General features: G+C 42.2%; 8 protein-coding genes across 14 annotated transcripts in view; 3 read left to right on the plus strand and 5 right to left on the minus strand.

Moving 5' to 3' along the window:
• Window positions 1–2,443: 2,443 nt before the first annotated feature.
• On the plus strand, window positions 2,444–21,096 carry si:dkey-248g15.3 (holotricin-3). Of its 2 annotated transcripts, none has more exons than XM_031829022.1 (5): window positions 2,444–2,552; window positions 19,956–20,000; window positions 20,250–20,260; window positions 20,347–20,373; window positions 20,777–21,096. In XM_031829022.1, exons 2-5 carry the CDS (start codon window positions 19,988–19,990, stop codon window positions 20,978–20,980), a joined length of 255 nt encoding a protein of 84 aa, XP_031684882.1. In that variant the 5' UTR covers window positions 2,444–2,552; window positions 19,956–19,987; the 3' UTR covers window positions 20,981–21,096. The 2 variants fall into 2 exon arrangements, with proteins under 2 accessions (XP_031684882.1, XP_020343717.1); XM_020488128.2 differs by lacking the exon at window positions 2,444–2,552 and adding an exon at window positions 19,724–19,820.
• Window positions 21,097–27,708: 6,612 nt separating this feature from the next.
• mthfd1b (methylenetetrahydrofolate dehydrogenase (NADP+ dependent) 1b) lies at window positions 27,709–45,194 on the minus strand. The gene is made up of 28 exons (XM_020488130.2): window positions 44,910–45,194; window positions 40,533–40,617; window positions 40,085–40,144; window positions 39,728–39,781; window positions 39,433–39,569; window positions 37,950–38,050; window positions 37,707–37,843; window positions 37,348–37,459; window positions 37,006–37,133; window positions 36,094–36,191; window positions 35,682–35,855; window positions 35,384–35,520; window positions 35,217–35,263; window positions 35,006–35,113; window positions 34,807–34,881; window positions 34,603–34,705; window positions 34,211–34,287; window positions 33,977–34,117; window positions 33,791–33,859; window positions 33,208–33,319; window positions 32,970–33,109; window positions 31,606–31,647; window positions 29,382–29,482; window positions 29,116–29,293; window positions 28,657–28,764; window positions 28,290–28,442; window positions 28,026–28,138; window positions 27,709–27,893 (listed from the first exon to the last, which is right to left on the minus strand). The coding sequence occupies exons 1-27, from the start codon at window positions 44,945–44,947 to the stop codon at window positions 28,049–28,051; spliced, it is 2,805 nt and encodes a 934-aa protein (XP_020343719.1). The 5' UTR covers window positions 44,948–45,194; the 3' UTR covers window positions 27,709–27,893; window positions 28,026–28,048.
• A 143-nt stretch (window positions 45,195–45,337) lies between these two features.
• On the plus strand, window positions 45,338–57,694 carry LOC109894557 (uncharacterized protein C14orf28 homolog). Of its 2 annotated transcripts, XM_020488136.2 has the most exons (6): window positions 45,382–45,704; window positions 46,474–46,541; window positions 47,985–48,509; window positions 50,820–50,909; window positions 52,667–52,801; window positions 53,038–57,694. In XM_020488136.2, the coding sequence occupies exons 2-6, from the start codon at window positions 46,522–46,524 to the stop codon at window positions 53,219–53,221; spliced, it is 954 nt and encodes a 317-aa protein (XP_020343725.1). In that variant the 5' UTR covers window positions 45,382–45,704; window positions 46,474–46,521; the 3' UTR covers window positions 53,222–57,694. The 2 variants fall into 2 exon arrangements, with proteins under 2 accessions (XP_020343724.1, XP_020343725.1); XM_020488135.2 differs by lacking the exon at window positions 46,474–46,541 and having other exon boundaries at window positions 45,338–45,704.
• On the minus strand, window positions 54,958–64,866 carry LOC109894555 (kelch-like protein 28). 2 transcript variants are annotated; one of them, XM_020488133.2, is made up of 6 exons: window positions 64,745–64,866; window positions 63,211–63,471; window positions 60,292–60,929; window positions 59,739–60,182; window positions 58,750–58,958; window positions 54,958–58,640 (listed from the first exon to the last, which is right to left on the minus strand). In XM_020488133.2, exons 2-6 carry the CDS (start codon window positions 63,469–63,471, stop codon window positions 58,477–58,479), a joined length of 1,716 nt encoding a protein of 571 aa, XP_020343722.1. In that variant the 5' UTR covers window positions 64,745–64,866; the 3' UTR covers window positions 54,958–58,476. The 2 variants fall into 2 exon arrangements, with proteins under 2 accessions (XP_020343722.1, XP_020343723.1); XM_020488134.2 differs by having other exon boundaries at window positions 64,722–64,863.
• A 2,435-nt stretch (window positions 64,867–67,301) lies between these two features.
• Window positions 67,302–102,113, plus strand: LOC109894558 (TOG array regulator of axonemal microtubules protein 1). The gene is made up of 22 exons (XM_020488138.2): window positions 67,302–69,307; window positions 76,115–76,181; window positions 81,835–81,960; window positions 82,045–82,287; window positions 82,382–82,683; window positions 83,042–83,271; window positions 83,486–83,586; window positions 83,686–83,856; window positions 88,016–88,081; window positions 88,486–88,655; window positions 88,809–88,986; window positions 89,171–89,392; window positions 89,879–90,002; window positions 92,476–92,581; window positions 92,856–93,091; window positions 93,269–93,427; window positions 93,543–93,669; window positions 97,696–97,811; window positions 98,051–98,231; window positions 98,448–98,667; window positions 98,754–98,840; window positions 99,168–102,113. Exons 1-22 carry the CDS (start codon window positions 68,273–68,275, stop codon window positions 99,425–99,427), a joined length of 4,527 nt encoding a protein of 1,508 aa, XP_020343727.1. The 5' UTR covers window positions 67,302–68,272; the 3' UTR covers window positions 99,428–102,113.
• Window positions 102,114–109,547: 7,434 nt separating this feature from the next.
• On the minus strand, window positions 109,548–111,328 carry LOC109893763 (coiled-coil domain-containing protein 28B-like). The gene is made up of 4 exons (XM_020486976.1): window positions 111,313–111,328; window positions 111,036–111,230; window positions 110,793–110,873; window positions 109,548–109,588 (listed from the first exon to the last, which is right to left on the minus strand). The coding sequence occupies exons 1-4, from the start codon at window positions 111,326–111,328 to the stop codon at window positions 109,548–109,550; spliced, it is 333 nt and encodes a 110-aa protein (XP_020342565.1).
• A 7,370-nt stretch (window positions 111,329–118,698) lies between these two features.
• tmem39b (transmembrane protein 39B) lies at window positions 118,699–123,984 on the minus strand. The gene is made up of 9 exons (XM_020488139.2): window positions 123,777–123,984; window positions 122,725–122,942; window positions 121,999–122,218; window positions 121,234–121,317; window positions 120,825–120,979; window positions 120,176–120,509; window positions 119,548–119,735; window positions 119,215–119,335; window positions 118,699–119,079 (listed from the first exon to the last, which is right to left on the minus strand). The coding sequence occupies exons 2-9, from the start codon at window positions 122,853–122,855 to the stop codon at window positions 118,846–118,848; spliced, it is 1,467 nt and encodes a 488-aa protein (XP_020343728.1). The 5' UTR covers window positions 122,856–122,942; window positions 123,777–123,984; the 3' UTR covers window positions 118,699–118,845.
• A 16,525-nt stretch (window positions 123,985–140,509) lies between these two features.
• The window catches only part of LOC109894560 (KH domain-containing, RNA-binding, signal transduction-associated protein 1-like), a 10,441-nt gene continuing 7,162 nt past the window's right edge, over window positions 140,510–143,788 (minus strand). For 2 of the 4 annotated variants that reach the window (XM_031829026.1, XM_031829024.1), the window contains exons 8-11: window positions 143,720–143,778; window positions 143,332–143,503; window positions 141,470–141,537; window positions 140,510–141,044 (exon numbers count right to left, since the gene is read on the minus strand). In XM_031829026.1, coding sequence (XP_031684886.1) covers window positions 143,397–143,503; window positions 143,720–143,778 — 166 coding nt within the window. In that variant the 3' untranslated portion in view covers window positions 140,510–141,044; window positions 141,470–141,537; window positions 143,332–143,396. Of the gene's footprint in view, window positions 141,045–141,469; window positions 143,504–143,719; window positions 143,779–143,788 lie in introns of all 4 variants that reach the window. The other 2 variants (XM_031829025.1, XM_020488141.2) reach the window with 1 other exon arrangement.

Here is a 143,788-nt window from a genome sequence, read left to right on the forward strand (position 1 = left end):
CTTGACCACCAAAGTCCATTTGATGTCACAAAGCTGTCCAGTACTTTAAAAATATTATCTCATGTTGTCCTGGTTTCCAGTGGTTTGCAGAAGAAGATGTCTTCCTTAACGGACAGCTGTGCCAGGCCCGCCACGTCTGTTGGACTCATCCAGCTGTAACACATATAATTCACTGGCTTGCATGCAAAGAAGTAATTGTTTCAAAAAATCTCCTGTCATGTCACTGATGCGTCTTGAAACAGTGTTTGATGAAGTATTGTCTGTATAGTTTTTTTTAACCTTTTCCCCCAGCATTGTCCCAGCCATATTCACGGCAGCAGGATGAAATAAGACTTCCACAATAATATGGGGCTTGCCTGTCCTAGACACTCGGTAGTTCACCATATACATGTAAGACGCTTCTAGCCCCTTCTTATTAATGGTATCAGTTGCTTTTATACATGTCTTACTACATGAAAGTAATTCACGCTCAATAAACTCCCGTAGCTTATTTTTCAAATGTCCATGTTTCATTTCAAAATGTCTGTGCAAGAGAGTTAAATAAAGGTAAAATTTTTAAAATACTCAGGCGAGAAAAAAAACATCACTAAAATGTATAGCCCTGTTGGAAAATCTAAATGGACTGTTTGAAAATGTGAATCACATTTTTATTTGGCGTACCCCCGACAGCATTGCACGTACCCCTGTTTGGGAATAGCCGATTAAGTGTAATCAAACATTGGCCTAGATCAGAACATGCAAGTTTGAAATTGGTCACCTATTTCTACAATTTATCTTCTTAAAATGTAACTTTAAACCTAACCCTAACCAACTGCTAATCTTATGCCTAACCCTAAATTAAAACCAAAAAGGGCATTTTTGTTTTCATACATTTTTACGATTTAGACCATTTTTACTTTCTGGCTGTGGTAACTAGTGGAAACCTTTCAAATGTCAGGACAGGTGAGAACAAGTAGGCTAGTCTTGTTATATAAACTATGACCTCTTTAAACATCATTCACATGTTTAAAAAGACCTTGGGAATGTCGCCTGCCTTGTCACAGGCTGCATAGGATCACTGAGTTCCAGCAGGTGAAGTGAAGATGAAAAAACACTCACGCCCTGGTTCACAGCATGGTCACTACAGGGCTAGGCCCTCTTCCACATAGCCAATCTCTTCATGCAGGTATTCCATACCCACTTGCCCAACTGTTGAAAGTTGGCTTGCTAAAAAGATGGTTGCATACTTACAATAATAACTGCATTAAACAGCACATTAAAAGATTTGCAGTGACACTCAATTATAAATTGTTATGCATAACCTGCATGCATGATGAATTGAACTAGCTAAATATACAAATCAATTGAACTGTCCTCGACGGATTGCAATTTAGCAAGTCAAATTATTTTGATGACAAGAGAGCAAAATATTGCTAGCTATCTATACCTGAGATGTTGCAAGCCACGGTGGATGATTTGTCACATTCGTCAGGGTAAAACACTTTGGTAACTGTATCTGCTATAGGATAGATGGTGACTGCAGTGTGTATTATTGTAAGCTTATCTCAACTCTTTGACATATATGGCCATCAAAATGTAATTTGTGTGGAAATATGGCAAGTGAGGATGCATTTTACCCTCTAGGTGGAGTACTTGCTTTATCCTTCTGGTTGGTAGTGTAAACGCCTCACTTGCCATACTGCAGGTATTCACAGGCTTGCATCAATCAGCCTTTGTTTGCATGTTTTCATGCATAAGTCAATGTTGTCATATCATTGTTGATGAAGGAAAGACCATTTTATATATTATATATCATATTTATTGCCTATGATAAACCTTTAGAGATTCAACTGAAAGACACAACTAGGTTATGGGGTTAGAGAGCCCCGATGAGACCATTGTCACCGGTCTCATATGGGGCCATGGGTTAGCAGAGGTAGGTCTGATAAAGTGCTAAATAAACCAGCTCTCTGTCACATACTAAAATATTTACTAAACTAATAGTAGATTTCACATAAATGGAAAAAGCCACTGATGTTTCAGCAATTTGCATGAATTGTTAACTGTCAATCATGTTGTCAAAGACTAAAGAGATTATGGTTGGTTTTAGTGTTCTCTCTTGAGTTAAGGGAGTTGTTGATCATCTTTAGCTACAATTAGCTTATGCTCTTCCTTTTAAATGTACAGTATTAAGATGGGTGGGCCAAGTCAAGCTGTCCTCAGATGACTTCTTTCATCTTATCTTCTTTTTGAAATGTGCATCTCCTGGATCTTTAGGTTTGACATAGTTATGATGTCCTAATTTTGTCTTTATTTTCAACTACCTAATTTTCAACAGTCAGTATCATCATCATGACAACATTTAGGGTGGTACTCTCAGTCATTCAATTATCACTCATTGTCTCATCTCTCCGCCCTACTTTACCTGGCCAACAACAAACACCCATCCACCTGTAATCAAATTAGGACTGGGTGTGGTTATTTTATACTCTACCGATGTATCAAAACGCTCTATGTTATAAATACAAACTGAATATACATCTTATGTACAGTCTGTCAACATTCTGCACCAGGTAAGGCTTTCACTTTAATGTGAGAATGGCGGTGTTCTTATGCAATTCATGTTTATATGCAGAAAATTACTTTGATATTTACAAGGACAAGAAGATACCAGATTTTGATTTGATATACAGATTATTTTCAGTATATACTAATAATTTAAGGCATAACTAGACTATGGGGTTAGATAGCCCCAATGAGACCATTGTTACTTGTGTTACATAGGGCCATGGATTAGTGGGTCAGTCTGGTAAAGTGCTAAATAAGTCAGCTCTCTGTCACATACAAAAATATTTTATAGATTAGACCCAATAAGACAAGGATTTATCAGTAAAACTGTGTGTCTCATTTGTTTGCATCAATGATTGGTGTAGCCAAGCTGAAGTAAGGAGGACTTGGAGTTTGGTATCAGCCAGGCAATGTTTTCTTGAGATGAGAAGGGAATAATTACTTCCCATAGAAGCAGTGGCATGATGTGACAGGGAGATACATTTTCTGTACATTTCTATGTGGTGAGGTGGATACCCAGCTAGCACATAACGTTCTGAGAACCATATGTTTCTTAGAGCTTGGCAAGAGCATGGTTGTCCTATGATTATTTTGGATACAACCTTCCCACAACTTTCTGAGAATGGTGCAGGATAGTTGCATTTTATTTGGAACATTCTCAGCACATCTAAGGAAGATTGACAAAAACCTTGACAGAAAACGTTGTTTTCTTGGTATTGCATTACTTTAACCAGTGGTGGAAAAAGTACTCAATTGTCATGCTTGAGTAAAAGTAAAGATACCTTAATAGAAAATGACTCAAATAAAAGTGAAAGTCGCCCAGTAAAATACTACTTGAGTAAAAGTCTAAAAGTATTTGGTTTTAAATATACTTAAGTATTAAAAGTAAATGGAATTGTTAAAATGTACTTAAGTATCAATTGTAAAAGTATAAATAATGTAATTCCTTATATTAAGCAAAACAGACAGCACAATTGATTTTATTTTATTTTTGGCAGTTAGCCAGGGGCACACTCCAACACTCAGACATCATTTACAAACAAAGCATTTGTTTTTAGTGAGTCTGCCAGATCAGAGGCAGTAGGGATGACCAGGAATGTTCTCTTGATAAGTGTGTGAATTGGACCATTTTCCTGTCAAAATACTTTTGGGTGTCAGGGAAATGTTTGGAGAAAAAGTACTTTATTTTCTTTAGGAATGTGGTGAAGTAAAAGTAAAAGTTGCTCAAAATATAAATAGTAAGGTAAAGCGCAGATACCCCATAAAACTACTTAAGTAGTACTTTAAAGTAGTTTTACTTAAGTACATTACACTACTGACTTTAACAGAACGTTTCCTAAAAGTTCAAACATGGTTACATTTCATTTCAATTTGGTAATGTTCTAGGAACGTTCTCCAAATGGTTTGACATTGGAAGCGTTCTCAAATAGTTCAAAGTACGATAAGAAACAACGTTCTTCTGTGGCATTTCTGCACTTTAGCATAACGTTTCCGGCAGGTTTCCTCATGGTTCTCAAATTGTTCCGAGAGCGTTAAGAAAACGTTCCATACAAACCTCAAGCAAACTTAAATAACATTATAAGAATGTTATTTAAAAATATATGCATTCACTTCTCAGCATCAACAAAAATCTATCCTCGATGTTAAGTGTGTTCAGGTGTGTTGGCCGCACCCACTAATTGGCCACACCTGATCTTAATGAGTACTTGTTTCCTTTGGAATGGGATCTATTGAATAGACTAATATGAACAGCTTTGTATTCGTAAAAAATATGGCATGCTACAGTTGCTCCATCCTGGTGTTACAGGGACTAATTCCATGGATAGAGAACAGAAGATTATAAATTTGAATCTCACTGAGGCCATGTCCCAATAAAAAATACATGTTTTTCCTTGAATAATGCCTAAGGAAAATCATTTCCATGTGTCCCATCTGTGCTTGGAGTAAAAAAAACTAAATAAGTTAACCCCAAATAAGCTAGCAGTGTTATTAAAAACCTGATTAAAACATTCAGTGAAAGTTGTAAGGAAATATTCAAAAACCTCCAAATAACCTAGCATTTATCACGTTCTGACCTTAGTTCCTTTGTTTTGTCTTTTGTTTTAGTATGGTCAGGGCGTGAGTTGGGTGTGTTGTCTATGTTAGTTTGTCTATGATTTTCTATTTCTTTGTTTGGCCTGGTATGGTTCTCAATCAGAGGCAGCTGTCAATCGATGTCCCTTATTGAGAACCATATTAGTTAGGTAGCCTGTTTGCCATTGTGTTTTGTGGGTGGTTGTTTTCAGTCTTTGTGTGTCTACACCAGACAGAACTGTTCCGGTTGTTTCTTTGTTGTTTTGTTATTCAGTGTTCAGTTTACTTTATTAAAAGATTAACACGTACCACGCTGCGTACAAACATGCCCAGGGTCCCTGCTCATCTGCATGAACGTGCCTTAGGCATGCTGCAAGGAGACATGAGGACTGCAGATGTGGCCAGGGAAATAAATTGCAATGTCCGTACTGTGAGACGCCTAAGACAGCGCTACAGGGAGGCAGGATGGACAGCTGATCGTCCTCGCAGTGGCAGACCACGTGTAACAACACCTCCACAGGATCGGTACATCCAAACATCACACCTGCGGGGATAGGTACAGGATGGCAACAACAACTGCCCGAGTTACACTAGGAATGCACAATCCCTCCTTCAGTGCTCAGACTGTCCACAATAGGCTGAGAGAGGCTGGACTGAGGGCTTGTAGGCCTGTTGTAAGGCAGGTCCTCACCAGACATCACCGGCAACAACGTCGCCTATGGGCTCAAACCCACCGTCGCTGGGCCAGACAGGACTGGCAAAAAGTGCTCTTCACTGACAAGTCGCGGGACTACCTGGCATGATGACTCCTTGCTGTCCCCAGTCCACCTGGCCGTGCTGCTGCTCCAGTTTCAACTGTTCTGCCTGCAGCTATGGAATCCTGACCTGTTCACCGGACATGCTACCTGTCCCAGACCTATTATTTGACCATGCTAATCATTTATGAACATTTGAACATCTCAGCCATGTTCTGTTATAATCTCCACCCGGCACAGCCAGAAGATTTCTTCCTAGGTTTTGGCCTTTCCATGGAGTTTTTCCTAGCCAACGTGCTTCAACACCTGCATTGCTTTCTGTTTGGGGTTTTAGGCTGGGTTTCTGTACAGCACTTTGAGATATCAGCTAATGTATGAAGGGCTATATAAATACATTTGATTTGATTGTGTCTCACCCGGGGTGATGGTCGGATTCATGTTTATCATCGAAGGAATGAGCGCTATACCAAGGCCTGTACTCTGGAGTGGGATTGATTTGGAGGTGGAGGGTCCGTCATGGTCTGTGGCGGTGTGTCACAGAATCATCGGACTGAGCTTGTTGTCATTGCAAGCAATCTCAACACTGTGCGTTACAGGGAAGACATCCTCCTCCCTCATGTGGCACCCTTCCTGCAGGCTCATCCTGACATGACCCTCCAGCATGACAATGCCACCAGCCATACTGCTCATTCTGTGCGTGAATTCCTGCAAGACAGGACTGTCAGTGTTCTGCCATGGCCAGCGAACAGCCCGGATCTCAATCCCATTGAGCATGTCTGGGACCTGTGGATCGGAGTGTGAGGGCTAGGGCCATTCCCCCCAGAAATGTCTGGGAACTTCTAGATACCTTGGTGGAAGAGTGGGGTAACATCTCACAGCAAGAACTGGCAAATCTGGTGCAGTCCATGAGGAGGAGATGCAATGCAGTACTTAATGCAGCTGGTGGTCACACCAGATACTGACTGTTACTTTTGATTTTGACCCCCCCTTTGTTCAGGGACACATTATTCCATTTCTGTTAGCCACATATCTGTGGAATTTTTTCAGTTTATTTCTCAGTTGTTGAATCTTGTTATGTTCATACAAATATTTACACATGTTGCTGAGTTTATATATATATATATATATATCAAATCAAATTTATTTATAAAGCCCTTCGTACATCAGCTGATATCTCAAAGTGCTGTACAGAAACCCAGCCTAAAACCCCAATCAGCAAGCAATGCAGGTGTAGAAGCACCTGTATATATGTGTGTATGTATTCTATATATATATATATATTAGTCGCGGCAAAACGTTTTGAGAATGACACAAATATTAATTTTCACAAAGTCTGCTGTCTCAGTTTGTGATGGCAATTTGCATATAGTCCAGAATGTTATGAAGAGTGATCAGATGAATTTCAATTAATTGCAAAGTCCCTCTTTGAGATGCAAATGATTTGAATCCCAAATAAACATTTCCACTGCATTTCAGCCCTGCCACAAAAGGACCAGCTGATATCATGTCAGTGATTCTCTCGTTAACACAGCTGTGAGTGTTGATGAGGACAAGGCTGGAGATCACTCTGTCATGCTGATTGAGTTTGAATAACAGACTGGAAGCTTCAAAAGGAGTGTGGTGCTTGGAGTCACTGTTCTTCCTCTGTCAATCAAGGTTAACTGCAAGGAAACATGTGCCGTCATCATTGCTTTGCACAAAAAGGGCTTCACAGGCAAGGATATTGCTGCCAGTAAGATTGCACCGAAATCAACCATTTATCGGATCATCAAGAACTTCATGGAGAGCGGTTTAATTGTTGTGAAGAAGGCTTCAGGGCGCCCAAGAAAGTCCAGCAAGCGCCAGGACCGTCTCCTAAAGTTGATTCAGCTGCGGGATCAGGGCACCACCAGTCCAGAGCTTGCTCAGGAATGGCAGCAGGCTGGTGGGAGTGCATCTGCACGCAAAGTGAGGCAAAGACTTTTGGAGGATGGCCTGGTGTCAAGAAGGGCAGCAAAGAAGCCAATTCTCTCCAGGAAATCAGGGACAGACTGATATTCTGAAAAAGGTACAGGGATTGGACTGCTGAGGACTGGGGTAATGTAATTTTCTCTGATGAATCCCCTTTCCAATTGTTTGGGGCATCCGGAAAAAAGCTTGTCTGGAGAAGACAATGTGAGCACTACCAAATCAAATCAAATGTATTTATATAGCCCTTCGTACATCAGCTGATATCTCAAAGTGCTGTACAGAAACCCAGCCTAAAACCCCAAACAGCAAGCAATGCAGGTGTAGAAGCACCTGTATATATGTGTGTATGTATTCTATATATATATATATATATTAGTCGCGGCAAAACGTTTTGAGAATGACACAAATATTAATTTTCACAAAGTCTGCTGTCTCAGTTTGTGATGGCAATTTGCATATAGTCCAGAATGTTATGAAGAGTGATCAGATGAATTTCAATTAATTGCAAAGTCCCTCTTTGAGATGCAAATGATTTGAATCCCAAATAAACATTTCCACTGCATTTCAGCCCTGCCACAAAAGGACCAGCTGATATCATGTCAGTGATTCTCTCGTTAACACAGCTGTGAGTGTTGATGAGGACAAGGCTGGAGATCACTCTGTCATGCTGATTGAGTTTGAATAACAGACTGGAAGCTTCAAAAGGAGTGTGGTGCTTGGAGTCACTGTTCTTCCTCTGTCAATCAAGGTTAACTGCAAGGAAACATGTGCCGTCATCATTGCTTTGCACAAAAAGGGCTTCACAGGCAAGGATATTGCTGCCAGTAAGATTGCACCGAAATCAACCATTTATCGGATCATCAAGAACTTCATGGAGAGCGGTTTAATTGTTGTGAAGAAGGCTTCAGGGCGCCCAAGAAAGTCCAGCAAGCGCCAGGACCGTCTCCTAAAGTTGATTCAGCTGCGGGATCAGGGCACCACCAGTCCAGAGCTTGCTCAGGAATGGCAGCAGGCTGGTGGGAGTGCATCTGCACGCAAAGTGAGGCAAAGACTTTTGGAGGATGGCCTGGTGTCAAGAAGGGCAGCAAAGAAGCCAATTCTCTCCAGGAAATCAGGGACAGACTGATATTCTGAAAAAGGTACAGGGATTGGACTGCTGAGGACTGGGGTAATGTAATTTTCTCTGATGAATCCCCTTTCCAATTGTTTGGGGCATCCGGAAAAAAGCTTGTCTGGAGAAGACAATGTGAGCACTACCAAATCAAATCAAATGTATTTATATAGCCCTTCGTACATCAGCTGATATCTCAAAGTGCTGTACAGAAACCCAGCCTAAAACCCCAAACAGCAAGCAATGCAGGTGTAGAAGCATGGTGGCTAGGAAAAACTCCCTAGAAAGGCCAAAACCTAGGAAGAAACCTAGAGAGGAACCAGGCTATGTGGGATGGCCAGTCCTCTTCTGGCTGTGCCGGGTGGAGATTATAACAGAACATGGCCAAGATGTTCAAATGTTCATAAATGACCATTAGACCTGTGTTATGCCAACAGTAAAGCATCCTGAGACCATTCATGTGTGGTGTTGCTTCTCAGCCAAGGGAGTGGGCTCACTCACAATTTTGCCTAAGAACACAGCCATGAATAAAGAATGGTACCAACACATCCTCAGAGAGCAACTTCTCCCAACCATCCAGGAACAGTTTGGTGATGAACAATGCCTTTTCCAGCATGATGGAGCACCTTGCCATAAGGCAAAAGTGATAACTAAGTGGCTCGGGGAACAAAACATCCATATTTTGCGTCCATGGCCAGGAAACTCCCCAGACCTTAATCCCGTTGAGAACTTGTGGTCAATCCTCAAGAGGAGGGTAGACAAACAAAACACCACAAATTCTGACAAACTCCAAGCATTGATTATGCATTTATTATTTTCTAAATTCTTCAAGCTTTGTGAAGTTGGTTGTTGATCATTGCTAGACATTTTCAAGTCTTGACATATATTTTCAAGCAGATTCAAGTCAAAACTGTAACTAGGTCACTCAGGAACATTCACTGTCTTCTTGGTCATGTCATGGATCATTTAGCTATTTGATTTTGAACTTTAGGGTCCCTGTAGGAACAAAGAAATATATATATTTTTTTAATTGATAAAATATTGAATTTGGCCTTTACTACAATAGCTCATAGAAATTAATTGAATAACACATTCATAAATGGCAAAACATAAGGAATAAGGTTTTGAAGTGTCTGTCCTATATCTTAGAGATATAAGAAAGCTCAATAAATATATATATATTTTTTGGGGGACACGTACTGTACTTCACCCCTTTTTTTGTTGGCACAAAACGACATCCATACTTCATCCGGTGACTCCCATATAGAGCAAAACGGAGAACACCATCTTTCCATGGAACATTACTAATGTTTTCTTGTGGTTTTTATGGAAAGTTTTCTTAATGATTTCAGAACAGGACTATTTAAATAGAACCATAAGGAAACCTGAAATACAAAAATTCCCACAGAAGAATGTTTTCTTAATGTTCTCATAAAAATGAGAACATGACCTTAAATAGCACCATGATGAAACCTGTAGAAAACGTTATGCTGAATTTCGAAGATTTTCCTGAGTTACAGTTCACATAAGGAAATCAGTCAATTGAAATAAATGAATTAGGCCCTAATCTATGGATTTCACATGACTAGGCAGGGCGCAGCCATGGTTTGGCCTGGGAGGGCATAGGCCCACCCACTTGAGAGCCAGGCCCACCGACTGAAGAGCCAGGCCCAGCAAATCAGAATTTGTTTTTCCCCACGAAAGGGCTTTATGACAGACAGAAATACTCAGTTTCATCAGCTGTCTGGGTAGCTGGTATCAGACGATCCCGCAGGTGAAGAAGCCAGATGTTGAGGTCCTGGGCTGGCATGGTTACACATGGTCTGTGGTTGTGAGGCTGGTTGGACGTACTGCTAAATTCTCTAAAACGACATTGGAGATGGCTTGTGGTAGAGAAAGGAACATTACTTTCTCTGGCAACAGCTCTGGTGGACATTCCTGCAGTCTGCATGCTAATTGCACGCTCGCTAAAAACTTGAAACTTGAAGTCTATATCATTGTATTGTGTGACAAAACTGCACACCTTAGAGTGGCCTTTCATTGTCCCCAGCACAAGGTGCACCTGTGTAATGATCATGCTGTTTAATCAGCTTCTTGATATGCCACACGTGTGAGGTGGATTGATTATCTTGGCAAAGGAGAAATGCTCACTAACAGGGATGTAAACAAATTTGTGCACACGTTTTGAGAGAAATAAGCTTTTTGTGAGGATGTCAAATTCCTGGGATCTTTATTTCAGCAAATGGAACATGAGACTAACACTTTACATGTTGCGTTTATATTTTTGTTCAGTATACAACCATGAGGAAACCTGTAGAAAACATTATGCTGAAGTACTGAAATTTCAAAAGAGGAACGTTGTTTCTTAATGTTCTCTGAACAATTTGATAACATTACTTTAAATAAAACCATGAGGAAACGTTATGCTGAAGTACTGAAATTCCAACCTAAGAAACATATGGCTCTCAGAACGTTATGTGCTAGCTGGGTATCCTGCTCCATTCCCAGAACATTGTGGGCAGATTGTATGCAAAATAACCTTAGGACAACCACTCTCTCATTAAGCTCTAATAAACATATGGTTCTCAGAACGTTATGTGCTAGCTGGGTCTCTAGGGATTTGCAAACCTGTATTGTGCAATATTCTTCCAGCTCTGTCATGTTGGTTGTTGATCATTGCTAGACAGACATTTTCAAGTCTTGACATGTATTTTCAAGCAGATTCAAGTCCAAACTGTACTGAGGCCTCTAAGGAACATTCATTGTCTTCTTGGTCATACCATAGATCATTTAGCTATTTGATTTTGAGATTTTGGACCTCTGTAGGTATACAACAAAAAGATTTAACAATTATTTGATCAAATATAGAATTTGTCCTTTACTACTATAACCCATAGACATGCATTGAATAACACATTCATAAATGGCAAAACAAACAGTAAAAAGAAATGATCATAAAGAACACGGTTTTGAAGTGTCTGTCCTATAACTATGATATAAAAAAGCTCAAGAACTATTATATGTATTTTTTGGGACAGGTATTTAACCCCTTTTTTGGGCGGGCGGCACAATTTTACTTCCTTACTTCCATAATTTCTTAAAGACGATACCAGGTTACCTTCAGATATGTCCCGTGACACTCATGGGGGTCGTAGAGCAAAATGGAGAACACCATTGTGGGAGTGTCCCCTTTCCATATTGGGGTCATATTAGTTTGTAGCCCAAACGGTTCACACATCGATGGTACCAACTTCAGACAAGTCCCGTGGGGCTTGTGGGGGTCGTAGAGCAAAACGGAGAACACCATCGTGAGAGTCTCATCTTTCCATAGAACGTTACTAATATTTTTGGGGACACGTCTGGCATTGCAGGATTTGAGTCCCTGGCGGCGTAGTGTGTTACTGATGGTAGGCTTTGTTACTTTGGTCCCAGCTCTCTCTGGATTTTTGCTCACCGTTCTTGTGAACATTTTGACCCCACGGGGTGAGATCTTGCGTGGAGCCCCAGACCGAGGGAGATTATCAGTGGTCTTGTATGTCTTCCATTTCCTAATAATTACTCCCACAGTTGATTTCTTCAAACCAAGCTGCTTACCTATCGCAGATTCAGTCTTCCCAGCCTGGTGCAGGTCTACAATTTTGTTTCTGGTGTCCTTTGACAGCTCTTTGGTCTTGGCCATAGTAGAGTTTGGAGTGTGACTGTTTGAGGTTGTGGACAGGTGTCTTTTATACTGATAACAACTTCAAACAGGTGCCATTAATACAGGTAACGAGTGGAGGACAGAGGAGCCTCTTAAAGAATAAGTTACAGGTCTGTGAGAGCCAGAAATCTTGCTTGTTTTTAGGTGACCAAATACTTATTTTCCACCATAATTTGCAAATAAATTCATTAAAAATCATACAATGTGATTTTCTGGATTTCTTTTCTCATTTTGTCTGTCATAGTTGAAGTGTACCTATGATGAAAATTACAGGCCTCTCTCATCTTTTTAATTGGGAGAACTTGCACAATTGGTGGCTCACTAAATACTTTTTTGCCCCACTGTATTTATTTATTCTTTATTCTTTATTCTGTATTTATTTATTCTTTCCACCACCCCTACCTCTTCGGAGGACCAAAATAAACTTTTTATTTTGTTGTTTCATGTAAATTTGTTTTTTTATTACATAACAACTATTAATGAATTTGATATCCATGCAGCCACATCTAGATATATAGTACTTATACATTGTACATTGTTTTCAATCATAACTATTATAGAACATTAGCTTTTAAACCCACCCCTCAGCTACTCTCAGTCCATCCCACCTATCTCCATAAACCCACCCCTCAGCTACTCTCAGTCCATCCCACCTATCTCCATAAACCCACCCCTCAGCTACTCTCAGTCCATCCCACCTATCTCCATAAACCCACCCCTCAGCTACTCTCAGTCCATCCCACCTATCTCCATAAACCCACCCCTCAGCTACTCTCAGTCCATCCCACCTATCTCCATAAACCCACCCCTCAGCTACTCTCAGTCCATCCCACCTATCTCCATAAACCCACCCCTCAGCTACTCTCAGTCCATCCCACCTATCTCCATAAACCCACCCCTCAGCTACTCTCAGTCCATCCCACCTATCTCCCTAACCCCACCCCTCAGCTACTCTCAGTCCATCCCACCTATCTCCATAAACCCACCCCTCAGCTACTCTCAGTCCATCCCACCTATCTCCCTAACCCCACCCCTCAGCTACTCTCAGTCCATCCCACCTATCTCCATAAACCCACCCCTCAGCTACTCTCAGTCCATCCCACCTATCTCCATAAACCCACCCCTCAGCTACTCTCAGTCCATCCCACCTATCTCCATAAACCCACCCCTCAGCTACTCTCAGTCCATCCCACCTATCTCCATAAACCCACCCCTCAGCTACTCTCAGTCCATCCCACCTATCTCCATAAACCCACCCCTCAGCTACTCTCAGTCCATCCCACCTATCTCCATAAACCCACCCCTCAGCTACTCTCAGTCCATCCCACCTATCTCCATAAACCCACCCCTCAGCTACTCTCAGTCCATCCCACCTATCTCCATAAACCCACCCCTCAGCTACTCTCAGTCCATCCCACCTATCTCCATAAACCCACCCCTCAGCTACTCTCAGTCCATCCCACCTATCTCCATAAACCCACCCCTCAGCTACTCTCAGTCCATCCCACCTATCTCCATAAACCCACCCCTCAGCTACTCTCAGTCCATCCCACCTATCTCCATAAACCCACCCCTCAGCTACTCTCAGTCCATCCCACCTATCTCCATAAACCCACCCCTCAGCTACTCTCAGTCCATCCCACCTATCTCCATAAACCCACCCCTCAGCTACTCTCAGTCCATCCCACCTATCTCCATAAACCCACCCCTCAGCTACTCTCAGTCCATCCCACCTACAGTATCTCTGTAAACACACCCCTCAGCTACTCTCAGTCCATCCCACCTATCTCCATAAACCCACCCCTCAGCTACTCTCAGTCCATCCCACCTATCTCCATAAACCCACCCCTCAGCTACTCTCAGTCCATCCCACCTATCTCCATAAACCCACCCCTCAGCTACTCTCAGTCCATCCCACCTACAGTATCTCTGTAAACCCACCCCTCAGCTACTCTCAGTCCATCCCACCTACAGTATCTCTGTAAACCCACCCCTCAGCTACTCTCAGTCCATCCCACCTACAGTATCTCTGTAAACCGCCCTCTTAAGATTTTCATGTTCCATATATTTTTCAGCTGTGCTGTTTCACATACATACTCTCTCACCACGTTCTAAGACACATATGATTCTCAGAAGGTGATGTGCTAGCTGGGTAAACTCTTTACTCTTTGACAACATGATTGGCAGTTGTCAATTCATACACTAGTTAAATAAAGGTTAAAAAATATGTTTTTATGAGGAAGTTGTAGATCATGGATTCACAAAATTGCTGAAACATCAGCTGCTCTTTCCATTTCTATTAAATCAACCTACTCCAATGCAATTGGAGTTTTACACCTCAAAAGACATTTCATTTTTTAAAGTTTTAAAGGTATTTCTGTTGGAACGAGGTTTGATGTTCTCTCAGGTTGCAAATTGCCTAAGGCCAGGGCGTCTCACCCATAACTATATACACCTCACCACTGAGAAATGTAAATAATTTCTCTCTCTCCTTCACTGCTTCTTTGGCGAGTAATCACGCCCTTCTCGTCTCAAGAGAACATTCCCTGGCTGATACCAAACTCCAAATCTTCCTTAAATTGATAGTATAGGCCTATACTCCAAATATTCTGTATATCAAATCAAAATCTGGTATTTATATGGCAGCAGCTACTCTTCCTGGGGTCCGACAAAATTAAGGCAGTTATACAATTTTAAAAACATTACAATACATTCATTACAGAATTCACAACACTCAGTGTATGCCCTCAGGCCCCTACTCAACTACCACGTAGATACAACACAAAATCCATGTGTACATGGATGCATGTGTATACATGTGTCTGCATGTGGCTGTGCCTATGTTTGTGTTACTTCACAGTCCCTGCTTTTCCAGAGGTATATTTATATATATATAGAGGTATATAAACACACCTCTGGAAAAGCAGGGACTGTGAAGTTACACAAACATAGGCACAGCCACATGCAGACACACACATTGTCACACCCTGACCATAGTTTGCTTTGTATGTTTCTATGTTTTGGTTGGTCAGGGTGTGATCTGAGTGTGCATTCTATGTTGGATGTCTTGTTTGTCTATTTCTATGTCTGGCCTGATATGGTTCTCAATCAGAGGCAGGTGTTAGTCATTGTCTCTGATTGGGAACCATATTTAGGTAGCCTGGGTTTCACAGTGTGTTGGTGGGTGATTGTTCCTGTCTCTGTGTTTTGCACCAGATAGGGCTGTTTTTGGTTTTCCACGTTTATTGTTTTGTAGTGTTCGTGTTTATCTTTTTGTTATTAAACATGAATCAAAGAAACCACGCTGCATTTTGGTCCGCCTCTACTTCACCACAGGAAAACCGTTACACACATGATGACATGTACACATGGATTTTGTGTTGCAGATATGTGGTGGTGGAGTATGGGCCTGAGGGCACACACTATATATATGATTCTACTGCTTGCACCATTTACCTGATGTGGAATAGAGTTCCATGTAGTCATGGCTCTATGTAGTACTGTTCACCTCCCATAGTCTGTTCTGGCCTTGGGGACTTTGAAGAGACCTCTGGTGGCATGTCTTGTGGGGTATGCATGGGTGTCTGAGCTGTGTGCTAGTCATTTAAACAGACAGCTCGGTGCTTTCAACATGTCAATTTGCTCTCACAAATACAAGTAGTGATGAAGTCAATATCTCCTCTACTTTGAGCCAGGAAAGATTGATGTGCATATTATTAATGTTTGCTCTCTGTGTACATCCAAGGGCCAGCCGTGCTGCCTTGTTCTGAGCCAATTGCAATTTTCTTAAGTCCATTTTTGTGGCACCTGACCACACGACTGAACAGTAGTCCAGGTGCAACAAAACTAGGGCCTGTAGGACCTGCTTTGTTTATAGTGCTGTTAAGAAGGTAGAGAAGCCATTTATTATGGACAGACTTCTCCCCATCTTAGCTACTGTTATAGCAATATGTTTTGAACATGACAGTTTACAATCCATGGTTACTCCAAGCAGTTTAGTCACCTCACCTTGCTCAATTTCCACATTTTATTACAAGATTTAGTGTTCAGTGAATGAGTTGTCCCAAATACAATGCTTTTAGTTTTAGAAATATTTAGGACTAACTTATTCCTTGCCACCCATTCTGAAACTAACTGCAGCTCTTTGTTAAGTATTGCAGTCATTTCAGTTGCTGTAGTAGCTGATGTGTATAATGTTGAGTCATCCGCATACATAGACACACTGGTTTTACTCAAAGCCTGTAGCATGTTGTTAATAAAGATTGAAAAAAGTAAGAAGCTTATCAGGGCAATTCTATTGAGTGTCATCTGTTACGAGCAAGTTATTAATTTCATGGACCTTGTTTCTTAAGCAACATATGTTAACGTGGGCTATTTTGAGCACTTTTCTGGGATGCTTGCTTGTTTTCATTGCTTTACTGGGAAGCTTAGCAGAAGTATATATTCTAGTATATATGTTATTTATGTTAGTTGGACTTCCTACTGGGGCACACCGCCTCAGTGCTAACAGCATAAACCTGGTTCATAGACACATGATTGCTGCATACAATAGCTGTAGGATCAGCAGAGGCATTCAAGGCAATTAGAGGGACATAAAATAGATTACTTACATTGTGTCTACCAATGCCCCTGGTATAATGTACATTTGCTAAAGCATTATGATGACTCAGTGACACAATGGTAGGGATTAACTGAGAGGGGCTTGGGTCATTGGTACCTTCTTGTCCTTGTGAATATCAAAGTTAGTTTCTGCATATACAGTGCATATCATAAGTATTCACCCCCCTTGAACTTTTCACATTTTGTTGAGTCAAAGTGAGATTTAAATGGATACAATTAAAAAATGTTGTCACTGATCCACACAAAATAGCTCATGTCTAAGTGAAAATAAAATTTTGTTTAAAAAAAAATAATGAATACAAAATAAACTACTAAAATGTCTTGGTTACTAGCTTTGTTGTGGCTAGCCTAAATAAGTTCAGGATTGAAATAGTGCTTAAGGAATCATATAAGTTGCATGGACTCACCCTGGATTTTGAATGACCACCCCATATCTGTACCCCACACAATTATCTGCAAGGTCCCTCAGTTGAGTAATGTATTTCAAGCACAGATTCAACCATAAAGACCAATGGGCTTTTCCAATGCTGTGCAAAGAAGGACACCTATTGGTAGATAGGTAAAAAAAAAAATAGGCAGACACTACCATGCTCAAAGGGATATTCAAAGTTATTAATTAGACTTTAGATTGTGTATCAATATACCCAGTCACTGCAAAGATACAGTCGTCCTTCCTAACTGATTTGCCAGCAGAGGAAGGTAACCACTCTGGGGATTTGAGGCAAAAGGTGATTTTAAAACAGTAACAGAGTTTAACGGCTGTGATTGGAGAAAACTGAGGACGGATCAAAAACATTTGTTACTCCACAATACTAACCTAAATGAAAAGGAAGCCTGTACAGAATAAAAAAATATTCCAAAAACATGCATCCTGTTTGCAACAAGGCACTAAACATGTAATGCTGCAGAAATGTGCCAAAGGAATTCACTTTTTGTCCTGAATAGAAAGTGTTTTGTTCTGGGGGAAATTCAACGCAACACATCACTGAGTACTACTCTCCATATTTTTAAGCATGGTCGTGGCTGCATCATGTTATGGGTATACTTGGCATCGGCAAAGACTAGGGAGTTTTCAGGTTACAAAAAAAAACAGAATGAGTTAACCACAGACAAAATCCTAGAGGAAAACCTGGAGCAGGGGTGGCAGGGTAGCCTAGTGGTAAGAGCGTTGGACTAGTAACCGGAAGGTTGCAAGTTCAAACCCCCGAGCTGACAGGGTACAAATCTGTCGTTCTGCCCCTGAACAGGCAGTTAACCCACTGTTCCTAGGCTGTCATTGAAAATAAGAATTTGTTCTTAACTGACTTGCCTGGTTAAATAAAGATAAAATAAAAATAAATTTCAACCAGACACTGTGAGACAAATTAACCTTTCAGCAGGACAATAACCAAAAACACAAGGCCAAATATACACTGCAGTTGCTTACCAAGAAGGCAGTGAATGTTCCTGAGTGGCCTAGTTACTGTTTTGACTTCAAATTGCTTGAAAATAAACATGACCAAAAGTATATGGACACCTGTTCGTCGAACATCTCATTCCAAAATCATGGGCATTAATATGGAGTCGGTCCCACCTTTGCTCCTATAACAGCCCCCACTCTTCTGGGAAGGCTTTCCACAAGATGTTGGAACATTGCTGCGGGGACTTGCTTCCATTCAGCCAGAAGAGCATTTCTGAAGTCGGGCATGATGTTGGGCGGTTAGGCCTGGCTTGCAGCCAGCGTTCCTATTCATCCCAAAGGTGTTCGGTGGGGTTGAGGTCAGGGCTCTGTGCAGGCCAGTCAAGTTCTTGCACACTGATCTCGACAAACCATTTCTGTATGGACCTCGCTTTGTGCATAGGGGCATTGTCATGTTGCCACAAAGTTGGAAGCACAGAATCGTCTTTGTACGCTTAGAATTAAGATTTCCCTTCACTGGAACTAAGGAGCCTGAACCATGAAAAACAGCCCTAGACCATTATTCCTCCTCCACCAAACTTTACAGTTGGTACTATGCGTTGGGGCAGGTAGCGTTCTCCTGGCATCCGCCAAACCCAGATTCGTCCGTCAGACTGCCAGATAGTGAAGTGTGATTCATTACTCCAGAGAACATGTTTCCACTGCTCCAGAGTCCAATGGTGGCGAGTTTCACACCACTACAGCCAACGCTTGGCATTGCACACGGTGATCTTAGGCTTGTGTGTGGCTGCTCGGCCATAGAAAACAAATTTCATGAAGCTCCCGATAAACAGTTCTTATATTGATGTTGCTTCCAAAGGCAGTAGTGAGTGTTGCAATCAAGGACAGACGATTTTTACAGGTCCCATTCTGTAAACTTGTGTGGCCTATCACTTTGTGGCTGAGCGGTTGTTGCTCCAAGACTTTTCCACTTCACAATAACAGCACTTAAAGTTGACCTGGGCAGCTCTATCAGGGCAGATATTTGACAAACTGACTAGTTGGAAATGCCATGTTGAAAGTCACTGAGCTCTTCAGTACAAGCCATTCTACTGTCAATGTCTATGGAGATTGCATTGCTGTGTGCTCGATTTTATACACCTTTCAGCAACGGGTGTGGCTGAAATAGCAGAATCCACTCATTTGAAGGCGTGTCCACATACTTTTGGCCATGTAGTGTATCAAGAAAAGTTTTTTTTTGTCAAGTTCCTTAAATGCGCTAAGAATTACATAAAAACAAACAGCTATCCTGCACCATTCCCAGAAGATTGTGGGATGGTTGTATGAAAAATAATCATAGGAAAACCACACTCTCACCAAGCTCTATGAAACAAAGCTGGGTAGATTGCTGCTTTCATCATCAATCTTCAGGTTTGACATAATTATGATGTCCCTGTTTTGTCTTTGTTTTTAACCACCTCGTTTTTAACTGTCAGTATCATTACCATGCCAATATTTTGGGTCACCTATCATCTCATTTCTCCGCCCTGCTTTTTCTGTCCGACTACAAACACCTTTCCACCTGTAATTAAAAGGACTGGGTGTGGTTTTTACATACTCGACACTCTCTTATAAATACAGACTGAAAATACAGTTTATGTACAGTCCTTCAACCTCCAGTACCAGGTGAGGCTTGCTTTAATGTGTAAATGGATGGGTTCTTATGCAACTCTTGTTTATATGACGAAAGTAACTTTGATATTTACAAGGATAAGAAAATACCGGATTTTAATTTGATATACTGATTATTTTGTCCAACAGTGTGATTTCAGTGCCAATTCTTGTCTGAGAAAATGAGTGATCCAGGTAAGTGTTGAAGTTGTTCACTTCATTTACTGTATTATGTGCACTGAGGTTTTAAATGAATATGTAGTTATGTAGTTTCACAACTCAACCCTGAAGTTGAGAATATATTGCATTGACATTGCATTTACAATTTCAAGGAGTAGACTAGTATGGCCATACATGCTTTCTCGATGCTTAATGGGAAACAATGACAATGCATTCCTCTATTATTTGAATGACTTCAAAATATTCCTTACTTTTTATCCACAGCAAAGAAACCGGTAAGTTAGTTAACTTACTTTTCAAATACAGAAAATACCTTCAGACATTTGTGCTATGTGTTTGACATAATGTGTTGTTGTTCCAGGCGGAGTCCACACCTGGGACTGATGATGTAAGATATCTGCATTATTTGTCTATCTCTGCTTCTTTACTTCAGTCAACTCAGTCTTAAAAAACTTTTCAAATCAAGCGAAGTAAAGAACAAAATTATTTTCTAGCTTGCTATATCTTAGATCCCAGTGTTGTCCTGGTGGATGTAAACAGAATACTGTCTGTTTCACAGGGCTCCGGAGGAGAGGGCAAGGGAGAGTTAGGAGGCTTACAAAACAATAGTTCATACACATTAACGTAATAACATTTCGGAAACACCCCAAAAAATGGAATTTAGATTTTCACATGTCAGGGTAATGGGTGTAATCGTTGAGACAATTGAAGGGGAAACATTTCCATTCATAAAGGAAAGGTTTTCCGATACCAATAGGTGAGTCTAGTAATGTTATTTTTGTCATTTCCAGGGGAAGAAGGGAAAAGGTGGAAAAGGGGGACACGGCCATGGGCATGGAAAAGCCGGGGAGCATGGAGGAGATCATGGAGGCGACCATAAAGGAAAAGGAGGCGAGCATAAAGGAAAAGGAGGCGAGCAAGGAGGAGATCATGGAGGCGACCATAAAGGAAAAGGAGGTGACAACGGAGGAAAAGCAGGTCGTGGAGGACATTAAAGATTTAATCATGCACCATTTGTATCTGTTTCATCACGGTAGCTATTAAGGAAAAAACATGTTGAGCGATTTATTAAAGTTGACAAATCTCGAATAAAACCTACTTATAAAACAGAGTCATATGTTTATATAACTTCTTAATGCATAATAATCATGCAATTCAATGAACATTTTACAAAATAGAAACACAAAAATTATAGCAAAATGTGTCTTTTTTTGCCATCTAAATAAGTCACTATATGTCAGAGTCATCGAGATACTATCATACTACACCATTCCTGTGTAGCCCATACCAGAACAACACATCAAACATTCAGTGAAGGACAGCTCAACGCCATTTTTATCATTTTACTCACATACAGAACATTAACCAACGGGGTAGTAATAAACCCGGAACAATGACCATGTATGTCCCTGAGTCTTGGAAATATAATAATATATATATCTGCAAACTGTTGGCTAGACAGCACGTGCCAATACCAGAGTGAGCACATTCGCTATATAACGCACAAAAAAATCTGAGTTGAAAATGCGATGGAAACAATTTACTTGTATTTGACTGCAAAATATATTTTTTTGTGCACTACGTCATCACGCACAGACTTTTATCAGCAGCAAATAAATTTGATGGAAAAAGATCTGTGGTGGGAAAATACTTATATTTTATGTAAACGGATTTAAAAACATATTCGCATAAAAATCTGTCGCCAATTGGATAGAAAAATAACTCGTTTTCAACAAAGCCCACAAAATAGGCTACTAATTCCAGCCTGAATCGATAAATGAATGGTCGGCTAATGCCGCGTTCAAAGCGACTGGGAACTCAGAAATCTCAGACTTCCAACCTTAGTGTCATGACGTCGGTGAGCTTCAAATCGGAAAGTCAGATCTCTAGAAAAAGGCCAGATTTCCCGAGTTGGATTACCGTTCAAACCGATTTTTCCCAGTCAGCGCTTGTTTTTTTGTTGTGGAGTTCCCAGTTAAAAGCACTGAAGTCGAGGATTTCCGAGTTCCCAGTTGTCTTGAAACCACCATAAGGCAAGGCAATAATAATTGCGTGCTCCGTCTTCGACTTTGTCATCGATTGACAAATTGCTATAACGTATGTGGTTAGCCGATACTTAAAATACCTATCCACGCGTTGTAAGATTTGTCAGGCATAAGCAACGTCTAAGCGTAGGAACGCAGCCACAGTAAAATAGCCAATTTCCTCAAATTTCCTGGAATGTTTGTACACAGATAACATGTATATATTTTAGTTCAGTTGAACAAAACATGACAAAAGTGTCTTGCACATGTCTATGAAAAAGTACAGTATAATAACCTAAAACACATGTTAAGTGTCTCATTGCTATGGAAACAAGTCTTCCACAATCTGGGATGTTGCTTCATACAAACAATATGACAGAAGAAAAAAAAGCTGATCAAATATTATCCATCCATGATATCATAATATTTATAAAACATTCACAAATATCAAAGCTTATCACTAAGCTAAGGATCCTGGACAAAACACCTTCCTCTGCAACTGGATCCTGGACTTCCTGACGGGCTGCCGCCAGGTGGTAAGGGTAGGTAACACATTTGTCACGCTGATCCTCAACACAGGGGCGACTCCTGTACTCCCTGTTCACTCATGACTGCATTGCCAAGCACGACTCCAACACCATCAGTAAGTTTGCAGATGACAACAGTTGTCATTGACGGTGATCAGGCCTACGAGAAAGCCTATAGGGAGGCGGTCAGAGACCTGGCCGTGTAGTGCCAGGACAACAACCTCTCCCTCAACGTGACTAAGACAAAGGAGATGATTGTGGACTACAGGAAAAGGAGGACCGATCACGCCCCCATTCTCATCGACGAGGCTGTAGTGGAGCAGGTTGAGAGCTTCAAGTTCCTTGGTGTCCACATCACCAACAAACTAACATGGTCCAAGCACACCAAGACAGTTGTGAAGAGGGTATGACAAAACCTATTCCCCCTCAGGAGACCGAAAAGATTTGGCATGGGTCCTCATATCCTCGAAGGGCTTTACAGCTGCACCATCAAGAGCATCCTGACAGGTCTCGTCACTGCCTGGTTTGGCAACTGCTCGCCTCCGACCACATAGCACTACAAAGGGTAGTGCGTTTGGCACAGTACATCACTGGGGCTAAGCTTCCTGCCATCCAGGACAGAGGAAGGCCCTACAAATTGTCAAAGACTCCAGCCACCTTAGTCATAGACTGTTCTCTCTGCTAACACACGACAAGTGGTACTGGAGCACCAATTCTAGGTCCAAGAGGCTTCTAAACAGCTTCTACCCCCAAGCCATAAGACTCCTGCAATTCTAATCTAATGGCTACCCAGACTATTTGCAAAGGTCATGGTACTTCTGAATGGGAGTTGTTGGATCTTGGAATTTGCACCTGAATATTCAGCACTCTTTTTCTTGGTTCACTGTGGTAACTTAGTTCACTCGCAAATTGCATTTAAGTCAATGTGTTTGACAATAACCTTTAATACGATATCCTGCACTAAAGATCCCCTGGGGGATCCAAGTTTCTGCACCTCCACTTCCTCTGAGAAAGGATTCACCCCACCATTCCTGGGACCACTATAGGTCTCTATGGGATATTGGGTTACCAGCATCTCATCCACCTGCTTCAGTCAATGTTCAGGAGATTATTTCGGTTCCATTTGATCAGTTATAGGGGCAGGGTTTTCGTAAGCCTTGGTTTCTTTACTTGTTTCTATGGTATCTCCGACCTCACTGTTCTCTAACTTCATGGCTCTCAGTCACATCCACATTCACTGTTAATGTCTCAGAGCAATGCCCCTTGACCTCCCTGACAACATAATACAGTGCCTTGCGAAAGTATTCGGCCCCCTTGAACTTTGCGACCTTTTGCCACATTTCAGGCTTCAAACATAAAGATATAAAACTGTATTTTTTTGTGAAGAATCAACAACAAGTGGGACACAATCATGAAGTGGAACGACATTTATTGGATATTTCAAACTTTTTTAACAAATCAAAAACTAAAAAATTGGGCGTGCAAAATTATTCAGCCCCCTTAAGTTAATACTTTGTAGCGCCACCTTTTGCTGCGATTACAGCTGTAAGTCGCTTGGGGTATGTCTCTATCAGTTTTGCACATCGAGAAACTGAATTTTTTTCCCATTCCTTCTTGCAAAACAGCTCGAGCTCAGTGAGGTTGGATGGAGAGCATTTGTGAACAGCAGTTTTCAGTTCTTTCCACAGATTCTCGATTGGATTCAGGTCTGGACTTTGACTTGGCCATTCTAACACCTGGATATGTTTATTTTTTAACCATTCCATTGTAGATTTTGCTTTATGTTTTGGATCATTGTCTTGTTGGAAGACAAATCTCCGTCCCAGTCTCAGGTCTTTTGCAGACTCCATCAGGTTTTCTTCCAGAATGGTCCTGTATTTGGCTCCATCCATCTTCCCATCAATTTGAACCATCTTCCCTGTCCCTGCTGAAGAAAAGCAGGCCCAAACCATGATGCTGCCACCACCATGTTTGACAGTGGGGATGGTGTGTTCATTGTGATGAGCTGTGTTGCTTTTACGCCAAACATAACGTTTTGCATTGTTGCCAAAAAGTTCAATTTTGGTTTCATCTGACCAGAGCACCTTCTTCCACATGTTTGGTGTCTCCCAGGTGGCTTGTGGCAAACTTTAAACAACACTTTTTATGGATATCTTTAAGAAATGTCTTTCTTCTTGCCACTCTTCCATAAAGGCCAGATTTGTGCAATATACGACTGACTGTTGTCCTATGGACAGAGTCTCCCACCTCAGCTGTAGATCTCTGCAGTTCATCCAGAGTGATCATGGGCCTCTTGGCTGCATCTCTGATCAGTCTTCTCCTTGTATGAGCTGAAAGTTTAGAGGGACGGCCAGGTCTTGGTAGATTTGCAGTGGTCTGATACTCCTTCCATTTCAATATTATCTCTTGCACAGTGCTCCTTGGGATGTTTAAAACTTGGGAAATCTTTTTGTATCCAAATCCGGCATTAAACTTCTTCACAACAGTATCTCGGACCTGCCTGGTGTGTTCCTTGTTCTTCATGATGCTCTCTGCGCTTTTAACGGACCTCTGAGACTATCACAGTGCAGGTGCATTTATACAGAGACTTGATTACACACAGGTGGATTGTATTTATCAGCATTAGTCATTTAGGTCAACATTGGATCATTCAGAGATCCTCACTGAACTTCTGGAGAGAGTTTGCTGCACTGAAAGTAAAGGGGCTGAATAATTTTGCACGCCCAATTTTTCAGTTTTTGATTTGATAAAAACGTTTGGAATATCCAGTAAATGTCGTTCCACTTCATGATTGTGTCCCACTTGTTGTTGATTCTTCACAAAAAAATACAGTTTTATATCTTTATGTTTGAAGCCTGAAATGTGGCAAAAGGTCGCAAAGTTCAAGGGGACCGAATACTTTCGCAAGGCACTGTATAATCTACACACAATACACCATAATGACAAAGCAAAAATGGAAAGACCACATTTACATAAGTATTCAGACTCTTTACTCAGTACTTTGTTGAAGCACCTTTGGCAGCGATTACAGTCTCGAGTCTTCTTGGGTATGACGCTACAAGCTTGTCACACCTTTCCGATAGGTGACCTAAACTGTAACATGCTTAACACCCCGGCCATCCTACAATCTAAGCTTGATGTCCTCAATCTCACACAAATGATCAATGAACCCACCAGGTACAACCCCAAATCCGTAAACACGGGCACCCTCATAGATGTTATCCTAACCAACATGCCCTCCAAATACACCTCTGCTGTTTTCAACCAAGATCTCAGCGATCACTGCCTAATTGCCTGCATCCGTAATGGGTCTGCGGTCAAATGACCACCCCTCATCACTGTCAAACACTCCCTAAAACACGAGGAAGGCCTTTCTAAATCGACCTGGCCCGGGTATTCTGGAAGGATATTGACCTCATCCCGTCAGTAAAGGATGCCTGGTTATTCTTTAAAAGTGCCTTCCTCACCATCTTAATTAAGCATGACCCATTCAAAAAAGAATGGTACAATGCTTCATCATAGAGATGGTGCCAGGTTTCCTCTAGACGTGACGCTTGGCATTCAGGCCAAAGAGTTCAATCTCGGTTTCATCAGGCCAGAGAATCTTGTATGTCATGGTCTGAGAGTCATGGTCTGAGAGCGGGCTATGTGCCATTTACTGAGGAGTGGCTTCCGTCTGGCCACTCTACCATAAAGGACTGATTGGTGGAGGGCTGCAGACTGTTGTCCTTCTGGAAGGTTCTCTTCATCACAGAGGAACTCTGTAGCTCTGTCAGAGTGACCATCGGGTTCTTGGTCACCTCCCTGACCAAGTCTTTTCTCCCCGTTTGCTCAATTTGGTCAGGCGGCCAGCTCTAAGAAGAGTCTTGGTGGTTCCAAACTTCTTCCATATAAGGCCACTGTGTTCTTGGGACCTTCAATGATGCAGAAATGTTTTGGTACCCTTCCCCAGAGCTGTGCCTCGACACAATACTGTCTCGGAGCGCTGTGGACAATTCCGTCAACCTCACGGCTTGGTTTTTACTGACATGCACTGTCAACTCTAGAACCTTATACAGACAGGTGTGTGCCTTTCCAAATCATACGTTTATTTTTATTTTTTATCTTTAATACATTTGCAAAAAATCCTAGAAACCTGTTTTCGATTCGTCATTATGGACATTTAAAAATACCTTATCCATTGAAATAATTTTCTGATATAAGTCATTAAGTAACATGCTCAAATTACACAGAATCAATTGGTGTACAGTACTTTAACAGTATTAGTCATTCTACATTAGAATACCGAACAAAGAATGGCAACAAGAACACATTTGAAGACACTATTACGACCATTCTTTAAACCACAAGGATAGTCACTGTCACATAACTTTTTATAAGGCAGCAATGTCAGAATTTGCTCTGCCTAATTTTCAACATTGTTTTGAATCTCCCCCCCCCAAAAAAAACTGTCCTTTACCAGCCCATGGCAATAGACAGTCTAATTTATACACAAATCACACTGATAACCACCTGATTCATGATCTGAGGTCTCCCTCTCCCCAGTGTCTCCTTACCATGTACAGTATTATCAGACAACACTGAACATCTGAAGGGTCTGCTAGAGTAGCTCCTGGGAAGGTTTGTTTATGTTCAGAGGTGATTATTAAAAAACATGCTCTGGTACTTTGGTGATTAAGAAAGTATTTTTTTAAACCTCCCACTTTGGGCTGTATGTCTCAAGGTGTAGTTCATAGATGAATGATCTAAGAGCAAAATTAATCTTTCAACTCAATTAGCCATGAAATCCCTAGTTTGAAAGCAACTTTTCTGGAAGCTGTGCCACGCCATTTTCCCTACATTTCCATGCGCGTGGGCCAGCGCCCTAGAAATTCGAGTTCTAGCCAATTATCTTCAGCCCCTCACATTTTAGCAACAGCTAGCAAGAGGCCTGCCCAGCATTATCAGGGTGGGCCCAATGGCTCAGTGGACACGAGAGGGCAATGACGTGGTGCACATATGTGACAGTACACATCTTTCAGGGACCGCTTTTGTCTCATGAGTGCTACTTTCAGAGCTACTGGCAAAAAAGTATACAAAAAGGTACCGGAGAATCTTTTTAAATGAATGTAAACAGGCAATTTCCCCCCCCATCTAGAATTTAATACAGAATAATATCAGGAGGACAAACCGTTTCTTAATTAAGTTTCTTTATTTTACCCTTCAGTGACCATGGGCAGAGAAAATGTACTATTGACAGACGTCAGCGACAGTGAAAAATACAGGACATTATTGACAAGGGAGAGAAGAGCTTCCAGTTACTACTCCATCACATTTCATTAGGCCTTGTTTAGGGGGCTGCAGACCACAGATCACCTCTGTTAATGGAAAGACAAAGATAGCACAACAGAGAGAAAAATAACAAGAATCATTACAGACATCAACCATATCTGTATGCTTGTATGGGTTGTTGCATCATTTGTATAGCTGTAATGTAGCGGATTCCTTACCGTTAGAAAGGGTAGAACCCCTCTTAGAAGAGTCCGTTGACCTGCTCAGTCTCAGGGTCTAGGTCAATGTCATAGAAACAGGGCCTTGTGGGCAGCCCTGGAATTGTGGGCATCTAGGATGGGGCCAAAAAATGAATAAACTGTACTTGTACTTTGTGTCCTCTGATCAAGAGATTGATTTGACTCTTAATTGATTCAGTTGATTTTCTGTTGAGCTCATGGATATTTTAAATATAGTTATTCTCCAGGCCAGTGCTTTCTTACCGTGCCAACAAGAGGGTAGAGGAACCCAGCACCCACACTGGCACGGATGTCTCTGATGGGCAGGACGAAACCTGTGGGCACGCCCTTCTTATCCGCCTCGTGGGACAGGGACAGGTGGGTCTTGGCCATGCAGATGGGCAGATTCCCAAAGCCCTGAACAAAACAAATATGGCGTTCATTGAAAGGAGAGTAAAACCTCAAATAGAAATGTGAACCCTCCAGACTGTTTTCTTGAACCTTCAAGGTAAAGGTTGAAAATGTGCTCCAGAAATCAATGAGTAGTGTGCTACAAACAAATAGGTTTTATACAAAACATGTAAACAAAGAACCGTCTCCATTAAACGCCTTGGTCTCACAGCTATTGTACCTGTTTGGTGTAGAGCTCCACCTTGTGCTGGGCATCTGGCAGCAGCTCTATGTCATCAGCCCCATAGATCTTCTGAGCAATGATCCGGATCTTATCCGCAATGGGCAGCTACAAGCGATTCAGACAGACAAAAATACACATTCGTACAACATATGAGTACCATAGAACTGGTTCAGGTCATCTACACTGATTCTCCAACATGTTTAAATGTAATGCACGCATTTGCACAGTACATGAGGAGAAAGATTAAGTTATACTATTCTGGGAAATCACTTGATGTATAAATATTATGATCAAAACAGTCATCTAAATCAGCGATTTATTTCATCTACAGACATGAGATGAATGGAAGAAAAATGATTGATTTCGTCAATTGATTTCCTGAGCAGGATGAAATCAATGCATCCATGTCATATAGTGAAAAACAAGGTCTTTGACTGAGGCCAACGCTCGCTTTACCTCAACATCATAGAGGAACTTGAAGTCACTGGGGGCCTCAGAAGCCCTCTGCACAGCCTGTCCCAGGGCCACGGCACCAGCACCCCCTTCAGCCCAGTGAGAGCAGCGCACCGCATCAAAGGCCCCTACCTCCTTGGCCAGGGTGCAGATCAGGTCCAGCTCTGATTCAGTGTCCGTCCTGCAGTCAGGGAGACACAGGTCAGAGGTCAAAACACTAGACAAGAGGGGTACACTAGTTTCAGATGCTCACCATGACTAGGACTTACTTGAAAGCGTTGACAGCCACCACCACTGGCACTCCAAAGTGCCTGGCATTTTCCACTTGTTTCCTCATGTTACTGCAGCCCTTCTCCAGCAGCTCAAGGTTCTACACAGAAACACACAAAAGTTGTAATTTTTTTATACAGCTATTATATAATATACCTCGTACAGTCTGGCGTTGTAGAGACACCCGAGAGGGAGTTAAGTGGAGCTATTTTCTACTCACATCAATGATCACATGTAGCCAGTAGGTATTGGGCAATGGTCCATGTAAAATCAAGGTAGCATGTGAACTGGACCTAATTGCACCGCATAATGGATGAACTAATTGCATCAGATGAGAATTGTGTCACAAGACACAAAGCAAATACCACGCACATGCTCTTGATGCCTTTTAATGAAGTCTTACGACTAGGGCGCTTACGGTGACTGTATTACAGCCACATGATAATGGTCCATTCTAAATCAAAACAAATTTCACAAACAAAATAATATATGTAAAGACAAGCTTAAATCAAGAATAGTGTGATGGGTGAAAATATTAGCCTATCACTTGTGAATGATGCCCATCATAAGGAAAACAGCACATGCTTTTTTCTCCTCCAACTTTTTCAAATCATAGGCGCACACCTCATATAGCCTAGCCCATAGGCCTATGTTTTGGTAAGGTTAATATCACAACTAAAGTAATCAAAAAACGTCTTAAAATGAAGCACATTAATCCGCTTTACAACGGGTGTAGAGCCTAACTGGCATACATACGCAGCACGTGAGTTTCAAGTTTGGGGAAGTTCATTTTCACTATAAAAATGCACCTTAATAATAAAAGCATTAAATGCATAATCGCATTTGTGGTCACTTTTGAGAATGGTGTTTTCCTACTAATGGAACATTCCCACAACCGACTGCAGTGTGTGCATTGCTGCACTTATGTGAATAAATAACCAAATAGTTCAACATTTTAGGCTAAACCTGCTCATCTATTGAGTCAGGCTCATTGCTTAAAACAGGTTTTTTGATGCTAGTGGTTGTATTAATTCGGGATCTATCACATCCCACAACTGCCCTAAAATATGTTTGGAATATTTATTTAAATCGCACAGACTAAGTCAACTTTTGTACTATGGAGGATAGTAGATTGACATACTAGGCTAGGGCTTTTGCTGTTCGTTAGGCCTACTCATCTTGCTGGCTGACGAAAAGTAAATGTGGACAGTTCTTCCAATATGCACCTCGGAATTGAATAAGGACGTGCGCAGTTGCATCCCGGATGTGTCTGTCTTCACTTGTAGCCTGTGAGAAAGGCCTGATCATGTGAATGAGAGCTATGTGAGTGAAAGGTGCTTCGGCAGCTGGGAGAATGGAATTATTATATTCAGCCCAAACGCACAACGGCCACAAAGGGAATGGATTTTTTTAGGGGGCATTACGGCCACACAAAGGGGATGCAGCCGGGAAATTCGAGGCATTATCAAGTGCTTGTCAAATTGTGAATGAGAGACTGATGAAGTGTGAACAGCCTGCGCCAAAAAAAAACAAAGCAGAGGTCATGCCTTTCATGCAACTTTTTTCAAATCATTAGTCGCATCATGCAGCTTAAGAATGAATTAAAAATCTAGCCTATAACTAAAGACACATAAATAACTCTAAATTAAGCATAGGAGTACCTGTTTCTTTATTAACCACTCAACACAGAATTGCCGCATGTGCGCACTCCCTCAAATTGTTCGGAGAAAATATCCTTCCTATTTTATTCAGCTATGTTCAATTGTATTCCGATTACTATAAATAATGCCATTGAATTCTAAGCAAATCTTGTCTGCTAAATGAACTAGCGTAGCCCTCAGAATTATGGCATAGCCAGATCACAGCCTAACATAAGGACAACCTATGCTGTACTGTTCCTCTGGTGTAGGCTATATTACATGGATTTATTATACTTTTTTCAAATGTAGATATTCCAAAAGGTCTGCAGGTTATGCGTGGAAGCCAGCAGATGCTACATGTGTTTATGTTAATTAACAGTCAATTACTATGACCGGCTGACAATTTCATGACCACCACAGCTCTACTTAAAACCAGAGGATGAGCAATATGCCATTAACAGAACATTATCATAAAAGGGAAGTGGTACATTTAGGATAGCTGCTCTTTCCCTGATGTGATGCGGTGTAAAAGGGTTGGGGCTGAAGTGAGAGAGTGGGGGTGAGGCGCAGAGAAGTGTCTTACCTCTTCCACATATTCTTTGGGCAGGGCCATCCCAGCAGTAACCTGCATCAAAGGAGAAAGATCAGTCAAAAAGCTATCAAATTACTAACCTAGAACAAACAATAAGGGGCCGTATCCCTATTCCCTGTCCAAGGACATGAAACATACTAGTGTTTGTGGGGATAGAGCTAAAGCAGCAGAATGACAGGTCTTCCTGTGTGACCGCCAAGCAGGAAATGGAATTACATTCTCAACAGTGCACCTGCATTGATTGAAGCGGGATAGGACATTCTATAGGAGAGAATATATACACTACCGTTCAAAAGTTTAGGGTCACTTAGAAATGTCCTTGTTTTTTAAATAAAAGCAAACAACATCAAATTGATCAGAAATACAGTGTAGACATTGTTAATGTTGCAAATGACTATTGTAGCTGGAAACGGCAGATTTTGAATGAATCTCTACATAGGTGTACAGAGGCCCATTATCAGCAACCACCACTCCTGTGTTCCAATGGCACGTTGTGTTAGCTAATCCAAGTTTTATAATTTTAGAGGGCTAATCTATCATTAGAAAACCCTTTTGCAATGATGTTAGCACAGCTGAAAACTGTTGTTCTGATTAAAGAAGCAATAAAACTGGCCTTCTTTAGACTAGTTGAGTATCTGGAGCATCAGCATTTGTGGGTTCGATTACAGGCTCAAAATGGCCAGAAATGGCCTTTCTTCTGAAACTCGAAAGTCCATTTTTGTTCTGAGAAATTAAGGCTATTCCATGAGAGAAATTGCCAAGAAACTGAAGATCTCGTACAACGGTGTACTACTCCCTTCACAGAACAGCGCAAACTGGCGCTAACCAGAATAGAAAGAGGAGTGGGAGGCCCGGTGCACAACTGAGCAAGAGGACAAGTACATTAGTGTGTCTAGTTTGAGAAACAAACACCTCACAAGTCCTCAACTGGCAGCTTCATTGAATAGTACACACAAAACACCAGACTCAACGTCAACAGTGAAGAGGCGACTCCGGGATGCTGGCCTTCTATGCAAAATGGAATATTTCCAGCTACAATAGTAATTTACAACATCTACACTGTATTTCTGATCAATTTGATGTTATTTTAAATGAAAAAAAAACAAGGACATTTAAGTGACCCCAAACTTTTGAACGGTATATATGACATTAATATGTGAACATTCTCTAGGTTGTTCTGATGATTATAATTTACTACACTGAGCAACCGCTACTCTTCTTCTGAGGGGGCAAACCTGCCCTTTAATAGTTTTTTTCTGAAGCAGTCTTTCTGAAAGCTGCCCATTGGCACCACCATTAGAACAAGGGTAGAAAGATTTCAAAGACCCCCAGTAGTAAACTGTGCAGTCACTCACCGTTGGCCCACCTCCATGCATCTTCAGGGCTCGGACGGTGGCCACCAGCACCACCACGTGAGGCCGCAGGCCGGAGTAGCGGCATTTGATGTTGAAGAATTTCTCCATGCCGATGTCAGCGCCGAACCCAGCCTCAGTCACTGTCCCATGAGAGAAACAACCAACACGCACATTACAAGAGGTGTTCATCGTTTTGTTTCTTGCCAAGGGAGAGGCTGTGTGTTTCAGCTCCACTTACCCACAAATCCCTCCGGGCCGACCAGCTTCAGGGCTATCTTATCAGCCAGGACGGAGGAGTTGCCGTGGGCGATGTTGGCGAAAGGTCCGGCGTGGACGAACACGGGTGTTCCCTGTAGAGAAACTCCTCTCAATCATCCAGCAGCAGAACACACACTCAGCCAGTGACAATGTCACCACTCTGACTCACAGAAGTCAAGTCAACCACATCAAACACAGAATCACATATCTGCAGTCAACAAACTTAGCTTAGCAAGTTCTAGGCTTTGGAATATCTGTTGATATGATACAAATAGATTAGCTACTTTGTACCGAATCCTGCCTCAGAACTTCTCAAAGAGAAACAGGGGATTAGTAACTAAACTAAAAACAGCCACAAGCACACGCTATCTGTCTTCTCCAGACGGTGTCATCACTGCTCCGTGAGGACATAGGAAGCCTCACATCCACACTACCCTAACCAATTAAATAATCTGAAACCCATTTTCCCACATGGCTTTGCTTCCCTCTCCTCTCCCCCAGTTGCCAGGCCAGTAACATTCCACCCTGAGGAGCTCCCTCCCTCCCCTCCCTGTCCCGCCCACCTCCAGAGTCTGCATCAAGTTGGGCTTGATGGCATCCCTCATCAGCACAGTCAGGGCTCCACTCACACCCTGCACACAGAGGGAACAATGAAATGGTGAGAATATTTTAAGGAACAAGCACTCATCACAAACCTCAACTGTCTATGTGTTGGTTGACAGTGTGAGGGGGAGACTAGGGCCAATTACCAGGTCCTCTGTGGTGATGGGCTGCCCACTGCGGCTGGTTGCCACCACCATCTTGGCCAGGCGCTGGCGCATGTCCTTCAGGCTGCTGGTGAGAGCCAGCACGGCCATGATCTCACTGGCCACCGTGATGCTGAACTGAGCCTGCGGGAGGAGGACAGAACTAGAGTCAACAGCAGTATCAGTGGGCGACTAACTAATGAAAGAAAAGCATGTGTACTATCAACTTTTACATACCTCCCTAGTGTGTCCCTTCTCAGTTGGCGATTGGCCAATGGTGATCTTCCTCAGGAAACGATCATTGGTGTCTATCACTGAAATGACACAAAGACCCATTAAAACACTGCTCTACATCTCAACACTGACATGTCATAGTATAGCAGGGATCTCCAACCCGGTTTCTGGAGAGCTACCCTCCTGTATGTTTTCACTCCAACCCCAGTTGTAACTAACCTGGTTCAGCTTATCAACCAGCTAATTATTACAATCAGGTGTGCTAGATTAGGGTAGGAGTGAAAACATACAGGACTGTAGCTCTCCAGGACCAGGGTTCGAGAGCCCTGTAGTATAGTATACATTATACACAACAGTCAGGCCACTCAGGGTACATATCCAGTAGTCTTCAGTACCTCTGTGCCAGGTGATGGAGTCAGGGTCCATGTCTAGTCGAGCAAAGCGGGTTATCTCCTCCTCGGTCAGAGTGGTGGGGTCAGTCTTCTCAATGCCCAGTCTCTACAGGGATCACATACAGAGACAATAGTAGAGAAATTCCCTCCCTAAGACAGTCAAGATAATAATGGCATTGTCATCCACGGATACAATTGAGTTTGTACCTTTAGTCTGTTTATCTGGATGGGGGAGAATGTCCTCTGACCTCCACTAAGAGGGACCAGACGGTTATATAAAGCCTGTGGGAGAGGGAATGAGTGAGAAAGATAAATGGACAGACACACACATTAATCAAACATGGAATACCACCTTGTGCAGTGCAATCTTTCTCAAGAACAGATGTCAGCAACCGAGAGGGTTCACCTTGTCTGTTTGGGTGGCTTCATGGAACAGACGGGCGTCTATGGCGGCCGCCACCAGGTTGTTGGCAGCTGTGATGGCGTGGATATCTCCCGTGAGGTGGAGGTTGAACTGAAATCATAATTAAACCATATGGTCAAATATAGCTTTATACCGAAACCCCTTCCTGAATGATCAATGTCTGGAACAGAATGGAAATCATTCAGTGCTGTACCTCCTCCATGGGAATTACTTGAGAATATCCACCTCCAGCAGCACCTCCTGTAGATAGAACATTCCAGGCATTTAGCATTGATAACAACTGAGCATTGATAAAGCCTTACATTTTCCCACAAAAGGCATCCAACCAGTCAGTAAAGGGCAGCATCACTCAGTGCTCACCTTTGATTCCGAAGGTGGGGCCTTGGGAGGGCTGGCGGACACAGGCGAAGACATTGAGCTTCATGTGAGCCCCCAGAGCCTGGACCAGTCCTATGGTGGTGGTGCTCTTTCCCTCTCCCAGTGGGGTGGGGGTGATTCTAGAGGTACAGACAACATTAACACTGGTGTGAAGCATTTCCGAGAGCATAATAGATAATCAATCTTGATAAATGAAGAGTTCTGTACCAGGCCACTGTAGTCAAAAAAGGAGCAAATTTTCCATGTTACATCTACAACACAACAAGAACACAGAGCATACCCAGTGACCACCACGTATTTCCCATCAGGCTGTGCCCGCAGGCGACTGATGATGTCCAGCTGCACCTTGGCCTTGGTCTTCCCATAGAGCTCCACCTCGTCCGACAGCAGCCCCACCTCCGTGGCCAGTCGGTCGATGGGCTTGGGCACGCAGGAACGCGAGATCACAATGTCACTGAGGGCCACAGTCAGGTCACACATTTATTCAGCAGTAACAGCAGGCAGGAAATGTCATGCAAGTCCCTGAGGACCAAATTTAGGGCTTTCAAACATGAAGTAGAGAACCAAAATTAGACTAGAGCTTTAGTGAAAGGTTGAAAAAAGTACGAAAAGTACGAAAAATTACTAAACGACTAGAAAATAAAGTGATTCCACATCAGAGGGAAAGTTATGCAGAGGATGAGGGGACAAACCTTGGCACAGGCTTCTGCAGGATGAGCTTGGTGTAGGTGATGCTCCACTTGCCTGGCTGGTGAGACTCCAGGAAGCGCTTGGCACTTAGCACTGTGTTCTGGAGATGAAGAGAAACAACAAAGCACACAGCCAATGAAAAGCTCAGTTAACACATTTAGATTGTATTTATTATGGATCCCAATTAGCTGCTGCCTCCTTCCTGGGGTAATAGCAAAAAATAAGGCAGCTATATACATTACACAGAAGACTTTACAACACATTAAGTGTGCGCCCTCAGGCCACTACTCTACAACACCAAATCCATGTACACATGTGTGTATAGATTGGAATTTGTACCAAACTCAAAAGACAATTCGCTTCTATGGTTATGCCTTATAGATAAAAGCCATTCATTCTCACTGAATGTGCTCTGTGCAACTGTGGATTGCACAGTGCCATAAAAGGGAATAAAACATTGCTTTCCATTAATTTATGTTGTTAGAATTCTATTACCTCAGAGGATTACCAGACAGAAACAAATGAGTGTCTGTAATAACACCTCATCTACTACAAAATTCTCCACATTCAGTTTAACAGTATGTCTTTGCCATGATTTCATGCTGCGTAAACAGTTGAGTGAATGGCATTGATGAAGTCACATGACAGGGAGCTGCTCCATCACAAATAAATACCACTTTTCCCCTGAAATGTGAATTTCTCACAGGATGAATTTTGGAGGTGGTGTGGTTTGTGTGATTACTAGTAGGGATGCCACTGCCTTTGTGGTGGAGGTGGATCGGTAAGCTACACTCACGTGATGAGTAACCTTGCCTAAGATCTGAGGACTCGTTTTCCTAAGCCTTAGCTTGCTGGGATAACTTATAAGGTATACAGACAACCGCCGTGTTCAATACCCAGTTGTTCCCAACTACCTGCATGAGCATGGCCACAGTCATGGGCCCCACTCCTCCTGGTACTGGAGTGATGAAGCCAGCCTGCTCCTTAACAGAGGAGTAGTGCACATCCCCCACCACACGCTTCCCACTGGGCCGCGTCTCATCTGAGGAGCACAGAAAGGAGCCATGCAGTCAACACAAGCACCCCTAAATGTTACCTACAATGCCCCTAAATGTTACCCATGAAGAGAAGTACCAGCTCCATGGAGAACCGATGATTCACTCCATGTTTATCTCACATTTATTTAAAAAAAAAAAAGTTTTTTAAATAAAAGAGTACTTGTCAAAATGGAATCCAATGGAGGGGAACATACTAACCTGGGATGTGATTAATGCCACAGTCGATGACCACCGCTCCCTTCTTCACCCAATCCCCCTTCACCATCTCTGCTTTCCCAATCCCAACCACCAAGATGTCTGCTCTGCCCACCTGGAAAGAGAGGGGACTGGATGGATCTCCTCACTATACTAGTTTGTTTCATGGCACAAGTCTGTCAATCTAATAAACAGTAGTGCTCCGGTATGTGGGATCTGTATGTGACATGTCATCTACCTGTATACATCATCATGATGAGTTGCCTGTAGTACATGTTTATATGGATAGGAACGGCCTGTATATATGGTTGAGTGTTTTCATGTTCTGAGTGAGCATGTGACATATCCTGGGCTTGGGTTACCTCAGCAGCGAGGTCAGCAGTCTTTGAGTGGCAGGTGGTCACGGTAGCGTGGTTCCACAGCAGTAGGTCATGCATGGGCGCGCCCACAATCTTACTGCGGCCAATCACCACAGCTCTCTTCCCGGCCACAGAAACACCTGCACAGATGCACTGCAGTGTCAATCATTAAATTAAGCACTTCTACATATTAAGTAATTCAGCTCATTAGCATTGGCTCATAACTAGTTTCTCTGCTGTACCCACCAGTCTGTCTGATGAGCTCCATGCAGCCGTTAGGAGTACAGGGGATGAAACAGTCGCCCAAGTCCCCCCGGGACAGCTTCCCAGCATTTATACAGGTCAGACTAGGAACACACACACACACACACACACACACACACACAGAGTACACTCATTATGAGCATCCGCCATCCAGTTTCTAACCAATAAGAGTTAGTCATACTTTCACGTACTATATACACACACACAAACTCTTTCTGATGGTACATTGTATTTCCTAGAAAGCCTTCTTTCTTTTCCCCTTTTCAACATTGTCTCCCTAACAAGCTACGCATGATTAAAACCCTCAGAAAAAAAAATCTGTACTCTTTTGAGATGACGACATAAATCAATGTCCTCATCGTTAGTACACTGGTTATAATTCAGGCCCTGTCTTTTTAACAGGCCCAGCTAAGTGCAGTACAGAAGCTCCTTTACTGGTCTCTCAGTAAGTCCAGAGAACAATCTGAATCAATTAGAGGAGCAAGAGATTAATGGAGCTTCCTAAACACCAATACAAAAGGCCTGCATCCTCTAAACACACAGCCTGTATCAGCATCACTGTCCAATAAACCCAATATAATCATGGCTTACACTACACAAATGGAACTAGATCACTTCCAGAGTGGCAAAAATGGTTTCACTAACCAAATTCCCATACAGTTTATGCGAGTAGTCATACCAGATTTTTAAAAATGAATTACAACAGCTGTGATGGAAACAGGAAGTTTCGTTACAATTTTATAAATGCAGACAGTTCATTTGTTCGTTCGACATGGTGGGATCTTTTTGTGTCTGTAAAATTAATTAAGTGAGAAATGGCAGTGGAAATTCCATTATGCGCAACTATTGATATAAAAACCATCATATCGCAGTAAACTTGGAGTCAATGGACGGTATGGTGTGTGGTCCTCCCACTACGACTTGGGAAACCATGCAGTTCATTAGGCTACAGATTAAATCAATTCTGATGAACTTCACAGAGTGGTGAAAGTGCAGTGATCTTGATGCCCCTTTCCAATAAATATCGAGGTTCTGATTGTGGTTAAATGATGATCGATGCTTGACTGTCGTTTGACAAATAAAAATATTCCTGCTCTTATCCATAATAATCTAATTATGTAGACTAGCCTACCTGCACTGTATCTGTGAATTGTTGGCTAGAGCACATGTTCCAAGACCAGAGCATGTACGTTTGCTATTTAACGCAACAGTTTGAGACAAAACTATATCGGTAGAGTTGAAAATGCAATGGAAACACAATGAACTTTAGATTTTTATTCGGTACAAAACACAAGTGAAAAAGTACATTTTGGGTGCACTAAGTTGCACTGATTTGTATCTGCAACAAGTCACTTTGGTGGAAACGCCACCGGTGGGAAAACGTGCATATTTTCTTTATGCAGATTTTAGAATATTCACATGAAAATCTGTAAACTGGTCACACAAAACACATCTCAGGGCTCACCCATCCACATCCTTCTCTGGGGCCACAATGTTCGTCACCTTCTCAGTATCTATTTTGTGGATGGAGTCCAGAGGCAGCTGAACGATGAGGCCATGGATAGCAGAGTTCTCATTCACCTCCATAATGCTGTGCAGCACCTACAGAGTGATGGGGTGTGTGAAATAGATTGGGAGGGAAAGAAAGCTATAGAGAGAGAATGACAGACAAACAGAGTGCCAGAAAGAGGCCTGCAGAGACCACCAAGCAGAAACGCTATGCAAGCTGTGAAGTTAACCCCCTCAGGATCCCTCCTCACCTCATCCTCTGTGGCAGTCTTGGGGAGCCTCAGGTGTGTGGCATTAATTCCAATCTACAGTAGGCACAAGAAAAACAGAGCTTAAAGGGATACTTCGGGATTTTATCTACTTCCCCAGCGTCAGATGAATTTGTCGATACCATTTTTATGTCTCTGCATCCAGTACGAAGGAATTGAGGTAGTTTCGCCAGCCAATGCTAACTACCGTAAGCTCAATGACTCGAAGTCTATGGTATCTGGGAAAGTAGATAAAGGGCCATTGCCAAAATCCTGAAGTATCCCTTTAAGAACTGAACAGAAAACAATTTGGAATATGTATGAAACAGGAACGATCACATCAGGCATTCTGTTATTTACCTCAGCTGCTGCCTTCAGCTTCATGCTGATGTAGAGGTTTGAATCATCTCTGTCCCCCACCTGAAAAGTGCACAGCAAAATTGAGAAATCTGTAGTCTTTGTTTGTTCCAATAATGCTTTTACAAACTAGTCAATAACCATTGTTAGACCATTAATACATTATGTTTCATATTTTAGCTAGCGCCATATAACAGACAAAGTATACGAATGGAATTAGCCCCTCCACTCGGAGCTAGTGGTTCTGAATCTGACTGAGGGAAGATATGACCCAAGGCTATATTCTGTAATCATTTTAGCATGGAGCACAAATTAGTGACTCTCAAAATGATACAAAACCCTACCCATTGCCCATTTAAGGAAACGGGCCATGGGGAAAAAAATACTCTACATGGGAAGAATCAGAATCAAGATTTGAACTAGAGCCCTTACAACATACTCTTGCACTTACCTGTAACACAACCAGACCTGGTCGAAAATTAGGGTCCTGCGTCTTCATCTGCGCCACATCCTTCTTCAGCCTCTCCCTTACCTGCCTGTGGACACAAAAGGACCTGTGGTCAATCTCCCAGGGAGAAAGCAGGGGGACAGTTATTCAGGGTTAGAACCTGGTATGTCCTACAGGGATGTGGTGTGCCCAGAGACCTCTGAAGCCATGGACCTCCACCCTTCAACCATCCACATGGCACCTTGGAGCGTCCAAGAGGTGAGGTACAGCATGACTACCAGCTGAGAGACAACTACAGGGGTATGGAGGAGAGCACCCCCAGGAATGCAATGCTGGGAAAGAGCCCTAATGGCACGTAGGTACTCAGACCACAGGCAATCTTGGGTGTAGTTGGCCATTTTGCCGTGGGAGAGACTGCAATGTACTACGCAACAACTTTAGAACTCATTACTATGCATCTGCACAGTTCTTCCTGTAAATGTGTTTTGTACAATGTTCAAAGTAGTCCTTGTGCATAGAGTTCTATGGTTTGTTAAACTCAGCGAGTCTCAGCGTAATTCCGGTACCATGGAATTGCCCTACACTAAATGATGTCAATGGAAATCCGTCGGTCCATCCACTCAGCAGCACAGCATCTTAAGCATTTTATTGCAACTAAACAGTTACATGAGTGAGTTGAGGGATTTTAGGGTCCTCAGCAACTTCTCATGGTCTGGATGCAGACGCCACAATAAGACCTCTTGATTCAGTCATAGATGCAACTGAAAACCACAGTGCACAGAGTTGTATGAACAGATACCAAAGCAAAATGTGTGAGATAAGGACAAAGCTTTATCAACCTATTATAGTCCCCAACAGATTGGTGTGAGGTAATACATATGTTTTTCTGTGTTTAAAACACCCTCTGGTCTTCAACAAGATCAAATAATGATGTCTTGGAAGGTCATTTAATTGACAGAGACTAAGCAATACAAAATATACAAAAAGACTAACAAGTGCTTAAACTCACTCATGACTGCAAGATTGACTTGCTTGCAGACAGGTTGAAAGTTGGTTTCTTCAACTACTATTGAGAAATCAATGATTTTGTTTGCACATTCTGCACACAACTGAGAATACCCAATAATCAAGGTAGGCCCTACAGACACATTTCAACATCAGCTACTGCTCAGAACAGTGCTTTTACCATATTGGCATTTCTAAAGAAAGTTTCTCTAGACCTTTGACCCTGAAAACAACAGCGTTCAATATAAAATAAGGAGTGTCACATGTCAATGCATCATGTGAATAATATCGCCTTCAGAGAGAAACTGATGTATGTCTGGGACTAATACTTTTTACAAGTATTTTTCCACCATGGAGCCAGTACAGTTAACACCCGTTTGTATCCACCATTTTAATGAGCATTTGTTTATAGCCTAATATTTTGTTTATTACTGTGAAACATTACTATAAAATAACTTATACTGTGCTACGCTCAACTTGTTTTATAACCAAACTGTTACAAATCACAGGCTAACTATATAGGACCCTATGCTTTCTCTCTCACTCATTGATACAAAAGGCTGACACAATTAAAGCAACTAACAATTTGCTGAACCAGTCAGTCACCAACCCTCAGGTCTCTAACCCTGACAATACTACGGGTTCTCTATAAATGTTGCAGATAACAGTGGTGTCAACACTATAGTCTATATTGTATCAGTACAAGGGAGTTATCTAATCTTTTATTGGTCAACACTGGCCATAGAAGGCCATCAAACAAGTGTTGTACTCTGATCAAGGCCACAGTGTAGTAGTTCCTTTGCAGCTACTCTGCAACAGCCTAGTCCACAGATTACAACAGTACTGCTTTAATGTTACCTCTGAAATTATTTAGGTAATGAACAGCACAACTGAACTGCTTAAAGAAAAGGATGTAAGTTGAAGAATATGTGGTTTTCGGTCACTCAGCTTGAAATAGGCCTAATTGACTAATGGGTAGTATGAGTTGCACAGTTAGGAGGGCACTGGGAGTCGAGTCTTGTGACAAGCATGAGTTGCTGAATAAAAGTCCCTTCAGATATCAAAAGTCAGGTTGTCACCTAAAATACTCTTGATAAAACGACATAGTCAGTCAGGTGAGTATCAAGTGGAACTGGACTTAGAACTGTTCAAAACTGATCTGGGTCCGGTTTCCCAAAAGCATCTTAAGGCTAAATTTGTTCGAACCATAGGATCTTATGATGAAAATAGCCTTACGATACCTTTGGGGAACCGGGCCCTGTTGAAAACACTGCTGGGAAACAAATATGGCACAGATGAGAAACTTTGCTGTTACTTGTTCTATGTTTTTTGGACATTACAAATTAATCTACTAGACGAATCAATTGAAATTAAATGTAGGTAAATCTTGGATTACATACAATTTAATAAAGCATATCAGTGTTGTTCAATCTATCCATCCACTGGAGGTCAATATTCACATGAATAAAATAATTGTTCAAAGGCCACCTTCCATTACATAATAATGTATCAAGGTTGGGAATAATGTAGCAACCATACAATGTAGGGCTAGGCAGTAGGTATAACATATTTTACGATATACCAGTATTGATACACGGAATGGTTTGGGTTTTTACTTCTAGAAAAGTATTTGAATGTTTGGTTTGTTATAATCGCTACTTTAGTCGTCGCTCTTTGTTCTCATTCTTTCTCCATGTTGCTTTCCACAGACCTAGCCCCGCCCCCTGTCACTCAAGGAGCGCATTAGTTGTTCCTCGACCACAAGAGACTATTTCAGTTTGTATGGTTAATGCATCACATACAGCTGTGTTGATGACAACAACACTGTTTTCACTTTGCTTCTCAATATAAATGAAGTAGTTAACAGAAAACATTCAATGTAGCCAAAGATTATAGGGTCCCCTAGGAATCACCTATCAACCCTTTGGTTCCTACTGTCACAATAACTCCTCCCTAGCATTTTCATTCATTGTGATGTCAAATGCCATATTCAAGGTGCCCAGTATTATATTCTTACTTTAGAAAAATCATTAAATTTCCATGATTCCAACAGTTCCCCCAAGTGTTTTGCTCTAAATCACAAGTCAAATTGCAATTGCATCATTTGGTTAAAAATAAATCCTAGATTGTTTGCTCATATTGTGCAGCCCTACGTGGCAGTGTGAAAATGATCTCAAATGAGTGCAGGAAATGTAGAAATCAATGAAAATGCTGAAAGATATTTTTAGTTTGAACTGATCAGTAAAGAACAATCCGAATGGAGAAACACCAATTGAAATCCATCAGAATGTGTGTGTTGCCATCCTAAGGTCACACACTACTCTTAAAGCAAATGTAGAACTTTTATTATCAAAAACATAAAATACAGTCAAATACCAGCCATCTTTTTTATTTGTATACAGTGACATGATATTTTGGCCATATCACCCACCCCTAATAAAAATAGAATGAAACATTCTAGTTCGTGGTACCAACTTTGCCCAGAATTTTTTCACAATATTCCAGTGAAGCTGCAAAAATTACTGCAATATTGTTTCCATCTACTTTACCTGAGACTTACCCTGCATTCATAACCAAGTGAGAAGGTGGTATTTACCACATACAACTGGAAAATTCCACTTGAACACACCTCCAACTGGTAATTACTTGTGGGAAACTAATCTATCAAAAATGGATAACATAATTTCCAGCAGTTAAATGGAACAAAACATTATTTATATATTTTTTAAATCTAATATAATGGGGTTTACAAGAATACTGGCTGTACTTCGAGTTTATGGTTGACAGCTTGTTGGCCATTAGCCAATCAACGTTCCTTTACTAGTTCAAAGCACGTGAATGCATCCAACTGGCATTTACAACATCAGCACTGGTCATTCCACTTGGTTATGAACGCAGCATTATAGGACGACTTTCCAACTAGTAATCAATTAACAGTTGGAGGGTCGTTCACGTCGACATCACCAAAATGGACACTGTTGCATTTAGAACTTCATGAGAATGAGATAGAATTCTTATGTTTTTTAGAATCTGATCCAACTTTGTTTGATGTTTGCAATATATTGGGATGAGATTCTACAGAACATCCTGAGAATAGAATGTGAGGTTGCCAAACCATGCTTGATGCACGTGGCTGTTAACGATCCAAACACTGACCCAATATCAAAGACGTATTCTATTTGTATGGACTGCAACAGAACGTTAGATATGTGACGAAACCTGCCTGCTACGAAACCTGCCTGCAATGTTCCTATAGATAACGTTAAATTACACAAAATCAACATGGTGCTTTGTTATATCTGTACCATAAATGTGTGCTAGCGAGCAAATGTACAAAATCGTCCAACAGATTAGTTTAAAAAAAATTACACTTACGCTGAAACTTCTTTTCCACTAATGATTTGTGCTGACATCGTTAGGCTAAACCAGCTCGTCCCCTAAACACAGTTAGCTAGTTATCTTCTTCCCTCTGAGTGTTGATTCTGATTACTTATGGCGGTAGAGATAGTATTGTAAATTATATACCGTGCCAGAGTAGCTCAAATCAATAATGCTTGTAAAAAATCCTCAATATGGCCATAAAAAGTTCTGAGAATATTAGCACACGTAACTAAAGACGTAGCTAGTACTGGGTGGAGTAATCTGTAAGGCTATCAAATGCTGTCAACCCGTCAGAGAACAGTCTGAGTTGAGGGCATGAATTATTGACCAATCACGAGTCTCAAAATCATGTCAATCCAATACAACCAATAAGAAGACGTAATATGCTTTCCACCCCTGCGCGCCCCCTCAAGAGAAGGAGGCAGGAAGGAAAATGTTGGAGGGAAAATGTCATGAAAAGCAAAAATGTCATGAAAAGCAAAAATGTCTCAGACAGCAGGTGGCAGCATTGAATTGCTGAAAGAAAGAGATGAAGGGCGTAAACCAACCACTGTTTATAGGCGTGGTCACGCGAAGCAATGGGCGTAACTTGACATTGCTCTGGATGTTTTGAAGCTTGCTGAGTGCCAAGCTTTCCCGAGGGTTACAGAGAAGGATTTCTGGCTGTTGGCCTGAATTAAGACATGAAGAAATACAGAGAACGATGGAGAGCAAATTCTGCATTTTGACCGAAACAGAAGACCTCAAAACCCTGATTTCGAGCACCGAGGAGAGTCTGCAAATTGAAAGGTAACGTTACTAACGTTTGGTAGCCAGCTGCTAAGCTAACTTGCATGTGATCTAGCTAGCTAGACTAACGAACCAACACATATATTTGAAAACATTGGTAGATAATCCAACATCAACATTTGGTAATATTGCATCCACACGTAAAGGCACTAAAACGTGGGGGAGGGGAGTTAGCTAACTAGCTAGTAACGTTAGATGGTCTGCTAAACTAACGTCTACTAGCAGCTGGTGTATACCAGGGGCGTATTCATTGCGCTGGTTATGTGGTAATTGTTAGAAGGGATACTGCTTTTATCAAATTAACGTCAAAAGTTGATTGGTTTTTTTTGTATTTTAGCTAGCCCTAAACATTTTCCTAATCTTAAACATAATTCTCCTAATCTGATGCGTAAATGTCAAATCTGAAAAAAAACTGCAGGTCAGGAGCATTTATGCAGCAGGCTAGTCAAACCCAGATTCTGTTGCAAAACGTTGCTTACACGGATGCGAACGAAACGGGGAGGGACCTACCTGCATTTGTCCAATAGAAACTCTCGTTTTCGTTGGGTTTAACTGTTTGGACTGATTACACCCCAGTGTGTGTTGCAACTTGGCTGTCAAAAGTATCGAAGTTACATGCAGGAGAGCATTAATTATATCTAGCTGCCATGTTAGTCTTCAATTCGATTTATTAAATAATGCTGACTAAACGTTTATCATATTTTTTTAAATTATGAATTATGTAACTAGCTACCAGGGTTTGCATTGCAATAATGCATGTCATCCTCAGATCTGACAGAAGGCTTGCTACAAGATGGGATGACCCCTGGCATGAGGGATGTATTGCCATGTACACATGTAACTTAATTATTTAGTAAATTATGAATACCTTCCTTAACCAATCCCATGCAGGTAAACCCTTATTAATCATAAGGAAGATGAAGGTATGGATTTGAGATCATCGAACTGTGCTAAAAGGATAAGTGTTTTTTGGGTGTTTTTTTTTAACCACATTTCAATTTTTTTTTTTTATGTAAATGGTATGTTATAGAAGGGCCCAGACAGCTTTTTTGTGATTTGACATGTATTAACTTACCCCAAACAGCAAATCACTTCCTCATCCTTGTGTAGTATGGGTGCCCTGAAAAGTATGAACGAAGGCTCCAAAAACACCCAAATACATCCTTTAAGAAACGGCAAAGCTGTCAGTGTAGTGATGCATTTCTTTAGCTATTGTACACAAAATTATGTAATTCCAAACTTTATCCGCAACGTTATATTCCATTTTGTTGCGACTCGAGCGCTACCGCTCGGTCCATTTTGCAGGTCACTCCTCAAAAAAAAGAAACACTTGAGGGATACAAAGTACACTACATGGCCGAAAGTATGAGGACACCCCTTCAAATTTGTGTATTCGGCTATTTCAGCCACACCCGTTGCTGACTGGTGTATAAAACCGAGCATACAACCATGCAATCGCCATAAACAGACATTGGCAGGAGAATGGCCCATACTGAAGAGCTCAGTGACTTTCAACATGGCACTGTCATAGGATGCCAATAAATCAGTTCATAAAATGTCTGCCCTGCTACAGCTGCCCCGGTCATCTGTAAGTGCTGTTATTGTGAAGTGGAGGAGGAATGATGGTCTGGGTCTGTTTTTCATGGTTCGGACTCGGCCCCTTAGTTCCAGTGAACACTACAGCATACAATGACATTCTGGTGGAAAACCTTTCCAGAAGAGTGGAGGCTGTTATAGCAGCAAAGGGGGGACCAACTCTATATTAATGCCCCTGATTTTGGAATGAGATGTTTGATGAGGAGGTGGCCAAAAGTAGGTGGACATGTAGTGTATATTGAAAGCATGGGGTGCTTCCACACAGGAAGTTCCAGACACTTGTAGAATCTCTGCCGAGGCACAGCAAAGCTGTTCTGGCAGCTTGTGGTGGCCCATCGCCCTATTAATACACTATGTTGGTGTTTCCTTTATTTTGCTAGTTACCTGTCGCAGCAGGATACACGAAAAATGGAACAACATCACAATACTGACAGCTTTGCCGTCTATAAAAGGACGTTTTGGGAGATTTTGTTCATATTTTTTCAGGGTCCCCATACAACACAACAATAATGAAGGAATGCTGTTAGGGGTAAGTTTCTGTAAAATGTGGGGAAAAAGTGTCTGGACCCTTCTATAACATTCCATTTACAATTTTTTGATTTGGTTGTAAAGGATAAGTTATTTTTTAAGGGCAAAACTTCAACCCACAGTGAATGATAACGAACCTTCATGTTGTTTCCCTAGGACCAAGACATTGTTTGAGGAGATCCGTGCATCCATCAACAACAATGATGAAGAGGACCGTTCCTTTTGGAGGCCTGTGCTCCCATGGGGGGGCGTTTACACCATCAGGGCAGGGAGGAAGGCCATCTCATGCACCCCTCTGTATGTTAAGATAAGCCTAAAGAACACCTGCACCATCGATGGGTTCCTCATGATTCTTTATGTAATTTTGAGAGACAACCAGAGCTTTCCCCGGGAGGTGGGCATATTCCTGGGCAGGCAGTTTGTGGAGCATTTCCTCTACCTGATGGACTCGTATGACTACACCACCGTTAAGATGCTGTGGATCTGGGACAGGATGTCCAAGAGGCAGTACCGCTCAGTGATCCACCATGCAGCGTTGGAGATCGACCTGTTTGGTAATGAACATGAGAACTTCACCAAAAACTTGGAGACAATGATGTCTACCATGCAGGAGAGTCTGTGCACCAACTGGAGCTGTCCTGCTCGTTTCCAGGAGTTCATACAGAAAACCATCAACATCAAGTAAGAGAGGCAAAAGCTGTAAGCCAAAATCTGTATTCTGGTCAGTGTGGGAGGATTTGCTTTACACTATATCTCCCAGAGCTTGTTCAGCTTCTAATCAGAGACCAGTAATCCTTCATTTGTAAAAATGAATGAAAACCAATAGCGATTCACTATAAATAAGGTAGCCAAAAAGCTATGAGTTCAAATGGGAGCACCTTCCATGTCTCTATTGCTTGCAATGCAAATTCTTCTGGACAGCTGGTCTACACTTCTGTCTTCAAGAGGCTTTTATTTTTCCCCCTTGACACGCTGCTTGACTAAAATAAGGTTCAGCTTTCTAATGATCATAGTATGAAATTATGAAGTGTGGTTGGTTTCTTAACAGCTCTGGTCTAGTCTCTGCCAGAGCCTTATAAAGTCATGTTTACCCACGATGGGTTGCATGTCGACAGTGGATTATACTGTGCCCATTATCAAATCCCAACCACTATTTTAAGTTTTTGTTATTGGTACTTTTCTTTCAGGTTGGAGATTACGTGGATTAGGTTAGTGTAAATACAGTACATGTATGCTGCCTGATACTGGTGGTGGATAGAGTTTCACTGGATTCATAAATCTGAAGCTTCTGGTTGGAATTTCCACCCCCCACCAAATATGGTGAGGATAGGAAGCCCAGTGTGGCCAGCAGTGGGAGAGTACAGACAGGTTGTTGTTGTTGTTTTAGCAACAAAACCGCCACTTGCGCAACTATTTGGCAAAACAGACAGGATTGGCTTAGATTGTTGACATGATGTAAACAATATATTTTGTATTCAATGTTTATTGAAAACAAAAACATTTGCACAATGAGCACTTGTCTCTCAAATACATCGTGCCAGTTGTTGGTTAGATAGCTAGCCATGTTTTTGCCGTTTTAGCATTGTCATGAAATCGGTCAAATACCTCAAAACAAGACATGGTATCAAGAACATGATGAAACCAACAAACGAGCAATTTATTATTCCCCAAGTGACAGCAACCATAACACGAAACTAACTATCAGGCCGTCCAGAATCACAACACATGGACTTCTGCCCCATTTGTAGCGTGGGCTTCGTTCTGGTAACGTTATCAGCTAACCCATCTATGGAATTGGGCCGACATTCTGCCGATTTTTCTCATCGAAGAAACGCCCAAGTTCAGTCCAGTTTTCTGTTCCCAAAACTCCAATCTGTTAAGAACATAGGCACGTCTACATAACTTAGTACACTCTGCCAATGTTAAAAACAATGCGTTGTTTATTAGAATTTTTTTCACCTTTTATTTTATTTAAAAAGGTAGGCATGTTGAGAACAAGTTCTCATTTACAACTGCGACCTGGCCAAGATAAAGCAAAGCAGTGCGCCAAAAACAACAGTTACACATAAATAAACGAACAGTCAGTAACACAATAGAAAATCTATGTGCAAATCTAGGGAGGTAGGCAATAAATGGGCCATAGAGGTGAAATAATTATGATTTAGCATTAATACTGGAGTGATAGATGTGCAGATGATTATGTGCAAGTAGAGATACTAGGGTGCAGAAGAGCAAGAGTGTAAGTAATAATATGGGGATGAGGTAGATTTACAAGGAGTGCAAGGGCGAATTTAGTTATTGCAAACGCACTTCACAGAGAATACATTTTTCTAACAGAAATATTGAAATGCATGCTAGAACGCGACAATAGGAGCTCCTTGCTTGTGCTACCCACTATGCTTTATTTGCTCCCATTGAAAACAACACAGATGAACTATCTTGAGAGAGTTATAAATACGCAGTGTACAAAACATTAAGAACACCATCCTAATATTGAATTGCATGAACCTCCCCTGCCTTTGCCCTCAGAACAGCCTCAATTTGTTGAGGCATGGACTCTACAAGGTGTCAAAAGCATCCACAGAAATGCTGACCCATGTTGACTCCAATGCTTCCCACATTTGTCAAATTGGATGTCCTTTGGGTGGTGGATTATTCTTGATACACATGGGAAACTGTTGAGCTTGAAAAACCCAGCAGCTTTGCAGTTCTTGACAAACTGGTGCTTATGCCTACTAGTTAAATATATATATCCCGTTCAAAGGCACTTACATATTTTGTCTTGCCCATTCACCCTCTGAATGGCTCACATACACAATCTGTCTCAATTGTCTCGCGGCTTAAAAATATTTATTTAACATGTGTCCTTCCCTTCATCTACACTGATTTGACGTGGATTTAACAAGGGACATCAATAAAGGATCATAGCTTTTACCTGGTTTCACTACATGGTGTTAAGTTAGCCTTCTTACCCTTTTTCTTCCATCCCAGTCCTCCTCACGAGCTGCCCCCTAGAGATCCCATTCAGTCAGCTGTGGATGAGTTCTTCTGTCCCAAGATCATTCTCTGCAAAGAACTGGGGTAAGAGACAATGTTTAAAAATATATATTTATATACTGTATATTGGCCCATCCACCTCACCCCCTCTCTGGAGAACAAAAGTAAATTAGTTTTACATTTGAGATTTTAATCGCTATTTTGTTACATATACATTATTCATACTTTTTTTTACATACATGGTACTTTTATTCACAGTTTTACATGACAAAAATACAGTTTCATATACACATTAAAAGATACTCCGACATATATGGTATACATTAGTGCAGTGCATTTGTAAATATTCAGACCCCTTCACTTTTTCCACATTTTGTTACGTAAACAGCCTTATTCAAATGTATTACATTTTTTTCTCCCTCGTTTACACACAATACCCCATAATGACAAAGCACAATCAGGTTTTTAGAAATGTTTCTTAATTTATACAAATTTTAAACTGAAATATCACATTTACATAAGTATTCAGACACTTTACTCTGTACATTGTTGAAGCACCTTTGGCAGCAATTACAGCCTTGCGTCTTCTTGGGTATAATGCTACAAGCTTGGCACATCTGTATTTGGGGAGTTTCTCCCATTCTTTTCTGTAGATCCTCTCAAGCTCTGTCAGGTTGGATGGGGAGTGTTTCTGCACAGCTATTTTCAGGTCTCTCCAGAGATGTTCGATCGGGTTCATGTCCAGGCTCTGGCTGGGCCAATCAAGGACATTCAGAGACGTGTCCTGAACTCACGCCTGCGTTGTGTGATTAGGGTCGTTGTCCTGTTAGAAGGTGAACCTTCACCCCAGTCTGAGGTCCTGAGTGCTCTGGAGCAGGTTTTCATTAAGGATCTCTGTACTTTGCTCTGTTCATCTTTCCCTCGATCCTGACTAGTCTCCCAGTCCCTGCCGCTGAAAAACATCCCCACAGCATGATGCTACCACCACAATGCTTCACCGTAGGGATGGTGCCAGGTTTCCTCCAGACGTGACGCTTGGGATTCAGGCCAAAGAGTTCAATCTCGGTTTTGTCTGAGAGTCCTTTAGGTGCATTTTTGGCAAACTCCAAGTGGGCTGTCATGTGCCTTTTACTGAGGAGTGGCTTCAGTCTGACCACTCTACCATAAAGGCCTGATTGGTGGAGTGCTACAGAGATGGTTGTCCTTCTGGAAGTTTCTCCCATCATCACAGAGGAACCCTGGAGCTCTGTCAGAGTGACCATCGGTTCTTGGTTCTCTACGGACAGTTCCTTCGGCTTGGTTTTACTCTGACATGCAATGTCAGCTGTGTGGGACCTTATATAGATAGGTGTGTGCTTTTCCAAATCCTGTCCAATCAATTGAATTTACCACAGGTGGACTCCAATCAAGTTGTAGAAGCATCTCAAGGATGATCAATGGAAACAGGATGAAACCTGAGCTAAATTTTGAGTCTCATAGCAAAGGGTCTGAATACTTGTGTAAATAAGTTATTTCTGTTTGTTTTTTTGCAAAAATTTCTAAAAACCTGTTTGGTTTGGGCCATTGTGTTTAGATTGAGGGGAGGAAAAATTATTTATCAATTTTAGAATACGTCTGTAATGTAACAATGTGGAAAAAGGGAAGGGGTCTGAATACTTTCTGAATGCACTGTATATATGCTGTTTTTGTTCCTATTACAGATCTTTCACTTTTAATCCAATAGTAGTATTATATTGTTGATTGTCTTTGGCTTTCCAAATCACCTGAGAAACATAATGTTGAATCACCATCTTTTTTTTATGTTCTTCCTGATTCTGACTGATTTGCTGTCTGTTCTTCAGGTGTAATGGGTTGAGGGAGTTCTCTCAGAGGGTCTTCTGCCATGGACCACCTCCTTTTGTCATTCTCAACATGCAGCTTTGGAAGTCTGAGGAGCTGTCCTATGTTCCCTACCATCTAGCCCTATCCCAACACAGGTAAAGAAATCTTGTAGAGCAGGACTCGTATCCCAGCCTCATTGTCTTAGGTGCTGTTTATTTTTCTCCCTGGATGTTAAATGTAATTGATTGGCTATCTGTTTTTATTTTGTTTAAACAGCACCCACTTGCATGTACTTTGCTATTTGCACCGATTTCTTTAAGCTTTTTCTGGTAACTGAGAATGGTCTTCAACATGCAGAAAAATCCAATTGCAACTCTCTGCTTTTCCACAGGTACTCACTGGAGGGCGCCACACTCTTCAACAAGGAGGAGCATCACTACTCTGCAGCCTTCCAGATAGACGGCTACTGGATGCACTATGACGGGCTGAGGAGCGACAACCTGATTCTGTTAAACAAGCCCCCTGAACTCCTCCTTCTCTCTTCCCTTGTCTACATCCGCGCCTCAGACAAATGAGATGCACTAATGTAACCAAGCAGGGATGGGGTCGGTTCCATTTTTCATTCCATCATTTCAGGACGAAAATAAATTCTCCTGAATTTACTTGAATTGAAAAGGAATTGACCCCAATTGTGTCACCATGGTCCAGAAGGAAGGAGGTAGATACTAGACAACACTGATAGGGAGGCATCTTTTGAAAAATGCACACTAACACCTTCCTGTTTATTGCCCTTCATTCACAGAAATAGTATCCAAGTTACTTTACATATGGCTCATGATGGTTTTGTCTTCCATTCCTCAGTGAGCTCTTACCAGATACTTTTATCACCTAATCATATTTATTGAACATTTTATCTAGTTTGAAAAGGCTTATACCACATTTCCAAACTTTTTAGGAGATCATGTCAACAACTTCCTTGTTTTTATACTTTGAGATTACTTTTTGGAATTATGTGCTCCATTTTGCCTGACTGTTGCCTCAAACACTCACTGTGCAAAATGATAAGTTCATCTTCTCTTTGGGCATGCTTGGAATCCAAGAATATATGCATGGACTATAATAGTTCTCGGGAGGTATGCATATTAAAGAATCAACTCAACCTTAAATAGCTCTACTGCAAAAAAACAAAAAAAACAATTTGCTTGCAGCGTGTTTAGTTGTCTTGGGTGAAATGGTTGCACTTTCAGAGAAGCAAATTCAGCTAATTAAACTTTGATGTAGAATTGTCAACAGGGTATATATAGGCTAGACTAGTGAAGCATCTGAGATTGTACAGGACTCATCTACTACAATCCTTTTGTGCATACTAGCCCTGACCTCAGATCAAACTGGTGCTTTTTTGTACTATTTCCCCTGTTAAAAACATTTGAAACAGTATTTGCATTTTGTGGAAATTCAATCATTATCCTTAATTTACTTGCTTGTTTTAAGCTGTCCATTGGGCTTCAACTTGGAAGTGAGTCACACAGCGTTAACTTGTATTAAAATGAATACCTGCTCAAATATTTGTATATTGTGTGAAAATGTATCATTGGATAAAATATCAGTTCTGTCTTAAATGTAAGTAATTACTTATACTTACAAGTACCCCAGCATAGTGATGTTACATAAGTGCTTCTTGAGTGCTTACCTTTCACAGTAGCATATAATACCCTGAATTCAAATTATTCTGCACAATTCAATAAGGTACATTGTTACATCCCAATCTAAACAAGATGTCAAAGCATTAGTAAATAAATGTGATTTTGTAATGCATTTGATCATTTGGAAATAACATTACTGCTCATCACAGGCTTCATATGCACATATGTACTGTTAAGCATTGACCTCTGCCAATTTCATCTTTGTCAGAACTAAAGAATGAGACTTTGAGCAACAATCCTTGTTCATGTATTGAATGGTGTTTTTTTTTCTTTTTTCTATGCAGTCATTGAAGTTTTAAGCAATACAAATATTTTTTATATTCTAGCATTTGTATGTTGGTTTGTTGCACATAAAACTAGAGACAAGAAAAATCATACCTTTTAAGGCAGGCATTTATTCATTTTAACAGGGTACAACTGCACCAAATAAATAAACGGGCTAAAATGTAGGTTCAAAGCATGATAACATGTGGGGGAAATGCAGCTTCTACAGCAAGGTTCTTGTAGTTCCAGTAATAATCCACAGGATATACAATAAAAAAATATCACCTTCAGACACACTCATGGGAAATGGAAATGAAGCAGTGTTCATTTGGCTAACATTGACATCGGTTTCAATTCTTTTTTTTTTTTTTGACACGAGACAGCAGTGAGTCTTTTCCAGACTTGATATTAGTACTCCCTCTGCATTCTTTAAAACAAGCACTTTGGTGAAAGTTGTCAAAACAAGACATGGTTAGGCCATGATAAATAAGTAAATTAACTTCACACACACATCTATACATCCCTTCATTTTGCAGTTTGATGTTTTCAGATTCCACGTATGACCAAGAGTTTTCCAGCCAACGCAGTGAATAAGTCAGTATAAATACATCCCTAACATTGTGGTTTTCAATATCCCCACAAGGTTAACCTACATGCTAGTGAAACAAATGCTTGACAATAGATGGTAGCTGCAGACAATCACGCCTGCGTGATTTTCACTGTTCTGATGTTCAGGCTCATCCTACCAGCCTGTTGTGGATAGACGAATGCCTCATTTACCTAACATCAAGTGTTAAAAAGTACACTCAATCTAAATGGAAGAAATATTCAATAAATGGCAAATGTTTAAAAGAAAGTATTAGATCCTTTTGAACTATATGAAATGGCCGTTTATTCACCCCCAAAAAATGCACTGTTTGTCTATCTTAGGATCTCCCAAGAATGTAAAGTTTCCCCAATTAGTTGTTTGCAATGTTAGATTTGCATTCACATTATTCCAAATGAATAAAATCCAAAGAAATGACTGTGAGCTGTACAGTCATGCAGGTTAAAATGGCTCACCATTTACTTGCATCCCGTGACAACTTAACAATGGAGTCTTTTAAAAAAACGTGAAGAAAATGACAGGATTGCTGGAGATGTTTACAGTGTGAAATGATAAAGCCCACTATTCCAGGATGAGAAAAAAACACAGCAGCAGCCATCTAACCCTGACACCTTGAAATCCAATTTAATTACCCCTAAGACTAAACCAAAAATAAATGAAGTATTTTGAAAGAGTCCTCATCAAGTGAAGAACTCACATACTTGTTTGGACAAGCTCGTACTCGGCCTCTTATTGCTAGAGCAAGACTAAATAGTCCAAGGTAAAGTTAGAGGGTAAGAGCTAAAGTGTACTGTCATTTGTAACCACAACTGACAAGTGTGTTAAATGGAAGAACACACAAAACTGCAGTACTGTAACTGCAAGGCTGCTCTCTGGTGAGACCGATAAGATGGCTTAGAGCAAGACCCATACACAGTCAGTCTTGTGCCAATCTTACATTACTTGTGAAAAATGCAAAACAATAACTGGTATTTTTACTGGAGTACACAATGCATCTGTCTGCAAACTTTTCCTAGTACATGTGAACTGACAGGCACAACATTGGAAATGTTCCCAAAGACAAGAGCACACAATGCAAAGTGGGATGAGGAAAACAGAGGTTTGAATAACAGTGGTCTTTCATCAGACAATATAAACATGTGAACAGACAGAAATGCCACGTGTGATAACATCACAGCAATATGAGACACCCTGACTTTGAGGAAGTCAAATTCAAAGCAAAAATGGTATCCACTGAAAACAATATTGCATTGTTTAAATGCCATAAACCTAAATCGAGACCTATGTACAAATTGAAATTACACTTCATATCAAATAGTTTGGTAAGTGCAATGCAGAGCTCCATTTAAGTTTTCCACATGTGCAAACATCTATAATGTACAATACAAGGAAACAACTCTTTCATTCTGGACCAACAACAGGGACTCTTGAGGTTTACACATCACTTTAGTTCTCTCTATTGCCTCATGTTACCTGTCCTTTAGAGTGGCCCAAAGCTACAACACCCAGACTCAGCCTGCAGCCTTCTGGGGGGGGGGGGGGGGGTGCACTTTGAGCTCTGACCCCATGCCCTTGTCGGCCTGTCAAAGACTTTGTGACAGTGACAATTTCCCTTGACAGAGACAACACCACATCCACCCCTCCATATGACAGCAGGGCGGTATGTCACACGTACCATACATTAGCAGTGAAAATTACCCTTTGATTCTGGCACACAGAGGAAAGCTATTTGTAGCTCTGTCTGTAGGTGGGAAAGTTACACCAGACTTGTGAACGCATATTTTGGCATGTCTCATGAGGCTGTGTATATGCACTCTTCCCTGAGCTCGTCAGGAAGCCCTTGGCCACATGCAGCTCCTCACACATGCTTTAGCAGAGAGGTGGCAAGCAAGCAGAAGGGTGTAGGGATCATTCACATGCTAAACAAGAGGCTTGTTCCTAACCCATTAGAGCACAACAATCTCACAGACTTTCTTTGTAAGGAAACTGGCAGTGATAGTGGGCAACCAGATGCACTACTATTTAATTGCAGGGACAATGTTTCAGGCAAACCATAGCTTAACAGATGGCATCCCTGGGGCTAAAGAATGAAATCATCAGATCAGTAATGTATAGATAGACTGCCTCAAGAGTTTAATTTAACATGGGGCTCAAAGCAAAGACCCTGCTTTACTGCATGGGAGCTTGTCAAGTTGGGGCATATACATCTACAACAGTAACAGAGGAACAAATAAAATAATACAAATAAGAGAATCCTGAATATAGCACCAGTTAGCAGCATACAAACCCAACAGTGAAGAGGGACAGGGTCACTTTTGAAAGCTTATGAAGAGGGATGAAGTGTGACCCTACCACAGGATGATGTAATAGAAGCTGTAACATGGGGGGGGTCTCAGAATTTGTCCAAGGATGAAACAGACAGGTGGCAAGTACTCTCAGGAGAATCCATTGGGGTTTGCTTATCCTTCCTAACCTCTCCTTCAACCCTTGATTCAAATACACACACTAGTAACCAGTGCAAAAAACATTTACAGGCAATGCACTATAGGATATATTCATATCTATTTCTTTTCATTTACAGAGAAAAAAGGCAGCCCTTGTAAGTGAATATATAAAGATTCCAATTTCTCTTTGTGAAGCACTGATTTAGATGCAGACATTTCAAACTCAGTGTGTGAGCCAATCACCTTGCCTGAGCTTTAGTTCAGCACACAGAAACAAAATAACAATCATTTAATCTGACATGCATCTACTCACAAGCATACAGACATTCTGCGCCACACGCACACACAAACTTTAAGGATCCAGAAAATTGGAACACATGTTCTGCTCATAGCAGGAAGAAGAAAAAAAAGTCTGGAGTGTTTAACAGAAATAATGGCATAAACATAAGTCTACACTTTTTATTTTCTCTTTTTTTTTCTCCCCCCTCCACTTAGTCTTCTCCCACAGTCCTCTGTAAATGGCAGAGTCCTCGTTGTGGTCCAGCAGCAGTAGTGGTCATCTCTGTGACAAGATCCATGGTGATCTGCCCCACGCCTTCCTCCACCCAAACCAGACCCTTCTCACTCTGGCCATCTCGGTGGTCCCCTGTCGCCAGCTGGGCACATTCATCCAGCAGCAAGCTCGCTCGCCGGGATTCACGGCAGTGTGGCACCGCCCTCAGCCTGCTGGTGATGAACGGGGGGAAAAAAAGAAAAGAAAAGCCTTTCGTCCAACTCTTCTCTTAAGGTGTCCTACCCAGGGGTATCATGGGTCAAAGAGCAGTCAGCCCAAAGTTACAGCGGCAGTACATCATGCCACTAGAGTCCAGCCAGCTGTCTGTGATGGGGTTGTACCGCTGGACAGTGTTCAGGTAGGATGACCCCGAGTGACCCCCCACCACATAGAGGTAGTTGTCCACGATCGCTGAGCCAACCCCTGGGAAAATATGGATATCGTAAAATGGTTATTTCTGGCCATGCAATCTGAATGGTCAACTTCTCTGCATCAAAATAACAAACCTTGTTTGAGTCATTTCCCAACTCACCTGTACGTGGCTCATTCATGGGCCGACAGGCTGTCCACTGGTTCTGGTGTGGGTCATACCTCTCAATGCTGGACAGGTGTGATACCCCGTTGTGTCCCCCAACCACAAATATAAACCCTAGCATGACCCCAACACCAAAGTTGATCCGTTTGTCTGCCATGGGGGCTACCATTTCCCAGGCATCCTTGCTGGGGTCATACCGCTCCACACTGCACAGTAAAAAAAAAAAAAAAGAGTTCAAGAAATAAAACTCGGTCAATAAAAGGGTACAGTTACACTGTGCATTTTGACAGTCACTGCAGATGTTTGTTTCTTTAACAGGTTAGTACAGTAGCAAGACTAATACTCCATCATATAAAAGAAAATGACTGACTAACGTTTTCTGAATCTAAGCCAATACAATTCACCATTGGTCCTTTTTGCTTTTAGATACTATATAGCTGTACCATTGTCACAGCTCAATTTAATGAGGCCATCTATTCCAAGTCTATATTTTGCTGGAAATATCAAGTACTGAAACCCTCAACAGCTTCCCTGTCCAAACACATTCTCCTGAGGGGTTTGGGGAGTCAAGGAGACTGGTAACTACAACATCTCTCTCTCTCTCTCTCTCTCTCTAGTGAGCAAAGACAGCAACAGGGGTCTAACCAGCAAGAGAGCTCTTGTTCTACAAAAGCAACTATGTCTGTCTGAATACAAGACGAATTTTGATCCTACAGAATATGGGTTGCATTGCAGGCGAGTAACAGAGCATGATTGAAAGGGTGGCTGACACCCTTTCCATGGATGGATCAAAGACCTCAAAAGGTCTTGTGGGGTCTACCATAAATAACCTTCCTGATGTAAGCATTACCATGTGTAGGAACAAATGGAGGTTGACGGTAGGTTGAAGTAGGCATAGTATTTCAAAAACCTACTAGAACCACATGAGCAAAACTACCTGTTAAATTAAATTAATTCCACCGCAGATTGACTATATTAAAACGTACCTGTTCATGTGGGCTGGGCCATAGCCTCCGATGGCATAGACCATGCCATCCAGCACAGCGGTGGCAAAACAGCTGCGTGACTTGGTCATGGGTGCCACAGGCTGCCACTCCTTCACCTTGGGGACATATTTTTCCACAGACTGTAGATAGTACTGGCCGTCATAGCCCCCCAGGGCATAGAGCTCCCCAGCCAAGACCACTACCCCCAGGGTGCTGCGACACTCTGCCATGCGCTCCACTGTGGACCAGGTGTTGCTGTCAGGGTCCCATCTCTCCACTGTACTCTCATGTCTCCGGTAGCTAATGCCCTGTCGCATGTGTGTGGCAATGCCACCCACCACATACACCTTCTGGTCCAACAATGCCACTCCAAACTCATAGCGGGGCACACTGAGAGGGGCAAGCCCAATCCATGAGTCCGTCTGAGGGAAATACATCTCCATGCTACAAGAGAAAGAAATGAGAACATTAGTTACATTTGTTAAATGCATTTCCAATTCATATGAAACTGCTAAAAAAACATTTTGAACTACTGTTTGGGGTTCAGCATTACCTCTCGAGGGTGGCGAAGAGTCCAGCCTTGCCTCCAACGGCAAGGAGCACCTTGGGAGCACAGCGTGGCCGTGTAGACAACACCGTCTGGTAGGAGAGCCGGTGCTCAGGCATGAAATGGTATTTGAGAGCCTCGTTGAGCAGGTGCTTGCAGGCGTGGTCATCCCGGATAAGGTGGTTTGCCTCGTAGAGGCGGGTAAGGAACTTAACACTGAGGAGAGGCAGGCGGATGCAGTGTAGTAGCTGAGCCAGGTGCTGCTGCCGCTCAGTGACATCATATTTGATCCACGACTCCAGGGCATAGAACACAGTCTCTTCTGTTACCACCTTCAGACAATCATTTGACACTATTTCATCCAGCTCCGCCCGTGTCAGCTCAAAAAACTCCTCTGTCTGGCACACCTCTTCAAAATTCTGGCAGATGAATTTAGTGGCAGCCAGGCAGAGATCATGGCAGCCATAGGTCTCAGCAAAGCGAGAGATGCCTATACAATTTCCAGCATCTAGCTGGCTCTCTAGGAAAGAGCAACACTCCTTCAGCACCAGCTTGACCTGGAGTAGGTTAGCAGCTGGCAGTAGGGACTCCACCGTTTCCTGTGAGATGAATACTGTGCCAGTGTAGGCATACTCAACGATGGCCTACAAGAGGGAAAATAAAACAATCATGATGTGAAAAAGCCAGAAAAGGCTTGTTATAGTAAACAGTGAAATCTTCAAAATACTAATGCAGGTAGTACCAGTGACCCGCTCAATACGGAAGTGGTCAGATGACACGGATGCTACGCTACATGACTTCTGCGGAAGTGGTCAGATGACACGGATGCTACGCTACATGACTTCTGCTAGCACAGACTGGAATTTTCCAGGATGCATTCAATGGCATTGAGGAGTATACCACCTCAGTCACCAGCTTCATCAATAAGTGCATCAACAACGTCGTCCCCACAGTGACCGTAACAAGAAGCCATGGATTACAGACAGCATCCGCACCAAGCGAAAGGTTAGAGCTGCTGCTTTCAAGGAAAGGGACACTAAGAAATCCCGCTATGCCCTCAGACAAACCATCAAACAGGCAAAGCGTCAAAACAGAGTAAGATAGAATCCTACTACACCAGCTCGGGTGCTGGTCAGATGTGGCAGGGCTTGCAATCTATTACAGACTACAAAGGGAAACCCAGTCGTGAGCTGCCCAGTGACATGAGCCTACCAGACAAGCTAAATGCCTTTTATGCACGCTTCAAGGCAAGCAACACTGACGCATGCATGAGAGCACCAGCTGTTCCGGACGACTGCGTGATCACGCTCTCCGTAGCCGATGTGAGCAAGCCCTTTAAACAGGGCAACATTCACAAAGCCGCAGGGCCAGACAGATTACCAGGATGTGTACTCAAACCATGCGCAATCCAACTGGCAAGTGTCTTCACTGACATTTCAACCTCTCCCTGACCAAGTCTGAAATACCTGCATGTTTCAAGCAGACCACCATAGTCCCTGTACCCAAGAAAGCGAAGGTAACCTGCCTAAATGATTACTGCCCCGTAGCACTCACGTTGGTAGCCGTGAAGTGCCTTGAAAGGCTAGTCATGGCTCACAGCAACACCATCAGACCGGAAACCCTAGACCCACTCCAATTCGCATAGCGCCCCAACCGATCCACAGATGATGCAATCTCTATTGCACTCCACACTGCCCTTTCCCACATGGACAAAAGGAACACCCATGTGAGAATGCTGTTCATGGGCTACAGCTCAGTATTCAACAACCATAGTGGCCACAAAGCTCATCACCAAGCTAAGGACCCTGGGACTAAAAGCCTTCCTCTGCAACTGGATCCTGGACTTCCTGACAGGCCGCTCCCAGGTGGTAAGGGTAGACAACAACACATCTGCCACTCTGATCCTCAACACTGGGGCACTTCAGGGGTGCGTGCTTAGTCCCCCCCCCCCCCCCCCCCCCAATACGCCTAGTTCACCCACAACTGCGTGGCCAAGCATGACTCCAACACCATTATTAAGTTTGCAGACAACACAACAGTGGTAAGCCTGATCACCTACAACAATGAGACAGCCTATAGGGAGGTCAGAGACCTGGCAGTGTGGTGCCAGGACAACAACCTCTCCCCCAATATGAGCAAGAAAAAGGAGCCAATTGTAGACTTCGACGGGTCAGAAGTGACACAGGGTGAGAGTTTCAAGTTCCTTGGTGTCCACAACGAACTCATGGTCCAAGCACACCAAGACAATTGTGAAGAGACCACGACAACACCTTTTCCACCTCAGGAGACTGAAGAGATTTGGCATGGGTCCCCAGACCAAAAATAATTCTACAGCTGCACCACCTAGCGCATCCTGACCGGTTGCATCACCGCCTGGTATGGCAACTGCATCTGAACGAAAGGCACTACAGAGGGTAGTGCGTACGGCCCAGTACATCAAAGGGGCCAGGCTTCCTGCCATCCAGGACCTATAAACTAGGCTGTGTCAAAGGAAGGCCCAATTTATTTCAAAGACTCCAATCACCCAAGTCATTGACTTCTCTCTGCTACTGGAGTGCCAAGTCTAGGACCAAAAGGCTCCTTAACAGCTTCTACCCCCAAGCTATAAGACTTGCTTAACAATTAATCAAATGGCCACCCGGACTATTTACACTGCTGCTTGCTGTTTATTATTTATGCATAGTCACTTCACCCCTACCCACATGTACAAATTACCTCTAACCTGTACCCCCGCACATTGATTCTGTACGGGTACTCGCTGTATATAACCTAGTTATTGTTAATAGTTTAGTTTATTTAGTAAATATTTTCTTGAACTGCATTGTTGGTTAAGGGCTTGTAAGTAAGAATTTCACAGTAAGGTCTACACCCGTTGTATTCTGTGCTTATGACAAATAACATTTGATTTGTTTAATTGAGCCTTACTTGTAGCGCAGCCTCATCAACACACTGGAACTCCACCTCAGAGGTCTCCTTCTCTGACAGATTTCCTGTGAACATGGCCTTGAAGTAAGGGCTGATGCTCGCCAGCACCACTTTGTGAGCATGGATCTTAGCATCCCCCACTCGCAGCACAATGTCGCACAGTTCATGGTCCTGCCGCAACAGCTGGAGGCCTTGCAGCAGCTGCTCAGAGTGGGGCCGCGTCAGACTGGCAAGCATGTAGGACTGGGCCTGCTGGTCCATCTTATGGGGGGGAAAAATGCACATCATTAACATCCTGTCAAAGACATGGGAGAGAAAACACAGAACTATGGACAAGTTGAAGAAGACACTCAAGACCACATTTTCCTCTCCAGGTGAAATCTAAGGGAATGAAAGAAGCAATTTGTAAGGAAATTCTGGCAATGTGAGCCATCACTTACACAATCTGAAGTGACTATGCATCATGCCAATAAGTTAACTGAATCAAGTACAATATACTATATGCAGTGGCAGTGCACTGCATACCAGATATTATCAGAATGTGTGATGACATGTGTAACCCTGAACATGGCCAAGTTAACAGACAGGCTAATTATATAGATCTGATTAATAGCGAATGGCATTGCAAAACTGTCCTGACGGAAGATGGAAAAACCCCGATGTTTTCTTTTTTTCACGGTGAAAATTTTATAAGAAATCAGTTTACATTTATAATAATCCTCACGATTAAAATACTTATTTCACTCTACAGTTTGGCTCATCTGGTGAGCTAATAACCCCGGTTACTAAATAATAGTAACTAGCTATGCCATTAGTATTTAGCATATTCGCAGCAATGGACAAAGCTTGAGTGACGCCTCAAAATCGCTCAAATCAACTAGCTGTCAAATGTTGTGCTAGCTACATTTGCTTAGCTAGATACTGTAGCTATAGCTCAGCTGAGCGAGCAAACACGCTAACCTTGCTAGTAGCCAGCTAGCGCAACAATCTATTTGCCAAATTTCGGTGATCAAATTCTTTCAAAACCCCTCGACGGCTTGTAGAATAGAAACGTAAAAAATAAACATGACATTTCTCAAGCTAAGGGTAACATCCGTTTACTAGTTTAGCCAGCTATCTTGACATATAATCTGTCCAATAACGTTCGTTAGCGAGCTAACGTTTGCTGCCTTCGAGTCGTCGGTCCACTTTTTTTAGCATCAGCCTTGCAAGCCACAAGTACTGTTCAGATGTTTCAGATCCGCTGATGAATATTATATTTTACAACATTGTAATATTGGCGTAGGCTGGAATAGCCAGGATATCGGATGTACGAAGGTTCTGCGGCCTCTTGTGAGAAATTACAATAACAAGGGCATGCTATGTCCAATGCATTGGCACTGCAGAGCACGCCAGTGCAAATTTGATGCTAAAAATAAACAGTACTAAGCAAGCTATACATTGATCTCCATCTAGTTGAGCGGTAATCAGTTATGTAGTAGCTATCAAACTTCACATGTTCAAACATTTACAGGAATATGCAACGGAGAGAAACCTGTGTTGAGCGTCAGATGTCCCGACAATAGCTGTTTTTATCGCAATAGCGGCAGGAACCCCAGCGTCTGTCAGGAAACAAACGCCAAACACTTTATGCGGCGTAACTTCCGGGAGCGCGCGGGCGACTTCAGAGGAATGGTAATTTTGTAGCTATTTCGCACACATCTGAAATGTATCGTCTTTTTTTGTGCACAACCATAATACAAAATACAAGTTAGGGGAGAGATTAAAGTGAAAGAAGGCAATACCCAACAAGGTGTCATGAAAATAAAATGGTCAGCATAAAAAAAATCCTATCATTGATATTACGTGTTTGATGTATATAATTTACATGCATTTGCAGATACAGGTAGGCGACATCGTCATCAGCTTCTCAAGAAGTTGCACTCGTCCTCTGGTGCCATGCAGAGGTGCCCACCATATCAATCTATGAATCTGTTTTTACTGGTATACCGTGTACGGACATGCAATACAGCACCAGTCAAAAGTTAGGACACACTTACTCATTCCAGGGTGTTTCTTTAGTTGTACTATTTTCTACATCGTAGAATAATAGTGAAGACATGAAATAACACATATTAAATCATGTAGTAACCAAAAAAGTGTTAAACAAATCAAAATATATTTTATACTTGAGATTTTTCAAAGTAGCCACCCTTTGCCTTGATGACATATTTGCACACGCTTGGCATTCTCTCAACGTGCTTCATAAGGTAGTCACCTGGAATTAATTTCAATTAACAGGGGTTCCTTCTTAAAAGTTCATTTGTGGAATTTCTTTCCTTCTTAATGCGTTTGAGCCAATCAGTGTTGTGACGAGGTAGGGGTGGTATATTTTTATTTTATTTTTATTTAACCTTTATTTAACTAGGCAAATCATTTAAGAACAAATTCTTATTTACAATGACGTTCTACAATGATGGTATACAGAAGATAGCCCTATTTGGTAAAATACCAAGTCCATATTATGGTAAGAACAGCTCAAATAAGCAAAGAGAAACGACAATCCATCATTACTTTAAGACATGAAGATCAGTCAATGCGGAACATTTCAAGAACTTTGAAAGTATCTTCAAGTGCAGTCGCAAAAACCATCAAGCACTACGATGAAACTGGCTCTCGTGAGGAGAGCCACAGGAAAAGAAGACCCAGAGTTACCTCTGCTACAGAGAATAAGTTCATTAGAGTTACCAGCCTCAGAAATTGCAGCCTAAATAAATGCTTCACAGAGTTCAAGTAACAGACACAACTCAACATCAACTGTTCAGAGGAGACTGTGTGAATCAGGCTGTCATGGTCGAATTGCTGCAAATAAACCACTACTAAAGTACACCAATAAGAAGAAGAGACTTGCTTGGGCCAAGAAACAAGAGCAATGGACATTTGACCAGTGGAAATCTGTCCTTTGGTCTGATGAGTCCAAATGTAAGATTTTTTGTTCCAACCGCCGTGCCTTTGTGAGACGCAGAGTAGGTGAATGGATGATCTCTGCATGCGCGGTTCCCACCATGAAGCTTGGAGGAGGAGGTGTGACGGTGCTCTGTTGGTGACACTGTCAGTGATTTATTAGAATTCAATAAATCAGGTAGGATAGGATGACCCCAGGTAGGATAGGTAGGTGGTATATTTTGCTTCTACACCTGCATTGCTTGCTGTTTGGGGTTTTAGGCTGGGTTTCTGTACAGCACTTTGAGATATCAGCTGATGTACGAAGGGCTATATAAATAAATTTGATTTGATTTGATAGGATGACCACTGTCCAGCGGTACCACCCCATTCAAGGCATACATAACCAGCATGGCTACCACAGCATTCTGCAGCGATACACCATCCCATCTGGTTTGCACTTATTTGGACTATCATTTGTTTTTCAACACCTCCAGGCTGTGTATTTGACCAAGAATGATAGTGATGGAGTGCTGCATCAGATGACCTAGCCTCCACAATCACCCGACCTCAACCCAATTGAGATGGTTTGGGATGAGTTGGACCGCAGAGTGAAGGAAAAGCAGCCAACAAGTGCTCAGCATATGTGGGAACTCCTTCAAGACTGTTGGAAAAGCATTCCAGGTGAAGCTGGTTGAGAGAATGCCAAGAGTGTGCAAAGCTGTCATCAAGGCAGGGTGACTACTTGGAAGGATCTCAAATATAAAATATATGATTTAACACTTTTTTGGGGTTATTACATGATTCCATGTGTTATTTCATAGTTTTGATGTCTTCACTATTATTCTACAATGTAGAAAATAGTACAAATAAAGAAAAAAACATTGAATGAGTAGGTGTGTCCAAAGTTTTGACTGGTACTGTATATCGTGATTCGCCCATAAGCAAAACATTTGAATTTAGATTATTTTTACGTTATATCGCCCAGCTCCAGTATACCAGAAGGTACTAAAAGTAGTGGAGCTACTAGTTTCGATGTCTTCAATATTATTCTACAATGTAGAACATAGTAAAAAATAAAGAAACCTTGGAATGGTATACATCAAATTCCATCCGATTTTCAACCTACCACTCCCGTCACCATGGAAGCGGTCCGTTTGTGTCATGTTGTATTCGCCATTTTGATGCTTCTTGGCGTGGGCTACGGCGATGAACGTCTCTACTTCAGCGCAGCTAGCTAGATTAGCTACAAACATTCAACATAGAATCTCATACAGTTACAAGGGGATTTCAATTCGTATTATTAGTCGGACATTTAACCGAGGAGGTCATGAAAATTTGGAAAACGTTTTCGTACCCCGGACGTCAAATTTGAACGACTAATCGGAATGCGAAGTCCGAATTTGTCTGTTTTCTAACTTCGCCAGTTAACGTTAAGTAGTTAGCCAAGATAGCCACCACCAGGTTGCTACTCAGCCGCAAGCCTTGAAGACGTAGCTAAAAGCTATCTATGATATTGAATTATATGGAAAACATCAATCAGAAGAGGTACTGGCAGCGACGTCGCCCTGACACTCCATTTCTGAACAATGAATGATGTTAGAAGCAATGGAAACATATTGTGGGCTACCTAGTTACCAATGCAGTTAGCTGAAATACAACAGGGGCTTTCAAATATAACATTCCACTCTGCTTTTTTTCCCCCGTCGTGGCTATGTAGGGAAAGCACAGCAACCTTACAAGTGGTTTTATTTTCACTCAACGTTGCTTTCACTGTTCACGTTCCAGTTGTCTCGTAGAACAAAACAAAGAACATTTATTCATAAGAAGCTGCAAATATGAAGTATTTTAATGTCATGCATTGATTATGCTTGGACATGTTCAAATGTCTTTCCCAATACCAGCTGCCTACAGGTGTAAAACTTATTGTTGAACTGACTATTACCATATAAAGACATATCTGAGTGCAATTGTACTGGATGGCAACCACAGTATTGCCACTGTGAAATACAGCATCGAAGAGGCTAAATCTACCCACCAAGATGACGATTCAAAGTAAAGGACAATATTGCTGTCCTCACAGAAATGTGAATGCTTCATTAGATTTCCCCATTTGACCACATCCAAAGGACCATCCATTATGATTTTTGGATTGATATCCCAAGAGTTACACGAAAAGCTCCTAGACCTCAAAAACTACCAAAATCGAACAAATGGTGTGGAACAGCTGAAAAATATCCTCTTTGGATTGGACTTGAAGCCAGTCCCCTCAGACAGTATTGTGGAGTTTATCAATTTTCTCTGCAGACTTCTAGATGACAGCAACTTCAAAGTTTTGTACGGCACTTTACAGGTGATAAACCTACTCATTCAGAAATTGGATTACAATGTAGACACATATTTCAAACAGTTAGCGTGTGTGGCTCTGAAAACCCTTGGGGACACCCGCGCTGTCACCAGGAATGAGTATATGAATGTGTTCAGGCAGTTGACTAGAATTGTAGGGCCACAGAAAGTGTTGGACCTTGTTATTGGACACCTGAGACACAAGAACTCCCGGGTCAGAGAGGATGTCATCAACATCATCACAGCAGCTATGCTCACCCACCCCAGGAAGGACTTCAACATCCCCAGCCTCTGCTTTGAAGTTGCACCATACCTGGCAGACAGCAAGAAGAAGGTCCGCCATGCAGCCCTAGAACTATTTGCCGTTTTTGACCATTGCCTTGACACAGGGAAAAAACAGCCCCTAATGAAGGCTGTAAACAGAGTTGAGCTCAATGGGGATGTGGAGGGTCTTATGGCAGCTGTGCAAGCAAGAAGAGCCAGACACATACTTCCCAGACTGTCCTCGGATGGAATGGTGGAGTATGCCCTTGTAATCCCTAAACCAGGACAACGATGCTCACCTCAGTTTGGGTCGGGAGCTGACCTGGAGTGGGTGCTCAATGGTGGGCGGATCAGCAGTGCCAGGAGCATCAGGACAGAACCAGACTCTGACAGGCTGTATCATGGTTATGGAAGCTTGGGCTCCCTTGTTGATGACCTTCCACTGCAGAGGAGAATTGTCAGTGCAGGCAAAGGGAAGAACAAGCTGCCCTGGGAGAGGTCAAGCCTCCCTTCCACAGTGAACACCCAGCCACGCAGTGCCCCTAAGGGGAAATCCTCTGATCAGGTTGGTCATCGATGACAGCAAGGTTACATCAAGCAAAAGTCTGAAGACGACACTGGTCTATCTAGCTGTTTTGATTTAGCAAAGTCTCATTAGAGAAATAAATATCAAGACATCCTCTCTAGGCTATATAGGTATAAGAATCTTATTTCCATAGAGGCACCATAATTCCATTGAATAAGGTGCAAATAGAATGAGGTTTGCAACCACCCAAAGTACAAATCTATCAAATATTAGTTTGCAGGAACCTGATGAAAACGACCCCAAACATGTCTACACTCAATCAATAACACGCTGTATACTACATCAGTATACAACACGCAGTATACTAGATACTGACAAATACTTGTGTTAGGACTATATGGAGTTGTACGTGCAAAAATCCAGGACACAATTTATATTAATTGGCTCACTTCATACTGTGAAAATGGTAGGCCTAATATACTGAACAAAAATATAAGCGCAACATGCAATAATTTCAAAGATTTTACTCAGTTACAATTCATTTGAGAATCAGTCAATTGGAATGAATTCATTAGGCCCTAATATATGGATTTCACATGATTGGAAATACAGACATGCATCTGTTAGCCACAGATGCCTATTTTTTTAAAGCTATCACAAAGGGTCTCAGGATCTCATCACGGTAGTTCTGTGCATTCAAATAGCCATTGAAAATGTAATTGTTTTCATTGTCTGTTTTACGCCCATTTCCATAACTGCACCGCCACCATGGGGCACTCTGTTCACAATGTTGACATCAGCAAACCGCTCACCCACATGATGCCATTACACATGGTCTGCAGTTGTGAGGCATACTGCCAAATTCTCTAAAATGACATTGGAGGCGGCATATGGTAGAGCAAGGAATGTTCAATTCTCTGGCAACAGCTCTGGTGGACATTCCTGCAGTCAGCATTTCAATTGCACGCTCCCTCAAAACATGAGACATCTGTAGCATTGTGTTGTGTGACACAACTGCACATTTTAGTGGACTTTTATTGTCCCCAGCACAAGGTTTACCTGTGTAATGATCATGCTATTTAAACAGCTTCTTGATATGCCAAACCTGTCAGGTGGATGGATTATCTTAACAAAGGATACAATTCTCACGAACAGGGATATAAACATATTTGTGCCCAAAATTTGAGAGAAATAATATTTGTGTATAAGAACTTTTCTGGGATCTTTTATTTCAGCTCATGAAACATGGGACCAGCACTTAACATGTTGTGTTTATGTTTTTGTTCAGTGTAGTTATGTATGCAGTGATGATGCAAATGTTTCCCTTTAGTTGACATTATTGACTCAGCAATCAAAGTTCACATGTTTAATGGTGTAAAGGGCTTCTAAAAATATTAATGCAGATCCAATGGAATAAGTTGCCTTTCAATCAGTCACTGATTTACTGTGCTCTTGGAGTAGCATCTTTCCCATTGACTTCACCATCCACCTCAGGGGCTGTGTTTTAGTTGATTTGTTTGTCTCCACAATCAAAGCCCTAGTGCACTGATTGCAAAACACCTGAAAAGGACTGTCACCTGTCTGCAAGGGCTGGTAGTTTATTTTGTTTTGTTGCCATGACAACCATTTGGTGAGCAGTCAGTTGCCTTGTGGCCAATTAGGAGGAGAGAGGTGACAGCTACCATGTCAGTGTTTATCAATCAACTTAGTCTAAATTTGAGATAAGAAAAGGGGGGGGGGGGGGGCTCTACCATATTCTGAAGGCAAGCAAACTATTTGTTTGATGCCTGATGTGACATTGAACATTCATTTGTTTGTCATTTCAGAGATGCATTCTCAGTCATTTCAAGTTGTGGTCAGTCAGGGAAAATCAAATAATATTATTGATCGCATACACATACAGTGGGGAGAACAAGTATTTGATGCACTGCCGATTTTCCTACTTACAAAGCATGTTTTTATCATAGGTACACTTCAACTGTGAGAGATGGAATCTAAAACAAAAATCCAGAAAAATCTATTTTAAGTAATTCATTTGCATTTCATTGCATGACAAGTATTTGATACATCAGAAAAGCAGAACTTAATATTTGGTACAGAAACCTTTGTTCACAATTACAGAGATCATATGTTTCCTGTAGTTCTTGACCAGGTTTGCACACACTGCAGCAGGGATTTTGGCCCACTCCTCCATACAGATCTTCTCCAGATCCTTCAGGTTTCGGGGCTGTCGCTGGGCAATACGGACTTTCAGCTCCCTTCAAAGGTTTTCTATTGGGTTCAGGTCTGGAGACTGGCTAGGCCACTCCAGGACCATGAGATGCTTCTTACGGAGCCACTCCTTAGTTGCCCTGGCTGTGTGTTTCGGGTCGTTGTCATGCTGGAAGACCCAGCCACGACCCATCTTCAATGCTCTTACCAAGGGAAGGAGGTTGTTGGCCAAGATCTCGTGATACATGGCCCCATCCATCCTCCCCTCAATATGGTGCAGTCGTCGTGTCCCCTTTGCAGAAAAGCATCCCCAAAGAATGATGTTTCCACCTACATGCTTCACAGTTGGGATGGTGTTATTGGGGTTGTACTCATCCTTCTTCCTCCTCCAAACACGGCGAGTGGAGTTTAGACCAAAAAGCTCTATTTTTGTCTCATCAGACCACATGACCTTCTCCCATTCCTCCTCTGGATCATCCAGATGGTCATTGGCAAACTTCAGACGGGCCTGGACATGCGCTGGCTTAAGCAGGGGGACCTTGCGTGCGCTGCAGGATTTTAATCCATGACGGCAAAGTGTGTTACTAATGGTTTTCTTTGAGACTGTGGTTCCAGCTCTCTTCAGGTCATTGACCAGGTCCTGCCGTGTAGTTCTGGGCTGATCTCGCACCTTCCTCAAGATCATTGATGCCCCACGAGGTGAGATCTTGCCTGTAGCCGCAGACTGAGGGTGATTGACCGTCATCTTGAACTTCTTCCATTTTCTAATAATTGCGCCAACAGTTGTTGCCTTCTCACCAAGCTGCTTGCCTATTGTCCTGTAGCCCATCCCAGCCTTGTGCAGGTCTACAATTTTAACCCTGATGTCCTTACACAGCTCTCTGGTCTTGGCCATTATGGAGAGGTTGGAGTCTGTTTGATTGAGTGTGATTGACAGGTGTCTTTTATACAGGTAACGAGTTCAAACAGGTGCAGTTAATACAGGTAATGAGTGGAGAACAGGAGGGCTCCTTAAAGAAAAACTAACAGGTCTGTGAGAGCCGGAATTCCTACTGGTTGGTAGGTGATCAAATACTTATGTCATGCAATAAAATGCAAATTAATTACTTAAAAATCATACAATGTGATTGTCTGGTATTTTGTTTTAGATTCCGTCTCTCACAGTTGAAGTGTACCTATGATAAAAAATTACAGACCTCTACATGCTTTGTAAGTAGGAAAACCTGCAAAATCGGCAGTGTATCAAATGCTTGTTCTCCCCACTATATTTAGTAGATGTTATTGCAAGCAATGTTCCCTCAAAAAAAAATCCGGCACTGAGCAAATTTCAGGTCTGCTGAGCACAAACTAGAACATTGTGAAAATTATGTGCAACTGTGAACACTTTAAGTTACAGTTTTAACAGTGGCCAAGTAGGCTTCTGTGGCTATTTGATCATAATGTAGGCCTACCATCAAAAACAATGGAGAAAAATGCATCCCATAATATTTTTAAATGGAAATAGCTGTTCTGTCAGTAGCAGCAAATGTGTGGTGTTCAATGTAGCCCTACATTCAATGAGACTTTTGAAAAAACATACAGGGCTTGACATTAACCTGTTTATCCACTTGTCCTTCATACAAGTACGTGACTGAAAATGTTGTTTGATGTAAGAAACCACTTTACAAAATAAAATGTATTATTATTCCCATACCATTATTAGAGAAACAGACAAATTATGCTACCCTCTGCCTATTGGCTACTTCGCTTATTCAAAACCGTCTCAAAATACAACACTGCTCCTTTAAGACATAAAATTAAAAAAATGCACACATTTTGTGCTCTTATAGGAAGCAACCACTCACCCATTGTTGACTAGAAATGAGCGATAACTGGGCTAATAACTTAATAACTAGCAAAGAATATGAACAAATGTGCACAGGTCTTTTTTTTCTTCTTTTTTAAAAATTTTACCCAATTTTTCTCCCCAATTTTGTGGTATCCAATTGTTAGTAGCGACTATCTTGTCTCATCGCTACAACTCCCGTACAGGCTCGGGAGAGACGAAGGTTGAAAGTCATGCGTCCTCCGATAGACAACCCAACCAAGCCGCACTGCTTCTTAACACAGCGCGCATCCAACCCGGAAGCCAGCCGCACCAATGTGTCGGAGGAAACACTGTACACCTGGTAACATTGGTTAGCGTGCACTGCGCCTGGCCCGCCACAGGGGTTGCTGGTGCGCGATGAGACAAGGATATCCCTACCGGCCAAACCCTCCCTAACCCGGACGACGCTAGGCCAATTGTGCGTCGCCCCATGGACCTCCCTGTCGCTGCCGGTTACGACAGAGCCTGGGCGCAAACCCAGAGTCTCTGGTGGCACAGCTGGCGCTGCACCCGGGAGGCCCACAAGCCTGAGTCTTGTCTGTCAATGCAATAGAATCCTACTCCAATGCGCTTTGCCTACAGCAAAATCTCTTGCATAATTTATTTTGTTTTGGTATGTTACATTGAAAGTGGCTAATATTGCGTTGATTCAAGCACATTTCCCGCAGTAGAGCGAAACATTGATAGTGTTGATTGAAGTGGAAATCTCTGGAAAGTTGAGTGAAGTTCAACCTTGTGCTTCTCTGCGCGGGCTGATATTTCTTTTGCATGGCAGTCTGAGGGGAGCTGCACACCAGCACAGTTTAAAGGGAACATTGATTGTGGGGGAAACTAAATGCTTGGTGCAGTGCAGTAATATCTAACAATACACACATCTAAAAAAGTTGGAATGGAATTAAGAAATATATATATATATATATATTTTATAACTAGGTAAGTCAGTAACAAATTCTCATTTACAATGACGACCTACACCGGCCAAAACAGGACGACGCTGGGCCAATTGTGCACCGCCCTATGGGACTCCCAATCACGACCGGCTGGGATACAACCTGGATTCGAACCGGGGAGTCTGTATTGATGTCTCTAGCACTGAGATGCTGTGCCTTAGACCGCTGCGCCACTCATGAGCCCGAAATATTAGGACGAGTAATGTCAGAGTCCGTTGTATAAAATATGTGTGTGTGAGTGATGGGATGTGTAGACATGGATATAATATGTAGTATATCTGAAGAATACGTAGGATAATAATGTAGGCCTACTGTACATCGATAGAGGGTTTGAATACATATCTATTGCATGATCCACATTAGACAGAAAAGGTGAGACTACATATTTGACTGCTTGGGGGATACAAGTACCTAATATTACAGGGCACCTGTTCCTCGATGAGTGATAATCCAAAGAGCTTTATCTATGTAGCTGCGGGGAACCCCTGGCTACAATGGGTTTACTCCAAGATCCTTTCATCAGGGAAGTCAATTTGCTAATCTGCACGTTTCATTCTCTCAGATACTGAAACACCCAGCTGTCAGTGTCAGACAGTGGCATAGGTTCGTAGTGGGAAACACTGGCCATCTTCCCTGTTTCGCATAATAGAGAGTAGCCTACGTAGACTACTGAATAGTCGCAAAGATGCAACAAAAGTATAGGCAATGCACTCGGATGAAGATCTGCGGGGGAGAAATCCCAGCACTGTCACAGAGACTGGTGGGGTTAACAGACTAAATGTCTGGTTTCACCCCCCCACACGACGCTGACTGTTGACTAGGTGGGAGGGGCTGGCTGGTATATTTTATTAATCTCTTCATTCACGGGACTATGTCATGTGGATTGCAGAAACCATCGCTGATGTCTGTCTCAGCAGTCTTGACGTTGTAACGAAATGTTTTTAAACCTATTAATTTCTATTGTTTTGAAAATGAAACCCCTCTCACAGATGATCTCCTTCCCTTGGAGCAGTTTGCCACCAAAATGTCTTGGAAAGAATACACTGTGCAACAAGTTTCAGTGAGCATTCAGGTACTATCAAAGGCAAAGCATTGTAATTTGCAAGAATGACCTTCATTGATCACAATAGTTGAAAACTAGAGCTACTTGTTCAGAGGCGTTCTGTTTGCTCTGTGCCCCAAAGTCATTTTGAGGCCTTCCAGTGAAACCTTATGTTTACAGTAGTCCCCATCTCCCAGCAACATCTTTGCCACTCAACACACTTGTATTCAGAGAGGGTTTGAAACTTAATTCGCAATGCATGTGAAGATCATAGGGCCCGATGCAACTGTGGAACATCAACCACTTACGTCCCTAATGTTGATTAAGATCCCAGTGGGTTCGTCTGAAGGCGATGTGAGTTGCTTTTAATCAGATAGCCGTGAGATGGATCTCAACACCCTGTCTGAGGGAAGCTTTGGTGTTTGAGGTGAAAACTGCACATCACTCTCCTTACCTCAGATATCTATTTTACTGTGAGGCTTACAAATGTGCCATGGCAACACCTTTAAAAGTTTAATAAGAGTGGTACATGTCATTGACGTAGACAGACGCCAATTTGAGCTCGTGTCTATACACCGACAGTCCCAGAGCACACAATTACTTTGAGCTAAACATTGCTTTGTTGACACCAATGGATGAAATTACAGTTGATCCATAGTAGGCTCTCTATGTTTTCAAATAATCGTTTATGTTTGACATGTGAACTTGACCCAGTATTGTAGCTCTCAGTGATGGATAAGTGTCACTATTGTTACCCCTTGATTTTATCTCCTCAGGTCATCAGTGAAGATTGCCTGTCCCATACCCGGAAGCTGAGTCCAGAGACATATGTCCCCAGTTTCGGTAAGTGCCCACTTCTGTCTCTTGCATGCATCAAGAGCTACCGCACAAGCTGACAAGATGCACTTCAGTTGCTGTCAGTGCTGAAGTTAGCCAGGTTATAGATTAAACCAGTTTTTAATAGCATTATCACACAGAGTCAATGGATCCACGCCATTCAGAGCACTGACATGACTGAGTAGAAAGAAGAGTGCCATGCAGGTCTCGCGCAACAAGGATTAAACAAATTCATAGCCGTTGGTTATTGCTGTACATTATAGGGAAATAATGCCCAGTAGAACGCCTTTTAAGCCAATCAGAAACTAGTATTTAACAATTCCATGGCGTAATTGCCTATATTTTGCTGCCATTGTTGGGAAGACATTGAGTACACAAGACAAGTACCAAGCAAGGGCAGTATGGACATTAGCATGCTTCAGCCTTGAAATCCTAACCACTGTTGTGCTTTCCATCTCGAACTGGTGTAAAAATGTCTCTACAAGAATGCATAGGTAGATGGAGAGTTGTGTAATGTATTGTGACAATATATGGAGGTGTCCTTGAAGTGATGGGGTGGTGCTTTCTCTTAACATGGTTGATGTGTCAGTGGGAGTCAGTCAGTCACTCCTCTTCATGTTCCTGCTTTTTAGCGCCAATGCCGTTCGTAGGCGTTCAATAAATAGACACTTAATATGAGCCATGGAGGCTGGCATTGAGAATGAGTTGTTGAGAATGCAATAAGTTAGTACTAAACCTTGATCTGGTTCTCACTATGAAAACAGTGTGATCAAATACATTCATTTTGTGTTCTCTGTTGACAAAGGAGAATATATGAGGTATTGATTTTTAGGTAGGAAGGCCAGTAATTACTAAAGTTGATGAAAGCAATAGTTAGCTTCAGTGATTTATCAGAGTTCCTCCACTTTGCAGTCACAGTTGGTTTGTGATCACGGCCACCACCCTGTCGGAGGCTTCCTTCCCATTGCAGTCAACTAGCCCACGGTTGACTTGGCTCACTGAAAAGACCCAGTCAGACAACCAGAGGCAGTGGTCAGGAGAAAAGCTCTCAAAGGATGGAAAGGACCAGTCTAGGTGGGGAAGCCAATAGAGATTATACAGCAGATACTGTGTCATAAACTTGGTATCATCTGAAGCGGGAATGCTAGCGATAGTACTTAGGTATTCAATTGCCAGGGTATTTTTGTGCAACTTGACCTCTCGTCAAGATACCTTACAGTGAAGCAGCGGAGTAGTGACAGGAGAATAAGATGCATGCCACACTCCTGATGTGGTTTGTATGGTTGGTTGATTTGGACATAATAAGTATTGTTCTGTTATAGGACTTAGAAACTAGTACCGCCACTACTTTTAGTACCTTCTGGTATACTAGAGCTGGGCGATATGCCCTAAAAATCATCTCAATTATTATTATTTTTGCTTATGGGCAAATCACGATATATACAGTACCAGTCAAAAGTTTGGACACCTACTCATTCAAGGGTTTTTCTTTATTTGTACTATTTTCTACATTGTAGAATAATAGTGAAGACATCAAAACTATGAAATAACACATATGGAATCAAGTAGTAACCTAAAAAGTGTTAAACAAATCTAAATATATTTTATATTTGAGATTCTTTAAAGTAGCCACCCTTTGCCTTGATGACACTCCATTTGAACAGCATGCTAGTTTGTCCACTTTGTTCAGATGTTGAAATCAAGTGAATTTACTTATTTCTCAGAATGAGAACGAATTGCCAATTCCTTATACACTGAGTATACAAAACATTATGAACTCCTGCTCTTTCAGTGACATAGACTGACCAGGTGAATCCAGGTGAAAGCTAGGATCCCTTATTGATGTCACTTGTTAAATCCACTCCAATTAGTGTAGATGAAGTGGAGGGGACAGGTTAAAGAATAATTTTTAAGCTTTGAGACATAGATTGTGTATGTTAACCCTAACCCTTAGCAATGCTGCTGTGTTTTTCATGGTCAGCAGTTTCCCGTATGTATCAAGAGTGGTCCACCACTCAAAGGACATCAAATCAAATGTATTTATATAGCCCTTCGTACATCAGCTGATATCTCAAAGTGCTGTACAGAAACCCAGCCTAAAACCCCAAACAGCAAGCAATGCAGGTGTAGAAGCACGGTGGCTAGGAAAAACTCCCTAGAAAGGCCAAAACCTAGGAAGAAACCTAGAGAGGAACCAGGCTATGTGGGGTGGCCAGTCCTCTTCTGGCTGGGCCGGGTGGAGATTATAACAGAACATGGCCAAGATGTTCAAATGTTCATAAATGACCAGCATGGTCGAATAATAATAAGGCAGAACAGTTGAAACTGGAGCAGCAGCACGGCCAGGTGGACTGGGGACAGCAAGGAGTCATCATGTCAGGTAGTCCTGGGGCATGGTCCTAGGGCTCAGGTCCTCCGAGAGAGAGAAAGAAAGAGAGAAGGAGAGAATTAGAGAACGCACACTTAGATTCACACAGGACACCGAATAGGACAGGAGAAGTACTCCAGATATAACAAACTGACCCTAGCCCCCCGACACATAAACTACTGCAGCATAAATACTGGATGCTGAGACAGGAGGGGTCAGGAGACACTGTGGCCCCATCCGAGGACACCCCCGGACAGGGCCAAACAGGAAGGATATAACCCCACCCACTTTGCCAAAGCACAGACCCCACACCACTAGAGCCAACTTGGCACAAATGTGGGAAACATTGGAGTCAACATGGGCCAGCATCCCTGCGCAACTCAATATTAGGAAGGTGTTCTTAATGTTTTGTACACTCAGTGTATAATTGTTTAATGCTTATTGCACATTTATAAACGGACTAGACAGCCAGTATAACAGTCTGGCTAAAATGCTGGCTTAATGCCGCGTGTGACAAACTGAGCATTTAGTAGTTTTAGTAGCGTCTAGTCTGCACACACTTTGAGGAGTTTATACATAAAAAGGGTAGCGTTGGAAAGGTTAACTACTCTTCTATTACAGTAAAATAATCTCTCAATGTCTTTTGGTGTCTCAATTACCAATTCTGTTGGACCAAACCTCAAATGCAATTAGTGTGCAAAGCTGTCATCAAGGCAAAGGGTGGCTACTTTGAGGAATCTCAAATATAAAATATATTTTGATTTGTTTTCACGTTTGGTTAGTACATGATTCCATATGTGTTATTTCATAAACTCATCAAAAAAAGAAATGTCCCTTTTTCAGGACCCTGTCTTTCAAAGATAATTCGTAAAAATCTAAATAACTTCACAGTTCTTCATTGTAAAGGGTTTAAGCACTGTTTCCCATGCTTGTTCAATGAACCATAAACAATTCATGAACTTTCACCTGTGAAACAATCGTTAAGACACTAACAGCTTACAGATGGTAGGCAATTAAGGTCACAGTTATGAAAACCTAGGACACTAAAGAGGCCTTTCTACTGACTGAAAAACCCCAAAACAAAGATGCCCAGGGTCCCTGCTCATCTGCGTGAATGTGCCTTAGGCATGCTGCAAAGGGGGCATGAGGACTGCAGATGTGGCCAGGGCAATAAATTGCAATGTTTGTACTGTGAGACGCCTAAGACAGCACTACAGGGAGACAGGACGGACATCTGATTGTCCTCGCAATGGCAGACCACGTGTAACAACACCTGCACAGGATCGGTACATCCGAACATCACACCTGCAGGACAGTTACAGGATGGCAACAACAACTTCCCAAGTTACACCAGGAATGCACAATCCCTCCATCAGTGCTCAGACTGTCCACAATAGTCTGAGAGAGGCTGGACTGAGGGCTTGTAGGCCTGTTGTAAGGCATGTCCTCACCTGACATCACCGGCAACAACATCGCCTATGTGAACAAACCCACCGTTGCTGGACCAGACAGGACTGTCAAAAAGTGCTCTTTATTGACGAGTCGCGGTTTTGTCTCACCAGGGGTGATGGATTTGCGTTTATCAACGAAGGAATGAGCGCTACACCGAGGCCTGTACTTTGGAACGGGATCGATTTGGAGGTGGAGGGTCCGTCATGGTCTGGGGCGGTGTGTCACCGCATCATCGGACTGAGCCTGTTGTCATTGCAGGCAATCTCAACACTGTGCGTTACAGGGAAGACATCCTCCTCCCTCATGTGGTACCCTTCCTGCAGGCTCATCCTGACATGACCCTCCAGCATGACAATGCCACCAGCCATACTGCTCATTCTGTGTGTGATTTCCTGCAAGACATGAATGTCAGTGTTGGCCATGTCAGCCATGGCCAGCGAAGAGCCCGGATCTCAATCCCATTGTGCACATCTGGGTCCTGTTGGATCGGAGGGTAGGGCCATTCCCCCCAAAATGTCCGGGAACTTGCAGGTGCCTTGGTGGGGTAACATCTCACAGCAAGAACTAGCAAATATGGTGCAGTCCATGAGGAGGAGATGTGCTCCAGTACTTAATTCAGCTGGTGGCCACACCAGATACTGACGGTTACTTTTGATTTTGACCCTCCCATTTGTTCAGGGACACATTATTCCATTTCTGTTAGTCACATGTCTGTGGAACTTGTTCAATTTATGCCTCAGTTGTTGAATCTTGTTATGTTCATACAAATATTTACACATGTTAAAGGACGTTTCTTTTTTTGCTGAGTTTAGTGTTGATGTCTTCACTATTGTTCTACAATGTAGAAAATAAAGAAAAACCCTGGAATGCGTAGGTGTGTCCAAACTTTTGACTGGTACTGTATTGCCCATCTGTACTGTATACCTACAGTATGTAATCTTTTTTTATTTTACTAGGCAAGTCAGTTAAGAACAAATTCTTATTTTCAATGACGGCCTAGGAACAGTGGGTTAACTGCCTGTTCAGGGGTAGAACGACAGATTTGTACCTTGTCAGCTCGGGGATTTGAACTTGCAACCTTCCGGTTACTAGTCCAACGCTCTAACCACTAGGCTACCCTGCCTAACACAATGCTGAATGTATACTAGTGAATACTTTTGAATCGGGTGCATTGGGAATTTGAAATGAGTCCAAAATATTGTACAAGACTTTGCTAAAGTAGCCTACAAATAATGTAAAATGATAATACAATATTTCTGCTGTATGTTTTTTGCTAGTAAAGCATGCAGTGAAATACAAAAGTAAAACTTGTGTGAGTTAGTTATGTGTTTTGGGGTCGGGAGTGTTTGTGACCCTCTACGTAGCCACTGTTTACAAGATTAGCCTGTGCTTGCAGGCAAGACTGGACTTGGCTATTTTTAAAGCAGGCTACAGAACACGCCAACAACTTTTACTGCACAGTATAAACAAACAGTGTCTGAACAAATGTCCCCCTTCGCTGCTCTCTCATAAAGTCTGTTTTCAAACATTACTGAACGAATGGGTTTGTCAATGGATGTTTTAACTAAGCTTTGGCCTAGCTAAAGGTATTAAACCTAGACAGAATAATTTATCAAGTGAAACAAACTAGGATCCGATTACATTCCCCATGCCAGGAACTGGGCTCACAAGCCAGCCTGACCCCAGCTTTAGCTTGGCCTCAATGAAGAGGACTCCATTGACCATATCACTTTGAAACTTAACATGAGTTGCTGAAGCAACCAGTCATCGTATTGTATTGATAGACAATATATGATGGTTGAGGTACACTACAGTAATAGCTGATTTGTTGTCCTCTAGGTTCTGCAGAGCCCCATAAAACCCTGTCCTCTAGGAGGGAATCCCCTGGACGCTTGAGAAGGAGTGGGAGCCTTGACTTAGACCCTGACATCTTTAAATCTACCAACTTCTCTGACACAGAGGGAGGTGAGGAAGTCTTTACTCTGCTCAGTCTGTGCCTTCTACAGAACAGTTTCATTGAAAGCTAACTGAAGGATCTTTGTGTTGCAGTGGTACACAAGGCCCGTCTCCTCTCTGGGACCTCCGGCTTTGAGCACACCTTATCCAACCCCTCGGCCCAGGGCACCTTCCTACTGCCCTCCTACCCTATGGCTACACTCCCCGGGGGCCTGCTGACCCCAACACTGTCCCACCGCCGCGCTGACTCCTCACTGTCAATGTCCAACACTTGGCCCAACAAGAGAGAGAGCAGCCCTCAAAGACGAGACCCCAGCCCCTGGAAAGACATATCAAGTATGGGTCTGGTGTCTTCTGCATATTGGGTAGATCTTGATAGTCATGTAATTTATTTGAGGCATGTTGTTGAGTGCTTTCTTTGTCCCCACAGGTGACTTCTCATCCAGCAGGTGTTCTCCACGGCCTCACTGTGCTTCTCTGGTGAGCTCCTCATCTGCCTCGTCTTTCCGACAGGCTCTGAGCCGGACGCGCACCGGGCTTCCTATCTCCCCATCCCCAGGCCTTCTCCTGCCAGAGCGCGGCTTGTCTCAGAATGGCCAGTGGTCTAGTCCTCTAGCTCCATCTCCATCCAGCCTGCAGGACCACCTGTCTGAGAGGGACCTTCGCCTAGACCTGGATCACCTCAGCCTGCAGGACCAAGACCAGGAAGAGGACCCCTTGGACCGGCAGGAGGTCAGGATCAATGTTTTACACACAAGGTTCTGCTTAGTGAAGTCTCCAGATGGATTTAGCTAGGACACTGTCTTAAAGCTACCATCTTGCCATCAGGGTTTTATTCATATCTGTACTCAGAATAACTCAGTGCAAGAATATGCAATGGATAATGTTTCCCCTTCATTACTGCAGTGGTGGTGAAATGGGTCATATTTGGGACTAATTATCCTTGATGTAATGTTAGTGCTGGGGAAATAGTACTTGACATCTAAATTGTCATGGATATAACACCCATGCATAAAATATTATCTGTATGCACAGCACCCTCTTGCCTTGCTCTCAGGTTACTGATGAGCTAATGTGTTGTTGTTTATAGATGTTGAACTCCCTGCGCTCTCTGCGCTGCAGCGCAGCTAAGAAGAAGGCCACGGTGAGTCTGAGTGGCTCAGACCCTGACCCAGATAGCCCAGACTCAGCCATGAAACTGGAGCTGGCTCTGGACTCCCCCTCTCACAACTCCCCCACCGTCACCAGCCCAGCTAGCGAGAGCGGCCTCTCCAGCCTCTACTCACCCCCAAACACCACCCTCAATGGCACCAAAACCAGGTACATTCCACAAGATTCTTAGACCTACGTAGACAACCAGTAGACTAAGTTGAACCATTTGGTTCAACTAGGTTGAACCAAATGAGATCCTGTTTCAAGAATTATGGTGGGCAAAGGGGCCATGCTATGATGGTCCCACTTTCAAGTACACACACCCGAGGTATGATGGATCTGATATCCCTCCTGATGACTCACCTCTGACCTCTTTCAAAAGCCCTGGGAATTCTGCCTCCTCTTCAACAAAGCCTCACATTGCTAGAGTGCCTTCTGCTAAGCTGAGATCTTCCGTCTCCATGGACTTCAGTGCACTTCAAGGTACAGTGAGGATTTAACATGTAAAAGGATCTCTCTTATTACTAGCTGAGTCGTTGTTTCTATTTAGCTCTAATGGTGTTTCTGTGTTTTCTTCACCAGGCTTTCCACTCAGAGATAAAATCATACCTGAAGTGAGTGTGGTTGGTCAAAGAGTCACCTACTCGAACGGACCAATGGAACCTGAGGAAGAGGACAGGACTACAGAATACTCTCCACCCCCAAGTAGACTAGCCTGCCGTGAGGCAATCAGAGCCCTGAGGCCTGCCAAAGGTCAGTCACTGCAAAGAGGTCTGCTCCATTGAGGCATATCGCTGTCTAAAAACAGTGTATTTTCATTATGTTTGCAATATGTTGTTTGTCCAGTACTACACTGAACAAAAATATAAACAGAACATGTAAAGTGTTGGTCCCATGTTTCATGAGCTGAAATAAAAGATCCCACAAGATCCCACACAACTGAAGAATGTCTGCACAAACTGTCAGTAACTGTCTCAGGGACTCTCATCTGCGTACTTACCGTCCTCACCAGGGTCTTGGATTGGCTGCAATTTCCGGGGGTACCCAACTTCAGTGGGAAAATAATGCCGGAGAAGTGTTCTTCAGAGATGAATCCCAGTTTCATATTTCATCTGTACCAGTCAGATGGCAGACAGCATGTATGGTGTCGTGTGGGCGAGCGGTTTGCTGATGTCAACGTTGTGAACAGAGTGCCCCATGGTGGCGGAGGGGTTATGGTATAGGCAAGCATAAGGTACGGACAATGAACACAACTGCATTTTATTGATGGCAATTTGAATGCACAGAGATACTGTGACGAGATCCAGAGGCCCATTGTCGTGCCATTCAGCTCATGTTTCAGCATGATAATGCATGGCCCCATGTCGCAAGAATCTGTACACAATTCCTGGAAGCTGAAAATGTCCCAGTTCTTCCATGGCCTGCATACTCACCAGATATGTCACCCATTAAGCACGTTTCGGGTGCTTTGGATTGACGTGTGCGACAGCGTGTTCCAGTTCCCACCAATGTCAACTTCGCACAGCTAGTGAAGAGGAGTGGGACAACATTCCTGTGGTTGCAATGGGTCGGAAACTTTCCAGTAAATTTCCGGAATTTTTCATCGGAAGTTAAGCCCTGTAAAAAAAAAAAATACTCGTTGTTTTCTAATCTTTAGAGGAAAATGCCACGGGCACTATCTGATGTGTGGAGACATTTCACTGCAGCTAATGTAGAAGAAAAAAAGGTGTACATTCACAGATACTGTGCCAAATCTGACAAAAGTCCCTCTACTTCTATTCGAGGTGGAAAATTATGAATCAGACACCTTATCGATAGCAACAGCTCATGGTCCTCAACAGAGTTCAAGTAAAGGTCAAGAAAATCATAGAGAAAGCAGACTGTATTGCAATCATCTCTGATGGGTGGTCGAATGTTCGTGGGCAAGGAATAATTAACTACATCATCTCCACCCTTCAACCAGTATTCTACAAGAGCACAGACATAAGGGACAACAGAGACACCAGTCTCTACATTGCAGATGAGCTGAAGGCAGTGATCAATGACCTTGGACCACAGAAGATATTTGCACTGGTGACGGACAATACTGAAAACATGAAGGCTGCTTGGTCTAAAGTGGAGGAGTCCTATCCTCACATCACATCCATTGTCTGTGCTGCTCAGGCATTGAATCTGCTCCTCAAGGACATCATGGCACTGAAAACAATGGATACACTCTACAAGAGAGGCAAGGAAATGGTTAGGTATGTGAAGGGTCATCAAGTTATAGCAGCAATCTACCTCACCAAGCAAAGTGAGAAGAATAAGAGCACCACATTGAAGATTCACCCCTTTGGATGGTGTTGTAATCATGTTTGACAGTCTCCTGGAGGGGAAGGAGTCTCTCCAAGCAATGGCCATAACACAGTCTGCCGATATGGCCAGCCACATCAAGAGGATCCTCTTGGATGATGTATTTTGGGAGAGAGTGGTAAGCAGCCTGAAACCTATAGCAGTAGCCATTGCACGGATTGAGGGAGACAATTTCATCCTGTCTGATGTTCAGACTCTGCTTGCAGATACAAGTGAAGAAATCCGTACTGCCCTACCCACTTCACTGGTGCTTCAAGAAGAGGAAACTGCAGTTCTGAAATACATCAAAAAGCGTAGCGTACATGTTGGACCCCAAGTATGCTGGAAAGAGCATCCTGCCTGGTGCAGAGATCAACACAGCCTATGGTGTCATCACTACCATGTCTCGCCACCTTGGCCTGGATGAGAGAAGGGTTCTTGGTAGTCTGGCGAAGTACACTTCCAAGCAAGGGCTTTGGGATGGAGATGCAATATGGCAGTCGTGCCAACATATCTCATCAGCCACCTGGTGGAAGGGACTTGGATCTGAGGCTCTTTCCCCTGTTGCCTCCATCATCCTCTAAATCCCACCAACTTCAGCCGCCTCAGAGTGCAACTGATCATTGTTTGGGAACACACACCAAAGCATGCAACAGGCTGACGAATACAAGGGTTGAAAAAATTGGTGGCCATCCGGGCAAATTTGAGGCTTTTTGAGCCTGACAACGAGACATCCTCAACAAGGTTGGAAAGTGACAGTGAAGATGAGGCCTCAGAGTCTCATGTTCAAGAGGTGGACATTGAGGAGGTCCAGGGAGAAGACATGACACCTGAGAGGAAGACAACCAAAGCTTTAGTTTCTAGACTATGTATATGTTGAAAATGTTTTTGGGAGATGTGATGGATCATTGGGGATCATTCAATATTCCCTTTATTTTGTTGCTCAGTGAAATCATCCCATGTGAAGTGTCAACTTATTTAATTAAAGTTCAATTCGTAACTAAATATATTTTTTTATTTATATTTGAAGGATTTAGTCATTTGCAATTATGTCTACTTATGATAAGGTTAAATGTTTGTTTCTGTTTCCATGTGATATGGTAACTCTATCCAATGCAAAAAACATCTACATTTAAATGGTATTACAGTTTTTCTCAATTGCTAAAACACAATTACTGAAACCTTGCTCCATTTCCTGAAAACATTAAACACAAAACCTCATCTTCAAGCACTATTTACATAACCTCTGACTCCTCTTGCAAAATGAAACATTTGCCTCAAAACAGTTTTACCTGTGTTCAAAATCAAACACTGCTCTCAAATCATAAACAAAGTGATCAAAATGATATACACTCTCAAGCAGTCAGTAAACAATACACCGAAAAAAAGAAACAATTCTCAGGGAGAAGTACATTTTTAATCCCCAAAAATATTCATATTTTTCCGTCATTGTCCTTTGATGAACGAAAACATGTTCTATCATAGTAGCTCAAAATTGATCAGAAATTACTACTCTGCTTTGCTCTTTGCAATTTTGTTTATTCTTCTTCCTCCTCCTTGTACCCCTATTTTTACAGTACTGTACCCTGCAAACTTGTCCTTTGTCTCTGTGATACTGTAATTCTTGTTCTTTGTTGATATGAACCTACAACCAGTCAAAATCTATTGAGCAGTCAGTACTGTTAATAAATGGAAAGCACAATGTTCAGGGCCATACAATTCATCCATTGTACAGTATACAGCCTACAATGCACTGTACTACAGTATCCATTCTCAGACTTTCTCCTTCCCACCTTCAACAACCTGTTTGCTCTCTGAACTGGCTTATATTGGTTGTGTCGCATCATTTGAAACAGGTTAAATCAATTTTGAGTGGTTGTGTTCAATCAATGACATATATTCTCTATTTGTATTTGATTGTGGCCACTTGTGTTTACCAGTATGGATGACATGTGCATTAGAGTGCAGAATGTGTTTTGAGAATGAGAATGTGTTTAGAGTTTTGCTGAAAAGTCTAAGTGAGATCTGCAAATTTGTGTTTTATCATGTGAAATGGTTTAAGGTATTGACAACAGACTGCATAATTAGCTAAATGAGTCCAGGCAACTGATAACTTTGTTCAGCCAATGGGTTTTAGTGTTTTAGCAATTGAGAAAAACTGTAATATCAATTTGCAAATATTTCCATTAATTCCCATATATTCCTGTTAATTCCCACGGAAAGTTTCCACTTCTGAATATTCCCCAACATGTGCAACCCTAAACATTCCACAGGCCACAATCAACAGCCTGATCAACTCTATGCGAAGGAGATGTGTCGTGCTGTATGAGGCAAATGGTGGTCCCATCAGATACTGTCTTATTTTCTGATCCACGCACCTACATTTAAAAACATTATCTGACCAACCAATGCACGTCTGTATTCCCAGTCATGTGAAATCCATAAATTAGGGGCTACTGAATTTATCTCAACTGACTAATTTCCTTATATGAACTGTAACCCAGTAAAACATTTGAAATTGTTGCATGTTGAGTTTATATTTTTGTTCAGTATATGTGTTTCTCCATTATCTGTTCCTCAGGTTCCCAGAGCTACAGCAACAGGAACTCACCAGCCACTGACATGCCTGAAGGTGTGGTTGGCAGAGGTCAGGCCACATCCGTCTTATTTACGACTCTGTGCCATTGTTCAGATATCCAATATTGTGTTCTGAGGTCGTGATGTTCTGGTTCAGGGCTGTGTTTAACAACAGATCGCCAAGTCTCACAGTACACAAGGCCCTGCCTGGGGCCACACAGTATCAGGGCCAAGTTTAAAGAATTGTTTGGAATAACTCTTGTGGTTGGCAATATACTTACTGTTGGCAGATAAACAGATGCTAAGACATGCAAAGGACAGAGCATGCCATATTTTGGAAGTCATCACTGCTTACAGTATTTTCTAGCTACGTGAATACACTGTGCTGCTTAAAGTTTCAGCTTTGCTGAATAATGGTGTCAATGAAAATTAGCTTAAGCACTCTTGAATTTTCCTCACCTCCCGCCTCTGCAGGAGTGTTTGGCTCGGTGGTTCTGTCCAGCCGTCCAGGGGTTGCCATGTCGATGGAGCAGGGCGACTGTATGACCAGGCTGCCCAGTGACCCCCCAGCTGGCATCTATGGCCATGCAGTCCCCGGCAACCATCTGGACCCCGACGACATCCCAGCCTCAGAGGTGGCCAGGGTGAGCAGGTCCACCATACTGTACATACACCACCAACAACCTCTTTGATACTACATTTCCCATCAGGCTTTGCAGCTTGAAAAATAATTGCCCTCTACCACTGCTATCAGTCTGTGGAATGTGTGTAACTGGGGGTTGTGTGTTTGTGTGCAGGATAAGGAGAAGGTGAGAATGACAAGGTTTGCTCGGGACAAGATGCGGCAGCACCGATTGGAGCAGCAGGAGGGCCAGGTTGCCCTGGGGGATCGCCAGAGAGCTGACAGGATGCGTCTGCGCCTCAGACAGGTGCAAAATGACATGGCTACAGAGGATACAGCAGCCATTTCCAACGGTGCAATATTTCTTCCTTAACCCTCCAAGACTATCCTTTACAAGCTTTCACTTCATGCACTAGAATCTAAATAAACTGGCTTTTGTTATGTTGCTATAATTTGGGTAATTCTACTCTGACAGTAGGATGTCTTCCTGCGTGGGCTTGTGGCTCATCTCTAAAATGTTTTTTCTTCCCCTAACAGACTTTCATTTGAATGGTAGCATGGTGACGTCCACCAAGGCTGACTCTCTCCAAGACGAGTCACCCACCAGCCCCCAGGGATCCCAGAGCCCTATTAAATGTTTCAGTCCCCCCCACCAGCCCAGCCCCCCCACGGTCCCTGCCAACCCCGGGAGCACCCTGCCCCGCCTGAGGAGGGCTCCCAGTCTCAGCAGGACACGGCTGTCTCTCTCACACAGCTCAGGTCAGTGTAACATTATGGCAGTCATCATGTAATATCTTTGCAGTTACAGGGTTATAGCAGCTAAAGAGCCACACTGTTTTTCATTAACTGTTTGTTCTGTGATTTCTCTCATTAATTTGAGCAACTTAATGATGTTTTTTTAACATGGTGAATAGATTAATAAGTCAACACATCATATCTCACTCAAGCATTTAGGTATAGCCTGACTCGAAAGTGTTTTAGTGCACTACTAATTACCCCCTCAGAGCCCCCCAACAGTAGCAGAGCTTAGCAATGGTAAATGAGATGTAGATAATGGAGTGCAATGCTTTGTTTTCACACATTCTATTAATACATCTCCTCCCACGCACGCTGCTTCATTTAGCCAATGACTAATACAACTGTAATGTACCAATAGAGGTGTAATGTAACAATCTGCTGTGTGTTGTTGTGGCCATAGAGATATGTTATTATAGTGTTGTATTTAATGATATGGTTGTCCTCCAGATGAGATGTCCCCAGGCATTCCCAGCCAGAAGAGAGACCTGACAGAGCAGCCTGAACTACGGCCCTTCTCCAAACCTGAGCTAGCACTGACACAGAGCTTCAAACTCCTCAGCTCAGACGACTGGTGAGCTTTATTCTTCATTTGGATCCCTATTAGCTGACGCTTTATCAACTGCAAATCTTCCTGGGGTCCAACTGAACCCCACCTCCCGCATTTCAAGTAACTGTCCAGTGTTTCCGGATGTCTATGAAATATGGCTAATAATTAATTACAATGAGTCAAATAATTTTTCTTCACAAAAATTGTAATTAAAAAACAGCTTTTCTGTGTTGGAATGGTGTAGGCATACCCCAACAACAGAGCGGCATGGCTGCGATTCTGCATTTTCTGAAACCCCATTTTTTGTAAATAAATGCACTACGCGACCAAAAGTATATGGACACCTGCTCATTGAACATCTCATTCCAAAATCATGGGCCTCCTAACATCCTCCAGTATTCAGGAAGGCTTTCCACTAGATGTTGGAACATTTCTGCGGGGACTTGCTTCCATTCAGCCACAAGAGCATTACTGAGGTCGGGCAATGATGTTGGGTGATTAGACCAGGCTCGTTGTCGGCAGTCCAATTCATCCCAAAGGTGTTCGATGGGGTTGAGGTCAGGGCTTTGTGCAGACCAGTCAAGTACTTCAACACTGATCTCAAGAAACCATTTCTGTATGGACCTCGCTTTGTGCACAGGGGCATTGTCATGCTGAAACAGGAAAAGGACTTCCCCAAACTGTTTCCACAAAGTTGGAAGCACAAAATCGTCTAGTATGTCATTGTATGCTGTAGCGTTAACATTTCCCTTCACTGGAACTAAAGGGCCTAGCCCGAACCATGAAAAACAGGCCCATACCATTATTCCTCCTCCACCAAACTTTACAGTTGGCACTATGCATTGGGGCAGGTAGCATTTTCCTGGCATCCGCCAAACCCAGAATCGTCCGTTAGACTGCCAGATGGTGAAGCGTGATTCATCACTCCAGAGGAGTGATGGGCGGGCTTTACACCCCTTTTTCCAACACTTGGCAATTGCACGTTGGTGATCTTAGTCTTGTTTGCATCTGCTCGGCCATGGAAACCCATTTCATGAAGATCCCGACAAACAATTATTGTGCTGACTTTGCTTCTAGAGGCGTTTGGAACTCGTTAATAACTGTTGGAACCGAGGTCATACGATTTTTACTCGCCACGCGCTTCAGCACTCGGCAGTCCCATTCTGTAAACTTGTGTGGCCTACCACTTCGCTGCTGAGCCGTTGTTGCTCCTAGACGTTTCCACATCACAATAACAGCACTTACAGTTGACCGGGGTAGCTCTAGCAGGGCAAAAATTTGACGAACTGACTTGTTGGAAAGGTGGCATTCTATGACGGTGCCATGTTGAAAGTCACTGTGCTCTTCAGTAAGGCCATTATAGTGTAAATGTTTGTTTATGGAGATTGCATGGCTGTGTGCTAGATTTTATACACCTGTCAGCAACGGGTGTGGCTGAAATAGCCAGATCCACTAATTTGAAGGGGTGTCCACATACTTTTCTATATAGTGTAAATAGGGATTTTTGCAATTTTTTTTTATTAAAACTTTTTATGTAACCTTTATTTAACTAGGCAAGTCAGATTAAGAACAAATTCTTATTTACAATGACGGCCAAAACCGGACGACGCTGGGCCAATTGTGCGCCGCCCTATGGGACTCCCAATCAAGGCCGGATGTGGATTCGAAACAGGGAATGTAGTAACGCCTCTAGCAAAGAAATAAAGTGCCTTAGACCTCTGCGCCACTCGGGAGGATCCCGAGGACCCTGCAGGATCCGCTACCGCTTCCTCCTCCTTTCAGCTGCTGCTCAGTGCTCCGCTGCTGCGTAAACACAAAAGACAGTTTGAACACACGTAGTTCTTTGTTGTAACAATAATCTATTGCAAACATAAGCACCACATAACATGCAGTGTAGCGATTTCATGTTCTTTTTTCAGGTGAGTTAGCCTATATGCAGCTATTTAGGCAAGCTATATGTATGCAGCATATCAAACAAGCAAGACACAGACAGGCAGTCAACATCGATTTAATGTGCAAACATTGGCTATTTGGAGGCAGACAGGCAGTCAATGTCATAGTGTTCTTTATTCAGCAACTCTGGCCATATGGCAGAAACGCTGATAGATTTGCCCCAATGCAATGTGTAGACTGCGTCTTGCTTGGGCTACAGTAATATCTGTTACAGCAGACAGAAGGTTGTAGCCTTCATAATATATTTTTTAAATGTTCTTTCAAATCGCTGCAGTTTGAGTTTTTAAGTGTTTTCTCTCCAAATTATGCTTTGGCCAGAAATACGAGTATAGGAAAAGTCAACAACATTATTTGGGTATGAGTTAACATAATATTTATTTTTCACTGAACTTTTCATTTTTCACTGGACAGTTACTTTAACCCAATGCTATACTTCAACATTGTCTAGTAAGACCCTATGTCAAAAGTCAATGTATGACTGTTCTATGCATATAAGCAATGGATTGGATTTACAAAATGTATATTTCTCTATTTTTGATTGAAGGGAGAAGAAGATTGAGGGCCTGACCTTTCTCCGTGGTCTGACACAGTACCATTCAGACATACTGCTTAACAGGCTGCATGACGTCTGTCTCGCACTCATCCAAGAGGTACGACCACGACTCCTCATTCTTTTAGGTTTCTATAAATGTTCACGTGAAACGGCAGTCCATTGTCCTGGAGACCTTCATCCAATCCCCTTCTATTCATAATCTCTGCCTCAATCAATTCAATACAGAGTGGTTATTGTAGACTTTAGCCCTCAATGATTGATTTTCCTATGTCCTGATGAGGACATTTGACCATTCATTTGACCATCCTTCCTCAGATGTCTGATTATAATTTTTTTTATCTAACTGATTTAATGAGTGTATTGCTCCTCAGGTGAGGAACCTTCGTTCGGGTGTGTCCCGTGTTGCGGTTGGGGCAATGGGTGAGCTCTACACTGCTCTGCAGAAGGGCATGGACCAGGAGCTGGAGGGCACAGCCAAGGCTCTGCTGCAGAAAGCTGGGGAGTCCAACGCCTTCATCAGACAGGATGTGGATTCAGCGTTGGACAGCATGGTGCAACACTGCACCCCGACACGCAGCCTGAATGCTCTGCTCACCAGCGGCCTCAGGTCAGACACACTCACAAGAGAGCACTTTTAGCAGTTCTTTACCTGAATTATGGCTACATGCTTTGCGTGTAGACATTACATTTTTATCATGCTTGTATCTTATCATTAAAATAGGTCATTAGGCTTTATTTTCTATGTGGTGCTGACCACATCCCTGATATTGTCTCTTGTGAACAGTCACCTGAACTCTGTGGTGAGGAAGTGCGCGGGTCATCACATGGCCAACCTGATGGAGAACATTGGTGCTGCCCGCCTGCTGTCTGGAGTGAAAGACCTCACCGACCGAATACTACCTGCCGTCACCAAGCTGGCACAAGACTCCTCCCAGGAAGCTAGGTAGGGAGGGAATTCTGTTCAATACCAATGAGTGTTTGTTTTAATAGTAGCAGGTGTGTCTGTAATCAATAGAGTGAGTGACATTGTTTGACTCTGAGGCTGTTCTGCTCCTCAGGTACCAGGGACGCCGGATGCTGTTATTTCTGTCACTGCACAGTGATTTCGATAAGATGTTAGAGAAATATATCCCTGCCAAAGACCTGGCTCCCATCAGAGACACTGTCTTCACACTGAAGACTAAGGTACAGAACACTGTCTCCACACTGAACATAAAGGGACAGCACACTGTCTCCACACTGAACACTAAGGTACAGAACACTGTCTAACTGAGAAGGTGTGTGGGACTGTTATGAGTCATTCCTGTCTATTTTAGTCTCCCCTTGCTGGGGACTTGCGTTTTGAGACAAGACACTGTTACTGTAAGAAAGCAGCAGTTTAGACAGGAAATGCCACATTCGTTTAAACATTTATTAGAAAAGATGACAATAAATGCAGTACATTAGTCTTTGCGTTAGGCTCTGCTCCTTCATGGTAGCTATACCAATGCCAAGGTATACTATACCAATGCCTCTGACTGTACAAAAGCAGAGCCAAAACAAGTGGAGGCTGGGGAGGGTGGTGGGAAAGCAGAAAACAGAAATGAATGGCGAGTAACGTGTTACAGCAATGGCATGTCACCAAGAACAACAGCACGTGGCACTGGGCAGCAGCCATCAGAATGTGTGTGCAGAACCCAGTCAACTAAATAAACCGCCATATTAAGGTAGCGTGATGAATCTAATTGCTGTGATATCAGCTGATACTATCAGTTGGGGTTCCTGTATGAACCTGCTGCACTTCATTTACAGTACCGGTCAAAAGTTTGGACACACCTACTCATTCCAGGGTTTTCCTTTATTTGTACTATTTTCTACATTGTAGAATAATAGTGAAGACATCAAAACTATGAAATGACACCTATGGAATCATGTAGTAACCAAAAAATTGTTAAACAAATCAAAATATATTTAATATTTGAGATTCTTCAAAGAAGCCACCTTATGCCTTTTTATTTATACTTTATTTAACTTCATATGGATCAACTTCCGGTGAAATTGCAGAGCGCGAAATTCAAATTAAATTACTATAAATATTTAACTTTCATGAAATCACAAGTGCAATACATCAAAAATAAAGCTTAACTTGTTGTTAATCCAGCCGCCGTGTCAGATTTCAAAAAGGCTTTACCGCCAAAGCAAACCATGCGATTATCTGAGGACAGCGCTCAGCACACATAACATTACAAACCGTTAGCAGCCAAGTAGATTAGTCACGAAAGTCAGAAATGGCAATACAATTAATCACTTACCTTTGATGATCTTCGTATGGTTGCATTCACAAGACTCCCAGTTACACAATACATGTTTGTTTTGTTCGATAACGTCCCTCTTTATATCCAAAAACCTCAATTTTGTTGGTGCGTTTTGTTCAGTAATCCAATGGCTCAAATGCGGTCACAACTGGCAGACGAAAATTTCAAATAGTAACCGTAAAGTTCGTAGAAACATGTCAAACAATGTTTACAATCAATCCTCAGGTTGTTTTTAGCCTAAATAATCGATAATATTTCAGCCGGACAATAACGTTGTCAATATAAAAAATAAAATAAAAAAGCGCGCTCTCGGTCGTGCGCAGTAACCAGCTCTGGGGTCACCCCAGGTTCCACTCACTCAATGTGGTCATTCTCCCTCATGTTTCAGAATAAAAGCCTGACACAGTGACTAAAGACTGTGTTCACAACTAGTGGAAGCCATAGGGAACGGAAACTGGGTCCTATCCCTTTAAATGGTGGATAGGCTTTCATTGGCAAAACAGCCATTTCAAAATAATGGCACTTCCTGGATGGATTTTCCTCAGGTTTTCATCTGCCATATCAGTTCTGTTATACTCACAGACATTATTTTAACAGTTTTGGAAACTTTAGAGTGTTTTCTATCCAAATATACCAATTATATGCATATATAGCTTCTGGGCCTGAGTAGCAGGCAGTTTACTTTGGGCATGCTTTTCATCCAAAATTCCGATGCTGCCCCCTATCCTAAAAAAAGTTAACCAGGTAGGCCAGTTGAGAACAAGTTCTCATTTACAACTGCGACCTAGCCAAGATAAAGCAAAGCAGTGCGACAAAAACAACACCACAGAGTTACACATAAACAAACGTACAGTCAATAACACAATCAAAAAATCTATGTACAGTGTGTGCAAATGTAGAAGAGTAGGGTGGTAAGGCAATAAATTCCATGGGGGCGAAATAATTACAATTTAGCATTAACACTGGAGTGATAGATATGCAAGTCGAGATACTGGGGTGCAGGAGGATAAGTAACAATATGGGGATGAGGTAGTTGGGTATGCTATTTACAGATTGGCTGTGTACATGTATAGTGATCAATAAGCTGCTCTGACAGCTGATGCTTATAGTTAGAGAGGGAAATATAAGTTTCCAGCAGAACTCTGAAGATAGATGGGAGGAAATCAATCCACATATGGTGTCCAGGACACAGCTGGGGGCTGAAGGGGGTCTATAACAAGCAGCAGCAATGGTGAGAGACTTGTTCTGGGAAAGGTGGATTTTTAAAAGTAGAAGCTTGAATTGTTTGGGCACAGACCTGGATAGTATGACAGAACTCTGCAGTAGATTGCAACTCCGCCCCCTTTGGCAGCTCTATCTTGTCGGAAAATGTTATAGTTAGGGATGGGAATTTCTGGATTTTTGGTGGCCTTCCTAAGCAAGGATTCAGACACGGCTAGGACATCCGGGTTGGTGGAGTGTGCTAAAGCAGTGAATAAAACAAACTTAGGGAGGAGGCTTCTAATGTTAAAGCTGCCTTAAATGACAGCTTTGCACACTCTTAGCATTTTGTCGACCTGCTTCAAGAGCTGGTTAGTTAACAGGTGTGCCGTGTTAAAAGTTCATTTGTGGAATTTCTTCTTAATGCATTTGAGCCAATCATTTGTGTTGTGACAAGGTAGGGGTGGTATACAGAAGATAGCCCTATTTGGTAAAAGACCAAGTCCATATTATGAAGATATTATGAACATTTCAAGTGCAGTCGCAAAAAAACATCAAGCGCTATAATGAAACTGTCTCTCATGAGGACTGCCACAGGAAAGGAAGACCCAGAGTTACCTCTGTGGCAGAGGATAAGTTCATTAGAGTTACCAGCTTCAGATTACGGCCCAAATAAATGCTTTACAGAGTTCAGTAACAGACGCATCAAATCACATCAAATCAAATGTATTTATATAGCCCTTCGTACATCAGCTGATATCTCAAAGTGCTGTACAGAAACCCACCCTAAAACCCCAAACAGCAAGCAATGCCGGTGTAGAAGCACATCTCACCATCAACTGTTCAGAGGAGACTGTGTGAAACAGGCCTTCATGGTCAAATTGCTGCATAGAAACCACTACTAAAGGACACCAATAGAAGAAGAGACTTGGTTGGGCCAAGAAACACTAGCAATGGAAATGGACATTAGACCAGTGGAAATCTGTCTTTGTCTTTGTGAGAAGCAGAGTAGGTGAACGGATGATCTCCGCATGTGTGGTTCCCACCGTGAAGCATGGAGGAGGTGTGATGGTGTGGGGGTGCTTTGATGGTGACACTGTCAGTGATTTATTTTGAATTCAAGGCAGACTTAACCAGCATGGCTACCACAGCATTCTGCAGCGATACGCCATCCCATATGGTTTGCACACATCATTTGTTTTTCAACAGGACAATGACCCAACACACCTCCAGGCTGTGTAAAGGCTATTTGACCAAGAAGAAGAGTGATGGAGTGCTGCATCAAATGACCTGGCCTCCACAATCACCCGACCTCAACCCAATTGAGATGGTTTGGGATGATTTGGACCGCAGAGTGAAGGAAAAGAAGCCAACAAGTTCTCAACATATGTGGGAACTCCTTCAAGACTGTTGTAAAAGCATTCCAGTTGAAGTTGGTTGAGAGAATGCCAAGAGTGTGCAAAGCTGTCATCAAAGCAAAGGGTGGCTACTTTGAAGAATCTAGCATCTAAAATATATTTCGATTTGTTTGACACTTTTTGGTTACTACATGATTACATATGTGTTATTTCATAGTTTTGATGTCTTCACTGTTATTCTACAATGTAGAAAATAGTAATAAAAACAATTATACATTGAATGAGTAGGTGTCCAAACTTTTGACTGGTATTGTACATTTGTGTGATCTATGAGTTACGTGTGTTAATGTGTTCTGCAGGGCCTGGGAGAGATGCCCCAGGACACCCCGTCAGCCAGGGGCCGGCGTTCCCACCCTGGCAGTGGGACAGTGAGGGCCTCATCTCTCAACAGGGAACCACTCAAAGTGGTCAACAGGTGGGAAAACGCAGCACCAACTGAAACATGTAGCACTTTCCATGCTATCCCTGAATTTAGTCTCTCTTCAAGTCAACATCTCTTATATACTGAACTGTTATGATTGAAGCCATGGCTAGCCTTGCTGTTTGTTTTTGCATTAGCACAGTTTGTGTCAATGAATGTAGAGTTTGTTCATGTGTGTATCCATCAATATGAACTCCGTCTCCATGTCTTACCTACTGTTTGTGTATCTGCAGGCAGTCTGGGCAGTACAACGGAAGACCTCAAGCTCACAGCATTGCAGACAAGATCGAGTACATCAAGCAGCTCACAGCCCTGCTGGGTTCAAAGGACTTTAGAGAGCGCATCAAGGGCATCGACCAGCTAATGGTGGACTGCGAGCACAATCCCAACATGGTCATCAGCAGTATCTTTCCGGTAACTGATGTCAGCTGAACAAAACTAGATATTTTTTAGCCTCATATACCCTAACATCCTAAAGGCCGAAATCCTCTGACTATCACAAAAAATACTAGCTATACATTTTATTGACGAAATCAACCATGCAAAGTACCATAGATAAAATGGCTTGTGTAAGCAGGTCATAGTTGAATCTGTAGTAATGCTTCTCTCATCTCTCTGTCCTTCTCGCAGGTGTTTGATGCCTTTAAGGCCAGACTGCAGGAGTCTAACAGTAAGGTCAACCTGTACGCTCTAGAGTCTCTGCAGAAGATTGTCACTGTGATGAAGGATAACCTTGCCCAGGTAATCTACATCCTGGTCCCAGCCATCGTGGACAATCACCTCAACTCCAAGAACAACGCTATCTACACTGCTGCTATTGGAGCCATCCACACACTCATCCAAAACCTGGGTGGGTGTCTGATGATGTTTCACATCACATCATCTGGTTTGAGGCTTGAACGTAGCTTGACTTTTTGTGCTTGACTTTGTTCACAGATAACGCTCTCCTCCTCCAGCCCTTCTGCACCAAGGCCCAGTTCCTGAGTGGTAAGGCTAAGGTGGATCTCATAGAGAAGGTTGCAGGTATGTTCACTGAAACAGTTTGCTTGAGATATTCCCTTCAGTCCCTAAGTTACATAGATGACACTTTGTAAACTTCATTTGGCTTTTAACATTTTGATTTGGATCTGAGTTTACAAAAGCTCTTAAGCAACAGTGCACTGGCAACTGTCTTTATTTCCTGTCACCCAAAGAGTCTTTAGCCTCTTAAAAGGAGGGAGAAACATATGTCAGGCCCATATGCTCTCAGCATTTCATAAGTTCCTTGTTACAACATGTTTGAACTCTGCCAGCTGACTCCTCATCCTCCAACCTCCCTCCCCTCCTCTCCTCCTCTGGTCTGTCTTTCAGATCTGGTGATAGAATTATATCCCCGTAAGCCCCAGATGGTGGAACAGAAGGCGTTACCCCTGCTGTGGCACCTCCTGGGCACATCCAGCCACAGTGGCACTGTCCACGGCCGGGGTGGCAGCGTGCGGGGAGCCACCTCCAACCTGTGCCAAGCCCTCTACACCCACATGGGGCCTGGGCTGGCAGAGTTCGCCGCTTCCCAGTCTGCCAACGTCCACAAGAGCCTCAACGAGCTCATGAGGACCCTCTCCTACCCCTGAGGGCCCCTCAGAAAACACAACCTTCAAAACACAATCAACCCCCCCCCCCTCCCCCTAGACAGAAGAACAGAAACACTGACCTTCCTTAAAGACAGAGATGTTCTACATTTCTGATAGTGCCTGCACTTTTTTAACGTTACAGAGTATAGAAAGTCCTTAAGATGAGAGCCCTTAAATCAACCCTCTTCTCAGCAAGCTATGGTGTCCTTTAATAAAGGAGCACAGGCAGACAGAGACTTCAGCTGTTGGCATCAGGTCTTACACTCTCAACAACCTGCTCTCTTTGCACTTTGAAGATGTCGCTCACTATCATGATAGTTGTCGTCATGAATATGGCTTGGTATGTATCGTCATATGATTGTTGCTGTTGTTGTTTTTTATGAATCTTATTGTATGCATTTCGGAGACAACATTATGAAGAATGTACATTTGAAATGCACAAAAAGGAAACGGGACCTGAAAGATGTATAATTTTAGCTGTTTCAGTTGATGTGAAATTTCTAAGGTGTCTTATACAGTTGTTTAAAAGATTTGTCAGAGTGAAGATTAATGATTTCAAATATTTTGTATAGCTCAAATATGTGATTGCACAGTATTAGCCTAATCTGTATGCTGTACGATGTTGCGGTATATAATGTATCTATTGTATATGGTTTGTAAATCTTATTGTAACAATTTGTTGATGAAGTGGTGTTCTGGCATGCCTTAGCGTTTTACTTTTTGCATGACCAAAATGTGCTGATGTGATAAAAAAATATATTTATATTTTTGTTAAGGATATATATATGTGTATATATATATATGTATGTGTATATATGTATATACAGTGGGGCAAGAAAGTATTTAGTCAGCCACCAATTGTGCAAGTTCTCCCACTTAAAAAGATGAGAGAGGCCTGTAATTTTCATCATAGGTACACTTCAACTATGACAGACAAAATGAGGGGGAAAAATCCACAAAATCACATTGTAGGATTTTTTATGAATTTATTTGCAAATGATGGTGGAAAAGAAGTATTTGGTCAATAACAAAAGTTTATCTCAATACTTTGTTATATACCCTTTGTTGGCAATGACAGAGGTCAAACGTTTTCTGTAAGTCTTCACAAGGTTTTCACACACTGTTGCTAGTATTTTGTCCCATTCCTCCATGCAGATCTCCTCTAGAGCAGTGATGTTTTGGGGCTGTTGCTGGGCAACATGGACTTTCAAATCCCTCCAAAGATTTTCTATGGGGTTGAGATCTGGAGACTGGCTAGGCCACTCCAGGACCTTGAAATGCTTCTTACGAAGCCACTCATTCGTTGCCCGGGCGGTGTGTTTGGGATCATTGTCATGCTGAAAGACCCAGCCACGTTTCATCTTCAATGCCCTTGCTGATGGAAGGAGGTTTTCACTCAAAATCTCACGATACATGGCCCCATTCATTGTTTCCTTAACACGGATCAGTCGTCCTGGTCCCTTTGCAGAAAAACAGCCCTAAATCATGATGTTTCCACCCCCATGCTTCACAGTAGGTATGGTGTTCTTTGGATGCAACTCAGCATTCTTTGTCCTCCAAACACAACGAGTTGAGTTTTTACCAAAAAGTTATATTTTGGTTTTATCTGACCATATGACATTCTCCCAATCTTCTTCTGGATCATCCAAATGCTCTCTAGCAAACTTCAGACGGGCCTGAACATGTACTGGCTTAAGCAGGGGGACACGTCTGGCACTGTAGGATTTGAGTCCCTGGCGGCGTAGTGTGTTACTGATGGTAGGCTTTGTTACTTTGGTCTCAGCTCTCTGCAGGTCATTCACTAGGTCCCCCCGTGTGGTTCTGGGATTTTTGCTCACCGTTCTTGTGATCATTTTGACCCCACGGGGTGAGATCTTGCGTGGAGCCCCAGACCGAGGGAGATTATCAGTGGTCTTGTATGTCTTCCATTCCCTAATAATTGCTCCCACAGTTGATTTCTTCAAACCAAGCTGCTTACCTATTGAATCTGCAATCTTCCCAGCCTGGTGCAGGTCTACAATTTTGTTTCTGGTGTGCTTTGACAGGTCTTTGGTTTTGGCCATAGTGGAGTTTGGAGTGTGACTGTTTGAGGTTGTGGACAGGTGTCTTTTATACTGATAACAAGTTCAAACAGGTGCCATTAATACAGGTAACGAGTGGAGGACAGCGGAGCCTCTTAAAGAAGTTACAGGTTTGTGAGAGCCAGAAATCTTGCTTGTTTGTAGGTGACCAAATACTTATTTTACACCATAATTTGCAAATAAATTAATTAAAAATCCTACAATGTGATTTTCTGGAGAGAAAAAAAATTCATTTTGTCTGTCATAGTTGAAGTGTACCTATGATGAAAATTACAGGCCTCTCATCTTTTTAAGTGGGAGAACTTGCACAATTGCTGGCTGACTAAATACTTTTTTGCCCCACTGTATATAAATGTATGTGTGTACACCGATGCCTAGCTCAACTTTGGGTGTAAACCAATGATACTGGCTGAGTGTAACATTGAAACCATTTATCTTTAAACTAACGACCGATACAGAGACGGTGAAGCCCAGGTCTGTGATTCTGTTTCAGTATAGTGCCAGTCTTAACGTAGCCTTTCACTATTCTATGTTTAAATTATATTGAAATTGTTTGTTAACGAGATGAATGACCGACTGATATTTAAAGTGTTTATTTCTATAAACTATATGCTTAGTTTTTTTATTTATGTCCTTTATTGCTTCACATCTTTGTTGTAAAGAGAACTTTCCTATGCTATCATTGTAATGCCTCAGCTCAGTGTGTTTGGCCTTGTTGCCTTGTGTCGCCTAAAGGGGGAAAGATGTGTGCTCCTGGTCTTTAACTGTCTTGAGGAAGAGGGGGCTGTAAGGTAAGGATCTATTTCCAATTAGTTGGATTAGACATACAAGATTGAGCATCTGAGTCGGTTATTAAAACAAGACAACTGTCACTGATTTACACGATTTGCTTTTATTTACATGTAAATAAATACAAAAATTTGTTTAGTTACATGACAAATAATAGCAAGCAAAAGATTGTAGAAAATGTTAAGTTCCTTGAGAAGCTAGTTCTCATTGACATACAGTACCAGTCAAATGTTTGGACACCTACTCATTCCAGAGTTTTTCATAAATGTTACTATTTTGTGAAGACATCAAAACTGAAATAACACATGGAATCATTTGGAAACGCAAAAAGTGTTAAACAAATCAAAATAAATGTTATATTTGAGATTCTTCAAGGTAGCCACCCGTTGCCTTGATGACAGCCCTGCACACTTGCAACCAGCTGGTACACAGAAGATAGCCCTATTTAGTAAAGGTCCATATTATGACAAGAACAGCTAAAATAAGCAAAGAGAAACAACAGCCCATCATCATTACTTTAAGACATGAATGTCAGTCAATGAGGAACATTTCGAGAACTTTGAACGTTTCTTCAAGTGCAATCGCAAAAACAATCAAGCGCTTTGATGTAACTGGCTCTCATGACGACCGCCACAAGTAAGGAAGACCCAGAGTTACCTCTGCTGCAGAGGAGAAGTTCATTAGAGTTACCAGCATCAGAAATTGCAGCCCAAATAATTGTTGCACAGAGTTAAAGTAACAGACACATCTCAACATCAACTGTTCAGAGGAATGAATCAGGCCTTCGTGGTCGAATTGCTGCAAAGAAACCAGTACTAAAGTACAACAACAACAAGAAGATACTTGCTTGTGCCAAGAAACTCTAGCAATGGACATTTGACCAGTGGACATCTACCCTTTGGTCTGAAGAGTCCAAATATAAGATTTTTGGTTCCAGTCTTTGTGAGACGCAGAGTAGGTGAACGGATGATCTCTGCATGTGTAGTTCCCACCGTGAAGTATGGAGGAGGAGGTGTGGGGGTGCTTTGCTGGTGACACTGATTTATTTAGAATTCAAGGCACACTTAACCAGCATGGCTACCACAGCATTCTGCAGCGATATGCCACCCATCTGGTTTGCGCTTAGTGGGACTATCATTTGTTTTTCAACAGGACAATGAGCCCATCTGTTTTGCTGCTACATTATTGCTTGCTGCTATGGCTACAGAGTATTCTTGGCACCCATATCTCTCATGAGCTGAAGGGCTTTCGCACCACACTCACACATACTGTACACTCACACATACCACACCAGAGCAGTGGATTCTAGAAATCAAACTAACAATGGACACATTTCACATTTCGGGCCTGAGGTCAAACTTTCTGGTCTGTCAGTGTATGCTGCCTCTCCACAGCCAACTACTGCGTGCCTGGATAGGATGTGAAAGCATGCATTATCACATTTGTGGACTGGATGTTGTCCAAAAGACGTCAGTGTGATAGATATTTTTTTTATTAAAGAGCATCTGCTAAGGATGTAAACATGAATGTGTGGGAACAACCACACTCTGCTTATTTACAGACAGCATGTAAATAACCATTGCCCTTTAAAAAATATATATATATTTAGCCTTTATTTAACTAGGCAAGTCAGTTAAGAACAAATTCTTAATTACAATGACGACCTAGCAGAAGGCAAAAGGCGCGAAGCAGCCACAACTGTCAGTAAGAGTGTCCATGATTAAATCTTTGAATGAAAAGATGTAAATAAAACTGTCCAGTTTGAGTGTTTTTGAAGCTCATTCCAGTCACTAGCTGCAGCGAACTGAAAAGAGGAGCGACACAGGGATGTGTGTGCTTTGGGAACCTTTAACAGAATGTGACTGGCGGAAAAGGTGTTGTATGTGGAAGATGAGGGCTGAGTGAGGCCTAAGAGGGTTTTATAAATAAGCATCAACCAGTGGGATTACATATATACAGAGATGACCAGTTTACAGAGGAGTATAGCGTGCAGTGATGTGTCCTATAAGGAGCATTGGTGGCAAATCTGATGGCCGTATGGTAAAGAACATCTGGCCGCTCGAGAGCACCCTTACCTGCCGATAAAAATTACCCTTACCTGCCGATATAAATTACTTCTCTGAAATCTAGCATGGGTAAGATGGTCAACTGAATCAGGGTTCGTTTGGCAGCTGGGGTGAAAGAGGAGCGATTACGATAGAGCAGGTATTTCCAAACTGGGGTACGACAAATAAAAATGTGATTCACATTTCTTTTTTTATATATACAGTGAGGGAAAAAAGTATTTCATCCCCTGCTGATTTTGTATGTTTTCCCACTGACAAATAAATGATCAGTCTATAATTGTAATGGTAGGTTTATTTGAACAGTGAGAGACAGAATAACAACAACAAAAATCCAGAAAAACACATGTCAAACATTTTATAAATTGATTTGCATTTTAATGAGGGAAATAAGTATTTGACCCCCTCTCAATCAGAAAGATTTCTGGCTCCCAGGTGTCTTTTATACAGGTAACGAGCTGAGATTAGGAACACACTCTTAAAGGGAGTGCTCCTAATCTCAGTTTGTTACCTGTATAAAAGACACCTGTCCACAGAAGCAATCAATCAGATTCCAAACTCTCCACCATGGCCAAGACCAAAGAGCTCTCCAAGGATGTCAGGGACAAGATTGGAGACCTACACAAGGCTGGAATGGGCTACAAGACCATTGCCAAGCAGCTTGGTGAGAAGGTGATAACAGTTGGTGCGATTATTCGCAAATGGAAGAAACACAAAAGAACTGTCAAACTCCCTCGGCCTGGCGCTCCATGCAAGATCTCACCTCGTGGAGTTGCAATGATCATGAGAACGGTGAGGAATCAGCCCAGAACTACACGGGCGGATCTTGTCAATGATCTCAAGGCAGCTGGGACCATAGTCACCAAGAAAACAATTGGTAACACACCATGCCGTGAAGGACTGAAATTCTGCAGTGCCCGCAAGGTCCCCCTGCTCAAGAAAGCACATATACATGCCCGCCTGAAGTTTGCCAATGAACATCTGAATGATTCAGAGGACAACTGGGTGAAAGTGTTGTGGTCAGAAGAGACCAAAATGGAGCTCTTTGGCATCAACTCAACTCGCCATGTTTGGAGGAGGAGGAATGCTGCCTATGACCCCAAGGACACTATCCCCACCGTCAAACATGGAGGTGAAAACATTATGCTTTGGGGGTGTTTTTCTGCTAAGGGGACAGGACAACTTCACCGCATCAAAGGGACGATGGACGGGGCCATGTACCGTCAAATCTTCGGTGAGAATCTCCTTCCCTCAGCCAGGGCATTGAAAATGCATTGTGGATGGGTATTCCAGCATGACAATGACCCAAAACACACGGCCAAGGCAACAAAGGTGTGGCTCAAGAAGAAGCACATTAAGGTCCTGGAGTGGCCTAGCCAGTCTCCAGACCTTAATCCCATAGAAAATCTGTGGAGGGAGCTGAAGATTCGAGTTGCCAAATGTCAGCGTCGAAACCTTAATGATTTGGATAAGATCTGCAAAGAGGAGTGGGACAAAATCCCTCCTGAGATGCGTGCAAACCTGGTGGCCAACTACAAGAAACGTCTGACCTCTGTGATTGCCAACAGAGGTCAGACGTGATTGCTAAATCATGTTTTGCAGAGGGGTCAAATACTTATTTTCCTCATTAAAATGCAAATCAATTTATAACATTTTTGACATGCGTTTCTCTGGATTTTTTTGTTGTTATTCTGTCTCTCACTGTTCAAATAAACCTACCATTAAAATTATAGACTGATCATTTATTTGTCAGTGGTACAAAATCAGCAGGGGATCGAATGCTTTTTTTCCCTCACTGTATATATATTTAATTTTTTCACATTTTCAAACAGTCCATTTCTATTTTCCAACTGGGCTATACATTTGGGTGAGATTTTTTTCTTGCCTGAGTAGCCTCGTTTCACTGCCAAAAATAAAATGAAACCATCTAGTGTTCAGTGAAATAACAACACAATGTCAAATACAGGAAGCCTAGTCAAATAATTAACATCCAATCACATTAACCGTTACTTTCTGGCAGGAATTCCAATAACGGTCCGTATGTAGCAAAATGTAGCTGCTGCTCATGTTAGTATCTGTACTGATGGCGCAAAAGCCATGACAGGGAGACATAGTGGAGTGGTAATGAGCATGCCAGCAGCATACCACCCTGCATACCACTGCTGGCTTGCTTCTGAAGCTAAGCAGGGTTGGTCCTGGTCAGTTCCTGGATGGGAGTGGTGTTGGAGGGCCAGTAGGAGGATTTCCTGACTCTCTGAGGTCATTAAAGATCCCATGGCACTTATCGTAAGAGTAGGTGTGTTAACCCCGGTGTCCTGGCTAAATTCCCAATCTGGCCCTTAAACCATCATGGTCACCTAATAATCCCCAGTTTACAATTGGCTCATTAATCCCCCTCCTCTCCCCTGTAACTATTCCCCAGGTTGTTGCTGCAAATGAGAACATGTTCTCAGTCAACTTACCTGGTAAAATAACGGATAAATAAAAACATTTTTAAAAATGCAAGCAGTTGCTCCCGACTTCACGTGGGTACACTGCAGCATCCATCAACAGGCTTTTGCTTCCAAGGGAATGCTTGACAGCTTGAAATACGTTTTGGACACAACAGTGAAAATGGTTAACTTTGTTAAAGCAAGGCCCCTGAACTCTCATATGTTTTCTGCAATATGCAATGATATGAGCAATGAACATGTAACGCTTTTACTACATACAGAAGTGCGCTGGTTATCAAGGAGAAGAAGTTTGGTGCTCTTCTCTGTCTGCATTAACAGGGACAACACACAGGTCTTTCCATCATTGTATGATTTTTTTGTGTGCAAATGAACTCAAGCGTACGGACAATGTCAAATGTGATATAAGGAAGCAACTGAGTGAGTTGGGTGCGCAATTACGCAGGTACTTTCCCGAAATGGACGACACAAACAACTGGATTCGTTATCCCTTTCATGCCCTGCCTCCAGTCCACTTACTAATATCTGAACAAAAGATCCTCATCAAATTGCAACAAGCGGTTCTGTGAAAATGTCATTTAATCAGAAGCCACTGCCAGATTTCTGGAGTATCCTGCCTTGGCAAATTCGTGCTGTTAGGACACTGATGCCCTTTGCAACCAGGTACCTATGTGAGAGTGGATTCCCGGCCCTCACTAGCATGAAAATTAAATACAGGCACAGATTATGTGTGGAAAATTAGACTGAGACTCTCTCCAATACAACACACCATTGTAGAGTTATGTGCATCCCTTCAAGCATACCCTTCTCATTATTGAGTTATTCACAATTATTTTCGATGAACAAATAAGGTTTTATATGTAAGATGGTTAAATAAAGAACAAAATGATGATTCATTATTATAATATTATTATTTGTGCCCTGGTCCTATCAGAGCTCTATGTCACTTCCCACGACCTGGGTTGTGACAAAAACTCCCACTCATTATTATGTTTAATAAATGTATCGTATAGTGTGAATGGCAAGCTTACAAAAAACAACATTTGAGAGTACGCTGACCCTGGTGCTAGATGGGGTATGCAGCTGGAGGTTGAATGTTTGAAGGGGTACGGGATTATAAAAAGTTTGGGAACCACCCCCTTGGGTTGTGCCGTGGCGCAGATCTTTGTGGGCTATACTCGGCCTTGTCTCAGGATGGTAAGTTGGTGGTTGAAGATATCCCTCTAGTGGTGTGGGGGCTGTGCTTTGGCAAAGTGGGTGGGGTTATATCCTTCCTGTTTGGCCCTGTCCGGGGGTGTCATCGGATGGGGCCACAGTGTCTCCTGACCCCTCCTGTCTCAGCCTCCAGTATTTATGCTGCAGTAGTTGATGTGTCGGGGGGCTAGGGTCAGTTTGTTATATCTGGAGTACTTCTCCTGTCCTATCCGGTGTCCTGTGTGAATTTAAGTATGCTCTCTCTAATTCTCTCTTTCTCTCTTTCTTTCTCTCTCTCGGAGGACCTGAGCCCTAAGACCATGCCTCAGGACTACCTGACATGATGACTCCTTGCTGTCCCCAGTCCACCTGGCTGTGCTGCTGCTCCAGTTTCAACTGTTCTGCCTGTGATTATTATTATTTGACCATGCTGGTCATTTATGAACATTTGAACATCTTGGCCATGTTCTGTTATAATCTCCACCTGGCACAGCCAGAAGAAGACTGGCCACCCCACATAGCCTGGTTCCTCTCTAGGTTTCTTCCTAGGTTTTGGCCTTTCTAGGGAGTTTTTCCTAGCCACCGTGCTTCTACACTTGCATTGCTTGCTGTTTGGGGTTTTAGGCTGGGTTTCTGTACAGCACTTTGAGATATCAGCTGATGTACGAAGGGCTATATAAATACATTTGATTTGATTTGATGTGCTGAAAGAAGGACAGTGTACCATCTAGCCATACTCCCAAGTACTTGTATGAGGTGAATACCTCAATCTCTAAACCCTCAGAGGTAGTAATCACACCGGTGGGGAGAGGGGCATTCTTCTTACCAAACCACATGACCTATGTTTTGAAGCTGTACAGAACAAGGTTAAGGGCAGAGAGAGCTTGTTGGACACTAAGAAATCTTTGTTGTAGAGCATTTAGCACAAAATCTGGAGAGGGGCCAGCTGAGTATAAGACTGTATCATCTGCTTACAAATGGATGAGAGAGCTTCCTACGGCTTTCAGCTATGATGTTGATGTAAATTGAGAAGGGAGTGGGGCCTAGGATCGAATCGTGGGGTACTCCCTTGATGACAAGCAGTGGCTAAGACAGCAGATGTTCTGACTTTATACACTGAGAGAGATAGTTAGCAAACCAGGCCAAAGACCCCTCCAAGACACCAATACTCCTTAGCTGGCCCACCGGAATGGAATGGTCTACCGTATCAAAAGCTTTGGCCAAGTCAATAAAAATAGCAGCAAAATATTGCTTAGAATCAAGGGCAATGGTGACATAATTTAGGACCTTTAAGGTTGCAGTGACACATCCATAACCTGAGCGGAAACCAGATTGCATACCCGAGAGAATACTATAGACATCAAGAAAGCCAGTCAGTTGATTATTGACAAGTTTTTTCAACACTTTTGATAAACAGGGCAAAATAGAAATTGTCCATAAACAGTTAGGATCAGCTTGATCTCTCCATTTAAATAAAGGACACACTGTGGCTGCCTTCCAAGCAATGGGAACCTCCCCAAAGAGGAGAGACAGGTTAAAAGGGTTAGAGATAGGCTTGGCTGTAACGGATATCGTCCTCTTCTTCTGAGGAGGAGGAGTAAGGATCGGACCAAAACGCAGCGTGGTAAGTGTCCATTATGTTTAATACAAAAAAACAACAGAACACTGGAACAAAACAAAATAACGTGCATCAACGAAACAGTTCCGTGTGGCGACAAACACTGACACGGAAGACAAACACCCACGAAAACACAGGTGGAAAAAGGCTACCTAAGTATGATTCTCAATCAGAGACAACTGCCTCTGATTGAGAACCATACTAGGCCGAACACAGAAACCAAACATAGAAAAACAAACATAGACTGCCCACCCCAACTCACGCCCTGACCATATAAACAAAGACAAAACAAAAAAACTAAGGTCAGAATGTGACATTGGCGATGATAGGGGCCGCAATCTTAAAGAAGAAAGGGTCTAAACCTTCTGAACCAAATAATATTTGGGGGTCAAGTTTAAGGAGCTCCTTTAGCACCTTGGACTCAGTGACTGCCTGCAGGGACAAACTTTGTAGCGGGCAGGGGGAAAAGAGGGCATAGGAGATAGTCGCATTAGAAGGGGTGGGAGATGAGGAAATATTGGACAGACAAGGAGGCCTGTCAGAGTCAAATAGGAATCCTGACTTAATGAAGTGGTGGTTAAAGAGCTCAGCCATGTGCTCCTTGTCAGTAACAACCACATCATCAACATTAAGGGACATAGGCAGCTGTGAGGAGGAGGGTTTATTCTCCAGGTTTTTAACCGTTCTCTAGAATTTCTTGGGGTTAGACCCACAGAGCGAGAACTGCTCCTTAAAGTAACTTTGGCCTTCCGGATAGCCTGAGTGCACTTATTTCTAATTTGCCTGAACGAGAGCCAGTCAGCCTGAGTATGCCTGTGCCGAGCGATTTGCCAAATGGAATTTTCGAGGTGGAGTAACGATCACGGTCAAACCAGGGGCTGAACCTGTTTTTAATTCTGATTTTCTTTATGGCCGCGTATTTGTTAACATTACTACTGAAAATATTAAAAAAGAAGGTCCAAGCAACAGAGGGGATCAAGCTGATTCTATACCAATTTACAGCAGCCAGATCATCAAGGAAGGCTTACTCGTTAAAGTTTTTTAGCAAGAGTCTATGACAAGTCAGGACAGGTCGTTTCACTGAGCAGCCATTACGAACACAGGCTGTAAAACAGTGATCACGGAGGTCATCACAGAAAACACCAGACTGATACCTATCAGGATTATGACTGTCCAGACTGAAATGTAGCCATGCAAGTTTCTCTTGTATCTCACGCATGTGCTCCAGTTGCTCAAAGGAGCACACCTTCCCTGAGACGACACAGCAAAGGTTATTCACACCTTTACATACCTGTATAAAATACAGAACTTCCTATGTAACCATTGCACTATGGTATAATGTAAAACAAATGGCCATATTTCCACTGAATAACTGGGTCTCAGTATTCACAGGGATGTCCATGGTCATCTTACCAAAAGCCTGCAATTTTATGGAGTGGAAGTCATTGAGCAGGTTGAGGAGGCCTCCCTCCATCTCTCTCACATCAGAGATGTCCGTAAGGAAGGAGTGCTGCAGTGTAGGGTACTGGGCCAACTTACTGGTGGGCCCTGCTGGCTGGGGAGTCATGGCCTTCTCCTTATTGGGCCTGGTGAAAAGAAGCCAGACAACTGGAATCAACAGAAAACAGGAGTATAGCAAACATTAAGCTGGTCAAACCTAGAACATTTATACAACCTCCATTTGACTGACCTGTAAAATTAGACATTGTGACTGTTCCAAAACTTGTTTGGTGTAGCTGCTATGTAGCTGCTATGACCATATATTTGACAGTCCTGCTACTCCGATGGACATCTTGAGCTTGCCTCTGTTTTTTGGGGAGAGGGGGTTGGGGGAGGCTAAGGGAAAATGTGGCTGGAGGGGAGGACAGAGCTTGCGGGGGTTTACCGGGGGAGGAGGGGGCTGGAGGAGAAACACTTTGGGGCTCCACTTATTGCGATTTTCCTCCATGGCTTGTCAGTGTGAAGCCCTCTGGGTAAGATGAGTGGCCCCTGCCTAAGCTTCAGGACGTCCTGTAACAACAACAAAGCTAGGAAGTCAGGATCTAGCGCTTCCCATCCCTGACAAGACTGGAGAGGGATTGGAGGATGAACATGGTGTGAGCTAAGGAAATGCATGTAAAGTACAATCATAACAGTTTCTCTATGGATTTTAAGCTAGGAAAATGGAAAATCAGACCTAAGAGGCCAAAAGTAATGAGTGAACCACCAGCCAACAGACATTTGACTTGGTAGACCTGCTGAATGTCAACTCGATGTAATTATCTCATTTTAAAAGGTAATACTTGCTGTATCTTGAATTCTGCCAGTCAATGTAGGCTGCTACATTAAAGTAGCCTCTTGTATCACTGACACACAATCCTCTGGAAAACAACACAGGGGTTAACTGCAGGAGGTTCATGGCTGGATGGCTGCCAGCGTGAAAGTACATGACCTAATACCCCCACCTGAGCTTTAGCTATATTCTCAAATATTCAGCATTTTGACTAGCTTTGTACATTTTCAAGGTGAACAAGCTCACGCATCCAGGTAATAATATATGCTTGTGTGGAAAATGTCCAATGAGGAGGATTTAGAATGCCTGTCCCTGTACAACAGGCTTGTGCAAACAGTTCCACTGAGACGTATTTTTAGAATGCATAATTTCCTTATAATTGGTCTGACAACACATTGCAAACAAGTCTTTCAACTTCTGTAGCTGAAAACCTGTGGACAATCATGCAGGTGTAATGATTTTACATACAGTGCATTCAGAAAGTATTCAGACCCCTTGACTTTTTCCACATTTTGTTACTTTACAGCCTTATTCTAAATTTGATTAAACCGTTTTTTCCCCTCATCAATCTACACACAATACCCGATTATGACAATGCAAAAACAGGTTTTTATACACCTGCATTGCTTGCTGTTTGGGGTTTTAGGCTGGGTTTCTGTACAGCACTTTGAGATATCAGCTGATGTACGAAGGGCTATATAAATACATTTGATTTGATTTGATTATCTTGGCTGTGTGATTAGGGTCGTTGTCCTGTTGGAAAGTGAACCTTCACCCCAGTCTGAAGTCCTGAGCGCTCTGGAGCAGATTTTCATCAAGGATATCTCTGTACTTTTCTCCGTTCATCTTTCCCTCGATCCTGACTAGTCTCCCAGTCCGTGCCACTGAAAAGTCTCCACAGCATGATGCTGCCATCACCATGCTTCACTGTATGGATGGTGTCAGATTTCAGCCAGACGTGATGCTTGGCATTCAGGCCAAAGAGTTCAATATTGGTTTCATCAGACCAGATAATCTTGTTTACCATGGTCTGAGAGTCCTTTAGGTGCCTTTGGCCAACTCCAAGCGGGCTGTCTTGTGCCTTTCACTGAGAAGTGGCTTCCGTCTGGCCACTCTACCATAGAGACCTGATTGGTGGAGTGCTGGAGAGATCGTCAGAGTGACCATCAGGTTCTTGGTGACCTCCCTGACCAATTCCCTTCTACCCCGATTGCTCAGTTTGGCCAGGCAGCCAACTCTAGGAAGAATCTTGGTGGTTCCAAACTTCTTACATTTTAAAATGAATGAGGCCACTGTGTTCTTGGGGACCCTCAATGCTGAATACTTATGTAAACAAGCTATTTTTGTTTTGTTTTGTTAATACATTTGCTAACATTTCTAAAAACCTGTTTTCACTTTGTCATTATGGGGTATTGTGTGTTGATTGAATGTAATACATTTTAGAATATGGCTGTAACAACATAATGTGGGAAAAATCAAGGGGTCTGAATAGTTTATATTACCTGTAAGTGATGTGTGACATATTGTAGGCCTACATTTCACTGTTACCAAGGTTCTTTATAATTTCAAGAAATCAAATAGATATAGATTGATCCCACAAACACATTGCTTTACATTTATTAAAAGGGCTAACACTTTCTGACAGATGGCTGCGTGGGTAAGCGGAGTCAGAGATGACAGTGGATTGGATCAGACACCAATGTGGATGTCCAATTACTTGACGTGTTTATTCTAGGACTTTGATTCGCACCGTTCTTCGTTTTATTATAGTCTACTCTAGCCCAGATACTAGACACTATTATATTTGGGGTTTTTGTATTACAATGGTTAATTCATTTTATCTTTCATACACTAGTTATTACGGATACAGAATGGGCTATATAGCCATCCTCCAACAGAACTTGAATCAGTGGACTACTATGGTCCAAAGATGGTCACTAACCACACTGTCAACTTGTTCACCACCACGCTGTAAAATACATTAACTCACTCGCAATATTGTAAACTAGAAGTAAGAAAAAGAAGTGCATAATATAAATAAATATAAATGTCAATGGCGCATTTGCAGTAAACCATGTCAATGACATGAACAAATGAATGCGTCTATCGGAAGACAATGGATCACTTACCGAATGTATAACGCACAAAATAATCTGTTGAATGAACGCCTAGTCAGTTTTCCCAATAAAACGTTTTTCATTGAGGTTGTCTAATTGGGGAAAAACGACAGTAGACTTGTGTACAAGAGCCCCATAGAACACCTTAAATATACTGAACACAAATATAAACGCAACATTCAACAATTTCAACGACTTTACTGACTTACAGTTCATACACATTTCTGCTGTCCGGGTGGTCAGTCACAGAGGTGAAGAAGCCGAATGTGGAGGTCCTGGGCTGGCGTGGTTACACAAGGTTTGCGGTTGTGTGGCTGGTTGGACATACTGTCAAATATTCTAAAACGACATTGGAGATGGCTTATGGTAGAGAAATTAACATTACATTTTCTGGCAACAACTCTGGTGGACAATTCTTCAGTCAGCATGCAGCATGCTTTTTATTGTCCCCAGCACAAGGTGCACCTGTGTAATGACCATGCTGTTTAATCAGCTTCTTGATATGCCACACCTGTCAGATGGATGGATTGTCTAGGCAAAGGAGAAAAGCTCACTAACAGGGATGTAAACCAATTTGAGCTATTTCTATGCTTCCCGTTCATAAGTTTAGTTTACTTTCAGTTTTGTACACCAGCTTCAAACAGCTGATAATACAATATTTTTGGTTATTAAAAAATATATTTCACAGCTGTCTAGATGGTACCTTTAAAAGGCGAAATATACAGAAATACACTCTACCATTTCCTGGTTGCTAAAATTCGAATAGTTCGCCTAATATCAGGTTATGTGACAAAACAAGCAACAAGTGTAGAGAATCATTGTACCATTTAAACCATGGTGAAATATATGTTCAATAACCCCAAATTTTGTATTTTCAGTTGTTTGAAGCTGGCATACAAAACTGAAAGTAACAGACAGGAAGCATAGAAATAGTACACATAGAATAGATCTACCACTTCTTAGACTTGTTTTCAATGATAATATATCTATAATACACATTTTTATGTGAATTTGGTGGGGTCACCCAAAAAGGTACATATTGCAGCTTTTAAAGGGCCAGATACTACATTTTCCCCAATTGGAATGGGATCCAATGAGCGGGAACATACACTATAATTGAGGGGATTCTGATTGTTTTGATTCAGGTGCCCAGGTAGGCGTGTTTTGCAACGGTTGAAAGTTGATTGCATTTGGAACCAGGCTGCCTCCCGGCATGAGCCAGATGCCCCTTTCAAAGCCCATGGTGAAGTCTCAAAACAAAAGTGACGTAATTAAGCACATGGACTAATGAGTAGGATTCTGTGTTTTCACATGCAAAACTGATTGCTTTTGATAAAAACGCTTTATCTGGCTTCCTAATTAAAACTAATTTGAAAATGTAAAAACATTAATTTTATGGAAAAGAGATATTGAATGTTTCTGGACAATGTAACATAATGCCTTGTTGACATGGCCGGCAACGAATATTACAGTTCAAATCAAATCAAATCAAATCCAATTTTATTTGTCACATACACATGGTTAGCAGATGTTAATGCGAGTGTAGCGAAATGCTTGTGCTTCTAGTTCCGACAATGCAGTAATAACGAACAAGTAATCTAACTAACAATTCCAAAAAACTACTGTCTTATACACAGTGTAAGGGGATAAAGAATATGTACATAAGGATATATGAATGAGTGATGGTACAGAGCAGCATAGGCAAGATACAGTAGATGATATCGAGTACAGTATATACATATGAGATGAGTATGTAAACAAAGTGGCATAGTTAAAGTGGCTAGTGATACATGTATTACATAAGGATGCAGTCAATGATATAGAGTACAGTATCTACGTATGCATATGAGATGAATAATGTAGGGTAAGTAACATTATATAAGGTAGCATTGTTTAAAGTGGCTAGTGATATATTTACATAATTTCCCATCAATTCCCATTATTAAAGTGGCTGGAGTTGAGTCAGTGTCATTGACAGTGTGTTGGCAGCAGCCACTCAATGTTAGTGGTGGCTGTTTAACAGTCTGATGGCCTTGAGATAGAAGCTGTTTTTCAGTCTCTCGGTCCCAGCTTTGATACACCTGTACTGACCTCGCCTTCTGGATGATAGCGGGGTGAACAGGCAGTGGCTCGGGTGGTTGATGTCCTTGATGATCTTTATGGCCTTCCTGTAGCATCGGGTGGTGTAGGTGTCCTGGAGGGCAGGTAGTTTGCCCCCGGTGATGAGTTGTGCAGACCTCACTACCCTCTGGAGAGCCTTACGGTTGAGGGCGGTGCAGTTGCCATACCAGGCGGTGATACAGCCCGCCAGGATGCTCTCGATTGTGCATCTGTAGAAGTTTGTGAGTGCTTTTGGTGACAAGCCTAATTTCTTCAGCCTCCGAGGAACTTAAAACTTGCTACCCTCTCCACTACTGTTCCATCGATGTGGATAGGGGGGTGTTCCCTCTGCTGTTTCCTGAAGTCCACAATCATCTCCTTAGTTTTGTTGACGTTGAGTGTGAGGTTATTTTCCTGACACCACACTCCGAGGGCCCTCACCTCCTCCCTGTAGGCCGTCTCGTCGTTGTTGGTAATCAAGCCTACCACTGTTGTGTCGTCCGCAAACTTGATGATTGAGTTGGAGGCGTGCGTGGCCACGCAGTCGTGGGTGAACAGGGAGTACAGGAGAGGGCTCAGAACGCACCCTTGTGGGGCCCCAGTGTTGAGGATCAGCGGGGAGGAGATGTTGTTGCCTACCCTCACCACCTGGGGGCGGCCCGTCAGGAAGTCCCGTACCCAGTTGCACAGGGCGGGGTCGAGACCCAGGGTCTCGAGCTTGATGACGAGCTTGGAGGGTACTATAGTGTTGAATGCCGAGCTGTAGTCGATGAACAGCATTCTCACATAGGTATTCCTCTTGTCCAGATGGGTTAGGGCAGTGTGCAGTGTGGTTGAGATTGCATCGTCTATTTGGGCGGTAAGCAAATTGGAGTGGGTCTATGGTGTCAGGTAGGGTGGAGGTGATATGGTCCTTGACTAGTCTCTCAAAGCACTTCATGATGACGGATGTGAGTGCTACGGGGCGATAGTCGTTTAGCTCAGTTACCTTAGCTTTCTTGGGAACAGGAACAATGGTGGCCCTCTTGAAGCATGTGGGAACAGCAGACTGGTATAGGGATTGATTGAATATGTCCGTAAACACACCGGCCAGCTGGTCTGCGCATGCTCTGAGGGCACGGCTGGGGATGCCGTCTGGGCCTGCAGCCTTGCGAGGGTTAACACGTTAAAATGTCTTACTCACCTCGGCTGCAGTGAAGGAGAGACCGCATGTTTTCGTTGCAGGCCGTGTCAGTGGCACTGTATTGTCCTCAAAGCGGGCAAAAAAGTTATTTAGTCTGCCTGGGAGCAAGACATCCTGGTCCGTGACTGGGCTGGATTTCTTCCTGTAGTCCGTGATTGACTGTAGACCCTGCCACATGCCTCTTGTGTCTGAGCCGTTGAATTGAGATTCTACTTTGTCTCTGTACTGGCGCTTAGCTTGTTTGATAGCCTTGCGGAGGGAATAGCTGCACTGTTTGTATTCGGTCATGTTACCAGACACCTTGCCCTGATTAAAAGCAGTGGTTCGCGCTTTCAGTTTCACACGAATGCTGCCATCAATCCACGGTTTCTGGTTAGGGAATGTTTTAATCGATGCTATGGGAACGACATCTTCAACGCACGTTCTAATGAACTCGCACACCGAATCAGCGTATTCGTCAATATTGTTATCTGACGCAATACGAAACATCTCCCAGTCCACGTGATGGAAGCAGTCTTGGAGTGTGGAGTCAGCTTGGTCGGACCAGCGTTGGACAGACCTCAGCGTGGGAGCCTCTTGTTTTAGTTTCTGTCTGTAGGCAGGGATCAACAAAATGGAGTCGTGGTCAGCTTTTCCGAAAGGGGGGCGGTGCAGGGCCTTATATGCGTCGCGGAAGTTAGAGTAACTTCCGCGAGAAGGGTGCATCTCCCTCACCACTTTTGCCCGTTCATGTCGTGAGCCATAGACTGGTGCCCTGCGGTTCAGCATAATCAAATCCACCCATTGTCATATTATTCTAAGGGTCTCACAAGTCTGAGTGGTCAAGCCCTGGATGGAGCGCAAGCCAGGTAATTGAGGTCCCATGGGATGGTTTTTGGAGGATGCTCAAGTGCATTCAATGTGGCTCAGTCAGGTAGACCTGCTTGCCAAGAAAAAGGGGTGAATTAAAGATTATTTTGCAAGATACCCTTGGGAAAATACCAAAACTCTTTTGAGAAAAATGTCACCAGCCTGTAGTAGAGAGTTGAGGCCCCTGAAGAAATTGTAAAATGTTTGAATTGTTCGCTTAAGTTATTAGCAGCTTCAGGGAGCCCTGTCTTCTGCGAATAGGCACTTTTTTTTTTAAGAAAAAAAAAACCCACAGCCTAGCTATATATACTATATATAGGGGCCCTGGGGCCACACATTTCTTTGTCAATTGTTCACTCTTTGAATATATTGAAATGCTGCATATCTAATATCTATATTGAGAAAATAATTATATTGACATCTGTTGGTGAAAAGAAGTATAGAGTTGTAGGGAGTGGTACTGTAAAGAGCCCTCTAGTGGAAAACAGATAATGGAGACACCAGAGAGCACAGTTAACTCAAGAGTTCAACTATAAAATAATCACAGGCACAACCTTGAAAGGAATACAAAAATATGTTTATTTTTATTATGGCAGATCAGAACAAAAACAACAGTGACACAAAATGCAGTTGTAGAAAAAATACAAAGCTTTCATGCGTGTTTTTCTTGTTCCATAATAAATGACCAACAATAGCTTATCTTTAACTTATCTTCTGGTCAGATGAGCTGTTTGTGTATGAGTATGCCTTGCCTAAGACTATTCTGTCTCTGAGAAGCTTGAAGAAGGCGTAGTAGTTGCTGAAGAGAATTAAAGCCAACGATATCGTCTGATGCCACTTTTCTGAGCATATCAACGAGTAGAGCTGGTAGAATATCATAGCACCTTCCAAGATGATGAGTATGTTCAATATTCGTAAGGGCTTGTTGAAGAAAAACTAAAGGATAAAAATAGAAGAATAAAAAAAAGGAGGCATGTTATTAAACAAACAATGTCTGGAAGTGCAACCAGTCCTTTAGCTGTGGCTGCCTGAGGCTCAAACAAGAACCATCTTGCAGTTGGTGTTACTTACATAGAAGCGATAGTGGGAGACGTCTGAGGGGACAGCCACATTGTAGTGCCCCATGGCCTTGTAAACATTCTTATTGTGTTTGACCAGGACACCCTGGGGCCACATGTACTCTTCTGTCCATCTGTAGGAGAGAAAGGGTTCAAATACCAGATTAATGATTTATATTCAGTTGTTATACCGGTGTATTAGCATTGTAATAACTGTAGTAATATACAACAATTACTAACATGTTATTACTAGAGTAATTAGTGTTATAATCCCTCCCAAAACACTGAGGAACACCTATCATTAGTGCTCCTCGGGCCGTGATGCCACCTCACTAGTGGTACTTACATGTGCTGCAGGACGTTGGAGCAGAGAGAAGGGTCTACTTTGTGCCAGCAGCCCAGGTGTGCTGCGGCCTTGTGGAGCAGGTCACAATATCGCGGGGGCAGCAGGTGCCTCATGAGGATGACTGAGGTACTGACAGACACCAGGATGAAGAGCTCACAGGACCAGCGCTTGTCCACGTACTGTGTGCTCTTCAGAGGACCAGCACACAACCAGAATCCGAAGACAGAAAAACACAGCACCTCAGACATACATTACATTATTATTTGTTTAACCTTTATTAAACTAGGAAAGTCAGTTAAGAACAAATTCTTATTTACAATGACGACCCATCCCGGCCAAACCCTCCCCTAACCCGGACGACGCTGAGCCAATTGTGTGCCGCCCATTACAACTGCAGGCATTAAGAAATGCAAGTATTCCATCTAATGATGTTGACATAACTCGTTGGCAACATATAACAACGCTGCTCTATGGTGCAAAACAAACAGCTCTGACGACAGATCATAATTTCTCAAATCTCAGTCAGCGCAGCACACAACTTCATAGGGAATTGGACTAGCGCATCCTGCAACATACATAACATGAGGCTTCTCAGTTATAACAGTGGAAGTCAGTTATAGGTACTCACCTTAACAAACCATACAGGTACGAAGGCCACGTAGTAGGCACTGAGCATGGAGCTGACCAGCACCTCCTTCATCCTCCAGTTGAAGTCCATCTTCAGGTACTCCACCTCCTTGCGGATGAGGTCTGGGGAGAGGCAGCAGGCGTGTGTGGGCATGGCCTGGACCCCGTACAGCTGGCTGGTGTGCTGCTTCCACGTCTCCTTCAGCACCGTCAGGTAGTCCCGCCCGCGCCCCACGCTGCCCACCTCCTTCGACCCGATGCTGGTGATGGGTGAGAGCGGCCCCACCCGGCGGAAGTCGCAGTTCAACCGGAAAAAGGGAATGTACATACCAAACCTATGGAAACAGGGGATTTCTGAAATTTCAGGTCCCAATCTATTCCAAACTGACAGGGGTATATAATAGTCTATTCAGATCATAGGAATCTAATCTGGAGTTAGTCGGTAGTGTGATGACTAACATTGAACTGTATAGGGAACATCACATACTGTGGCTCTGAAAAATTGTGGAGCTTGACAAATGCTCTGAGCTCTAGTGAAGGTTGATACTAGTGATGTGGTTGTTTGGCAAGTAGTACGCTATGTATGACTCTCTCTGAGAGTCTGGCTTGAATGGTTGTGATATTGAGGTCTGACGGCTGACCATACTCACGGGTAACAGAGGAAAAGCAGGCTGAGGACAGAGTAGGTCCTGAATAGGTATATGAGGGAGCGACACAGACTCCAGCCCGTCAGTGTGAGCACAGCGAACCGTGCCATCACTAGGAAGATGGAGTGAGGGAACGAGAGCTTCCCACTCTGGGATGCCTGGAGAGGCAGAGAGAGAGAGGCAGAGTCAGACAGACATGATGTTTGTTATGCCAATAAGGTACTATTCACCTGAGAGACAGAAACAAACCTGAGCGGTTTGAGAAAAACAGAAAGAGATAGAGGTGCCGGAAAAAATCCTACATTGACAAATATCACACAATAACACTTGCATTATTAAAGAGATGCACATTGGTGGAATTGTTTACAACAAATCTATAATATCGAACTTGCCAAGCGGTGTGAATTCCTACCTCTTTTACAATCGCTGCAATCAGCCTGCGAGCCAGTATGATGACTGTGAACACCAGCATGTTATAGTCGATGAGGTGGAAGTTCTGCATTAGACAAAACAAAATATTTTATAATGATGTTGTATTACTTACTGGAAATGAAGTTAGCATGCCATGAGAAGTGAAATCATTTATAACAGTATAGTGACAACATTTGGAAAGGAATCCCTTTTCAGATGTAATTTGTAAGATGTCGAAGTACAAAGAATGTAGACGGCAAATATGCACACCTGGACCTTCTCCTAAACGGGACATTTATAAAAATCTGCAGGAACATTATCAAACCCGATACTATCTCCATTATGTTTTTATTTAACTAGGCACGTCAGTTAAGAACAAATTCTTATTTACAGTGACTGTCTTACTCGGCCAAACCCTAACCCGGAAGACGCTGGGCCAATTGTGCGCCACCCTATAGGACTCCCAATCACGGCCGGTTGTGATACAGTCTGGAATCGAACCAGGGTCTGTAGTGACGCCTCTAGCACTGAGACTCCCGAGTGCCTTAGACCGCTGCGCCACTCGGGAGACCAATGTGGTCAAATACAATCAAACCCTCACACAATGGCAATGAAGTCACCACACAACCAAACTCACACAAAATCCAATCACCTCCCAAAGTGAGCCACAAACAAACCCTAACAGACAGATTACAGACAGACAGCAAACAGCAACACAGTCAGATAACATCATCAGTCAGTGACAGTCTGAGTGGGGGGGACTCACCAGTGATGTGTGTGAGGGGGGGTGTGAGGGGGGGTACCACCAGACAGTCTTGTAGATGTTGACATAGTGGACAAAAAGGGCGATGAGGTGGCAGAAGAACAAGTGCAGCTCAAACAGCACATTCCTGTCCATGGATAACTCTGGGATCTTACAGTGCTTCAGAGGAACCACCGTATGGGCTGCCAAGGGGGGGCTAGAGATGCCCGTTCCTGAGCCGTTCCTAGAACACACACATGATCAGGGGCTTACAGAAATACTTTGTGTTACTACATGTTCATATCTAAAGACTTAATAGCCTTTAGCTATTATCACCCTCCATAATGACATGACTGTGGTATAGGCCTACACACTGGGACAGTAGGTAGCCTGGCAGGTAGGAGCATTGGGCCAGTAACCGAAAGGTTGCTGAATCGAATTCCTGAGCTGACAAGGTAAAAATCTGTCGTTCTGCCCCAGAGCAAGGCAGTTAACCCGCGGTTCCAGGGTGCCGAAGACGTAGATGCCGATTAAGGCAGCCCTCCGCATCAATCTGATTCAGTGGGGTTGGGTTAAACGCGGAAAACACATTTTAGTTAAATGCAATCAGTTGTACAACTAGGTATCCCCCTTATCCTTTCCCTATGCAACATAAACAAATTACTCTCACAACAACATATCATTACAACCACATATCACAGTGCTCTACACAGAACCCAGACACCCCATACTATGCCCTTGTCCTCTCACCTTGTCCGAGACCGCACCCCTGTAACTGGGGAGCTGGTAGAGTGGTTGCCATTGCCGACCGAGCCTGGCTCACTGCTCAGTGGAGACCTGCAGTAAGCAGTGCGGTTCGCCCCTCTTCGTCCGCCTGCCATCGCAGAGACTCCCAACGTTTCTTTGTCTTGTGAGTTTAAGTTTGTCTGAGCGCTCCTCTTTCTCTGATCACAGTGAAGGAAACCACCCTGATGATTTGAAAAGTTGGTTAATTTTCTTAGTTCTATAGGCACCATTGCTCAAAAGTTATGCTAAGTCAGCTAAATGTATGATATACTGCAAACTGGTGATGGCATGAACGGTAGTCAATCCAGATTGGGGCTTTACATTTCAATCATAAAAGGTTATTATGCATTTATAATGTTCAAATAACAGATCATGTTTATATATGACACTATTAAGCAAAACATGTACAGTGACAGATCATGAATGAATGTCAGTGACAGAAACAATATCTCCATTTGAAATGTAGATGAGCAATTTATTAATTCCAACCTGACCTGATAATAACGTGGCCTGAGTACAATGTGACCAAAATACTACACAAATCTTGAAATATCTGCTAACCCATGCATCTCCTATAAGACAAGCTAAACTACAGCTAGTTAAACAAATATTTTTGTAGTTGGTAGCTATTGCGATGCATGTTTTGGGTTTTGTATGTAAACAGCTAGTTGATTCCATGTGCTCCTTCCCAATGCAGCTAACTAACTAGTTAAACAAGTTTGCTGAATTGTATTGGCATCAACTAACTAAACACATTTACTGAGGAAAGACCAACACCTTTTGCGGAAGCTGACATACAAAACAGATAGTTGCATCATTATGAAGTGACAGGTCATAAATATATTTAAAAATGTAATGCATCTTATCGTTGCGTGTACCCGATAAAACGTGTATTTTCCGCCAAGACGGCAAATGCATGCTCGACGAAATACAAAAGACTGCGGCCTAACGTAACCACATAAACAGGCTAGCTGGTAGCTAGCTAGCAACCCAAATCATACAACATTTAGGCTTACCGGAGTTTGGACAGCGATTTTATCTTAGATGCGGTTGCAGTATATGAAGTAGCAAGTTACACAACACAGATTTTCTGAGCCTTTGTTGAAAAAAATGCGCGTTTTCCATTATAATAAACGAGGTTGATCATTGTGTTGACGTGATACTACCGCTGTGTGATAGAGATGGGACGCGGACGTGATTGAGGACATCACGAGGGAGGGGAGTGTTTCTTTACTTTAAAGAGATCATGTAATACCAAAGATTTGTATAGCTCATTGTTCTATCGGTGATAATACTACATTTACGTAATACATCCTGATAATTTACATCTGGAGATGCAGGAGTTAACAATTTTACCACAATGCTATGATATAAAAGCTTTTATATTTTAATCAAAATATGTTTTATAGAACTATAGAACTTATTGTGTTTTTGCAAGTGGTATCAGAGTAAATTAATTTAATCCATACATTTTACAGTGCAGTATGAACACTGCTTTGCTTTCATGATTAGATCAACATAATATGTGGTCTATATTGTTCAATGCATGAATTGGCAAAGACCTTACTGTAAATCCCATTCTCATCAACCTAAAGATGCTTCATTGCGTTTCTGCATCCCCTTTCATTTATTTCTGGTAGGACAGGACAGGTGAATGCAATAGGGTGGATGGCTCCTGGAAATTTGTTTTCGCCTGTCAAACTCTTTGACATCTATCAATATGATTGGACAAGAACCCACTATGTGAAAAGCTATGTTATTGTAATTATTTTCTTACCACTAAGTGTCAGCATTTAGTTAGCTGTGTTCTAGGAAAAAGTTATACTGTATATAGGAACATGTCTGAAAAACGGGAATTTCTTTGGTAATGGGAAAGGCATCATTTTTAAAATTTGAATTATGTATTTTATGAATCTCCAGATACATATGCTTTTGATCCGAAGCATAATAAACTAATCCTCAAATGTAATCTTGAAAGATCTAACCTAATCAGCAGCATGTCCCTAGAGCCATTTGTACTTTTACTGAACCCTTCCACTTCTACCTCACATTTTAGGTTGTCAAATTGATGAACTTAAATAATCAGCATTTCACCATGCATGTGCAATTCTTTGCAGGTAATAAGTATGGTAATGAGTTAACTGCCTGTAGTTTTCTAATAGGGCACATATTGGTGAGAAAAAAAGGTGTGTGTCATCACTGTGGAAAAAGCAGCATATTGTTTCTGACAATGAGCCTCAGAAGATCAAATGGCTGATAATGCCTTCATCCATTCTGAGACAGATATCGTGCATGCTTGCAGTTTTTTTGATGGCTGATTATGTCACAGGGGGAAAGGGTACAAGGTGTGAGAAATGATAAGAACCTTTGAGAGATATAGCATTATTGTTGATATGCATTTGGAGGCAGGTTGGGCTCAGAGGAAAATATATGTACATATTTTCATTCCTTTCAAAGGTCACAGATGATTCCCCAATATATTTATTCAAAAATGATCTATTATATTTACAAGATAGTCGCGTGAGTCGTGTTTCTGAAAGTTTCCAGAATACCACATGCATTCACTTGTCAGTACATTTGTAACAGACTACACATTACGAAACTTGTATTAGATCAAATAAACATCACGTAATTCGGGACTCTCACTAACCATACAAAAAAGACTTATCTCACGGGGACAGAATTTGGGCAGGGTAAATCCTCTCACTTCCTCTCTGATTTATTTCCATCCAGCTGAATTGCCCTCCAGTTGAGGAAGGTTTCCATTAGTTACCACAGCCACAGATTCAGAATGGCATTTCGAAAACATTGATGAAAAGAAAAATGTGCTTTTTGGTCTCAATTTAAGGTGAGGGTTAGCAATGTGGTTAAGGTTAGGTTCAAAATCACATTTTAAGAAGATGCAATGTAGAAATAGACAGGGTTTATGACTTCGTGGCTGTGGTAACTAGTGACGACTGTTCAGGCATCTGAGGAACTGAGGAACTGCTTCAAGACAACAGGAGCTTTATAAAACGTTTTTTATTAAACCTTTATTTAACAAGGAAAGTCAGTTAAAAGAAGTCTTATTTACAATGACGGCCTACCGAAAGGCAAAAGGCCTCCTGCGGGACGGGGGCTGGGATTAAAAATACACATCATGACAAGAGAGACACCACAACACTACATAAAAGAGAGACCTAAGACAACAATATAACATGGCAGCAACACTTGACGACACAGCATGGTAGCAACACAACATGACAACAACATGGTAACAACACAACATAGCAGCAGCAAAACATGGTAGAAACACAAAACATGGTACAAACATTATTGGGCACAGACAACAGCACAAAAGGTAGAGAGAACAATACATCACGTGAAGCAGCCACAACTGTCAGTAAGAGTGTCCATGATTGAATCTTTGAATGAAAAGATGGAGATAAAACTGTCTAGTTTGAGTGTTTTTTGCAGCTCGTTCCGGTCTGCTGCAGCAAACTGAAAAGATGAGCAACCCAGGGATCTGTGTGCTTTGGGGACCTATGTGACTGGCAGAATGGATGTTGTATGTGGAGGATGAGGGCTGCAGTAGGTATCTCAGATAAGGTGGAGTGAGGCCTAAGAGGGTTTTATAAATAAGCATCAACTAGTGGTTCTTGCGACGAGTATATTTAGAGATGACCAGTTTACAGAGGAGTATAGAGTGCAGTGATATGTCCTATATGAAGTATTGGTGACAAATCTGATGGCTGAATGGTAATGAACATTTAGTCGCTCGAGAGCACTGTTACTTGCCGATCTATAAATTACGTCTCCGTAATCTAGCATGGCTAGGACGGTGATCTGAATCAGGTTTAGTTTGGCAGCTGGGGGGAAAGAGGAGCGATTACTATAGAGGAAACCAAGCCTAGATTTAACCTTAGGCTGCAGCTTTGATACGTGCTGAGAGAAGGACAGTGTACCATCTAGCCATACTCCCAAGTAGTTGTATGAGGTAACTACCATATTTCCTCCAACATTATAATGAAAAGGTGCCTCTCGGTTCCAAAACACATGTTTTCTGGAGACTTGTGGGAGGAGTACTGATGAGGTCGCTCACTGTATGCGCTTTCGGTAGAGTGACTCTGTTCAGACTGAGGAGAAATCTGCACACAAATTATACATCCCAGACCACCTCCTGAAGTGGTCAGCCAGATCTGAACACAATCAGACCACAAAGTGATCTTTGTATTCTGATAGGAAGTCTCACTTACATGCGACTTCTACTATGTACAAAAGGCTGTGAAGTATTTGTAGTTAATCATATCAGTAATGTTAGCTTATCATATCAGAGCTGTAGCTCCACCCACCGGTCAAGTGGAGCAGAACATGCTGGGCGATCTCAAACTCAAGAGAAGAAGATCAAGAGGAGTCAAGTGAGAGAAAGTTCCAGCCATCCTTGTTTTTATATCAGTTAGCGTTCATTGTGTTAGACAAGGCCAGTGTGCGTCCTTGTTGATATATAAATACATATTTCATATCTTTCAGGTGTTTATGTCTGAAGATGCACTCTGTGACAATAATTACATATTTATTATAATACTACTTAGTAGTTTCTACTGCGAGCTAGCTATTGTAACTTGGCCAGCTCTGTTTTGGTTGTCAGATAATTTTGTACATTTAACCCTGTATTTGTATAGGATAATGTCCCCCAGTGCTTTGTTTATATGCCCTGTAATTGTATAAGTAAAGTGGGGCAAAAAAGTATTTAGTCAGCCACCAATTGTGCAAGTTCACAGACAAATTGAGAAAAAAAATCCAGAAAATCACATTGTAGGATTTTTAACTAATTAATTTGCAAATGATGGTGGAAAATAAGTATTTGGTCAATAACAAAAGTTTATCTCAATACTTTGTCATATACCCTTTGTTGGCAATGACAGAGGTCAAACGTTTTCTTTAAGTCTTCACAAGGTTTTCACACACTGTTGCTGGTATTTTGGACCATTCCTCCATGCAGATCTCCTCTTGAGCAGTGATGTTTTGGGGCTGTTGCTGGGCAACACGGACTTTCAACTCCCTCCAAAGATTTTCTATGGGGTTGAGATCTGGAGACTGGCTAGGCCACTCCAGGACCTTGAAATGCTTCTTACGAAGCCACTCCTTCGTTGCCCGGGCGTTGTGTTTGGGATCATTGTCATGCTGAAAGACCCAGCCACGTTTCATCTTCAATGCCCTTGCTGATGGAAGGAGGTTTTCACTCAAAATCTCACGATACATGGCCCAAATCATTCTTTCCTTTACACGGATCAGTCGTCCTGGTCCCTTTGCAGAAAAACAGCCCCAAAGCATGATGTTTCCACCCCCATGCTTCACAGTAGGTATGGTGTTCTTTGGATGCAACTCAGCATTCTTTGTCCTCCAAACACGACAAGTTGAGTTTTTACCAAAAAGTTATATTTTGGTTTCATCTGACCATATGACATTCTCCCAATCTTCTTCTGGATCATCCAAATGCTCTCTAGCAAACTTCAGACGGGCCTGGACATGTACTGGCTTAAGCAGGGGGACACGTCTGGCACTGCAGGATTTGAGTGCCTGGCGGCGTAGTGTGTTACTGATGGTATGCTTTGTTACTTTGGTCCCAGCTCTCTGCAGGTCATTCACTAGGTCCCCCCGTGTGGTTCTGGGATTTTTACTCACCGTTCTTGTGATCATTTTGACCCCACGGGGTGAGATCTTGCGTGGAGCCCCAGATCGAGGGAGATTATCAGTGGTCTTGTATGTCTTCCATTTCCTAATAATTGCTCCCACAGTTGATTTCTTCAAACCAAGCTGCTTACCTATTGCAGATTCAGTCTTCCCAGCCTGGTGCAGGTCTACAATTTTGTTTCTGGTGTCCTTTGACAGCTCTTTGGTCTTGGCCATAGTGGAGTTTGGAGTGTGACTGTTTGAGGTTGTGGACAGGTGTCTTTTATACTGATAACAAGTTCAAACAGGTGCCATTAATACAGGTAACGAGTGGAGGACAGAGGAGCCTCTTAAAGAAGAAGTTACAGGTCTGTGAGAGCCAGAAATCTTGCTTGTTTGTAGGCGATCAAATACTTATTTTCCACCATAATTTGCAAATAAATTCATTAAAAATCCTACAATGTGATTTTCAGGATTTTTTCCCCTAATTTTGTCTGTCATAGTTGAAGTGTACCTATGATGGAAATTACAGGCCTCTCTCATCTTTTTAAGTGGAAGAACTTGCACAATTGGTGGCTGACTAAAATTTGTTTTGCCCCACTGTATTTGGTACATCATTATATGAGTATTACATCAGTGGCAACCTGTCCTTCAGGGCAGGTGGGACCGAGCCACACCTGTTTTGAGACCCACATTTTTAGGTAAAAAACAACAAAAGGGTTTACCTGTTTCACATGTTATTTTGGCATTAATACGTTGGCATTTATCATTGAAACGATCTGCAAAAATCACTGAAGCTGGAGACTCATATCTCCCTCACTAACTTTAAGCACCAGTTGTCAGAACAGCTCACAGATCACTGCTCCTGTACATAGCCCATCTGTAAATAGCCCAACCAACTACCTTATCCCACATACTGTTATTTATTTTGCTCCTTTGCACCCCAGTATCTCTACTTGCACACTCATCTTCTGCACATCTATCACTCCAGTGTTTAATTGCTATATTGTAATTATTTCGCCACTAATGGCCTATTTATTTCCTTACCTCCCTCATCCTACCTCATTTGCACACACTGTATATAGACTTTTTCTATTGTATTATTGACTGTATGTTTGTTTATTCCATGTGTAACTGTGTTGTTGTTTGTGTCGCACTGCTTTGTGTTATCTTGGCCAGGTCGCAGTTGTAAATGAGAACTTGTTCTCCACTAGCTTACCTGGTTAAATAAAGGTGAAATAAAAAAATTAAAAAAAATGTAGGTAATAAAGCCGCATACAAACATGGTCTATTTTTTGATTTATTGAGTAAGGCAGCTCCAAAAGGCAGGTGTTTCAGCCTAGCTCAGTGCTTTCTGTGGCGGTGGGACAGCCAGCGGAAAATACAGAGCGTAGGTGTTGGTAATGTTCACTAGTTGCGTCATGATTAGCTCAGTGTTCTGTCACTCCTGGTGACAGTAAGTCACTGCCAAGTCTAAGGGTAGACCTCGAAAATTCAAGCCCCTTGGGTGCTGCCATATAGTTACATTAGAAGTGCCTATCCAATAAGGCTCAAGGTCATTGGCCACAGATAAAATTATGTCATATCACGTTATATCTACGGTAGCTTTGATTGGACTGATCATGTCAAGATCATACTTTCAAAATTCAAAAGCCCCTCGCACATCTGAGCTATCTTTTTTGCAGGTGCATGGTAACAGTTGAATAACATGAGAAAAAAGAAAACCGCACACAGCTCTTAATAGTAAAGATCATTCAAGAACATTGATACTATCGGCCACAGGCCTTCGTCAGAGCTTTGTGAGTAAAAAAAAAAAAAGAGCACCCTTATGTAGACATAACCCCACCCACATCCGTTCCACCCATCGAATGGGGTTAGAGTCGAGGGAAAACAAGTGCGACCAAATATAACAATGTGCATTTCATAAATATTCGAATTTAGTGTGTACATAAAACGCATGTAAAACCCCAATGAGTACATCGACCTACCAAATAGGTTTTCATAAAACATTGGGTACAGCGCAAGAAAAACGTGAAATGAGGGCATAATTCATGTTCACATTTACAACATAACATACATAGGCATTTCATCATTAAGACCTCTAGGAAAGTGTGAAAATCCCAAAACATTATCTTTTGCTCAGAGTATTTTTATATCACCTCTCCTGTCTGATATCTTAACTTTCTCTATGCCACAAAATCTAAATCTATGCCACAAAATCTAAAGGTCTAATCTAATCTAAAGGTAAAAATGTAATGTTTAACTCATTAAAATGTACTGCGACGATAATCCCTGTTGTTTCTCCTGATTGAACTTTTATGTTAACACATTCTCTGTTTGAGAGAACGAGATGTTTTATCTACATAACACAGCCCAGGTGGACATTTAATCATGTAGATAACATGGGCGGTGGAGCACGTAATAATGCAATTTATTTGGAACCGTTTTCCTGTATGTGGGTGGCAGAAATATTCACACTTCATCACGTTGCACTGTGCGCAACCTCTGCATTTATATCTACCATTCGGAAGAGGGCGTAAAAGAGCCTGGCTGATTTTCTTTTGTGCCTAGCAGTTCGCTTCGACCAATTTATCGCGTAAATTGCGACCTCTCCTATATACACGTGGTGGATACTTAAATTCTGCTGGCAAAGCTGGGTCCGATGTTAAGACATGACAGTGTTTCTTGACAGCATATCCCACTTTTCGCGAGTTCGAAGTATATGTGGTGGCGAACATTACAGTGTTCTTTAGCTCTAATGGGTCTTTTTGTAGCAGTTAATCTCGTGTTTTCCCCAATGCCAAATTAAGAGCTTCATCCACACATTGTGGAGAATAGTCTCTATTGCGTGTCTCCGCTGCTTTTCTAGATAGTCCTCTGTGGAGTGGCATATACGACTCACTGAAAAACTGGCTCCTTGAAAGTCCTCAATGTATCGATACCACTTCAGGATTTTATTCAAAAATAGATTTTCGTTTTCATTGTTAACAAAACGTTATTAAAAAAGACCCACATAAAGGTCAGCATAGCTCGGAGCGAATCATCATCACACCTGAAATAGTTATACGTCAAATCATATTCAGCCAGCTCTAGTATAACATTTGTTGGTGGGTATTCGTTAGTATCTCTGTCTCTCAAATAGCGAGCTAGGGCTGCCAACCCCCGTATGGGGAATGCTGGTATATAGACTCTCGACATCTAATGTGACCAAATTGCAGTCTCCTGTTAATCCTGTTATAGGTGAGATCTTGTTTATGAAGTTTATAGAATCTTTCACATTTGATGGTAATTCTTGCCCATTAGATTTAATAAAGGAGTCTACGAAGGAAAGACAATGGCTATAGTACTGAGCCTATTCCTGCAACCACTGGTCTGTCTGGATAATTGCCTTGTTGTGTTTTAGGTTTGTGTAATTTTGGCAAAATGTACAGGCATGGATTTATGGGACATTTGCAGCAAAGGTATTCATATTCAGGTTTTGAGATAGGGTTATTTAATAGGGTTTGCTCCAGATTAGAGCATATATCCCTTTGGAACACCTGTGTGGGATCAACACTCAATTTTCTACTCATTACTGAGTTGTCTCTGAATCTATTCTTTGTATTTTTCATAGTCTAAAACGACCACAGCACCCCCCTTATGTGCAGGTTTGATAACCAAAGCTGACTCTTTCATTAGTTCATTAAGTGGCTGTTCTTCTGTCCTAGTGAGGTTCTTCTGAATGTGGTTTGTTTTTCTCCTATATGGCTTCTTGTTCGACTAACCTAATCGAAAGGTTTTTAACTATAGGGCAGAATTTGCTTTTGGGCTTAAAATGGGTACCAGTTCTTTGTTGGGTTTCTAGGCCTGAAACAGTGTTTTCAGAAAACATGTGCTTTAGTTTAATCCTGTGAAATAATTTAAACAGATCTACTTTCATATCAAATGGTTTGGGCGTCAGTGATCTCTTTTTAAAAAAAGTTTCATTACCGCGTCCTGCTGTAGCTTTCAAAGTCTTACGCTTCGAACACACCCGATTGTGTTTTTGCGTTTTGTTACACCAGGGGTACATTCATTTCCAATGGAACGCTGCGTTTACCTTTCAGCATTGCGTTGCAGAGTCAGTTGCTGGACGTTCTGTGTGGTGCATATGGTGAATTTATCGAATGTATGCATCAAATTGTATGGTAGACTTGACAGAAAGTAGCAAAATGTGAATGCTGAATATGTGTTGCACACATATCCAGTAAAAAAATGTGGGATAACATAATAAAACAAGTTTGACTTTAGAATTTCTTTACATGTTTTATTCATTTATTTGCCAAGTATATTATTTTTCGATGACATCCACATATTCATTGTGAGAGCCTATAATATAATTTCCCTCCAAAATGCAATAAATAGTCAAGATAGCAGTAGGCACTTTCAACAATGAGACCAACGTTGAGGAAGGGGGTCTTGATCGCGTTGTTGGGCCGGGACCAGCCCCGCCGAAAGCGCAGGTCTGTGTGGTTCCAGAGATGGTTAAAGTCCCGAAAGCAGACAGGGGAGTTCCACCGTCTCATTCAAGAGCTTCGAATGTTTGGAGAGGAATTCCGAAGTTACTTTCGTCTGGACCGAAGCCAGTTCAATCACCTGCTCCAGATGGTTGGAGCCAGGATGGATACCAACTACCGGGAGTCCATCAGCCCAGTTGAACGCCTGCCGATTTGTCTCCGGTAAGCTACGTTCTAGTACATTTTTAAAGCCTTTGATACCATAATTGATTGATATTTGAAATGTTTTTTTATGTGCAACCTAGCTAGATAAAGGGCTCTCTAGTTAATAGTCTCTATTTGATCAGATGCACTTTTACAGAATGTTCATTAGGCCTATAACTTTTCCCAAAGTTGGTTTATAATCATTTTTAAATTATGCAATGTTACCAAATGAAAATAAAGGTGCCTTCTGCCCTGATGAAGGTAGGCTAGTCTTCTCCAGGACCCATTGTTGTTCAAGACAGTTACAGTCATTCATTACATTCTTATTGGACTCACATACATTCTTGGAGAAAAAGGTTCCAAAAGTGTCCTTCTGCTTTCCCCATTCTGGTTCCAGGTATAACCCTTCGGCGAAAAGGTTATACATGGAACCCAATAGGTTTCTACTTGGAACCAAAAGGGTTCTACCTGAAACCAAAAAGGGTACTACCTGGGACAGCCGGAGAACCTTTTTAAGTAGATAGTACCATTCTTTCTAAGAGTAGAGTTGACCTGTGCTACAGTTTAATGATATAGTCATGGACTGAATTGTACTGTTTCAAGGCATTGTTAATGATGGTTACAATATAATTAGTAGAGCATAATAAACAGTAATGAGGTAGCTATATGAGTAGATATAATTCAAGTTACAAACAATATTGATAATTATATTTCAGATTCTTGGCGACAGGGGACTCCTACAGGACCATCAGATTCAGCTTCCGAGTTGGTCGGTCCACGGTGGCAGGCATTGTGTCAAGGTGTGGGTGTAGCATTGGAAGTCAGGCGCAGGAGAGCAGAGATGAGTGGACAAGGCACTATACTGAGGCAATATATGAATAGAACGCAACCGCGTCACAAAAACAAATGCCCTTAGAACAGGTGAGGCAGCACGAAGTACAAAATAACAAGGTACAAAGTACAGGCTGTCAAAAAGCATGGGTGTAAAATAGAACCCGCGCAAACCAGCCAGAAGAGTGACAACCTGACAAACAATTACACACACAGACATGGGGGGAACAGAGGGTTAAATACACAACATGTAATGAGGGAATGAATACCAGGTGTGTGGGAAAACAAGACAAAACAAATGGAAAATGAAAGGTGGATCGGCGATGGCTAGAAGACCGGTGATGTCAACCGTCGAACACCGTCCGAACAAGGAGAGGGACCGACTTCAGCGGAAGTCGTGACACACTGTCCCCTCTGTGGCACAAGCCATTTGGGACTGTCTGGTTGGTGAATACATGCCTGTCCCCAAGGAGGAAGACTGGAGGGCCATTGCTGCCGAGTTCCTGGAGAGGTAGAACTTCCCCAACTGTCTTGGCTCCATTGAAGGGAAACCTGGGACTCGTTCCCCACGTCTTCGTCGGCGACCAACCCTTCCCTTTGAGAACCAACCTCATAAGGCTCTACGCTGGATGCCAGCTGCCATCGCCAAAGCCTGTAAGGATCTTTACCAAATGACTGTCCAGGACAAAGTTAGTTACTGAATGTGCCTTTGGGATTCTGGCAGCCCGGTGGAGAATGTATCGGAGAGTGCTTGGTCTCAGCCCCTCTAATGTCAATGCCTGCGTGAAGGCCATATGTGTTCTCCACAACTACCTGCGGAGGTCATTCCAGGAGCCACTCCGGATGGAGATGGGCACACCAAATGGTCACGCCAAATGGTCACCTACCTGATGTCACCCGGGCAGGTGCCAACAACGCCCCCAGACAGGCACTCCAGGTGAGGGAGAAGCTGACCACCGGCTTCTTATCGCCAGCAGGTGAAGTCCTATGGCAGTATGCCGTGGAGTGAAACAGCTCTTTTAAGAACCATCCACCATTGTCCATAAAATTGCATTTTTCCCCCAGATTACTTTATGTATCATTGTCTCTCTTCATTTGGAAGTTATATTTAAGTGACATTTGGGAGTAAAGACCACATCTTAACCCCTTCCCTCTCCCATTAATGTCAGTATTATACACACCTGGCATGGTACATCAGATGAGCGGGAGCACTAATTAAGGTTATACGACATACAGTTAGTATGATAAAAGGAAAAGGCTAACCTAGGGTCCATACAAATAGTACAGTTTACCACCATGTTCACTGGCCTGACAAAATACAGGTGGAACTAATTAAAAAGAGAATGTGTTTTTACTTTCATCTTGTCTTAGATCGGCAAAGGTGTAGGGAAGAAATAAGCAGATGAAGTCTAAATGAGATATTAAGTACAGGAAAGAACATGACAGGAATGTGTGCTGTAAAAATGTCTTAAAAATTTATTAAACTATTGAAGGTGGTGTGTGTGTCTCTGAAAAAAAGAAAATAATAGCCATAACACAGCTAAACAAACAAATGGCCCCTGGACGTCATGGATGCACCGGTGGTGACAACACTTGTGGATGACGTAGTAGAGGGTCTGGCTGTAAAATTGCCACTCGTTGCCCTAGGCACAATAAATGGATCCAGAAAAGAAAGAATGTGGCAGAAGCGCCAAGGCTGCTGACCTAGACCTCTTCTTCTCTTTCTCTGCCCTTCTCTCTCATACCTGTCCCTGAGTCCTCACCACTTCCTCCTACAGTCTTCTTCTACATAGACATGAACATGATAAGCCAAACCATTACCTAGCATAACTATAGTTACTAGATAGCAATCATGGACATGTCACCTACTGTACACACAGACACACACGGTTATCTGACCAAATTATCAGGGATACAATGAAGCTCAAAACAACTTTTAACCCAGAACTGCAGTCTTGAACTCACTGAAGTCAAGTTAACTGGGAATTCTGAGAAAAAAAACAAGCTCCAACTGAGAAATACATTTTGAATGGTCATCCAACTCGAAATGGTAAAATAGGGAACTCAGGCTTCTTTCTGGAGCTACGACCTGAAGATCAATGACGGAATCGTTATTCAACCTTGTTTTTTCCGAGTTACCAGTTGTCTTGAAAGCACCATAAATCCAGAGAATGCCAGACTTTGATGATAAAATTTGACCACGAAGGACTGCCGTGCCACCTTCCTGTTCAAGTGAGCACAGCACAAGGAGAGTGCAAAAATGTATTATATGCTGCTGCATAAATTATGTAATTTGTCAGGGAGATATGTATACTGTAGCTAAGAAAGTATTACTAAGTGTATGTTGTGTAGTAAGCCATTAGTATCCCATGTGCCTCACCCTAACAATGTCTATTTACCCCTCTTAATTTCGTCTACTGTTCTGATTTAGTGGTACACATGTAGCCTATAACCTGTTTTAGAGAAATGTAATCATTGAATATTTTAAGAGCTTTCATTGTCTGCTTATATGCCCCCTTTATTTAACATACAGTTCTGACTTGGTGTACAGGGAGAGCACTTTAAGAACAGTCCATGTTCTGAATTCTGTTGATGTACATTTCAAAAGTGCTAAACAAATAATTATATTGACTATGTCCATCCTAGCTCACTCATTAGTCTTAATTGAAATTACAGATGGCCTCTTATTCGCTTGTTGTCCCCTCATGCTATAGTTTGTACATCTCAATTGTCATTAGAAACCACATTTGTTTAAGCAAGTCAGCCATGGGGCAGCAGCGTAGCCTAGTGGTTAGAGCGTTGGACTAGTAACCGGAAGGTTGCAAGTTCAAACCCCCGAGCTGACAAGGTACAAATCTGTCGTTCACCCCTTAACAGGCAGTTAAACCACTGTTCCTAGGCTGTCATTGAAAATAAGAATTTGTTCTTGCCTAGTTAAATAAAGAAAAAATACATATCAGCTATGTTTTTTTAAAGGCAGTAAATGAGGCTGAATGAACTGCTGCCAGACAAAGCTCCGCTGATAACGAGGTGCAGCAGTGGTAAGATATTGGGACAGCTTTATGTAGGCCCTAACAGTTTGTGGGCACTGTTATAGTGCAATTAATGTATTGTTTAGTGTTGTGTAGTGGCTCTGCTGGCATGCATCCCACTTATTGTTTTATTTTTTTTGCCCCTCCATGATTTGCATGCTAAAATCACCACTGTTTTACATCGTATTTCACAGTTTAGAGGTTTTCAAGTTAATTGTGCAATTGTAGCCCTTTACTGAAGATGGTACTATTCTTTGTAGTACACGTGCTGCAGCACCCCTTTGATCTCAAATTAGTGCAGTCACAGTCACATTTTATTGCGCTGTATGGCCCAGTATAGCATTGTCATCATATTCATGTTAAAGCCATGCACATTGTTTATAAGAGATGTGAATTGGAGATTGTAATCTGTCATTCACTATTGTATCTTTAGCTCTCTTTACTTGCAGACCACACACACTTACTTTGGTTGAAGGAAGATGCCAAACCACTAAGTGCCTTAGCCCATCCAGACTACATACCCAGTGCATGTGCATTTTCAATGTTATCAAACCACCTCAACTGGAATCTTACCTGTCTGTCATCTGTGCCCTTACCAATACACTGGAGTGAACACAAAAACCCAATTTAAATAATATACAGCCCAAGTCATCACTTAATCCCTATGTAATTACTGACTGTATTAAATAAAACGTCCAATGCCAAACAAATAATTCTGGATTCTGTAATTTATAGACAACGGTTGTTCCCAGTCAGACAATTACTATTAAAAATCTGTTCCTCAGTGCAATGTTTGGTGAATGTATGGTGTTGTTTTGTCCTCAGCCCTCTTTTGAATGTGGTGTACTGATTCAGTTCTAAATTACCATCAAGTCCATCCTTATCTCTTCCATCACTGTAACGGATTGTCCGGTCTGCTGAGGGTCATTGCCTGCCACCTGCCCTCCATCAAGGTTCTGCACAACTGCAGGGCAAGGAAGCATGCAGGAAAGATCACCACCGACCCAGTTCACCTCCCCTTCCTTGGCAAACGGTTCAGATCAATCACGACCAAAACCTACCGTCACCTGAACAGTTTCTTGTGCTGTGGTCCTCACCAACCATCCTCTCCTCCATGGACTTTGCATTCTGCACTACTCATCCACAGACTCTGCAAACTAACAGTGTGGAAAGTGGATAGGGACACACTGAAAATCTTAAATTAAATAAATTCTCTCTGCAAATATTGTATTTAACTAGGACTATAAAACAATGAAAGATTTTAAATATGTAATTACTAAGGCCTTTTGGAATCCACATTTTACACTAAATAAGTGATATATCCTGGGGACATAAAGGCACCACTCTCGGCAATCTTTCACTGTCCAAAATCCGATGAGAGCACTCAAGTCGTGATTGGTACCCCCCCCAAAAAAACTGACCAATCGCGTTTCAGTAGACTTACGTTCATTGGCTAGCATTTCCTCCGATATACATTTATATAGTAAGCAGTTGCGAGCGCAAAATAAATTTGAGCGCAAACTGAAAAATTGGTGAGGTGAAGAAAATGCATTCGTGTGGGGACGCTCCTTATTTGTGAGTGCGATAATTTGAGTCTTAATAACATGTAGTAAGAACTTCAGGCAAACACTTCTACTCTCAAATTAATGTAAGGCTACTGCGTGCAGAAATGCAGTTCTGCTCGATCACAAACTCAAGTTTAATTTTCGCGCACAACGCTGGCCAGCGCTTGCGGCACCCGTACTCTGCTCGCTCGACCACATTTCTTCTCTCGACTCAAGCGCCATTTCGTGCCCGCTCGATATTTGAATCCTACGGTAAACTACGTATATCCTCAGTGGTCACCAACCGGTCGATCTTCAATGCATTCCTAGTCGATTACCAAACATTTTAGAAAAGCCAACGATAAAGGAATACGCTCATTTTTTTTTTCGTGTTGCGCATACTAAAAAGGGAGTGTATACATTTTCATATACTGGTCTGCCGTGGGAATCGAACCCATTACCCTAACATTGTAAGCGCCATGAGCTACCAACTGAGCCTGATATCACAAACCACTTGTTCAATGTACTCAATTACTGTATTGTACATGGTTTCCTCTTCCTGGTGATAAATTATACAGGTACAAACCTAATGACCAGCCTATGTACAATACAGTAATATAAATGTACATTAAGTGGTTTGTAAGGATACATTAATACTGTACAAATTAGCGGTTGTTTTCCATGTTATATCGTCAAGAAAAATATTACATTTTATATGGAAGTTGCGTCTTTGCCCATAACTTGGCACAGGACTGTGTTCGTTCTTGACTATTTGAATGACAACCGCAGAGGGCAACAACTCTTACAATTCAAAGTATTGGATCCTGCAAGATACTGTTCTTAAATGATACAACTACCTTTCTTGCCAAAGTGGAGGTGTTGGAAAAAAATTGCCTGCTCTAGACGTTTATATCGTTCCGATAATACTAATTAATACCCAGTGCACTAATTGTGAAAAATATTTTGTGTTTCTGAGCACCCCTACTTCCCACTGCTTTGCCTTTGTCAATATTCAGCCTTCACATCCTCCTGACAGAATGGGGCCAGACATCTCCCAGCATAAGACAGTGGAGGGAAGTGAGAGCTTGAAAGAGAAACCAGACCAGAGCAGCTGCTCTCACAATACTGCCATTAGATACCTGGTCCACAGAAAGATGCTGTTTATTTTTTTTAGAGTGAGAAAATAGATGGGACAAGGGAGCATGATACAAGAGCTGTGTAGTCAATGTTGAGTAACCAAGTTTATATTTATACTGAACAAAAATAAAACGTGTAAAGTGTTGGTTTCATGAGCTGAAATACAAGATCACAGAATAATCCAGTCACCTGACAGGTGTGGAATATCAAGAAGCTGATTAACAGCATGATCAATACACTGGTACACCTTGCACTGGGGACAATAAAAGGCATCAGGCCTCTAAAATGTGCAGTTGTCACAACACAATGCCAGAGTCTCTCAAGTTGAGGGAGTGTGCAATTGGCATGATGAATGCAGGAATGTCCAACAGAGCTGTTGCCAGTTGTTAATTTCTCTACCATAAGCCTCAAATTATTTTTTTAGAATTTGGCAGTATGTCCAACCGGCCTCAACCCCAGAACACATGTAACCACGGCAGCCCAGGACCTCCACATCCAGCCCTGGCTCCCAAGCGGGTGGGACAATGCACTCCCATGGCTGCGCCTCTACCCCGTCATGTGAAATCCATAGATTAGGGCCTAATGAATATTTAAATTGATTGATTTCCTGTAAATCAGTAAAAGGGTTGCGTTTATATTTTCTATCAGTATAAATAAGGGAGGCAGCTGAAGGGTTGACCTTGTATACGAGCCTCAAAGCAGCAGGTTGAGCCCATTGGGCCAGTGACCTAGTTTGCTGGTTTGAATCTGAGCAGACTGAAAAGTCAGTCAATATGCCATTGAACAGAGCACTGAACCCCAATTGCTCATGGAAATTGCTCTGGATAAGTATCTGCTAAATGACTAAAATGTAAAACATAATTTGACAAAAAGATAGCTTAATCAGAATATTTGGATTTATTTAAGAAAGGAAAGTTATTCTGCACAGAAATGATTCAAGACCTTCCTGAGGCAACTACAATTTTACAATCACAAAAAACAAGTAAAACAAGGTAAAAAATAAAGTCAAGGAAATGTAGCAATTATAATTTTAGGGGGTAGATAAGTTTTGATATTGCAGATTGTGCCTTCTATCAATGTAATTGTCTGCATCATTTCCCAGAATACAACTCAGTTCCTTTTACTCCAAGCTGCTTTGTCAGGAACCAGTGCATTTACTTCATCCTCTCAAGTTGAATGCACTGTAAGCCTCATGTTCTTTCTCTGGAGACTTGCAGACATTAAGCAGCCATGTGCCATTATCCATAAGTGCTGGAGCGAACACACATCCTCATTTATAGCAAACTGATGGGCATATCTTGTGTAAGAAAAGCCTTGTGGCAATCCTGACAGTTAAACCCCAAACAAAACATGGGGCTGCCAGGCTTAAGTTACCTGTGCAGTCTTCAAGGCCTTTCACTGGATTATACCTGTTGAAATGATGAATTCACAAGTCACCCTGTTGCACAACTAAAAACAGAGCACTTCCCAAAACCTGATTGAGAACAAAATTGGAGATCACCAACATTTCTACCCGCCTTCCTCCAGTCTAGCAGTAAGTACTTTGTCACAACACTGGTTTGATCTTCTACTACAGCTGGTAAAGACCCTGACAAAATTCAGCTTGAGGGTCCATTACAAAAACATTGCAGTTAGTTGTGAAGAGGACTAGGAGCTTTCTGGCCAACTTCAACAAGCACACGCAAAATGAGGAATACTCAGGTGGATGGCAGATTTTGTTCACTCATCGTTCCATCAGTTTTCCTCAATTTAAGTAATAGTAAAACCTAAAATACTATAGCAGCTTTAGCCAGTCAAATTCCATGACATTGCTGAAGAGTAATGGACAACTTACCCAGAGGACTTTATTCAGCTCAAGTCCGATGCCTTTCTCAAACCCAGAGAGGGACTTACTCGGAATACCTGGGGACAGAAATACAATGAGACCCCTGCGCAAGTGCTGTTGACAACTAACATGTACTTGAAAACGATCATTCATGCAAGACTAATATTTCACTGCAAATGTCATGCAACTCAAGCGGAGGTTGTAAGTCTTTATAACCACGACTTATTGAATTATTTTAACATTATTCTAAAAATACCAAACAAAAAAAAGCCAGGGAGGGCAGTTGAAATGATTGGACCATTAACTGTTTTCAATTTTAGCAAGAGTTGCATTACAATCATTTCTAATAATTTCGTACAGCTATTTTGTTTGAAACAGGTCATCATAGCATATTATGCAGGTATGTATTTTTGGACAACTGGTTTTGGATGACTAGCAGGTTCTAGCATTTTGTGCATAAGACAAAAAAATATCTAACAAATGACAGTTGGGGTTTGTTTTACCTTCTTGACGTGATCTTTAGGCTTTTAGCATCCTCTCCCCTGCGATATTTTTCTTTGATGCAAAGTCATGCTGGCTGGTTTTATTAAAGTCAAGTAAGAATCCCGCAAGCTTGACTTGAAATACTGTTGAAAATCAGTTATTTCAAATGACTAAAAATACATGGATCATTGGAAGCTTGAGGAAGTGGGCTGTCGTAACAATTGACTTCAAATAATACAAGTCCAGGCACTATCATTGTCAGGCGAAGTATTTGGAAATACATTACCTTAAGGAACCATTGTTATTTTACGTGACATAATGGGTCTCTTCTAGATCCTCTATTAAAGAGAGAGATGAAGAGGATGTGCTCTTTATCAAAATAGAGCAATGTTCTTTTTGGTTGCTTTTGTCTTCTATATACATGCAATAATCTGGTGATTGTTTTCGAGTTTTGTGAAGAACCTCAAAATGAGGATCAGTTTTATTAGTGGAAGGCATTACTATACAACAAAAGCAAAATACCAGGTTTAGTTGGATAAAAAACAAAAACAAATGAGGCTTTATTGATACAACGCACTGCAGCAAAACATTTGTGGATATATTTAGTATCCTATTTAGGCAAGAGTACACATATAGCACTATGCATTTTGGAGACTGCACAACTTTAGATAGCAATACAATTGTCCTTAGTTTATGTACATAATATTGAGTTGGCTGCAGTTCTTACATAAAGACCATGTCCAAATCTTGGTAGGACACAAAATAGAGTAATTCACCAGAATTTCCATCAGTCAGCCCAATAAGATGTAGACTAAAGTAAGCCAATCGCAAAATATATCTATAGTAGAATGTACTACACAATCAAGTCAAATTGAAATTTACTCGAGATATTTTAGGACAGACCGTCTCAAGTGTCTAATAAGATGGATTTCAAAACTCAATAAAAAAAATAAAAAAAATTGAACCTATGGAATTTTTGATTATACAAAAAAAATTGTCCAGAAATGTATTTAGGTTCTTCCCCATTCATTCTAAGTTGCCGATGTTACATTGACGTCATTGATCAAGTTTATTAGCTAAAAATACTTTTGAAATGCAGCCTAAATGAGTCTGCAACTGCCACTGAATCCTCTCATGACAGACAAACTGAAATAACATTTTTGAACATTAAACTACACAAGGTATCAAGTTGTTTTTTTTGTTTGTTTTTTTCAATCTTCAAGCAACCATTAAATGAGATCTTAACTCAGATGCAGTGGAAACAAACATTGAATGAAACGTTTTATCAAAATCCTTGCATTTGCTTGCAACGCCCACTCGATGCGACACATCCAATTACCCTGCTCTCAAACCATTTTTTAAAAATTAAAGAAAAAGAGGGAAATTACTTCAGAGAGTTAAAAGTGATTTACAACGGGAGACAGTTGCCAGGGCAACCCTCTACCAGAGCCGTTCAGTATCTTCCGTATGGATGCTCTCTGTAGGACCCCCGCTTATCCTGCCTTGCAGGAGGGGCTTTGCCTCCAGTGGTGGGCCACGAACCCTCCCAATCGTCCTGGGCTACGAGAGAAAATGCACACAAAAGTCCCAAACAAAGGTCAATGATTGGATACACGCAGTGTGGCAATAAAGAGCGATGGTCAATTCATTCAGTACAAAACATTGACAGATGACCAGTTTGGCCCAATTATGTCATTTCAATATCTGAGAATGTATGTGAAAATAAGAACATTGGTTATACCAACTTTCACCACCATTAATTTACTATCATCTTACCATAGGGTTCAAAGGCCTCCTGAGCCTCTCCATGTCCATAGTCATAGTACTCTGTATCCCTGAGAAGAG

This window comes from Oncorhynchus kisutch, linkage group LG7 (assembly GCF_002021735.2).
Source record: "Oncorhynchus kisutch isolate 150728-3 linkage group LG7, Okis_V2, whole genome shotgun sequence".
Classification (NCBI taxonomy): Eukaryota; Metazoa; Chordata; class Actinopteri; order Salmoniformes; family Salmonidae; genus Oncorhynchus; species Oncorhynchus kisutch.

Bases quoted from the DNA above. Each gene is read 5' to 3' on its own strand.
- si:dkey-248g15.3 (XM_031829022.1), top strand. The intron at 20,374-20,776 runs GTAAGATATCTG...TGTCATTTCCAG, and splicing joins CCACACCTGGGACTGATGAT to GGGAAGAAGGGAAAAGGTGG.
- LOC109894558 (XM_020488138.2), top strand. From the start codon at position 68,273: ATGATTTTTGGATTGATATCCCAAGAGTTACACGAAAAGCTCCTAGAC. The intron at 81,961-82,044 runs GTGAGGAAGTCT...TTTGTGTTGCAG, and splicing joins CTTCTCTGACACAGAGGGAG to TGGTACACAAGGCCCGTCTC. The intron at 98,668-98,753 runs GTGGGTGTCTGA...CTTTGTTCACAG, and splicing joins CACACTCATCCAAAACCTGG to ATAACGCTCTCCTCCTCCAG.
- tmem39b (XM_020488139.2), bottom strand. From the start codon at position 122,855: ATGGCAGGCGGACGAAGAGGGGCGAACCGCACTGCTTACTGCAGGTCT. The intron at 119,736-120,175 runs GTGAGTACCTAT...GGTCCTCTGAAG, and splicing joins TACCTGTATGGTTTGTTAAG to AGCACACAGTACGTGGACAA. The intron at 119,080-119,214 runs GTAAGTAACACC...TTTATCCTTTAG, and splicing joins TCTCCCACTATCGCTTCTAT to TTTTTCTTCAACAAGCCCTT.
- LOC109894557 (XM_020488135.2), top strand. From the start codon at position 45,619: ATGGAGAGCAAATTCTGCATTTTGACCGAAACAGAAGACCTCAAAACC. The intron at 48,510-50,819 runs GTAAGAGAGGCA...CTTCCATCCCAG, and splicing joins CAGAAAACCATCAACATCAA to TCCTCCTCACGAGCTGCCCC. The intron at 52,802-53,037 runs GTAAAGAAATCT...GCTTTTCCACAG, and splicing joins CTAGCCCTATCCCAACACAG to GTACTCACTGGAGGGCGCCA.
- LOC109893763 (XM_020486976.1), bottom strand. The intron at 110,874-111,035 runs GTAAGATGACCA...GTGTCGTCTCAG, and splicing joins CATAAAATTGCAGGCTTTTG to GGAAGGTGTGCTCCTTTGAG. The intron at 109,589-110,792 runs GTCATAATCCTG...CCTCCTCCTCAG, and splicing joins GCTACATTTCAGTCTGGACA to AAGAAGAGGACGATATCCGT.
- mthfd1b (XM_020488130.2), bottom strand. From the start codon at position 44,947: ATGTCAGCACAAATCATTAGTGGAAAAGAAGTTTCAGC. The intron at 36,192-37,005 runs GTAGTTGGGAAC...CTTCATCTCCAG, and splicing joins CTGTGGCCATGCTCATGCAG to AACACAGTGCTAAGTGCCAA. The intron at 31,648-32,969 runs GTGAGTGACTGC...CCTTTGATGCAG, and splicing joins TGCATGGAGGTGGGCCAACG to GTTACTGCTGGGATGGCCCT.
- LOC109894555 (XM_020488133.2), bottom strand. From the start codon at position 63,471: ATGGACCAGCAGGCCCAGTCCTACATGCTTGCCAGTCTGACGCGGCCC. The intron at 60,930-63,210 runs GTAAGGCTCAAT...TCCCTCTTGTAG, and splicing joins TTGATGAGGCTGCGCTACAA to GCCATCGTTGAGTATGCCTA. The intron at 60,183-60,291 runs GTAATGCTGAAC...TTTCTCTTGTAG, and splicing joins CTCTTCGCCACCCTCGAGAG to CATGGAGATGTATTTCCCTC.